Raw genomic sequence first — 121,896 nt, forward strand, 5'->3', positions numbered from 1 at the left:
ATCAAGTCCCGTTCATCCATTACCCCTGTGCTCGCTGACCTACTTTGGTTCCCAATCCAGAATTTAAAATTCTCATCCTTGTTTTCAAATCCCTCCATGGCCTCGCCCCCTCTCTATCCCTGTAACCTCCTCCAGCCCTACAACCCTCCGAGGTCTCTGCACTCCTCCAATTCTGGCCTCTTGGGCATCCCTGATTTCCTTTGCCCCACCATTGGCGGCTGTGCCTTCAACTGCGTAGGCCCTAAGTTCTGGAATTCCCTCCCTAAACTCTCTGCCTCTCTACCTCTCTCTCCTTCTTTAAGACGCTCCTTAAAACGTAACTTCTTGACCCAGCTTTGGTCACCTGTCCTAAAATATCATTATGTGGCTCGGTGTCAAATTTTTGTTTGATAATCGCTCCTGTGAAGCGCCTTGGGACATTTTACTACGTTAAAGGCGCTATATAAATGCAAGTTGTTGTTTTTGTTTACAACTGGTTGTAATCCTGTCTGAAAGTGCAAATTGCACTCAATTCTCCAGTCTAAGCTACAACGTGTATTTGCATTTTTATTTCCATCAATCAGCTAATTTGAATAATTATTCACAATTCCAGATGCAAAAGTAGACGCATCGAGGGAACGCTGGTGATGGGCAAGAAAAACTGTGTGTAAGTGAAATTTAAAGGCATGGGAACAATTAAATCACAATGTGAGGGGGCGTGGGGGGCAGGGGGCAAGTAAATTCAGCAAGTTTTTGGAGAGGTTTAAAGGGCATCTCAAACCGTCTACAGCCTTTGCAAGGCTGAAGGGGCAGGAGCTTCAAAAATGGACAAAATGAAGGGAAAAGGGGACCCTAGATGCACTAGTCAGCAGACAAAGGAGGGAACTGCCCAACCTCTTGGTTCATGGCCGCGCCGGGTACTTGCGAAGAGGCTTGCCCACTGTGCCATAGGTCAGAACAACGGCATGGCTGCAAGGAGACGGGGCCTAGGTTTTAGGCCACAGCTGACCGTTACTGTCTCTGCGTGCGTCAGCCCTGCGCTACAACGTGTCCTTGCAGCAAACGGCACAGCCCAGCATCTGCCTTCCTGTTGACCCAGACCACGAAAAGGCAGCCCCTCTTGCCTGGTAGGTCCACCATGAGGTCCCCTACTGCCAGGTTTGCCCTGAGGCATACTGAGATCGCGGCGTCCTGGCCATTGAAATGGAAAGACAAATCGGGTGGTTTCCTGTAACGGGCGACATGTTGGTTTTACTCTCTGATGGTAAGTTGAAAATTCCTCCCCCCCTCCGCTCCCATGTGTCAAGACTCTGTGACAGGTCATCAGAAAGATGTTAGTTTTTAAACCCGGTTTACCCCATCATCTCACGACTTACACCACTGTGTTGCTTGTTTATAAAAACACTATTAAAAATTTTGCCGTTGACTTTTCAGGGTAGTTGATGTCTCTTTAGGATCCACAGTTGCATTCTCTGATGGCCCCTTCTGTATTTCTGCTGATTTGTGCTTTGTTTCGATGGGTATGTCAAAATTGAGATGGTTGACTAAATTTAACCCTTTCCCGTCAGAAGCAAATAACACCACTGCTCCTTTATGCTAGCTTGTTTTTACATCTTCACACTCCTCCCTTGGAGAACAGTGTGAAAATTAATTTCCTACATTACAACAGTGACTACACTTCAAAAGTACTTCATTGGCTGTAAAATGCTTTGAGATGTCCTGAGGTTTCTGTCCTGGTGGAAGGATTCAGAGCCTGACAGAGTATCCTGCTGGATATCCACCTGGAACTCACAGCTGGAGCTCTGGTCTCCAGTGAAAAGTTAACTCTGTTTCTTTCTCCACAGATGCTGCCTGACTTGCTGAGCTTTTCCAGCATTTGCCTGTTTTTGTCTCCGGTCTCCACTTGCTGGGATTGTCTGGAGTGGGGTTACGAACGCTGCTACCTTCATGACTCAGAGGAGGGAACGCTACCGCTGAGCTAAAGGCTTTCTCCACTTGTTTGTGTTGAATGTCAAAATAGAACTGCTGAGGACTAGTCAGATGGGACTGTAATATATTCCTCTGTGTCCCTTCATTCCCACCCTCCCATTGACAGCTGATTCACACTGTGTCTGTCTCACAATACGTAACCTTTGCAGCTATTTGACTGTGTGAATAGTCAATTCAATGAAATGGTACAGGTCTCCTCTTTGGGTCAGTGAATTTCCAATGAGCAGCTGAGCCACACAGACCAAGATATCACGGTTTATCCGTAGTTTTTTCTGCGTTAGAAGATCTCATTTGGAGCAGGGTTAGGGGCACTACAATTAGACTCAGGTCATTTACTGCCCAGGTGGCAATCTAGCACAGCCTTTGGTAAAATCTGCCTGATTTTCATCCCATTGATTTCGATCGGGCGATTGGCTCTGCTGGGTTACTGTCCAGGCGGAGGCTGAAGATTACCCCCAAAACTTCTAGGTTAAGAATGGGCAAATCAGGAAGGGTTCCCTGAAAGATCAATGAATAAAAAAGAAAAAAGGACAAACTTGTATATATCCCGCACCTTTCACAGCATCAGGTTGTCCCAAAGCGCCTTCCCACCAACAAAGTACTTTTTTGAAGTGTAGTCACCGTTGTAATGTAGGAAACGCGGCAGCCAATTTGCGCACAGAAAGATCCCACAAATAGCAGTGTGATAGTGACCAGATAATCTGTTTTTTAGTGATGTTGGTTGAGGGATAAATATTGGCCAGGACACCGAGGAGAACTCCTCTGCTCTTCTCTGAATAGTACCATGGGATCTTTTACCAGAGAAGGCAGACAGGGACCTTGGTTTAACATCTGATTTGAAGGACAGCACCTCTGACTGTGCAGCACTCCCTCAGTACTGCACTAGTGTATCAGCCTGCATTTTGTGCTCAAGTGTCTGCGGTGGGGCTTGAACCCATGACTCTGGAGCAAGAGTATTACCCACTGAGCCATGGCTGACACCACCTAGTGGCCCCTGCTGGATCGCAGGTGGGACATACACTTGCCAGCAGTCACTGTCCGAACTTGAATAGGAATAATGGAGATGATGTGGAGATGCCGGTGATGGACTGGGGTTGACAATTGTAAACAATTTTACAACACCAAGTTATAGTCCAACAAATTTATTTTAAATTCCACAAGCTTTTGGAGGCTTCCTCCTTCGTCAGGTGAACGGTGTGGAAATCAGGAATAATGGAGACATGGTCAAGGCAGCAGAGGGCGAGCAGGGCTCGTGGAAGCAGACCCCAGAACGGAGTCAGTGCATCCTGGAGAGGGGTACTGGAGAAAATTGGTGAGGGAAAGAAAAGAAATGGTACAAACTGATGATTTTCTTTCACACACAAAATACTGGAACCGGATAATAAGGGACTATCCATAATTAACAACACAAAATAATGGAGCTGGATAGTAAGGGACTATCCATAATTAACAACACAAAATACTGAAACTGGATAGTAAGGGACTATCCATAATTAACAACACAAAATAATGGAGCTGGATAGTAAGGGACTATCCATAATGAACAACACAAAATAATGAAACAGGACAACAAGGGACCATCTATAATCAGCAACAAAAATAGAGAAAGGTAACACACCTGAAATGTTCAGATTGTAAATGGAGTAGAGGGGCCTTGATGTGGAAAGATATATTTAAGGGGCCCTTACATTTGTCCACCCCAGTCCATCACCGGCATCTCCACATCATGGCTACGAGAGATATACTGGCCTTGGAGGGGGTGCAGCTCAGATTCACCAGAATGATACTGGGGCTAAAAGGGTTAAATTATGAGGACAGGTTGCATGGACTAGGCTTGTATTCCCTTAATTAAGGGGTGATCTAATTGAAGTGTTTAAGATGATTAAAAGAGTTGATAGGGTAGATAGAGAAACTATTTCCTGTGGTGGGGGGGAGTCCAAGCCAAGGGGGCATAACCTTAAAATTAGAGCTCGGCCGTTCAGGGGTGATGTCAGGAAGCACTTCTTCACACAAAGGGGAGTGGAAATCTGGAACTCTCTCCCCCAAAAAAGCTGCTGAGGCTGGGGGTCAATTGAAAACTGAGATTGATGGATTTTTGTTAGGTGAGGGTATTAAGGGTTATGGAACCGAGGCGGGTAGATGGAGTTAAGAGATAGATCAGCCATCTAATTGAATGGTGGAACAGCCTCAAGGGGCTGAAAGGCCTCCTCCTGTTCCTGTGTTCCTCTGACTTTTGATCAGCCTTTGATAGACCTCAGTGTGCCTTTTGCTCTCTGTAGCCAGCATATTAAATAAAACTGAGCTCAACTTAAAATAGCTTCAACAGAGCACTCTGATCCCCAGAGAGAGGTGGCATTGAATAGGAATTATCAACATGTTAGTAATCAGGCAAGGGCATCTTTGCATCTGCATTCAGTTTCCTTGAAAAATGGATACAGCTTATTATATTCGCAGAATGTTACACAGGTTTCCACATTGGTGTCCTGAGCCACACATTCCAACGGGAGTCAATGGAGCAAAGAGAGATTGGAATCCTGACTGAAATTTTCCCCGGGTAATACAGTGGGGATTGAAACTGGGGCCTTCTGGGTCTGTAGAGCTTGGCATTGCTGCTGGGTGCTGCTTTTAGCCACTGAGCTATCAAGGGATAGACTTGCCCAAGAAACTAGAAGGGACTCCAACACGCCCCCTCGCCAAACCCAGGTGCATTCTATTGTAACTGTTGGAAAAGGTCGAGTATAATAGGGATCAGATGGCGGTGGACAATGTAATTGAGTTCAGTACCAGCCTATGGGCAATGCCTGATCATCTTGGTAAAGGAAACAATAATGGTCTGTGATTGTCTGAATTTGAACCAGATGATATAATAAGGACTGCTTTCCATTACCAAGAATCGAAATTGTTTCCTGCTGATCAAGGGAGTTTTTCATCTAACAGACCACAAGTGACAGACCACGTATTGAAGCTGATCAGATCAGAGCCGAATTAAGCTTAGCTGTGATGACCTTCATAGTTGAAAAGCTGCTAACACTCACTATCTAGGCCATAAGGAATGGTCACTTGGTCAAGTTGGAGAGTGATGCTGTGGAATCGTTCTCCAGTACGAGACAACACTGTACCCCAACATGAGACAACACTGTACCCCAACATGAGACAATACTGTACCCCAACACAAGACAACACTGTACCTCAACACGAGACAATACTGTACCCCAACATGAGACAACACTGTACCCCAACACGAGACAATACTGTACCCCAACACGAGACAACACTGTACCACAACACAAGACAACACTGTACCCCAGTTCGAGACAACACTGTATCCCAGTACGAGACAACACTGTACCCCAGTACATGACAACACTGTAGCCCAACACGAAACAACACTGTACCCCAGTATGAGACACAACTGTACCCCAGTACAAGACAACACTGTACCCCAGTATGAGACAACACTGTACCCAGTATGAGACAACACTGTACCCCAGTATGAGACAACACTGTACCCCAGCACAAGGCAACACTATACCCAGTACGAGACAACACCTTTGGTGAGGAGAGAAAACAAATGTAATAAAACTAAAAAACTGAAATTAAAACAGAAAATGCCTGAAAAGCAGACGCCAGGATTCAAAATGTAAATGATAAGTTAATGGCCCAGAAATTAATCACCTCGGGACGCCGTCCCTGAATGGCGTGTTCTCCGACCGCCAGCGAATCGATTGCGCAAGTTCACGAATGTGCACGGGCGCAGTAAAACCCCGAAATTGCAAACTTGCTCCCATTGGTTCACTGGCGGTTTGACAGTTCTGAATTAAAGGGACACGGTACGTTAAAATCATAGAAATCGTTAAACATTCGTAAACGCCCAGCTGGAACGAAGATAGTGACACCACCAAAAGGTACGCTGGAAAATACCAGCCCTGCACTACTTTTTAACAGCGCGGTGACTGTTAATGACAGCGAAACAACAAAATATTACATTTTAAAAATATGGAATGTCAAATTACTCTTATTTTAATACTTTTTGATCATTAAAACAAAAATTTTTTAAATTAAAAATTAATTTTTTTTTACTTTTAACTTCTGTAAGTTTCATTAAATTAAATCATTTGCTTGGCTTTGTATAATTAGAAAATTGTAAAATTTTTATTTAAACTAACATACTTTAAACGAATGATTTGTACTTTCCTGCTTGTGGGCCGGACTCCTCTTCTTGACAGATTCTGTGGGCGGGCCTTCCTTTCCCACCGAGTCTCTCGATACAACCTGCGCTGAAATCACAGCGCTGAACTGGAAAAAAAAAATCATTTTTGAAAAGGGAGCAAGTGGTCGTCGGAGACCATGAGGTAAGTGTTTTCTCGTAGTCTTTGTCGGCGGGAGGTGGGGACGGCCTTGCCACACCGGTCGGAGCAAATTCTGGCCCGACGTTTCAGGGGGCGAGAATTTGCCGCTTCTGAATGAGGGGTCTACGCCCGAACGTTAGCCGCTCTGGTGTCTTTTCCGATGCAGGTGGACCTGCTCTTAATTGGAGCTCTTTGCGTTACTCCCAGGACATTCCTTTTTTTTTATCACAGGGCATTGGATTACTGCAGTTCCGTCAAGTTTTTACTCTGCTACTTTGTCTGTGCATTTCAAACCTTTTCCAAAGTGGGGGTGGGGGGGGGGAGGGAGGTGGGGGAGGGAGTTTGGGGGGGTGAGGGGATGATTTTCTAACTGTAAATTTGCTAAGTTCACATCTGATTTTGTTTCTACCTTTCCCCAGGCTCACATTAACTGCGCCAATTCAGATGAATGTCTCCCAAAACAGCTTATAAATCTGTGTTTGCATAAGAGGGACATTAATCTTCATTGAGTTGACAGCTTTTGTGTTACACTGGGCTTGATGTACGTGCAGTCACCTATTTTATTTCTTGCCGCTGGTAGTAATATTTCCGCGAGGCATAATACACACAGTCTTGTGAAGACTTTATGGGAAGAGTCAGAACAACAGTAGACAATTAGATAACACCCTGCGTTTTAATTACTAGCTCTAGAAGCACAGGGTTCAGACTAGCTAAACCATTGCTCATTCAAATCATTCTCCTGCCATTCAGCCCCTCGATTGACTTGAATTATTCCTTCAACCTCCAGTCGGGTTGCCAACTGTGGATGGATGTATTCCTGGAGGTTTCATCACCTGACCTTCTCTCGCCAACTGCCCCGCCCCCCCCCCCCCCCCACGCTACCACACATTGGTTGCCCAACATGTCCTTCCTCGTGACGTCCCGCCTTCCCATGGCCAATTGGAAAGCGAACAGACACTTCATTACCCAATCGGATGATTTGTGACTGGAACCCAAATATCCTTTTCCAACATTTTTCCATCCATCTCCAACATTTTTATAACTAATAAACAAAAGTGTCAAAAGAGAATTTTTTTTTTAATGCCCCCTTATGATTTTTCTCCCTGAGTTTTGTTACCGGTGGTGTCCTGGAGATTAATCTTCAATTCCTGGAGACTCCAAGACAATCCTGGAGGGTTGGCAACCCTAACTTTGGGTGGTAGCACCGAACCCAGGCCCGGATTCTGACTTCAGCCCATCATTATTCATCGCCGTAGAGCTAAGTATATTGTGTTTAGGTATCAGAGGATTTGATAGGGTAACGCGCTGTCCATGGGATATATTTGGAAACAAAATGGAGGATGGTTAACAACACCACAAATCCCTCACAAGACCCACAAATCCCTTACAATAGTCAAATGTCCCTCAACTGAACGGAAGGTTTGTTTGTATTTCGGGTAAGGCGTATCGTCCTTTTTTTCATCATCATCTTGTGTAATATTCCATTTACTTTTTATAAGTTGACAACTGTTCCAAAGTCCCGTGTGTGCCAGTAATTAAGATTTGTGTAATTTTTTGCTTAACTCTATCAGTGATTGGGTAGCATAGTGGGCAAGATTATTGAACCCAGAATCGGGCCAAATTCAGCTACTCAGCTAAGTGATGCAAACTGGTCCAATTCAACAACAACAACTTGCATTTATATAGCGCCTTTAAGGTGGTAAAAAGGCCTCAAGCCGCTTCACAGGAGCGTAAATCAGGCAAAAAATTGACACCGAGCCGCATAAGGAGATATTAGGGCAGGTGACCAAACGCGTGGTCAAAGAAGTAGGTTTTAAGCAGCGTCTTAAATGGAGCAGAGAAAGGCGGAGAGATTTTAGGAGGGAATTCCAGAGCTTAGGGCCTAGACGGCTGAAGGCACGGCCGCCAATGGTGGGGCGAAGGAAATCGGGGATTCGCAAGAGCCCAGAGTTGGAGGAATGCAGGGGTCTTGGAGGGTTGTAGGGCTGGAGGAGGTTACCGTGATGTAACCTCAGAGTTTTAGGTCACTTTGGTTTGGAGTCCGAGTGAGCTCTTACTCTTGTTGTTTACTTCGGACGTTAAATAATTTCATATTTTTGTCTGTAGTGCCCGATCCCCCTGCCACCGAAAGTGAAAGTCTGCCCAAGTTTCTTTGTTTTTCTTCCTCATTTTTATTGTTTAGTTTTGTTTAGTGTCTTGATTTTTTTTAACTCCTTAGTGCCAATGGGATGGCTGTGGGTGAATGTGTCGAGGAGGACGGCCCCAATCAGACAGAACCGTGTTTGATCTCCGGCTGGGGCACCGTAGAATCATAGAATCATAGAACGATACAGCACAGAAGGAGGCCATTCAGCCCATCGTGCCTGTGCCAGCTCCAGGGGCTCCATACTGTTTGGTCACCATTTTTGTTCTTCAGCGAGCAGTGCTGAATGTCGTGTTATATCTCTTCAGCTTTGCTTAAGGACGTGGAGTAGGTTCTCCTGATATACGGATATATTCATTGCAAGAACAGAAGAAAGGCTGAAATACAAATAGGCCATTCAGCCCTTCGATAGAACATGCTCAGTCTTCCCTATGAATTCTACCCCACCCATTTAATCTCCTTCCACAGCCTATGTACAATCTCCCCTGTCATGGACCCCGCCCCATCCCACCCATTTAATCTCCTTCCACAAACTATATACAATCTTCTCTATCATGGACCCTACCCCACCCATTTAATCTCTTTTCGTTAAGAATGTGGAGTTGGTTAACCTGGGTATGTGTATATTCATTACAAGAACTTAAGAAAGGCTGGAATGTAACTAGGCCATTTGGCCCTTCTACAGCCCATGTACAATCTACCCTATCATAGACCCTACCCCACCCATTTAAATTCCTTCCAACGCCCTTATACTAAATACCCAGTCATTGAATCTAGCCTTCATTTAAGCTCCTGCAGGAAAGTTCTGCACAAATACTCCCCGTACCCACAGGTAATCAAGCAAATCTCCAGATTATTCATCCATTCTCACACATTCACTGTTCAGCCTGGTCCTCGACGGAACATCCATGTCCTTTTCCACAGCACAGGAACCAATGGTGTCTTTGTTTATCCTCGTTTACACCTATCCCAAAGTCACCAATTCTATTTCTAACCCTGTATGTATTCAACTAACCATTTCAGTCAGTATTACAGTTTTCGTTACTGTGTCTTCTGTGTTGCTTCACCTGAGTGGGTTTTAAGGTCACTAAAACAGATTATCTGCTCATTATCATGTTGCTATTTGTGGGACCTTGCTGTGCGCAAATTGGCTGCCACATTTTATACATTACAACAGTGTCTAGACTTCAAAAAGAATATAATTGTGAACTCACTTCCTGAGCCCCCTGTTACGTATTTTTCATCAAGGGTGAGTGAGGTTGTTGGTGAGGGATGAGGGACTTCAGTTATGTGGCGAGACTGGAGAAGCTGGGATTGTTCGCCTTAGAGCAGAGAAGGTTAAGGGGAGATTTGATAGAGGTGTTCAAAATTATGAAAGGTTTTGATAGAGTAAACAAGGAGAAACTGTTTCCACTGGCAGGAGGGTCAGTAACCACAGGACACAGATTTAAGGTAATTGGCAAAAGAACCAGAGGAGGAGATGGGGAGAATATTTTTTTATGCAGAACATTTAATGTTTTGGTATTTCATTCCTCTAACTCTGTTTTACGGCGAGTGTTAACCTGTTTATTAGTTAACACCTCCACTAAAATATAATAAACATGTGAAGTATTTTCCGGCTAACATCATCCACAGTAATTTCTAGGCTATCGACTCTTAAACTCTTTATCAGTATCCTCTCCTAGTAACTTATTCTACATCCCAATGATCGTTTAGATGCAAAAGTTCCATCTGGTGTCCCGTTCACTTCTAACGCCCTCAGATCTGGACTCCTCTCCAAGAGTATGTAGTTCACTGAGTGAACATCACCGAGGAATTTAAAAACCATGCAATACCAAAATGTAAGTGAGCTCTTAATTTTCTTGAAGTGTTTGTTGAATGCATACAGGAGTTGATACTGGAGTTGATATGTGAAGCATAATATATCAGACGTGAGTGAATCAGCTTTTCCCAGCAAACTTAGTTGATGCAGAGGGATTGGCACTGGGATCGACTGAAGGGATCCTCACTATTTATTGCCAAGAGATGGCCCGGAATGAAATGCATGGATTGGACTTAAAGGTAATGTGGCGTACACTCAGCTCAGACTAAAACCAACGGCCTTGGGAATCCCAGGTTCCTGCGTCATAAGAACATAGGAACAGGAGGAGGCCATTCAGCCTCTCGAGCCTATTCCATCTTTCAATTAGATCATGGCTGATCTGTAACTTAACTCCTTCTCCTCGCCTTGGTTCCGTAACCCTTAATACCCTCGCCTAACAAGAATCTATCAATCTGTTTTGAAATTTTCAATTGACTCCCAGCCTCAACAGCTTTTTGAGGGAGAGAGTTCCAGATTTTCTTCACCCTTTGTGTGAAGAAGTTATTCCTGACATCACCCCTGAAAGGCCTAGCTCTAATTTTAAGGCTATGTCCTCTTGTTCTGGACTCCCCCCACCAGAGGAAATAGTTTCTCCCTATCAACTTGTTTGATCATCTTAAACACCGCAATTAGATCACCCCTTAATCTTCTATATTCGAGGGAAGACAAGCCTGTGTGCAGTTCTGGTCGCCACACTACAGGAAGGATGTGATCGCTTTGGAGAGGGTGCAGAGGAGATTCACCAGGATGTTACCAGGGCTGGAGCGCTTCAGCTATGAAGAGAGACTGGGAAGATTGGGTTTGTTTTCCTTGGAGCAGAGGAGGCTGAGGGGGGACATGATTGAGGTGTACAAAATTATGAGGGGCACAGATAGGATGGATACTAAGGAGCTTTTTCCCTTCGTTGAGGGTTCTATAACAAGGGGACATAGATTCAAGGTAAAAGGCGGGAGGTTTAGAGGGGATTTGAGAAAGAACTTTTTCACCCAGAGGGTGGTTGGAGTCTGGAACTCACTGCCTGAAAGGGTTGTGGAGGCAGGAACCCTCACAACATTCAAGAAGCATTTGGATGAGCACTTGAAATGCCATAGCATACAAGGCTACGGACCAAATGCTGGAATATGGGATTAGAGTAGACAGGGCTTGATGGCCTGCGCGGACATGATGGGCCGAAGGGCCTCTATCCGTGCTGTATAACTCTATGACTCTATGACTCTATGACTCTAGTCTATGCGACCTGTCCTCATAATTTAACCCTTTTAGCTTAGGGGACTGCTTAAGTTAGTGATCCACAAAACAGTGGAATGAAAGAAACGTCAGAGGAAGACATTGTTCCAGCCGGGCTCACAGGTTATTGGGAGAATTGTAGCTAACTGCGGCTTGGTCATCGTGACAGCTTGAGTGGTGGAAATAGATTCACTGAGATGGAATCTATATTCTTCGTGGATATGTTAGTAACCTAGCCTGGTACCATACATGCAGAGGAACTGCCATGAAGCTTATATAAACCATACAATACCACACGAATGAGTTGGCAACCTTTCCCGATTGGTCCTGTTCCTTCCCCCTCCCTCTGCCTGCCAACTCACTGTGCCGAAAACAAGATTCATCACACCATCTCCTACTGTAACTCATTCTTTCCTAAGACCTCAAAACTATGGAACTTCTCTCATTCTTCTGTTACCCTTATAGTCTATTGACTTTGAAAACCCAAGGTGAGGTAGCCAATTGGATACAAAATTGGATTGATGACAGAAGACAGAGGGTGGTTGTAGAGGGTTGTTTTTCAAACTGGATGCCTGTGACCAGCGGTGTGCCTCAGGGATCGGTGCTGGGTCCGCTGTTATTTGTTATTTATATTAATGATTTGGATGAGAATTTAGGAGGCATGGTTAGTAAGTTTGCAGATGACACCAAGATTGGTGGCATTGTGGACAGTGAAGAAGGTTATCTAGGATTGCAACGGGATCTTGATAAATTGGGCCAGTGGGCCGATGAATGGCAGATGGAGTTTAATTTAGATAAATGTGAGGTGATGCATTTTGGTAGATCGAATCGGGCCAGGACCTACTCCGTTAATGGTAGGGCTTTGGGGAGAGTTATAGAACAAAGAGATCTAGGAGTACAGGTTGATAGCTCCTTGAAAGTGGAGTCACAGGTGGATAGGGTGGTGAAGAAGGCATTCAGCATGCTTGGTTTCATTGGTCAGAACATTGAATACAGGAGTTGGGATGTCTTGTTGAAGTTGTACAAGACATTAGTAAGGCCACACTTGGAATACTGTGTACAGTTCTGGTCACCCTATTATAGAAAGGATATTATTAAACTAGAAAGAGTGCAGAAAAGATTTACTAGGATGCTACCGGGACTTGATGGTTTGACTTATAGGGAGAGGTTGGATAGACTGAGACTTTTTTCCCTGGAGAGTAGGAAGTTTAGGGGTGATCTTATAGAAGTCTATAATATAATGAGGGGCATAGATAAGGTAGATAGTCAAAATCTTTTCCCAAAGGTAGGGGAGTCTATAACAAGGGGGCATAGATTTAAGGTGAGAGGGGAGAGATACAAAAGGGTCCAGAGGGGCAATTTTTTCACTCAAAGGGTGGTGAGTGTCTGGAACGAGCTGCCAGAGGCAGTAGTAGAGGCGGGTACAATTTTGTCTTTTAAAAAGCATTTGGACAGTTACATGGGTAAGATGGGTATAGAGAGATATGGGCCAAGTGCAGGCAATTGGGACTAGCTTAGTGGTATAAACTGGGCGACATGGACATGTTGGGCCGAAGGGCCTGTTTCCATGTTGTAAACTTCTATGATTCTATTCTATTCTATTCTAAACTTGGTGTCACCCAGTCACAGATTTACCATAGTCCCTTCAGCTTGGTTTCACATTAGGAAAAAAAAATTGTTACACGGAAGGCATTCCCCTTTCTCCCCATTAGCGAGGACACAGACAAACTCCCCCTGGAAAACAAGTCAACAGAGTAACACTGCTCTTCCAATCTTCAGGGCCGTTCATCCTTATTTTGGGAACAGCCAACACCGGATGTTATAGATTTCAATTTCATCCTTTCAGATTGTTGTTTATTCTTATGCTGAAGTATAGTTGCGTAAATAAAGTTTCCATCCAAAATAAGGAGGGAATGACACGCAATGTTTGAGTGCATTTGGACACAATTATCCAATAACCCTGTAACATCTGTCCTGTCACAACAACATTGTTGGATGGGATAGCTTAGATCTTACATTGCTAGCCACGCAATAAATGATATCTGCTTAGTTCAAGCTGAATACTTTTGGTTCTCACATTATTGGGTACGTATGCGGCAGCTGGGCCATCGTTTGAGCGAGCGTGATTCCCGCGTTTAGTAGCTGACACGTTTAGTAACTGACGGAATCCTTTTCTCTGGACAGTCTCCACGTGCAGCAGCAGGGTGTAGGCTTGAACGTTCGTGTTTCCCGCATTTAGTGGCTGATGGAATCTTTTCATCCGGGTAGTCTCTGCCCAGTGGCTGAGAGTCTACAGCACAAAACTGCTCATAGTTTGGCACAAGGTAATCTCACTAAAAGAAGCTGCAGGAACGACTGGTGTGAGAGATAGAGATGTTACATTACCAGCACAGAAGGAGGCCATCGTGTCCGTGCTGGCTCTTTGAAAGAGCTATCCAATTAGTCCCACTCTCCCCTGCTCTTTCCCCATAGCCCTGCACACTTTTTGTCTTTTCAAGTATTTATCCAATTCCCTGTTGAAAATTATTATTGAATCTGCTTCCACCGCCCTTTCAGGCAGTGCATTCCAGATCATAACAACTCGCTGCGTAAAAAAACATCTCCTCATCTCCCCTCTGGTTCTTTTGCCAATTATCTTAAATCCGTGTCCTCTGGCTACCGACCCTCCTGCCACTGGAAACAGTTTCTTCATAATTACTCTATCAAAAGTGGATATTTTCTGTTAGTTATATTATAGTGGAGTAGGGATTAAGGGATGTTGGGGAAGAGCATTTGGTTAAGGCTGTTGATGGAGGAATTGTCAGTACCAGTCACGCTACATGTCTCTACACATCAGACGCTGCACTATGATAGACACCTGGAGGGATGCTGAGCCACACATCCAAGGCTCAGCCTTAATATTCACAGCTCATCACCTTAACAAACAGCAAACGAGCCTCTTGATCGTCACAACGCACAATTTATCCTGTAATCCAGATGTGCCAAGCAGGAATTTGCAGGCTATAATAGGCCCGCTTTTAACCTGACCCACCGGGCTGTGGGGTTGCCAACCCTCCAGGATTGGCCTGGAGTCTCCAGAAATTAAAAATTAATCTCCAGGGCACTGCTGCCAGCAACTCCCAGGGAGAGAAATCATAGGGGCATTAAAAAAAATTGTGCTTCTTTTCATTTTCTTCGAACACATTTGTTTGTTAGTTATAAAAGATATTGGCGATGGGGAACAAGGGCTGTTTGACCAGGCGGGAGGCGGGAAGTCATGTGATGAAAGCTCCAGGAATACGTCCGACTAGAGTTGGCAACCCTGCAACGGGATGTGTTCAGGTCGGATGCCCGTTCTACAATCCCCTCCCCGACTTTATTCTCCGTTGACCAGAGGGTGCAGGTCTTCAGCACGGACACAGCCCCTCAATCTATAGGCCAGGGCAGAAAGAACGAGCCAGATAAACGGTATCTCAACAGACAGAGGTGAGGAAACTGTTCCAAAATCTCAAAAACTTACCATCAAACCACAAGGCCCCGAACAGCACCAGTGGAGGAGCAGAGTGACCTAAAGGGTCGGTGGAGCCAGAGAAAGCTGTGGTGGAACTTGTATCTGTCACCATCTTAGGAGGCCTGTGGGCAGTTTGGAGAGATAATACAGCCAACAACGAGGAACGTTTCTTTATGCAGATGTATGAGAAGAAAGGAGCTTGCAGATTTCCAGCAGCTTTCACATCCATGGGACATCCCAAAGCACAATGACTGTTGTTATATGGCCAAACACGGCAGCCAAAGTTGAGCACAGCAAGATCCCACAAACAGCCTCTGAATAAATGACCAGGTAATCGTTTTTTTGGTGGTTTTGGTTGAGGGATGAACATTGATCATGGAGAACTCCCCTGCTCTTCTTCAAATAATGCCACGGGATCTTTTATATCCACCTGAGCAAGTAGGTAGGCCCTTGATCCAAAAAAAAACGGCACCTCCAACAATGCAGCACTCCCTCAGTACTGCACAGCCGAGGTTATGTGAGTAAATCCCATTTCTGTGCCTTCCTGATGCATGGCCCCTTAACTCCACACAGACGGTTTGTGTTTGTCCACTGAGTGTAAGTGGACGTAAAGACCCAACTGGCAGCAATGCAAGAGCCTTCTCTGGAGAAAAGGTCTCAGTAATCTGATGTTTACACGAGGAACTTATTGAGAAAAAAAATAAATCACTTCTTCAAACAACAGCTGTGAAATAGCTGAATCCTTGAGGTACGGAATTGTGGTAGTTTATTTGCATTGCTTTCACTTCATCAAAGCTGTTTTTCTGCTTCTGATATCTCTCTTTCTTTCTATTATTGTGGGTATGTATGTACTTAGAATCATAAAATCATACAGCACAGAAGGAGGCCATTTGGCCCATCGTGCTTGTGCTGGCTCTTTGAAACAGCTATCCAATTAGTCTCACTCCCCTGCTCTTTCTCCATAGCCCTGCAAATTTTTCCTTTTCAGGTATTTATCGAATTCCCTTTTGAAAGTTATTATTGAATCTGCTTCCACCGCCCTTTCAGGCAGCGCATTCCAGATCATAACAACTCGCTGCATAAAAAAATTTCTTATCTCCCCACACGAGGAAGAACAGCTAAGAACTTTGGTGCCTCGTGGAGTGGCAGCCACCGTTACTTCCGTAGATCCTTTCAGGCCAGAGTTAAAACAGCATTTGGGGCCCAATTATGTCATTGGACCCCGATCTGCATATGTAAAGAAGGTCCCTGCTGGTTTATGAGGTCCCTACTATCAATGTCAACCAATTCGGTCCACTCATGTCATGATAACAAACTGCAATGACTCAACTGCTGGACTTTCCCTCCTTTTATCGACTAGGAGCCTGTTCCAAAGACCCAGCTGAATTCAAGAAAGCAGAATCACAGCCACAAGCTCGCACCACACACTCAGCTCATTGGCATCCAACCTCCCACTGTTATAAACATTGGGCTGTCCCTTGATGTCTCCAAGGAACTGTTAGCAAGGTCTGGAACTGTGGTCAGTGGCTGTGTTACTTTCCCAGCTCCATCTTAAGTGCTAACGTCAACCCCAGTGAGTGTTGGTAGGTTATTTAACTGCTAGGGGAAATGAGCAACCAGGGCCAATCGTGCTCACACTCTGTTACATTGAGTCTGCAGCACAGAAACAGGCCACTCGGCCCAACTGGTCTATGCTCCACGCAAGTTCCACCCACCCCTCTTCATCTCACTCTATCATCATACCCTTCTATTCCTCTCTCCCTCATGTGTTTATCCAGCTTCCCCTTAAATGCATCTATGCTATTCGTCTTAACTATTCCTTGTGGTAGCGAGTTCCACATTCTCACCACTCTATGGGTAAATAAATTTCTCCTGAATTCCCTATTGGATTTTTAGTGACTATCTTTATATTTATGGCCTCTAGTTCTGGACTTCCCCACAAGGGGAAACATCTTCTCTACATCTACCCAATCAAACCCTTTCATAATCTTAAAGATCTCTATCAGGTCACCCCCCTCAGCCTTTTCTGTTCTATAGAAAAGAGCCCCAGCCTGTGATGACTGAGTAGTGATCAGGACTTTATACTCCCTAACCCAGGCACACTGAGACCGATTGTCAGGTCCCTACCACTGACCAGACTGAGGTGAGCTACCTCAGCGCAGGCAAGGGGTCGAACCTACGACCTTTTGGTCCATGTGGCTCAGAACCGCAACAGATAAGCATTTTAACCAACACAACTGGGGGGAAACAGGACCGAATACATTATCGCGGGAATGGTGCCTCTTTAAAGATTCTTAAGCAAAAATAATAATGACGGTTGATGCAATTTCTGTCAGACAACGTCTTCCTCAGCAGAGATAGATCAGAGACTGCTTCATGTTCCTGTTTAAATCCACTTGTTTGCTGGAAAGGAAGTGCTCTGACTAAAAGAACATTGTGTTGTGATTTATGGTGGAATAGTGGGCTCAGAACTGTCTCAAACATGAGGCCCAGCCAAGAACTTCAATCAGCTTGAGGCCCCACTCCACTTTTCCAGCACATACCATCCCATAGCATTAATTAGTATTATTAATTACCATTCATGTCAATTATCACAAAGACTATGAATAGAAATCTCCTTAACACAATAAGCCCTGTTGTTGACCCGATGTTGCGAAGGCAGATGGTTCAGGGAGAGCTGTCTTGACCACAAACAAATTCTACGCAGAGATCTCAAGGGAGCAACTGATGAGGAACTCTCCCATTTGTCATCTTCATTCATCTCAAGAGGTCTATTGGGTCAAACATCAGCCAGTACCCAAAGTGTTGGCGCACGCCTATTGTTTTGTAAGCAGCTGAGGTCATGAAAAAGTATCTAAAGAAGACATGATTTAAATAAGAGGAAAATGCCATTATTACAACAACGACAACAACTTGCATTTATATAGTGCCTTTAACATAGAAAAACATAAGAACATAAGAAATAAGAGCAGGAGTAGGTCATACGACCCCTTAAGCCTGCTCTGCCACTCAATCAGATCATGGCTGATCTTTGACTTCAACTCCACTTTCCCGCCCGATCCCCATATCCCTTGGTTCCCCTAGAGTTCAATAATCTATCCATCTCAATCTTGAATATACTCAGCGACTGAGCATCCACAGCCCTCTGGGGTAGAGAATTCCAAAGATTCACAACCCTCTGAGTGAAGAAATTCCTCCTCATCTCAGTCCTAAATGGCCGACCCCTTATCCTGAGACTATGCCTCCTAGTTATAGACTCTCCAGCCAGAGGAAACAGCCTCTCAGTATCAAGCCCTCTCAGAACCTTATATGTTTCAATGAGATCCCCTCTCATTCTTGTAAACTCCAAAGAGTACAGGCCCATAGACTCAATCTCTCCTCATAGGACAACCCTCCCATCTCACGAATCAATCTAATGAACCTTCATTGCACCGCCTCTAAGGCAAGTATATCCTTCCTTAAGTAAGGAGACCTAAACTGTACGCAGTACTCCAGATGAGGTCTCACCAAAGCCCTGTACAATTGCAGCAAGACTTCCTTACTCTTGTTTTCTAACACCCTTGCCATTTGCCTTCCTAATTGCTTGCTGTACCTGCATGCTAACTTTCTGTGTTTCTTGTACAAGGACACTCAAATCCCTCTGAACACTAATATTTAATAGTTTCTCACCGTTTAAAAAATAGTCCATTTTTCTATTCTTCCAACCAAAGTGAATAACCTCATATTTCCCCACATTATACTCCTTCTGCCACTTTCTTGCCCACTCACTAAGCCTGTCTATATCCCTTTGCAGACTCTGTGTCCTCCTCACAGCTTACTTTCCCACCTAGCTTTGCATCATTAGCAAACTTGGATACATTATACTCAGTCCCTTCATCTAAGTCATTAATATAGATTGTAAATAGCTGAGACCCAAGCTCTGATCCTTGCGGCACCCCACTAGTTACAGCCTGCCAACCTGAAAATGACCCGTTTATCCCTACTCTCTGTTTTCTGTCTGTTAACAATCCTCTATCCATGCTAATATATTACCCCCAACCCCATAAGTGTAACAACCTTTTGTGTGGCACCTTATCGAAAGCCTTTTGAAAATCCAAATATACTACATCCACTGGTTCCCCATTATCTACCCTGCTAATTACATCCTCAAAAATTCTAATAAATTTGTCAAATGTGATTTCCCTTTCATAAAACCATGTTGACTCTGTCTAATCATATTATGATTTTCTGAGTGCCCTGTTACCAGTTCCTTAATAAGGGATTCCAGGATTTTCTCGACTACTGATGTCAGGCTAACTGGCCTGTAGTTCCCTGTTTTCTCTCTCCCTCCTTTCTTGAATAGCAGTGTTATATTTGCTACCTTCCAATCCACTGGGACCGTTCTAAAATCTAGGGAATTTTGGAAGATCACACCCAATGCATCCACTATCTCTGCAGCCACCTCTTTTAGAACCCTAGGATGTAGGCCATCAGGTCCAGGGGATTTGTCGGCTTTTAGTCCTATTAATTTCTCCAGTACCTTTTCTTTACTTATGTTAATTACTTTAAGTTCCTCACTCTTGTTAGCCCCTTGGTTCCCCATTATTTCTGGTATGCTTTTTAAGTCTTCTACTATGAAGACAGATACAAAATATTTGTTTAACGTCTCTGCAATTTCCTGATTCCCCATTATAATTTCTCCTGTCTCAGCCTCTAAGGGAGCTATATTCACTTTCACTACTCTCTTCCTTTTTACATTCTTGTAGAAGCTCTTACAATCTGTTTTTATATTTCTTGCTGGTTTACTCTCATATTCTATTTTCTCCCTCTTTACCAATTTTTGGTCTTCCTTTGCAGGTTTCTAAAACTCTCCCAATCCTCAGGCTTACAACTCTTCTTGGCAATATTATAAGCCTCTTCTTTTAATCTAATACTATCCTTAACTTCTTTAGTTAGCCACGGATGGATCACTTTACCCGTGGAGTTTTTATTCCTCAATGGAATGTATATTCGTTAAGAATTATTAAATATTTCTTTAAATGTTCGCCATTGCTTATCTTTTAATCTAATTTCCCAAGACATCCCAAAACGTCCCAAGGCACTTCACAGGAGCGATTATCACACAAAATTTGACTCCGAGCCACATAAAGAGGTATTAGGACAGGTGACCAAAAGCTTGGTCAAAGAGGTAGGTTTTAAGGAGCAACTTAAAGGATGAAAATTTTAAAATTGAGGCGTGGCCAGACTGGGAGCCAATGTAGGTCAGCGAGCACAGGGGTGATGGGAAAGTGGGACTAGTTAGGATATGGGCAACAGAGTTTTGGATGGTAGGTGGTAGGTGGAATAGTCGAGTTAAACTGTGGCTCTAAAATATAGGAAAGCATTCTTACCTGACCTATAGAATAGACCACTGCCTCAGAATATTGACTCAATTGGAAATTAAAAGGGGAATCAATTGATTCCTGGTTCGCTGGGGAACAGAAGGATTAGTGTTTGGGATAGAAGACAGAAATACGTTCAGTACAGGCCTAAAGTGGAGCAAAATGCAAAGCCATCTGGTGGTGGAGGGGGTAGAATGGATTTTGCTTTCCTGCATTCTCACACCTGAAACAGATTGCCACAAATAATTTACAAAGAATAAAAGTGAAAGCTTTGCATCAGTTTGTTGTAAATATGACTCTGTTGTTTGATCCTCTGAACTGTCCTTTCTGCTTGACCCAGGGTCCAATTATGGAATCCTACATGTTCTTTCTCCTCTCCACGTCCTCACTGTGTTCGATTCAATCGCACCGTCTCCTCATCAAACTCATTCTTTCCCACAATACTTCCTCAAAACTTTGGAACTCCTCACCTCCCTCAAGTCTTCCCTTTCTTCTCATAGAATCTTACAGCACAGAAGGAGGCCATTCAGCCCATCGTACCTGTGCCAGCTCTTTGAAAGAGCTATCCAATTAATGCCAACCCCTGCTTTATCTCCATAGCTTTGCAAATTTTTCCTTTTCAAGCGTTTATACAAATCCCTTTTGAAAGTTATTATTGAATCTGCTTCCACCGCCCTTTCAGGCAGCGCATTCCGGATCATAACAACTCGCTGCGTAAAAAATTCGTCTCATCTCCCCTCTGATTTTTTCCCAATTGTCTTAAATCTGTGTCCTCTGGTTACCGACCCTCCTGCCAGTGGAAACGGTTTCTCCCTATCGACTCCATCAAAACCATTCATAATTTTGAACACCTCTATTAAATCTCCCCTTAACCTTCTCTGCTCTAAAATCTGCAATCCAAACCCCAAGCGTTGTGCCACATAATCACCACTTTCTGACTTACCTCAACTTCCCTCTTATGCTTTTTAAACTTGGTGGTGTCCTGCCCCCGTGGACTTGGCTCCTCACCTTGGTTTCTGAAAATAAAATATTGAGACAGTTTTTAAAGCAATTTATTTTGCTTTCCTTTTCCTTTTAGCTCTTCCCATATTTTTTTATAATTGATTCTCGGGGATGTGGGTGTCGCTGGCAAGGCCGGCATTTACTGCCATCCCTAGTTGCGACAACTGAGTGGCTTGCTAGGCGACTTCAGAGGGCAGTTAAGAGTCAACTACTCAGCAGGTCAGGGAGCAGCTGTGAGGGGTCATCGACCTGAAACGTTAACTCGGTTTCTCTCTCTCCACAGATTCTGCTGAGTGTTTTCCAGCATTTTCTCTTTTTATTTCAGATTTGACAGCATCTGCAGTATTTTGTTTTTGTTTAAGAGTCACATATAGGCCAGATGGACGACAAGTTTCCTTCCGTATGGCACATAAAAAAACAGAGGGGAGATGAGGAGAATTTAAAACAATCAATTTTAAAGAAAATAATCTGGAAATGAAGGTGTCAGTAAAAGTGACCATTCAGCTGTCGGATTGTTGTAAAACCCCAACTGGTTCACTAATGTCGTTCTTACCCTGTCTGGGCCTATATGTGACTCCAGTCCCACGCCAACGTGGATGACTCTTAACTGCCCTCTGAAGCGGCCTAGCAAGCCTCTCAGTTGTGCAAGGCAACTAGGGATGGGCAATAAATGCCAGACTTACCAACAACTCTCACATATGGTGAGAAGGGAGGTAAGTGATATTGAAATCAATCAAAAACGCAAAGGCTTGTTGAGCTAAATAGTCTTCTCTTATTCCTAAAAAATCAAAAACAGCTTACATTTATGTAGCACATTTAATGCAGGAAGTTTCCCAAGACACTTCAATCAGCCCCAAGGAGACAGGGGTTTAGGGGAGGTGGCTGGAGATACTAAAAAAAAAGGTACGTTTTAAGGAAGGTTTTATAGGAAGGCAAAGATGTAGCAAGAGGGAGTGGTTGAGGGAGGGAGTGCCAGAGTGTGAGGCAAGATGGTTGAAGACTCTGCCATCGATGGTAGAGCAGAGAGACAAGGAGTTACACAGTCGGTCAGCATTGGAAGAAGAGGGTGCAACCAGGAATATAAGGGCGGGGAAGGCTGCAGAAGTAAGAAGGAGTGAGACCATGGAGATATTTGAAGATAAAGATAAGGATTTTGAAATCGGTGCACTGAGGGACAGAGAGTGACTGGAGGTCGGCAAGGACAGATGGGTGAGTGGGTATTACACGGGATAGGAAGCAGGTGGCAGAACTCTGGAAGGTTCCTCTGTTCTTTATGGGAAATGAAGGAGTAAAAGTCAAGAGAACAGATTCATGCAAGGATTTCCATCGTCCTCCCGCCAAGCAAGGCCGTAAATTGGACAGGAAACTGTCAAAACAAACCGTACAACAATAAGCAGCACAAAAATGGCAGATTCCACCCTCAGACAGCTAACCATCACCCTTTAGACTTTAAACAAATTGTTCCAGGGGGATTCGTGCATCTGAACCAGAGCAGAGAAGCTGAGTCAGTGTTTTTGTTTTTTTGGGGGTGAAGGTTGCAAATAAATTGAAGACCCATTCGTCTTGCTGACAAGTTAAAATTAGACGGGATTGTTTTTCACAGTCAGATCAGACTGTTCTATTCCCTGACCTGCACTGACTCCCTGAGTCATATCTTGTCTGGATACAGCAATTACTCTTCCCCCCCTCCCAGCCCTTAAACCTCTGTAAATATAGGAAGGGGTACAGGCCCATAATCCATAGGCAATTAGTACTAGCAGTGGCAATGTAGTGTCAGCATTGGGCAGTAATGGTGGGGTCAGTAATAATGGATGCAATCATTGGAACACAGCAATGTTTGGGCCTAAATAGGACCACAGTCATATATGATTCACTGATCAGTATTTGGACGAAGGCAAAATTTCTTGCCTGTTTCTGGATGGTAAAATATGAGAGGGCGATTCTCAACAACGGTATCAGAAAACACCAAAAGGAGTATGACGTCATCGGGGAAAATCAGCATGGCTTTAAAGTTCCCTAGGGGTTGCCGACTCTGGTTGGACCTATTCCTAGAGGTTTCATCACCTGATCTCCTGCCCCCAACCGCCCCACACGGTCGAACAGCCTTTTTCCCAGCTTCAATATTTTGATAACTAACAAATGAAAATGTTCAATGAAAAAAAAACTTTTTTTTTAATGCCCCTATGGTATTTCTCCTGCACTGCCCTGGAGATTAACCTGTAATTCCTGGAGACTCCAGGACAATCCTGGAGGTTTGATAACCCCTAATGTTGCCCCCAATCATCTCAACAAACCTGCTAGAATTCTTTGAGGCGGCATCAGAGCTTGTGAATGAAAGGAACTTCCTTTGAGATTGTGTCTATATCAAGACTGCAGGAAGTGCAGACTCTCTATAATTTTTAAGACAGCCCTTTTGCCCTTTTTTTAAAGGTAGATGTTGTGTTCTCTTCTCTCCAGTTCTTTGGTACAGGTGCTGATTCTAAAGAGTCCGTAAAGATTCCCACCAAAACATGACCAATTTCATTGGCCATTTCCTTGTGTGCAAGCCATTCTGTCCCGAGGCCTTTCAGTACCCCCGAAGCTTCATTTATTTCCTGATCTGTAATTATTAATGTCCCTGTAATTTCCTCCTTATTTCCTGGAAAGTCAACCCTCACTTCCAAAAGAGAGAGTCAGCATATTCTTCCATTGGACACCGATATAAAGAAGTTATACAGGACGTCTGAGATTGCCTGATCCCACCTTCCCATCAGGAGCTTTCGAAGGCTCGACCAGTTCCCCTGGTCTCCTGCAGTAACACCAGCAGGAGACCAGCAGTAACCCCACCACCCCCATCGCCCCTTCCCCCCCAAAAAAAAACACGGCCCAGAGTAATCCGATTATTTTGGGGGGGAGTTTTGCTGGTCTCTGGCTGAGATTCCAGCGCGAGACTCGGAGAACCTTGGTGGAATTTCAGGGCCACTATCTCCGCATCCAATTACGCAACCCCGTTTACTACAATTACCTTTGTCTTCTTCTTTCTGACATTCCCCTCCACCACAGCCCTCCAGGAAAATCCGGGAATCTCCAGGAATTGAAGATTAATCTCCAGGACATTGCTGTGAGCAAAAGCCCGGGAGAAAAATCATTGAGGCATTAAAAAATATTGTGTTTTTTTTTGCATTTTCTTTGAGCATTTTCATTCATTAGGTGTAAAAATACTGGAGATGTCAATTTGACTAACAGTCAAGATTAATCCAACTGGGTAACAAAGAGTCTGTTCACTTTCCAATTGGCCGTGGGAAGGCAGTGCGCCCGGAGGATGGACAATGGCGGGAGTGTGGGGGCGGGACGGTTTGAGGTGGGAGGTCATGTGATGACACCTCCTGGAATACACCCAACCAGAGCTGGCAACCCCTAACCCCTTGTGTAGCCCTTTTGTTTCAAGTTCAGGTCTGCTGTTGATACCTTCTTGGGTTCAGTAGCATCAGTCGTTCCTACATAAGCGTTCCAAGCATCTTACTTTTACGGGAGCTGACTCACCTTGCCCTGTATCTACCTGTATGATAGCTTAATCCGAGTGTAAGAGTAGTTCTATCTTGTGACCTGGACCAGATATTCAATTTTTTTTGCACCTGACCCAACTAACTTAACCTGAATTGTCACTAGCACCAAACCTCATGCCTTACTCCTGTAGCTGTAGAACTCGTATAAAACACAGAAAGACCCTCTATAAAACATAAAGAAATTACGTATCAAAAAAACTGGGAGAACACATATAAAACACAGAGGGATCTCATATAAAACATGGAGAAACTTTGTAATCTTAATCCTTCCTATCTTCAAAATTCAACTAACACAGTAATGATCCGGGTGAATGAAAGTATGAAACATCCCAAGAACTCATGGGTTTTAACAGAAATAAAATTCACTCATCCAAAGGAAAGGGAATTTCAACCATCTGTTTGCCCAGTGATTGAAACAGTGTCTGACATCGGGGGTGGGGTTTAACTGATATTGCTCATTTCTTTGATTCCTTGTTCATCACTAAGAATGAGATAAAGAGAGAAATATTGGGACGAAATGCACAAGAAGCAGAGGGGGAGTGTTTGGGAGAGTGCACTTGTCTCTCAGGCTTCAAAATGCAAATCCTCAGTCGGACAAAGCACCTGGGAGCAGTTAGCTAATGATGTCATCACTCCCCTTCAGTGGGGCCATGTGATTTTCCAAGCCCGCACTCCACTGGAGATTTAGGGTCTCCATGTGATGGATGGAATTGTCTGATTAAGGTACTTATCTAATCATTCTTCAGCCCTCTCCTTTCAGATGTCTGCTTTTTGTCTCCACCACAGAGAATGCTGAGCACTCCCACCATACAACATGCCGCAACATCAGAATTACAGGGCTACATCTCACTTAAGTACATCAACAGCACTTTTCCAGTGCAGTGAGACCACCAGTTACTTTGGTTTATTTCCAACCTCTTTCCCTCCTCGTGCTGGGCGATGGCTCCGCAGCCATTGTCCGCCTGTCAATATTTTGTGAAATGCCCATTCTTCATTTGTGCTCCTGGACAGACTGAGGCCCTGAAATATCTCGGACCGGAGAGGGCGTAGGTCCCATTTAGGTGTCAGCCATGACTCAGTGGGTAGCACTCTCGCCTCTGACTCAGAAGGTTGTGGGTTCGAGTCCCACTCCAGAGACCTGAGCACAAAATCTAGGCTGACACTCCCAGTGCAGTAATGAGGGGAGTGCTGCACCGTCAGAAGTGCTATCTTTCAGATGAGACATTAAACCAAGGCCCCATCTGCCCTCTCAGTTTTTTTGATACGTATGACATCATGATCCCATGGCACTATTTGAAGAAGAGCAAGGGAGTTCTCCCCGGTGTCCTGGCCAATATTTATCCCTCAACCAAGACCACTAAAAAAAAACAGATTATCCAGTCATTATCACATTGCTGTTTGTGGGATCTTGCTGTGCGCAAATTGGCTGCTGCGTTTCCTACATTACAACAGTGACTACACTTCAAAAAGTACTTCATTGACTGTAAAATATTTTGGGACTTCCTGAGATCGTGAAAGGCGCTATATAAATGCAAGTCTTTCTTTTGTTTCCTTCCTGGGATTTGAACCGTACACCACAGTGAACAATTTGCCTGGATCAGTTTTCTCAATTCCCTTCATAACCATTAAAACCTCAGCCAGGTCACTCCTTTTCATTCAGTGTGGAATTTCATAAAGGAATGATCAAAATTATTTACTGTGGTTTTATTTGCAGTTTCAGCTAGGAATCCTGGACCCTTCCAGGCAGCCACAGTCATGTCATTAAGTTTGGGTATTAAAAGGTCTACCTGATTTGTGATTATAAATAAAAAATAAATGAATTGTAAAAGTACTTTATGGAGAAGTATAAGTGGAGTTTCAGTGAAACAAACGCAAGGCACTGTGTGGAATTCCGTTGTGTCAAGTCATTCTAGACTGACCTCGAGTAAATCAGTTTCCAATAAAGACTTGGAATGACTGCCAAGGTTTAGCCAAGTTTATTAAGTTGCCCTGACATTTTGTGCAAGAGGGTTTTTGATTGTGGAGGAGGTGACTGCCGCAGCACACATTCCTTAAACTGAGAGGCTCTTGAAGACTTCTAACTTCTGACAGTTCCTCTCCCAGTCCTTGGGAGCTTAGCAGCATTGAATATGCCATAACAGGGGTGTGGGATCTGTGTGGAACTCATAGCAGCTTCTTGGAATGTAGGAATAAAACAACCAGGCCTTGAAATTACACCATGCGGAATTAGCATGCAATCGGTTAATGCGTTTGTGTGAAATTCATTCACCAGCGTTTTTAATAGAGGCGATACCTGTTATCCTGCCCATTTTCTAACTCACCCCAAGTCCCGCTCACCCATCGTCCCCTGTGCTCGCTGACCTACATTGGCTCCCACACCGACAGACACCCACACATAGACACAGCCACACACACACACCCACACAGAGGGACACAGCCACACACACACACCCCCACACAGAGGGACACAGCCACACACACACACACACACACACAGAGGGACACAGACACACACACACACACACACCCACACAGAGGGACACAGACACACACACGCACACCCACACAGAGGGACACAGACACAGACACACCCACACAGACACACACACACCCAACCACACAGAGGGACACAGACACGCCCATGCAGAGAGACACAGACACAGACACACCCACGGAGACACAGACACCCACACAGACATAGACACACCACACCCACACAGAGGGACACAGACACACACACACACACCCACACAGAGGGACACAGCCACACACACACCCCCACACAGAGGGACACAGCCACACACAGACACACCCACACAGACACACACACCCACGCAGAGAGACACAGACACAGACACACTCTCGGAGACACAGACACCCACACAGACATAGACACACCACACCCACACAGAGGTCACAGACACACCCACACAGACACAGGCATGCCCACGCAGACAGACACATCCACACACACAGACATGGACACACACACATGTTGAAATGGAACCTGCTCAATTGCTTTCTGCCCAGACCCGTGTTCATCCATTAACAATCCATGGTACCTCATTCATGAGTTTTAAGATGCTACAGCCCTGTGTCTACATAACAAGAAAAAAACAAAGTTGGGCAAGCAATTGGACCATCCTCTTTTCCACTTTATTGTCGGGTTTTCCGCCAGTTTAATACCCACCCCGCTAAAGGCACTGACTCTTGCTGCAGGATGATTCCACAGGCGTGCTCCAGTGCCTCACTATGCAGCCATCGTTTAGCAGTGAGCCTAAACAGGGAGAGTTAGCAGGATATTTAACTGGCATCACAACTGATCCCCCACCCTATTCTCACCAGATGACGACAACTACGACGACAACAACAACAACAACAACAACAACTTGCATTGATATAACATAGTAAAATGTCACAAGGTGCTTCACAGGAGCGATTACCAAACAAAACTTGACACCGAGCCACATAAGGAAATATTAGGACAGGTGATCAAAAGCTTGGTCAAGGAGGTAGATTTTAAGGAGGGTCTTAGAGGATGAGAGAGAGTTAGAGAGTCAACACGCAAGCATTTCCAGCAGAGCTCACTGGATAGCGATTGAGAGCGGTGGCCTCAGTTGACATTTCCCCTCAATCGCCCAGAGACACCCAACTTCACGAAAGGAGCAAGGGTATTGAAGAGCCACTGAACCAAAGCGGGTAGATGGAGTTAAGATACAGATCAGCCATGATCTAATTGAATGACGGAACAGGAAAGAGGGGCTGAATGGCCACCTCCTGTTCCAAAGGAATGGTAATGAAGTAAAGAAAATTCAGGGTAAAAAAAAACTTTAGGAAATGTCTGATATTGGAGCCAGGTATGCACTCGCTGAGTTTTTTTCCTGGAGTATCTGCTTTTACACTTCAACAAAGCCGTGAAGTCAACTCCTTCACACTGCTAGGGTTAGTTTCCGATGGTGTCAGTTGCACTTGATGCACAGACAAAAAAATGTTCACTTAACTTACAGAAACAAACAGGAAAATACAAGGCTGATAAGTTGATCGGAATTACTTTTGAGCTGTTAATTATTAATCGGTGAAATAAATACTGCCGACAATCCACCGTCACCCCTCGATTACAGGCTTCACACTACGTAGACCTGCGCTGGGGCAGTTCATTCCATTTTGATTTCCAATTGGCCCAAAATTATGAATCAGTTCCCAAAAAGTATTCATGTGCTCTGATTCCCAATGAAATACGGCACTCCCAATGGGATTGCCTCCAAAACAAATCTTAGCTTGACTCGCAAAATTATATTTAAGAAGCTAACTGCTCCACGGCCAAATGATTAACATCGTTTATGTCTGATTAGGGAGCTCAGGCACCACACAAGTGTCAGTTTTGTTCAAATCAATATAATTTTCTGGCACTTGTTTACTTTTCCTCTCGGTGAACGTTAGCATATTGCATTGTACAATGAACATTCCAGACAGAAATAAGAACATAAGAACATAAGAAATAGGAGCAGGAGTAGGCCAATCGGCCCCTCGAGCCTGCTCCGCCATTCAATAAGATCATGGCTGATCTGATCCTAACCTCAAATCTAAATTCATGTCCAATTTCCTGCCCGCTCCCCGTAACCCCTAATTCCCTTTACTTCTAGGAAGCTGTCGATTTCTGTTTTAAATTTATTTAATGATGTAACTTCCACAGCTTCCTGGGGCAGCAAATTCCACAGACCTACTACCCTCTGAGTGAAGAAGTTTCTCCTCATCTCAGTTTTGAAAGAGCAGCCCCTTATTCTAAGATTATGCCCCCCTAGTTCTAGTTTCACCCATCCTTGGAAACATCCTTACCGCATCCACCCGATCAAGCCCCTTCACAATCTTATATGTTTCAATAAGATCGCCTCTCATTCTTCTGAACTCCAATGAGTAGAGTCCCAATCTACTCAACCTCTCCTCATATGTCCGCCCCCTCATCCCCGGGATTAACCGAGTGAACCTTCTAAAGAGATTTACATATGGTGAGGTCGGGCAATAGGTATTGGCCATTCAGCTCTGATCATGAGAAGACAGTGCAGAGTTAGAAAGATCAGAGGCCATTCGAAGTATTGGAAATGTGGCATCGTTCTCTCAGATCTACCTGAATCTGAAAGTAGGAACTTGCATTTATATAGCGCCTTTCATCACCTCAAGACGTCCCAAAGTGCTTTACAGTCAATTAAGTACTTTCTGAAGTGTAGTCACTGTTGTAATGTAGAGAAACGCAGCAGCCAATTTGCGCACAGCAAGATCAAAAAAACAACAACGATATAAGTGACAAGTTCATCTGTTTTCTTAGGTGTTGGTTGAGGGATAAATGTCGGCCAGGACACTGAGGAGAACTCCCCTGCTCTTCTTCACACTAATTGTTCTGGTGGTGAGCAGTGAAAGTCAGATAACAATTACAACAACAACAACTTGCATTTATACAGCACCTTTAGCGTAGTAAAATATCCCAAGGCGCTTCACAGCAGCGATTATCAAACAAAATTTGAAACCAAGCCACATGTGGAGATATTAGGACAGGTGACCAAAAGCTTGGTCAAAGAGGTAGGTTTTAAGGAGCGTCTTAAAGGAGGAGAGAGAGGTAGAGAGGTTTAGGGAGGGAATTCCAGAGCTTAGGGCCTATGCAGCTGAAGGCACGGCCGCCAATGGAGGAGCAATGAAAATTGGGGAGTGCGTAAGAGGCAAGAATTGGGGAGACCAATGGATCTCAGCTTTTAATGAGTGCAACACACATTTTTGATAGGTAGATCTTTGACATAAGGGGGTCTATTTTGACGTTTGGGCAACCAGCTAGTGGAGGGTGCTGGCTGGACCCCACGTTCCAGCAGTGAAGGGGCCCCAGCCTCATTGAAGTTTGCCTGGCGAGCTGATGGGAGCTCAAATAGGCGTGCCCGCGCAGCTCGCCTGATTCAGGCCTCAAGATCGGGCCGGGGTGGCCCACAGCAAGGTAAGTTGTCGGAACGGGGTTGTGGGGGGGGGGGAAATCGCGATGGCAGAGGGTGGCAGGGACGGCAACGGTGACCCAGATTATCTTTGTGGGCCTTGGAGGAGCATTCCAGGAAGAGGAGGGCAACTAACTGCAGCAAGGAAATGATCAAGACAAGCGGCAGGAGCCAGAACCAGAATGGCTAAAAGGGTTAAATTGTGAAGACGGGTTGCATAGACTAGGCTTGTATTCCTGCGAATATAGAAGATTAAGGGGTGATCTAATTGAGGTGTTTAAGATGATTAAAGGAGTTGATAGGGTAGATAGAGAGAAACTATTTCCTCTGGTGGGGGTGTCCAGAACAAGGGGGAATAACCTTAAAATTAGAGCTGGGCCGTTCAGGGGTGATGTCAGGAAGCACTTCTTCACACAAAGGGGAGTGGAAATCTGGAACTCTCTCCCCCGAAAAGCGGTTGAGGCTGGGGGTCAATTGAAAAATTCAAAACTGAGATTGATAGATTTTTGTTAGGCGAGGGTATTAAGGGTTACGGAACCAAGGTGGGTAAATGGAGTTAAGATACAGATCAGCCATGATCTAACTGAATGGCGGAACAGGCTCGAGGGGCTGAATGTTCCTATGTTCCTAGAACATCCTGTTGCTGAAGCACCTTTGCCTGCTGTGAGAGCCATACGACAAGATCTCATAGACGAGACCTCCACCCAAATACTCCGTCCATCCAGTGCATTAATAGTCATCACTACATCGTCACTATCCCATTACTAAATACAGTTCACCTACTTAACTTTTAGTTGCAAATAAACTAGCTGGGGCCCGATTCCTGTCGCATGCTGATACATTATCCATCGCCATTCCAGGAACACTCCCTGGAAACAATTAGTAAATTGGTTCTTGTACTTTAGGGTTGCCAACTCTCCAGGATTGCCCTGGAGTCTCCAGGAACTAAAGGCTAATCTCCAGGACACTGCGAGCAAACCCAGGAGATAAATCATAGGGGCATTAAAAAAAATTGTGTTTTTTTAAACATTTTCTTTAAACACTTTTGTTTACTGGTTGCAAAAATATTGAACATAGGAAAAAGGGCGGTTGGACTAACAGTCAAGAATCATCTAATTGGGCAACGAAGAGTCTATTCACTTTCCGATTGGCGTAGGAAGGCAGGGGCGCCGCGAGATTGGACAAGTCGGGCAACGAATGGCGGGAATGTGGAGGCGGGGCGGTTGGAAGCAAGAGGTCATGTGATGAAACCTCCAGGAATAAGTCCAACCAGAGTTGGCAACCCTATTGTGCTTGGGTGAAGATTTGTTCCTTTTGCTGGAAACAGCAAACTATATCCTCTCATGTATGGAGAGATCCCAGGCTGATTTATACCCATTCACCCAGGGAGCAGCTTCTGTAGTAAAGATTGTTTTGCATTGAGCCATCACTCCAGAATTTACAACACTGATCCCCTCCAGTTCTTCCAGCATTTTACTACTCCGAAAGTTTATCTAAATTGATATATTATCCTCCAGTGCCGCTGTTTAACTTGCTCACTGTTGAGTTCTCTGCTTCAGCTGATGTAACACGTACCATGCATCAAAAAAAAAAGCTAACCTTTAACTCTCAGACTCCCAGTAGGTCGAGTAAAATGGCCATCACCCTGAGCTGACCACCTGCTTGAAAGAGAAGGATGTCTATGAGAGCCATTACTGCCCCAGAGTCTGCACAGAAAATACAACTATAAAAATATATTTTATTGCTTTAGCATTTGTTCCTGGGAGGTGGTGATGCTGGGAAGGCTGCATGTAAGGCCAATCCCTGAGAAGTTGGTGCTGGGTCTTCTTGTTGAACAACAACAACAACAAAAACTTGCATTTATATAGCGCCTTTAATGTAGGAAAATGTCCCAAGGCACTTCACAGGAGCAATTATCAAACAAATCTTGACACCGAGCCACATAAGCAGCTATTAGGACGGATGAGCAAAAGCTTGGTCAAAGAGGTAGGTTTTAAGGAGCGTCTTAAAGGAGGAGAGAGAGAGGTAAAGAGGTGGTGAGGTCTAGGGAGAGAATTGCAGAGCTTAGGGCCCAGGTAGCTGAAGGCACGGCCGCCAACGGGGGAGCGAAGGAAATCTGGAATGCGCAAGAGGCCAGAATTGGAGGAGCGCGACGATCTTGGAAGGTTGTAGGGACATTACAGAGATAGGGAGGGGCGAGGCCATGGAGTGATTTGAACACAAGGATGAGAATTTTAAAACCGAGATATTGCCGGACCAATGTAGAGGGAGCACAGGGGGCGATGGGTGAACGGAACTTGGTGCAAGTTAGGATATGGGCAACAGAGTTTTGGATGAGCTCAAGTTTACAGAGGGTGGAAGATGGGAGGCCAGTCAGGAGAGCTTTGGAATTGAACCACAGCAGTCCTATGGTGTTGCTGACCTCACAATGATGGTGTTAGGGAGGGAATTCCAAGATATTGACCCGGCAACACTGAAGAAACGACACAGTGTGTCCACACGGCAAAGGTTGCCCTGACAGAGAGCTGCCATTTTTAAGTCTCATTCTCTCCAAACCACTCTAACTGATAGGGAGGAGCCACCTGCATCTTGGAACGAATCCGTTCATTCGAACATACAAAATTGACGGGCAAGAATAGACCAGCTGGTCCATCAAGCCTGCTCCACATCATGATGGTTGGAGCTTCAGGACTAGACACGTCTTCCCTCTCCACCGCCCGCCCCCCACCCCCGCCCCACCTTCAGTGATCTGTGCACAAGAATATCTCGATCTTTTTCTCTATCAACCTCTTTCAATATTGTTCCCTGCAAATAATACGTGTATTCTGTGATGGCCCTACCAACATGCATGAAACTATATTTCTCTAAATTAAATGCCATTTGGCATTGTGTGGCCCACTCTCCTCGCACATCTAAATCTTTTTGCATTTGATTGCAAGGCGTCTCCTACTGGCTTTTAGTGTCATCTGCACAAATCTGTTATCAGCAAACTGGGAGCAAATACTAAATCTGTAGAAACACCTGATTAGATCACAGGTAGCATTACACCAGGCTAGTTCACATGGCACCAGGTTAGATCGCATGGCACCAGGTTAGATCGCATTACACCAAGTTAGATCGCATTACACCAGGCTTGATCGCATTACATCAGGCTTGATCGCATTACATCAGGCTTGATCGCATGGCACCAGGTTAGATCGCATGGCACCAGGTTAGATCGCATGGCACCAGGTTAGATCGCATTACACCAAGTTAGATCGCATTACACCAGGCTTGATCGCATTACATCAGGCTTGATCGCATTACATCAGGCTTGATCGCATGGCACCAGGTTAGATCGCATGGCACCAGGTTAGATCGCATGGCACCAGGTTAGATCGCATTACACCAGGCTTGATCGCATTACATCAGGCTTGATCGCATTACATCAGGCTTGATCGCATGGCACCAGGTTAGATCGCATTACACCAAGTTAGATCGCATTACATCAGGCTTGATCGCATTACACCAGTCTAGATCGCAAGGCACCAGGCTAGATCGCATGGCACCAGGCTGGATCGCATTACATCAGGTTAGATCGCATTACACCAAGTTAGATCGCATTACACCAGGCTCGATCGCATTACATCAGGCTTGATCGCATTACACCAGTCTAGATCGCATGGCACCAGTCAGTGCAGCATGGCAATGACAGGGATGGGCAATTTCTGTTAGCCATTAATCAGGTGTCAGTTGTGGTTCAGGGGGCAGCACTCTCGCCTCCGAGTCAGAAAGGCGTGGATTCAAGTCCCACTCCAGAGACTTGAGCACATAATCCAGGCCGATATTACAGTGCAGTACTGAGGGAGTGCTGCACTGCCGGAGGTGCCATCTTTCAGATGAGATGTTCAATTGAGGCCCCGCCTGCCTCTCAGGTGGACGTAAAAGATCCCGCAGCACTATTTGAAGAAGAGCAGGGGAGTTCTCCCTGGTGTCCTGGGGCCAATGTTTACCCCTCAACCAACGTCACTAAAAAACAGATTATCTGGTCATCAACTCATTGCTGTTTGTGGGATCTTGCTGTGCACAAATTGGCAGCTGTGTTTCCTACATTACAACAATGACTACACTTCAAAAAGTACTTCATTGACTGTAAAGTGCTTTGGGATGTCCTGAGGTGGTTGAAAGGTGTGATATAAATGCAATTTCTTTCTTTCAATCTATATCATTTCAGCTTCCTCCTCCAAAAACAGATGAACTGCTCATTCATCAGATTACTGCTTGTGGGGAGCTCTGTGTCACAAAATGGTTGCTGCATTCGCCTGCATAACAACAGTCACTGCACCGTCACGTAATTCATAGTGTGAAGCATTTTGAGTTGTTTGTAAGATGGTGACAAGTTATTTTTCTTTCTAACTCTGTGCTTATCAATTTGTGGAAAGGGTTGATAGAAAGTTAGAGAGTCAAACATAGATATCAGCCTGCAGATTAAAAGTAGGGTTCAGACAGAACTCAGCAAAGATGCCAAACTCCTCACATGGTCACTGAACTCTGTGAGTACGTTTACGTTTGTCAGCATTCCCGGATTGTCCTGGAGTCTCCAGGAATTAAAGATCAATCTCTGGGACACTGCTGTGGGAGAAAAATCATAGCGGCATTAAAACAAAATGTGTGTATTTCTCATTTTCGAATATTAGTTATAAAAATATTGGAGAAGGATAAAAAAAATGGATGTTTAGCTGGGCTGGGCGGTTGGGGGCAGGAGGTCATGTGATGAAAGATCCAACCAGAGTTGACAACCCTAAGCAGGTTTGATGTGTGCTCCTCTCTCCCAGCCGTCCATATTTCTATATATCCTGACTCGCACCAAGCCCCGTTCATCCATCACTCACTGACCTGCATTGGCTCTCGGTCCGGGGCAAAGCCTCGATTTTAACATTCTTATCCTTGTGTTCAAATCACCTCCGTGGACTCGCCCCCTCCCTATCTCAGTAACCTGCTCCAGCCCTACATCCCTCCGAGATCTCTGCGCTCCTCCAATTCCGGCCTCTTGCGGATCCCCAATTTCCTTCGCTCCACCATTGGCGGCCGTGCCTTCAGCTGTCTAGGCCCTAAGCTCTGGAATTTCCTCCCTAAACCTCTCCGCCTCTCTCTCCTCCCTTAAGAGGCTCCTTCAAACCTACCTCTTTGATCAAGCTTTTGGTCACCTGTCCTAATATCTCCTTATGTGGCTCGGTGTCAAATTTTGTCTGGTGACGCTCCTGTGAAGCGCCTCGGGACGTTTTACTACGATAAAGGTGCTTTATAAATGCAAGAAGTTGTTGTTGTTGTTGTTGTTGTTGTTGTTGTTTGGGCAGGACCTGCCTGTGTGAACTCCTCCCCCTACAACCCCCCTCTCCCTTCCCTCCATGCCAAATTCCCAATGTTAACTCCACAGAGGCCGAGAGTTCGTTGAGATGGAGAAGAGAATCATCCCATGCTGCTCTTGTGCACCTCCTAGTGCCGGAATAGCAATACTGTCAGGAGCCAAGGAACAATGGGCAGAGCCTAAACAGGATGACCATATATTTCCGACCCTCTCTCTCTCCCCCTCTCTCTGTCTGTCTGTCTGTCGCTCTCTATCTCTCCCTGTCTCTCTCACCCCGCTCTCTCTATCTCTGTCTCTCTCTGACCCTCTCTATCTCTCCCATTTTCTCTCTCTCTATCTCTCGCTCCTTCTTTCTCTCTCTCTCTCTCCCCTCTCTCTCTCTCTCTCCCTTTCTCTGCCTCTATCTGTGTCTCTCTGTCTCTCTCTCTCTCTCCCCTCTCTGTCTCTCTCTCTCTCCCCTCTCTCTCTCTCTCTCCCCTCTCTTACTCTCTCTTTTTCCCCCCTCTGTCTCTCTCTCCCTCTCACTCTTGTCCATACCACTGCACTCAGTTCCACCGTGAACTTTCCTCTCTTGTTCTTCCGAGGCGTACACTGCCCTGTACTTCCCCTTCTTGCATTCTCACTGTGTTGGAATCAGGACTCACCACCCCTACCCTAACTCATTCTATCCCAGGACATTAAAACTGTGAAACTCATTCCCTCCCTCTCTTATCCCCTCCTCCTACAATCTACAGCCTTTCAAAAACTAAACTTGGTGTCACTTGAGCACCACTTCTTCATTCATCTCATCTTATCTCCTAACCTACACTGGTACCACACTAGACACCGCACTAAAGGACAGTCTGTACCTGTGAGTCAGGACTCACTGAACTAGGGACCAGTCTGTACCTGTGATGAGATTCTAACTGTGAGCTCATTCTTCCTAAAGGTGTCACTATTGTCTCGAAATTGCTATTTTCTCAGGAATGAATAAGATTGTTAAACCCAGTCCGCTAAATCACTTTCGATTTTTTACTATGGTTACGGTAGCAGTTTGGTGAGGTTAAAACTATCCACTTGGAGTTTGTTTGTAAATTCATTCATTTATACTAAATTGTCTCCTTATATCTACCCGTGCCGGAATAGAACGGCTCCTTCACTGCCCAGCAGTCTCTATAAAGCGGTAACTTATGTGGTCCATATAGTCAAGAAACCTTTAAAGCATATGTTCCCTTTAACTGGCTTCCCCTTTAATGTGGTCTCCATTCCACAACCTGACACTTACACACGCAGAGGAGCTGGAATTGTTTCCAGTATTTTCAGCAGCTCTGATCGGCTTACAATGACCAAGCAGCATCCTGATCGAGCTTCGTATTGCACAAAAGGAGGCCGTTCGGCCCATCATGTCTGTGCCTTCTCTTTGAAAGAAAGGTGGTGGGGAAACTTTTAGAAACGATAATCTGGGACAAAATTAACATCACTTGGGCAAGCGTGGATTAATTAAGGAAAGCCAGCACGGATTTGTTAAAGGCAAATCGTGTTTAACCATTCTATGATTCTATGATTCCAACTATCCAATTAGTCCCACTCCCCTGCTTTTTCCCCAGTAGCCCTCATTGGGAATATTTTTCCTTTTCAAGTATTTATCCAATTCCCTTTTGAAAATTACTATTGAATCTGTTTCCACCGCCCTTTCAGGCAGCGCATTCCAGATCATAACAACTCGCTGCGTAAAAAAAAATCCTCATTTCCCCTCTGGTTCTTTTGCCAATTACTTTAAATCTGTGTCCTCTGGTTACCGACCCTCCCGTCACTGGGAAAGTGGGAGGGAGTGTGAGTTAAACCATGGCCCAGAATTTGCTGGAGTGGGGCATCTCGTCCATGCCCCGTTAGACTTTACCCTTCACCCTTCAGCTCGAAAATGTTTTGCCTGCAAGTTGCTGGAAGTGCGAGCTGATAGTGGAACGGTGAGGCCAACGAGGCATCTGGGACCTTGGTGAAAGACGGGACCAACAGTCTGTCTCTTTAACCAATGAGCTTTAAGGACTGAGAAATAAACAGAGGAATGACGGAGAAAGAAATCGGGTGAATTAGAGTCAAATTAGGTACAGAAAGAGAAATAAAGAGAGGGAAAGTAAAAGTAAGAAAAATGTTTTAACATTTTAAATTTTAAAAATCTCTAACAACAGTTTACTACCTGCTGGAATGAGACTCTACAGTTTCAATTATTCCCTTTCTAGGTCGGAGAGATTGATTGGCATTGCAGGAACATATATCTCCTCAATAAAATGGTCCTAACATCGTTAAATACTAGCCCTAACTTTCTGCGGCGAGTTTAATGGGTGATTAATGTGCAAATGCAGCAATTTCTTGAAACTGACGGGGAGGTTGAGGGCGAGGTGCCGTTTTCGCGAGGCTAACGGTGGAGTGGCGCAGATCGCCCAGCAACTTGTGGCGATTGGCAACTCGTGGGGTATCTCTCCCTCGTCACAAGTTGCTGGACGATCTACTCGATAATAACGGCCAGCGCCATTAAGCTCGCCCTCATTTTGGCAGCGACATCCAGCCCCAGTGGCTCCTGTGTGAAGCCGTCAGGCTGCGAGCTTTCGCTGTGTGCGAAACGGTATCACATGCAGGTCCATAAATAAAGCTGCCACCAACATCCCAGGGAGTCAGCAATGCCTACTGTAAGTGTACAGTCACAAGTGTTTTCATAGGGCTCTGTGTTTCGCAGTCAGCCTCTCCACTGACAGACACAATAAATAGCTGGCGGTCTGAGCTGCAGGAGCTTTGTTCTGGGAAAGGTCAGGAGTTGGGTAAGTTTTCAGACTAGCACTTGGTATTTTTATTTTATCCCTTTTTGCTCTGTCTCTCTCTGTAAACTAAGCTGGGGTCGGAGGGAGGTGGAGGGGGGTGGGGGGGGTTGCAGGGGAGGGATAAGAGCAGAAACTAGAAACCATTTTTTTGTGGCCCGATGGGACTGGGGTTATTTTTAGGGTGTTGCATTGTTTCTGGCCTTTCTGTTGAGTTCATGACTAATGCTTGTGGATTTGCGACGATTAATGCGAATCAGTTCAGTCATGCGTCCCGGGTAGATCCGCCCGACAGCAGAGTGACCGCACTTAGACCCTGTGCAGACTCCAGGCTTGTGCTGAAAGCTCGGTGAGTACCTGAATCATCAAAGGCCTAGGCTAAAGTACAGTTGCGATGGCAGGTTAGAGGCAGAGGTCACCGAGTCGCAGACCCACCTCACAGGCCTGGAGCGATGGTCCTAGGCCCGTACTGGCCCCCGTCTTCAGGGGGAAAGAGAGGGATCTGCGACCACCCATCTGACTCTCGGGAATGAAAAGTACAACATTTCCAGTGTCCCAATCACCGCGTCATCTGAGCTATCCATTATTAATAAAATAATAACGCTTTGGAATCTCTCCTAAGCTCCTGAACCATGGTACCAAAGAGTTTTGTACATATCATTTTCGATATAACTAAATCTGTATTTCATACTATTAGCTAGGATTCAGTAGAGGATTTCATAATCTAATCAATACTGAGTAAGAGATCCCAGTCCTTCTGTTAATGTGAATTCATTGCTCAAAATGGAGGTTCAGAGTAACTGCCTGCTGCTTCTAGTCTCTTATTACTCAGTTATTATTGTTCTATCTGCTGCAGGTGCCCTTATTATTACTTAATTATTACTATTCTCTTTGTGGGATATGCTCTTGTTATTACTCAGTTATTACTGTTCTATCTGTGGTGGATGCTCTTGTTATTACTCAATTATTGCTGTTCTGTTTGCTGTTGGTGCTTTTTTATTACTCAGTTATTACTGTTTGTGCTGTGAGCATTCTTGTTATTATTCAGTTTTAATGTCCTATGCGCTGCAGGATCTCATTATTACTCAGTTGTTACTGTCCTATGTGCTGCGGGTGCTCCTGTTATTATGATCATACCTGCTGCCAACGTCCCCACTGCTCAGTCGCTAGATTTGATTAAAACAAAGCACATTGTGTCGCACGGTGTGAGCTTTTAAAGAGCCAACTGATTACAACATTAATTCTGATTTACCAAAAGGAAAACATGTTTTGTGGCTTTTCGAGTTTGATGTAATTGAGGAATTAAATTTCAATTTAACATTAGAACATCCCAGAGTGCTTTACAGCTAATAAAACACTTTTGAAGTGTAATCACTGTCTTCCTTTCGTTCCTTCTATCTTTATTTCTTCCTTTCTTTCCTTCTTTCTTTCCATCTTCCTTTCCTTCTTTCTTTCTACCTTTCTTTCTATCTTTCTTTCTATCTACCTTTCTTTCTATCTTTCTTTCTATCTTCCTTTCTTTCAGTGGGAACCCACGTCCATCGCATGGGGTCAGTGGCTACTTGTCCCAGTATCTCGGGTGCCCACTGGCCTCACATTGCCAGACATTCCAGCGCCTACCTGCCATCTGGAAGAAGCATTGTCAACAGTCCCTTCAGCCCCCTTACCGGGGATGTCGATACTACAAGTTGCCTTGATCGTCACCCACTTCCGTGGCCTGGATCGACCATGGTGGGGCCCACTCACACCCTCCTGAAGGCCAGTACCCCTCACTTCACTGGCCATACTTGCCTCCAAACACATGCTGCTCCCATTCGGGTGGAGGAAGTGGGAGCTCCCAGCGTAGGAAGGCCCCGCCCCTGACCTTACCGCTCAACGGCAGTTGGGGTGGGCCGCAGGAAATTCCCGTGTAAGGCCAGGACTCGGCATATCCAGGCGCCAGCGGAGTTTCCGGACGTTCCACCAGAGTCATGGCAGGAGACCATTGGAATGACGGAGTAAATTCAGGCCCAATGAGTCTAGTATTACAACGCCAGTAACACTTCCAGCCCCTGTGCATCGTTTTCAGAAACTCCCACTGTACAGCTTAAAGTTAAAGACCTCCCACGAGAATATAATAAAGAGGGCAGCCCGTAAGTTCATGGGTAGTCTAGGGTTTTGCAATTTGGAACTTGTGATGAGTCACGGATTCATAGAGTTAAACGGCATCCTTGAGAAAACCAGAAATTGGTCAATGGATCAGAAATTCTTTCATTAAATACATAGAAATGGAACCATAGTTTGCAAAGGCTTAATTGAATATAAACATTTCATTGTGTCAGCCCAATCTTGGATACGACTGGGTGGAGATGGGGCACTGAGTCACTATCAACTTCCAACAGCTCACCCAGTGTAATGTATAAACTATAAAAGCTGTCTTTTAGTCAGGAATGTCCCACTTTCAAGCCAAGAACTTAAGCAAGAAATTCCCGTTGACTAACTTTATCTGTTGACATCTGCTAGCAGGCTGCTGTTTATAACCCGCCAAGACTTAGCAAGGAAGAAGCAATAGTTTGGAATCAAACGAGGCAACCAGATAATTGGGTCTGAGATTTGATCGAAGATTCTGCTTGATCATTCATAATATCTTTTAGAAAGAGTTTCCTAGAACAGAGGAAATCTTCACAAACATACTTATGGTGTCACTTCACATGGCCATTATATTATTGTACATTTATTGTACATTGTACATATTGTGGATGCGGTAAGGATGTTCCCAAGGATGGGTGAAACTAGAACTAGGGGGCATAATCTTAGAATAAGGGGCTGCTCTTTCAAAACTGAGATGAGGAGAAACTTCTTCACTCAGAGGGTAGTAGGTCTGTGGAATTTGCTGCCCCAGGAAGTTGTGGAAGCTACAACATTAAATAAATTTAAAACAGAAATAGACAGTTTCCTAGAAGTAAAGGGAATTAGGGGTTACGGGGAGCGGGCAGGAAATTGGACATGAATTTAGATTTGAGGTTAGGATCAGATCAGCCATGATCTTATTGAATGGCGGAGCAGGCTCGAGGGGCCGATTGGCCTACTCCTGCTCCTATTTCTTATGTTCTTATGTTCTTATGTTCCAATGTAGATTTGGGTTTGGGACAATGCTTTGAATCAGAATGCTGAATTAATCCGATTGTCCATACCCTAAACGTGAGCAGAAGGTGTTAGTGAGGTGGTATCCAAATCCATCATTCAAAGATCCTGCTGCTTTGGAGACACTAAGATAGATTATCTGATCAGTTATGTGGGCATCACCTACTACAACAACAACTTGCATTATTATAGCGACTTTAACGTAGCAAAATGTCCCAAGGTGCTTCACGGGAGTGTTAGCAAACACAAATTTGACACCGAGCCCGGTATTAGGGCAGGTGACCAAAAGCTTGGTCAAAGAGGTAGGTTTTAAGGAGCGTCTTAAAGGAGGAGAGAGAGAGATAGAGAGGCGGAGAGGTTTAGGGAGGGAATTCCATGGCTTAGAATGTAGACAGCTGAAGGCACGGCCACCCATGGTGGTGTGAAGGAAATCTGGGATGCGCAAGAGGCCAGAATTGGAGGAACGCAGAGATCTCGGAGGGTTGTAGCCTCGGAGGAGGTTACATAGATAGGGAGGGGCGAGGCCATGGAGGGATTGAAACTCAAGGATGAGAATTTTAAAATCGAGGTGTTGTTGGACCAGGAACCAATGTAGCTTGCTGTGTGTCTGTCTCTCTCTCTCTTAGCCTATCCCTCTTTGTCTCTAACACAGTCCATTCCTTTATTTGTGTGTGTGTGTGCCTGTCAATCTCTCTTTTTTCTCTCTCCCTCTGCTTCTTAATCTCTCTCTGCTTCTATCTGACTCTTCCACCTTTTACCTCGCTCACTGCTCCCTCTGTATCTGGGGCTCCCTGTGCTTTTCTATCCCTCTTTTTCTCTATCTCTCCCTCTTCTCTTATGTTGTGTTTCCTATTGTGTCAGTAACACCCCATGGTCACTGGGGATTGAGTTCAGTTCATAACTGAATATGATGTAAGGACTATTTATATTTCCCTTTGCTTTGAACCAGGGCAGGCATTAGATGGGATTACATTACATGCAGCAGGAGGTGCAACAGTCCAGTTTGAATTCTGCTACCTGACAGCTGATTGCAGTGCTACACGGGAGAGGGAGACTCACTTCGACCCAACAATGGGGTTTGTGAATCAATGCTCTTTACATGGTCTATGTTGAATGTCAGCAGCGGGGACTCAAGCGAGTCTGAGCAAACTCTCCCTCTGATCTCATTTACAAACTTTCTTCACAAGATGTCATTTCTCTTCACTGAGCTCTCTCTATCCAAATGTTACCCGTGTTTATCTCTTCCTCACCTCAGATCTTTCATTTCAAACTCTCTCCCTATCGATCACTCTGTCCCTCACTGTCTGTCTCGCTCAATTAATCTCTCTGTCTCCACCTCGCTGTTTCTATCTCTATCCTTATCTCCATCTCTTTCTCTCTGTCTTTCCCTCACTATCGTTCTTCCTATATTTTTGCCTCTCCCTCTTTTTTATCTCCATCTCTCTGTCTTTCACTGCCTCTGTCTTTATTTCCGTGAATCCCTCTTTGTATTTCCCTGTGAGTATAAAAGAAAGACTTGCATTTCTATAGCCCTTTTCACTACCTCAGGACGTTCCAAAGCACTTTACAGCCAATGAAGTATTTTTGAAGTGTAGTCACTGTTGTAATGTAGGAAACGTGGCAGCCAATTTGCACACAGCAAGGTCCCACAAACAGCAATGTGATAATGGCCAGATAATCTGTTTTTAGTGATGTTGGATGAGAGATAAATATTTATAGGGTTCAAACATAAAGAAATAATGTTAAATGTACAGAAATCATTAGAATATCAGAAACATCTCACCTGATTGATGCTGACACTGGGAGAGATTGATTGATGATGACACTGGGAGTGATTTGTGCTGACATTGGGATTTATTGATTGATTGATGCTGACACTGGGCGTGATCAATGCTGGCACTGGGAGCAATTGGTGCTGATACTGGGAGTGATTGGTGCTGACACTGGGAGTGATTGGTGCTGACACTGGGAGTGATTGGTGCTGGCACTGGGAGTGATTGGTGCTGGCACTGGGAGTGATTGGTGCTGACACTGGGAGTGATTGGTGCTGACACTGAGATTTATTAATTTATTGAAGCTGATACCGGAAATGATTGATGCCGACACTGGGTGTGTTTGATGCCGACACTGGTTGCGGTGGATGCCGTCACCGGTTGTGGTTGATGCAGACACTGGGTATGTTTGATGCCGACACCGGTTGCGGTGGATGCCGACACCGGTTGTGGTTGATGCCGACGCCGGGTGCGGTTGATGCCGACGCCGGGTGCGGTTGATGCCGACACCGGTTGCGGTTGATGCCGACGCCGGGTGCGGTTGATGCCGACGCTGGGTATGTTTGATGCCGACACCGGTTGCGGTTGATGCCGACACCGGGTGTGGTTGATGCCGACACTGGGTATGTTTGATGCCGACACCGGTTGCGGTTGATGCAGATACCGGGTGCGGTTGATGCCGACGCCGGGTGCGGTTGATGCAGACGCCGGGTGCGGTTGATGCCGACGCCGGGTGCGGTTGATGCCGACGCCGGGTGCGGTTGATGCCGACGTCGGGTGCGGTTGATGCCGACGCCGGGTGCGGTTGATGCCGACGCTGGGTATGTTTGATGCCAACACCGGTTGCGGTTGATGCTGACACCGGGTGCGGTTGATGCCGACGCTGGGTATGTTTGATGCCGACACCGGTTGCGGTTGATGCAGATACCAGGTGCGGTTGATGCCGACGCCGGGTGCGGTTGATGCCGACGCCGGGTGCGGTTGATGCCGACGCCGGTTGCGGTTGATGCCCAGGCCGGGTGCGGTTGATGCCGACGCCGGGTGCGGTTGATGCCGACGCTGGGTATGTTTGATGCCGACGCCGGTTGCGGTTGATGCCGACGCCGGGTGCGGTTGATGCCGACGCCGGGTGCGGTTGATGCCGACGCCGGGTGCGGTTGATGCCGACGCCGGGTGCGGTTGATGCCGACGCCGGGTGCGGTTGATGCCGACGCCGGGTGCGGTTGATGCCGACGCCGGTTGCGGTTGATGCCGACACTGGGTATGTTTGATGCCGACACCGGTTGCGGTTGATGCCGACACCGGGTGCGGTTGATGCCGACACTGGGTATGTTTGATGCCGACACCGGTTGCGGTTGATGCAGATACCGGGTGCGGTTGATGCCGACGCCGGGTGCGGTTGATGCCGACGCCGGGTGCGGTTGATGCCGACGCCGGGTGCGGTTGATGCCGACGCCGGGTGCGGTTGATGCCGACGCCGTGTGCGGTTGATGCCGACGCCTGTTGCGGTTGATGCCGACGCCGGGTGCGGTTGATGCCGACACTGGGTATGTTTGATGCTGACACCGGGTGCGGTTGTTGCCGACACCGGTTGTGGTTGATGCCGACGCCGGGTGCGGTTGATGCCGACGCCGGGTGCGGTTGATGCCGACGCCGGGTGCGGTTGATGCCGACACCGGGTGCGGTTGATGCCGACACTGGGTGTGTTTGATGGTTACGATGGAGCCTGGATTCTCCAAATTTACCACCCAATTTTCGGGCGGTATTCCAGCAGGTGAGAGTGAGAATTGGAGCAGTCTCTGCTATCTCAGATTCAGGCCCATTATTGCACCCAGAGATGAAATAACCTGTCAATGACATCTTCTTCCTCACTTCCATCCCAGCTTTCTTTCCCACTCATACTGTGTGCATTCCCCTCTGCTTCACCGCCCCCCCCACCCCCCCACAATTCCCCTAATTCTGAATGTCTCTGGCCTCAGAGGGTAAAAGTGAGACAGGCTGCATGATCTGAAGCTCTGGCTGGGCTGGATGCAGCGGACCCTGATTCTTGTTCTTCCTCTGCTCATTCTTGTGAGTCAGCTACTTATGGAGGAGGAACAGAGGAAGAGAGATTAGAATGGGCGCAGAGGAGCTGAGTTCCCATGTCGCTTTCAGTGGAAGGCGTGTCAGGAAGGTTTCATGGTCCAGTTTGAAGGTGGCAGGACAAGTTGATAAAGCCGTTGAAAAAGCATCTGCGATCCATGGCTTTATAAACAGAGGCATAGAGTGCAAAAGCAAGGAAGTTACGCTAAACCTTTATGATTCACCGGTTAGGCCTCAGCTGGAGTATTGTGTCCAATTCTGGGCACCGCACTTTAGAAAGGACGTCAAGGCCTTGGAGAGGGTGCGGGGGAGATTTACCAGAATGGTACCAAGGTTGAGGGACTTCAGTTATGTGGGGAGACTGAAGAAGCTGGGAGTCTTCACCTTACAGCAGAGAAGGCTAAGGAAAGATTTTATAGAGGTGTTCAAAATTATGAAGGGTTTTGATGGAGTAGATCAGTAAAAACTGTTTCTACTAGCAGGGGGGTCAGTAGCCAGAGGACACAGAATTAAGATAGTTGGAAAAAGAACCAGGGGGGAAATGAGGAGAATTTTTTTATGCAGCGAGTTGTTATGATCTGGAATGCGCTGCCTGAAAGGGCGGTGGAGGCAGATTCAATAGTAACTTTCTAAAGGGAATTGGATAAATACGTGAAAAGGAAATCTTTGCAAGACTATGGGGAAAGAGCAGGGGAGTGGCACTAAGTGGATAGCTCTTTCAAAGAGCAGGCACAGACATAATGGGCCGAATGGCCTCCTTCTGTGCTGTATCATTCTATGATTAACAGGAATTGTAACTTAAAAGTGCAATAACCTTCTTTAGTGCTATAGAGTTAGTGTGACATGTCTTGGCTTAATGTGTAAATTAAGTTGCACTCATGAATGTTGGTGGGGCCCAAAGATCCCATGAAGATTTTTTTCCCTGTCTAATTTTTCTCCCTTTTCTCTTCTAAGGGTGCTAAATCTTACTGGGGGACAGTTCATGGGTGCTATGTTCCCTCTGGGACCTCACCCAAGTGCCATAGATGAATAAATGCATAAATACATTATTGAGAGATATATTTAATATAGTTAGATGAAGGATAAATAAATAGTTAGATAGATGGGCATATAGATAGATGATAGATAACAGATAACTAGATTATTAAATAGATAGTTATAAATATAGATGGAATATAGATAAATGGAGAAATGGACATTAGTATACATAGATATTTAAATGAAACAATCAATCCTAGTTTTTATAACTAGGATTTTGAATAAAATAGTAATGCTTGAACCATGTAAATAATTGGTTTGATCATAATTAGGAGAGACAACAACAACTGAAGCTCTTTTCATTAGAGGAAGTTAAGAGGTCAGATAGAGGAGTTCAAAATATAAGAGCTATTGATCAGGTAAATAGGGAAAAACTATTTTAATTGGTCAGTGAGGCGGTAACTAGAGGGTATAAATTTAAGTTTATCACTAAAATAGATGAAGGAAGAAGTCAATATAATTTTTTTTTACGCAGAGGGTTGTTAGGACATGGAACAACCGACCAGAAACAAAGGTGGAAGCAGAATCCACAGCAATTTTTCAAGAGGAAGTGGATAAGTCATTGAAAAAAAAAGGATTTTATAGGGTATGGAAAAAGGGCAGTGGAATGGCACCTCCACTGGGCAGGAGGGTGTAATTATAAGGTGAAAAGTTTACATATGTAATTTCCATTTTAAATATTGACGTAGAAATTTCCAGTGGGAAAAGTTGACAGGAAGTGCGCACAGATGCAGACCGGGAGTTTCTTCAGAGTTGCTCCCGCTCCGCCACCATAATTTCACCGGAAATGTGTCGGGAATGCCGTCTACCTGTGTAAATAGGGTTTCCGTCGCACTTCCAGCGAAGTTACAGCCATGGAGTGGGAGCAGCTCCAAAGAAATTCCTGACCGTAGAGTTTTTAACATATTATAGGCAAAAAGAGATAATAGGGGATCAATGAATAGAAAAGAAAAAAGAAAGACTTGCATTTATATAGCGCCTTTCAGGTCAGGACATCCCAAATCTCATCACAGCCAATGAAGTACTTTTGAAGTGTAGTCACTGTTATAATGTAGGAAATGCAGGAGCCAATTTGCGCACAGCAAGATCCCACAAATGGCAATGAAGTAAATGACCAGACCATCTGTTTTTAAGTGTCGGTTGAGGGATAAATATTGGCCAGCACACCAAGGAGAACTCCCCTGCCCTTCTTCAAAAAGTGCCTTGGGGTCTTTTACATGCACACAAAAAGGCAGACGGGGCCTCGGTTAATGTCTCAGCCGATAGATGGAATATACTTCGCAAATGGTCTCCCCTCACACAAGGAAAAACTAAAGTTCTCTTCTTGCGTAGTACTGGTGATATCAAAACCCTTCCTGGCTCAATTCAAACCGTTTTCCCCATTCCTCCCACCTTGAAGGAGCTAAAGTAGGGTCATCGGATCGAACAATTGGGAGATTTATGAGACAATCCAGAAGCCAGAATACTAGTGGAATTTATTGCTATTCAGATACAGAGGGTGCACTGAATCTATGGTTAATGTTTCATTCCAAACATACACAGCCCTGCAGCCAAGTGAAGCCTGTGTAACCTACAAGAGTTAATTAGTTATTTTTATTCCTTCTGAACTCATTCTTAATACCTCCTAAATTACTCGTGAACCTTTCATTAATATTCTTGAACCACTTTTGCCTCGAAAAACAAGAAAAACTCACATTTATATAGCACCTTTTAAGCCCTCAGGACGTCCCAAGGTGCTTTACAGCCAATGAAGTACTTTTGAAGTGTAGCTATTATTCTAATGTAGGAAACGCAGCAGCCAATTTGCGCACAGCAAGATCCCACAAACAGCAATGTGACAATGACCAGATCATCTGTTTTTTAGTGATAAATATTGGCCAGGACACCGGGAAGAATGTCCCTGCTCTTCTTCAAATTAGTGCCATGGGATCTTTTATGTCCACCTGAGAGGGCAAATGGGTCCTCAGTTTAACATCCCATCCAAAAGACAGCCCCTCCAACAGTGCAGCACTCCCTCAGTAACTGCACTGGGAGTGTCAGCCTGGATTTTGTGCGCAAGTCTCTGGAGAGGGACTCGAACCCACCAACCTCCCGACTTAGAGGCGAGAGTGCTACTGAGCCACGGCTGACACCTTGAGAAAGGCTGCTAGTTGCAGCCAAGGCTGAAAAGGTCATGTTTGTACTTATCAACGCAGATTATTTATCTACAGGAAAAGTCCTTGGTTGTTATAAGTTATACAATGGTAGCATGGTCCTTTCTCCCACAGAAAAATTCCTGGAATTCCCCCCCCCCCCAACCTGGTGTTCGGAGGAATACACTGCGGCGATACCGAAAGATCTATTCACAGTTCTCGTTACAGTTCTATTCCCAGTTGACTTGTCCCACCAGGGAATAGCCATGTCTCTTTTTGTATTCTAAGCTCGGGATCTCATACGACTAGGCTGTAACTCAGAAGCAGCTGTCTGCTTTGGCTGGGCCCATTCCTATGCATAATCTATCAGTTGTATGATGATAGTTTGTCACAGTATTCAACACCTAGATCGTCTGTATGTGTCAAGCAGCTAATTATGTCCTGTGGTGTAAACTGGAAGACTGACCATTACGATGCATCGTTCTCAGCTCAGTCTATCTCCAGGTTTGACTGCAACTACCAGCCTTTACTCAAATATCCAGAAAATATGTCCCTCCCCAGTGTGGGATCAACTTTCTAATAAAGTTACAAATAAGGAGAATTAGATTTTTCTTTGCAAAACAGTTTACATTCCTTTGCCTGCAGCAGCTTGACTCATCCTCCAACTCTGGCCTCTTGTGCGTCCCCCGTTCCCTTCACCCCACTAGCAACAGTTGTATCTTCAGCCGGCTAAGCTCGGGAATTCCCTCCCTAAACCTCTCCGCCTCTTCCTCCTCCTTTAAGATGCTCCTTAAAACCTGCCTCTTTGACCAAACTTTTAGTCACCCCTCCTAATATCTCCTTCTTTGGCTCGGTGTCAAATTTTGTCTGCTTACGCTCCTGTGAAGCGCCTTGGGACGTTTTCCTACGTTCAAGGCGCTATATAAATGAAAGTTGTTGTTATTCATCATATTACAATAAACAGGCTATTTCTAGTTAAGACCCATTTAATATTCCCATTTAAAAACCGGGAAACTGACATTCCTACATTACAACAGTGACTACACTTCAAAAAGTACTTCATTGGCTGTAAAGCGCATTGGGACGTCCCGAGGTTGTGAAAGGCGCTATATAAATGCAAGTTCTTTCTATTTTTAAAATTATTTTATCAGAGAAAAATGCAACAAAAACATTTATTTTTCAATGTCTGATATATGCCTTGAGTAATAGTTTCATAGTGTTTTGCTTTTCCAGTCTGGAGCCAACACCTTTGACAGCATATATTTTCTGTTCCATTTAACAACAGTCAGTAAACTCCAATTATACGTTGCACGTAAAGTGCTCTGGGATGCTAAGGAATTGAAAAAAATTCAAGCCTTTCCTCCTTTGAGGTTTGCAGTCATTTCAATATTTAAATTGGAAGCATTGTATTTGCAGAAGATAAAAAATAAAACTTTATATTTATTCATCTAGGTGTCAGCCACGGCTCAGGGGCTAGCACTCTCGCCTTTATGTCAGAAGATTGTGGGTTTAAGCCCCACTCCAGAGACTTGAGCATAAAATCTAGGCTGACACTCCCAATGCTGTACTGAGGGAGTGCTGCACTGTCGTGAGGTGCCATCTTTCGGTTGAGACGTTAAACCGAGGCTCTGTCTGCCCTCTCAGGTGGATCTGGTGGCACTAATTGAAGAAGAGCAGGGGAGTTCTCCCCAGTGTCCCGGCCAATATTTATCCCCTCAACCGACAGCACTAAAAAAAGATTATCTGGTCGATTATCACATTGCTGTTTGTGGGATCTTGCTGTGCGCAAATTGGCTGCCGCATTTCCCACAACAGTGACTACATTTCAAAGGTAATTTATTTGGTTGTAAAGCGCTTCGGGGCACCCTGAGGTCGTCCCCTATAAATGCAAGTCTTTTAAATGTAGCTATTAAAAGGTAGTTGCCACATTTTAAATATCCGTCACTGGAGAGTAACGTGCGAGAGCCGCACATCTGACAGAAATCCTATGGGCTCTAAGACCCAGGTGCAGCAGTTTAGTGCTAGGTATATAATCGCTTTGAGCCTGTGCACATCTCCTGAACTTTGTGTGTGTGTGTGACTGTGCGCCAGCAGGTGGGGATGTGGTGCTTTTGGAAGCTTTCAGCTCCAGTTCCAGCCTTCGTCGCAGCGAGTGGATGGCCAGCCCACAGCCCAGAGTCCCAGGGCTCTTCTCTCTCACAGCACTGTTACTGACTCGATCCAATAGGAGAGGAACGGAGACGGTTACAGATTGCCAGTGCTTCACTGCAGACCCGAAGGAGGTACTCCCAGTCCCAGCTACTGAGGAAGAGAGAGAGAGAGAGAGAAAGAGAAAGAGAAAGCATTCAGATAAAAAGCCACGAGCACCCGTCCCAGCTCCGACTTTACAAAAGGGAATTTACAGATTTAATTTGAGATGTCAGTGTTAAGGATGAAGTTCCGGCCAAATCAGAGGATGGATTTAATATGTTAAAATCTCATTTTTTAAAACAAAAACACAACCGTTGACAGCTTGAAGACGTCGGGAAGAATTGTTTGTGCGTAAACCTTGTTAATCTTCTGCAAGATTGTTTTTTTCTGTTAAAACGCAATGTTTGGGACGATCAGAGCTGAAGAGTCCAGGCTGCATTGGAAACCGTCCCACATCTCAGGGACAGAAGGTGTGAGGCAGATTAATAGGACAGCCAGCAGTGATGGGACTAATACTTGCTCCAGACTTTACCTTGCCTTTATATTAATACTGCTCACTCTGACACCTCGAGTGGAGTCTTCATGGTGGTAAGTCCGATTCATTCAAAATCATGACCAAAATCATTTTGCTTTTTTGCTGACAGGTTTGTGGGGAATCCTTCTATTTCAAGATGGTCTCCAATAATTACAAAAAAAAGGATATAGAGGCACTGGAGAAGGTGAAAAAAAAGATTTACAAGGATGATACCAGAACTGAAAGGTTATAACTATCAGGAAAGACTGAACAGGCTGGGGCTCTTTTCTCTTGAAAAGAGGAGGCTGAGAGATGACCTGATGGAGGTCTTTAAAATTATGAAAGGGTTTGATAGGGTAGACGTAGAGAAGATGTTTCCACTTGTGGGGGTGTCCAGAACTAGGGGTCATAAATACAGATAGTCACTAATAAATCCAATAGGGAATTCAGGAGAAACTTCTTTACCCAAAGAGTGGTTAGAATGTGGAACTCGCTATCACAACGAGCGGTCGATGCAAATAACAGAGTTACATTTAAGGGGAAGCTGGATAAACACATGAGGGAGAAAGGAATAGAAGGATACGCAGATACGGTGAGATGAAGTAGGTTGGGAGGAGGCTCGTGTGGAGCATAAACACCAGCACAGACCAGTTGGGCTGAAAGGCCTGTTTCTGTACTGTAAATACTATGTAATTCTATGTAATGTTTCTAACTCCATGTTTGAACCCCTTTCAATCCTGTTTCCATCCTGCTCACAACATCATGACCTACCTGGGGCAAAGTCATAAATAACATTCTCTGTAACAGTGACCGCAGTGTCTTATCCTTTCTCGACCTCCCCGACCTTTCTGCCATCAGCCGTGGCTCAGTGGGTAGCACTCACATCTCTGAGTCAGAAGGTTGTGTGTTCAAGCCCCACTCCAGGAGACTTGAGCCCATAATCTAGGCTGACACTCCCAGTACCAGTACTGAGGGAGCACTCTACTGTCAGGTAGATGTAAAAGATCCCATGGCACTGTTTTGAAGAAGAGCAGCGGAGTTCTCCCTGGTGTCCTGGCTAAAATTTATCCCTCAACCAACATCACTAAAAACAGATTATCTGGTCATTATCTCACTGCTGTTTGTGGGATCTTGCTGTGCGCAAATTGGCTGCTGGGTTTCCTACATTACAACAGTGATTACACTTCGAAAGTACTTAATTAGCTGTAAACCGCTTTGGGACATCCTGTGGTCCTGAATAGACGCTATATAAATGCAAGACCTTTCCTTCCTTTCCCTTCTTTCTGCAGTGTCCAGCCTGGCCAACCGTTCTATCCTCTTCCAATGCCTCTCCTCTGCTGACCGGCTGTGTGGGACCATCCTTTCATGGTTCCATCACTACCCGCCCAAACACACAGCCCGAGCATCTCCAGTACCGACTCCTCTTCCTGCCTGCCTGCATCGCCACTTCTGGAATCCCCTCCCCACCCCCCCCGGAGGGTCCATCCCTTGCCCCCACCCCCCTCCTTCCTCATCTACATGCTACTCCTTGGTGACATCATCCGCAGGCACAGTCAGCTTGTACATGTACCCTGAGAGACACCCAGCTCTACATTTAGAGCTAGGTCATTCAGGGGTGATGCTTCTTCACACAAAGGGTAGTGGAAATCTGGAACTCTCTCCCCCAAAAAGCTGTTGAGGCCGGGGGTCAACTGAAAATTTCAAAACCAAGATGGATATATTTTTGTTAGGCAAGGGTAAGGGATATGGAACCAAGGCGGTTGGATGGAGTTAAGATACAGATCAACTATGATTGAACTGAATGGCGGAACAGGCTCGAGGGGCTGAATGGCCTCCTCCTGTTCCTATATAACCCCCATGATCACCTCTGTGCTGTCAGACTCTGACAGAAAGCTGGGATGAGTCGGAATTTCCTTCAACTGTACAGCTGGAGGACGGAATCCACAGTTTTAGCCCCCACCGATTCCCTTCCCACTGACTCTATCCCCCTTTCTTGGTCACTCGCTCGGCTGAACCAGATTGTGCGAAACGATGGAGTCCTGCTTTCCCCACAGATGAGCTTCAAATCCCACACTTCGTCCAACAGCAAGATGGCGTATTGCCACCTCTGTAATCTCTCTTGCCTCTGTCTCTATTTCAGCCACTCCCTTATCTATGCTTTTGTCACCTCCGCATTCGATTTCTCCAATGTCCTCCCCCCATCCACTCAACATCATCATCAACCCCCCATATAAACTGAAACTCATCCAAAACTCAGTCACCCCTATCCTGTCCCTCACTAACGGCCTCTCGTCCATTGCTTCTGGCCTCACTGACCTACACTGGCTCTCCTGACTCCCAATATATTGAGGTTAAAATCCCTCCACAGTCTTGCCCCACTATACCCCTGCTGCCCCTTCCTTAAACCCCTCCACTAATGCATTTCTCTCCCCACCTGTAAGAACCTTCTTAAATCCCATATCTTCCTCCAAGCCTTCATTCCCCCCTCCTCCTCAACTCTCTCTCCATGGCTTGTTCTCCATTGCCTTATCCCTTTCACCTTACTTTCTTTTCTCTTTTCCCCTCTTTATAAAGTATCTTGAAATATTTCCTACATTAATAGTATTATAAAATGTAAGTAATTGTATTTTTAATTATTGTTGAGGGGGTGTCCCTTTAATTAAAGATACAGTACAGTCCCTTTAATTAAAGAGCAGCTTCCCAGCCTCAGGATCTAGCTTCACAGACAAATCCAGGATCATCAACAAGAGAAACACAGTCCTTATAAACACCCTTGATGCCCTTCGTTTGTGTGTAATGCAGTATCTGTAGAACCAGCAGCCCATCTAGGAGGTTGAATTCCAGGTCATTCCAGTGATAACGTGGTCTCTGATGTTGCTGTTAGGTTCTCACCAGCAAACCCTGGAGTCCCCTGAAGCAGAATTTATTTGAGTCGTGTTGCAGCTCCTTCACATCTGATTGTCTCCAATTGAAAGTGTTGGTGTTACTCAATCATTTATATTCAAGCCATTTAATTAGAGAGGATGATTTGGAAATTTTAATTTTGTCCTGTGTGTGTGTGTGTATTCAAATATGTGTGTGTGCGTGCGTGTATGTGTTTGTGCGAGTGTGTGTGTGTATATATGTGTGTATGTGTATTTGTGTTAACGTGCATGTGTCCGCGGCTGTGTGTGTCTACGTCCATGTGTGTATGTGTGTACATCCATGTGTGTGTGACTCATGTGTGTGTGTGCGACTCATGTGTGTGTGTGCATGACTCTGTGTGTGTGTGTGTGTGATTCTGTGTGTGTGTGTGCACGTGACCCAGTGTGTGTATATATGTGTGTGCGTGTGTGTGTGTGTGCACACTCGGTATTTGGGAGGGTTTACATTCTCTGTTGGAGAGTCATTCTATATTCTATGTTTTGTGTTTATTATATTGCTTAGGGTTTAATATTTATTCTTTTCTTGGGTTTTTATTATATCATCTGTGTCTGGAGGGGTTTAATGTATTTCCTTAGTGAGAGGGTTATCATATATTTTGTGTTGGGGTTGTATTATGTATTCTGTGTTTAGGGTTTATTATATATCCTGTGTTTAGGGTTTATTATATATTCTGTGTTTAGGGTTTATTATATATCCTGTGTTTAGGGTTTATTATATATCCTGTGTTTAGGGTTTATTTTATATCCTGTGTTTAGGGTTTATTTTATATCCTGTGTTTCGGGTTTATTTTATATCCTGTGTTTGGGGGTTTATTTTATATCCTGTGTTTAGGGTTTATTATATATCCTGTGTTTGGGGGTTTATTTTATATCCTGTGTTTAGGGTTTATTTTATGTCCTGTGTTTAGGGTTTATTATATATCCTGTGTTTGGGGGTTTATTTTATATCCTGTGTTTAGGGTTTATTATATATCCTGTGTTTGGGGGTTTATTTTATATCCTGTGTTTAGGGTTTATTTTATGTCCTGTGTTTAGGGTTTATTATATATCCTGTGTTTGGGGGTTTATTTTATATCCTGTGTTTAGGGTTTATTATATATCCTGTGTTTAGGGTTTATTATATATCCTGTGTTTGGTGTGGTCACGATTTGGATTCTTTCACCATTTTTACACAGAAAGGATTTAGAAAAACAAGAGATACTTTTAAGAGATGGGTTCTTTAACGGAGTAGATTTGCACTGATGTAAAAAGGATGGCCGTAGGCTGCAGACATTTGGAGAGTATTAAAGCCAGACATTGACACCGTTATCCAGGACCATTGGGATTAACAGCGGATTTGTAATTCTTCCCAGGGGCTCCCAACTAACATTCACACCGTAGGGAGACGGAATATCCATTCCTGCTGAGATTTGCATGAATCTAGTTTGAAAGGGAAGAGGCTTGGGGGCAGGTTTGAGTAGCAGCTCTTCTGGCCAATCCCCTCCCAGGTCAGGGAGAGAGGGGTTCAGGTACTAAGCCCCAACTTCCTGTGGGGACAGAAAAGAGGCACAGAACGATGTACAGGTTAGCAGTGAGGTTGGAAAAAGAGGAAGTCAGAGCTGCTGGTGGAACAGTTAGAAGACATCGGGGGAGCGAAATTCCTTGGGGCCCAATCCTATTAATTACACCAGGATCACTCCCACCGCTGACCTCCAGAACTGACCCTGCTAGAGTTTTCTAGGTCAATGGGACAGCATCTAATTTTTATGCCACTTCAGGTGCAACTCTGGTGCCCGCCTGTTCCATGCGCCCACAAGTTTTAGCCTCCACCCGCCATTGGTAGGGTTTCCCTGTTCCCCCGGCCTCCTGGAGCCGATCTGTCCTCGTATATGTATATTTTTAAAATTGCTCTCTTTGGGGATCTAGGCAGCTTGCCTGGACAACAGCAGCGGGGCCCTATCTGTCCCTTGTAGAGGCTGATATGCCTGAAGTAATTCGGCTTTACCAGCGTCCCCTGATTCACTGGGCCCCAGTCCAGCCTAAGAAGCAGGAACGCCCAGCGTAGGGGGTCCTTGCCCCTTGTTCCATCCTCTTGCTTATAAGGGGTGGACATAGGTTCCACACTTTACAAGCCAACCAGGAAACTCCTGAAATTGGTGAAACCGGGTCTCTGCCATTTTCCCAGGGGTTCTAATTAGGAATTTCTGGGCCATCTTGTTTAAGTTAAGTAAGATGACCCACTGATGTGGGGAAGCATGGTGTCCTCTTTATTTTGTATCATTACTTGAAGATAAATTGTACTGCTTGAACTAAGTGACTTAGACCGCAACTGTTGCTCTGTATGGTCACTCATTGTGAAATTGAGTAGCTCGCATCGTATCTTGTCTCACCAAGTGTTTGCTTGATCCATCTCCAGAGAGATTGTAGACGTACAAATGCAAATGACACGAATACCCAGTTCAGGTCAGAAGGGGATCCTATTGTTACACCCATGGGTTTCGTTATCATACCAGTCGATATAGGGCATTATGAGTCAACTCCATTAATAAAGACACTCAGACCACTTATGGGAATAATTGACACCACTAATCCCAAGAAAGTACTTACAGCAGACCTGAGTTAGTAACAGGGATTTATTATATATTCTGTGTTTGGGGTGTTTTTGGGGAGGTTATTATATATTCTTTGTTTTAGGGGTTTATTATATATTCTGTCTTTGAGGGCATTTATATATGTATTCTGTTTTTGGGGCATTGTTATATATTCTGTGTTTCAAGGGGTTTATTATATATTTTATGTGTGGGCTTTATTGCAAATTCTATGTTGAGGGTTTATTATATATTCTGTGTTGAAACTTTATTATATTTTCTGTGTTTGGGGTTTATTATATTCTGTACACTGGGATGTATATTGTACATTCTGTGTTTGGATGTTATTATCTACTATTATATGTTTTGTGTTTGGGCAGTTCGATATATATTGTGTTGGGAATGGGGTGATTATATATTCTGCTTGTTGGAGGTTTGTTATAAATTCTGTGTTTGGGGATTTATTACATTTCAGTTTGAAACATTTATTACCTATTCTGCATTTGGGCTGTTTATTACATTTTCTGTGCTTGGGCGTTTAATATATTTTCTGTGTTTGAGGGTTATGTAGTCAGTATTTCAGGATTTTATTATATATGTTCATAGTTTATTATACATTCTGTGTTTGGGCATTTAATATACATTCTACATTTGGAGCATTTATTATTGATTCTGTGTTTGTGGGCATTTTTTATTTATTCTCTGGTGGTTCATTATAAATTCTGTGCTTGGGATATTATTCCATGATCTGGAGGTTGATTATGCGTTATGTGTTGGGAGGTGTTTATAATGTATTCTGTGTTTGGGAGCATTTATTAAATATTCTTCAATGGGAAATATATTATATCTGCTTTTAGGAGCATTTATTATATATTTTGCATTGGAGTGTTTACATATTGTGTTTGTGGGTTTATTATACTGGGTTTGGGGGTTTATTATATATTCTGTGGTTGGGGGTTTATTATATATTCTGTGTTTGGGGGTTATTATATATTCTGTGTTTGGGGGTTATTATATATTCTGTGTTTGGGGGTTATTATATATTCTGTGTTTGGGGGTTATTATATATTCTGTGTTTGGGGGTTTATTATATATCCTGTGTTTGGGGGTTTATTATATATTCTGTGATGGGGGTTTATTATATATTCTGTGTTTGGGGGTTATTATATATTCTGTGTTTGGGGGTTATTATATATTCTGTGTTTGGGGGTTATTATATGTCCTGTGTTTGGGGGTTTATTATATGTCCTGTGTTTGGGGATTTATTATATATTCTGTGTTTGGGGGTTTATTATATATCCTGTGTTTGGGGATTTATTATATATCATGTGTTTGGGGGTTATTATATATTCTGTGTTTGGGGATTTATTATATATCATGTGTTTGGGGATTTATCATATATCATGTGTTTGGGGATTTATCATATATTCTGTGTTTGGGGATTTATTATATATCATGTGTTTGGGGATTTATCATATATTCTGTGTTTGGGGATTTATTATATATCATGTGTTTGGGGATTTATCATATATTCTGTGTTTGGGGATTTATTATATATCATGTGTTTGGGGATTTATCATATATCATGTGTTTGGGGATTTATCATATATTCTGTGTTTGGGGATTTATTATATATCATGTGTTTGGGGATTTATCATATATCCTGTGTTTGGGGATTTATTATATATCATGTGTTTGGGGATTTATCATATATTCTGTGTTTGGGCATTTATTATATATCCTGTGTTTGGGGATTTATTATATATCCTGTGTTTGGGGATTTATTATATATTCTGTGTTTGGGGGTTTATTATATATCCTGTGTTTGGGGATTTATTATATATCCTGTGTTTGGGGATTTATTATATATTCTGTGTTTGGGGTTTATTATATATTCTGTGATGGGGGTTTATTATATATTCTGTGTTTGGGGATTTATTATATATCCTGTGTTTGGGGGTTATTATATATTCTGTGTTTGGGGGTTATTATATATCCTGTGTTTGGGGATTTATTATAGGGCTGATAATCAGCCCAGATATGGTCCCCACTGATTAAAACACCCACACTGGTTGAGCTGACGGTCGAGCTTGTTGGGTTTCATGGTGTCAGCCCATTCAAATCATTTTTTTACCAGGGAGCATTGTCTCACCAAGGAAGGGGGAAGCAGCTATTATAGGGCTGCTGTGCTCCTAATGGGAGGTAGCAATTTTTGATGAAGTTAATAGGAAAAAATGGCTGGAGGAATATCCGGATCTGTGCCATTCAGCAGCGAGGAAGGTTTTATTGGAGGAGGTGAACCCCGAGGAAAGTTTCTATCTTGGGGGTTGAGAGAGATCCTTCAAATATAGCCAGTGTGCAACAAGAGACCGCCCGATGTGCGAATGCTATCTTCTAGGTTCATCGCTTATTGGAGCAAATGAGAAACAAAAGCTCCCCAGACTGAGGAAGAGAGTCAAGGTAGGGAATAATAAAGAGTACCCAACTAAAAGCAAGGGGATATCTGTCCCACTCATGCACCAGCTCTCAGCACCTGCAATGCAGCCTACAAACCCTTGGTCCCCAACCTCTTACTTCTTAAACTTCCCCAAGATAGACCTCCAATTTGGTTGCTGCCAGAGAACATAGGCTTCCTTTCTCTCACACAGCTCACCAACTCACTATTTGGCTCCTAGAACTACTCACCTGCTCTCTGCTCATCGTTGTGCAATCTAGGCTGCTCGTGGCAGGGCCCCCTCCTGTTACCACCTAATGCTCAAAGGGTCTCTTCTCTTTTCAAAGGAGAAGGCTGCGTACAGTCATCAGCAGCGAACCCGTCCTGGTCACGGACCAGCCAACCTGCAACGCCTCACCCGCTACGAGGAGCAGCCCCTCCAAATAATTGGGGGTGGAGGCCATCGAGGGAGTGGGCCAGGGAGAGCTTGCTAGCCTAGCAAGGTAAGGGTTCACTTTAAATTCCTCTTTTTGCCAGCACCTAACTTTCAATCAATGAGCAACAGGCAGCCTCGCCTGCCCCTCTGTTGCTAGGCACCACTGTGGCCTTTGCTACTGTGCGCACACCCATTGGCTGCATACCCTGTGCCGACACACGTTCCCCTTTTCTCCTTGTGTAGGATTCTCTCAAGATGAGGGAACTCATCTAGCAAAGGCCTGGCGCACATACGATGCAACAAATGGGCTCCTTCTGTGCTGCAAACTTCTATGGTGGATGGACAAGATCTATCATCTCGTGGAGCAACTGGACTGATCCGTGGTCACTTTCTTGTGCCGTGCTCTCCATCCACCAGAGGAGAGCAGATTCAGGAAAGGGCTGATAGATCCCGTCAGCCAGAGCCATTTCTCCTTCCTACACTTCCACCTTCTCCTCTTCATCTTCCTCCACCAGAGGGAAGAGTACAGGCACATCTTCCAGCCTTTGTGGCTGCACGGGCTCCCCCCCACCCCCCTCTTCTAATGGCAGAGTTGTGCAGAACGCAGCAAACACACATGATCTTTGGGACTTTCTCACGGACCTGGCCTGATCTGTCCAGACATCGGAAGTGCTGCTTCACCATCTTAACGGCACGTTCAACAAGAACCCAGGCGTCACCTTGGGGGGTTTGGGACTGCTGTCTATCGCCAGGACAGTAAGTGGTGTCCCTGATCGAAGGAGAAGATGAAGAAGATGTTTATACAGAAACCTTCAATACTTGAACTGGTGGCAGCAGGAATGCTGCTGTGGGAGGGGTTCACCAAAGAAAGGCTGAATTGCCACAGAACAGCAACAAGCTTTTAAAAAGAATTATTCAAGTGCAAGGCTCAGTGACATGGCAACTTCAACCACCAGCTTAAACATTCACTCCCTCCACCACTGGCGCACTGTGGCTGCAGAGTCTACCATCCACAGGATGCACTGCAGCAACTCACCAAGGCTTTTTTGATAGCACCTTCCAAACCCGCGACCTCTACCACCTAGAAGGACGAGAGCAGCAGGTGCATGGGAACACCATCACCTCTAAGTTCCCCTCCAAGTCACACATTATCCTGACTTAGGCATATATCGGCCGTTCCTTCGTCGTCGCTGGGTCAAAATCCTGGAACTCCCTACAGGTGGCAGCTGTCCGAGCTGTCAGCAGATTATCTATCGCAATGGGCACTACTGTGGTGTTCATAGAGCTGACCACTTGTTCCATGTTGGACAGGATGGTCTCCAGGCTCTGCGTGAAGCCCCGACACAAGTTGGAGCTAGACTCCTCCACGCTCTGCGCCATTGTGCACAAGATTGCTGGCAGGCAGCCCAGTGCACCGAGCATTTCCTGGTGTGTGCCCATCAGCCGTCTTCAGTAGCCTGGGCCCTCGAAGTCAGCATCTGAATCTTCTGCAGCAGAGCTAGTGTGTGATCTCGCCGTCCGGCGAGCTGGCACCTGTGGCGTCCTATTCCCCCTGCCCTAGCTCCTGCGCACTAGTGGCCGGTGGTACGCCAAGTGAAGACCCCCATCCTCAAGTCTAGCCTCTAAAGTACGTGTGGTGCCAGTCTGTGAGCTGGTCCTTGCGAGGGTCAGATCGAGTGAGGCTGCATCTTTAGGAAGGCTGCCCTCCTCTTCCTGAAGTGGCAGGAGGGGCCTCAACATTTTCAACACCTGAAATGAAAGAGAGGGACAAGGGTTCGATTTTAGTGTGAAGGGGGAGCAGAGGAAGATGAGTAGCTGGTGAAAACAGCTGCAGCTTGTCGTGCAGAATGTGTAGATGTAAAATAGAAGTAAGGGAAAAAGGTGATAATGTGTGAGGAAACCCCATGAGATGTCTCAGGCACGATCGAATTTCTAGGTTGCTGTGTTTTGGGAGTTCATTGTATATTCTGTATTTAGAGGCTTATCATATATTCTGTGTTTTGGGGATTTTATATATTCTGTGTTTTGGGGATTTTATATATTCTATGTTTTAGGGAATTTGTTATATATTCTATGTTTGGGCATCTAATACAAATTCTGTGTTGGGGGGTTGATATATAATCTGTTCTAATTTATTTTTCCATTTATTATTTGAGAGTTTTCTAGATTTGATACTGTGACTCGGTTTTTGATATAAAAAGAAAACGGATCAAAGTTTTTTACAAACTTCTTGGGAAATCCATTTTCAATTTTAACCCAAAATTTAAACAGATTTTCACCCTCCCCTCCCCCAACCCATGAAACAACTATTTAAAACTGTCGTATAGAACCATGGGGTTTTTTAAAACTAATTTTATTTTTTTTTAAAAGAGACTCAAAAGAATTAATAACCAACTGCTTAAAATTAAATTGAAATTATTTAAATTTATTCCAGTGCAAGGAAGGAGGGTTAAAGTATATTGTTTAATACTCGCATTAGAAATAACTGGTTGATCTCTCATAGCCTTACAAGAGGGATGTCAACACCGATGGGCCGAATGGCCTTTGTCTGTGTTGTACCATACTATAATTGACTTTGGGTGAAGCGGAGTTGAAGGGTGAGGGATAATTGGAACACAGTCATGCAATCTCCATTTTAAAGTCACAGATTCTGCCCTTTTTGTACTTTCATTGTAAATTCTTATGTCTACATTTATAATGGGAGTTGCCTATGTAAACTTGTCACCCTATTGCTGCAGCACCTCCAATGGCAGGAGGATGCCGTTACAGCCTGATACCTTTTACATAAGGAGTTTCCATTATAAATGGAGACATGGAAATTGACAGTGGAAAAAAGTTGACAGGGATTATACACGGCATAAGGCGGTGGCAGAAAGCAGGTGGTAGCAGATCGGCCACCCGTTATACACCACGCCTGATTGGGAAAGAAGCTTGGGTGGGGTGTATAACGCTCAGCCGTTCTGCCACCACCTGCTTTCCGCCACCGCCTAAAGTGAAAATTTACCCCAATGTTTTATTTTATTATAATTTTCTCAGAAAAGTGAATTAAGCAGAAGGTTAAGGGGAGATTTAATAGAGGTGTTCACAATTAAAAGGGGGGTTTTGATAGGGTAGATAAGGAGAAACCGTTTCCACTGGCAGGAGGGTCAGTAATAAGAGGACACGGATTTACGATAATTGGCAAACGAACTGGAGGGGGAGATGAGGAGAAATGTTTTTTACTCAGTGAGTTGTTATGATCTCGAACACACTGCCTGGAAGCAAATTCAATCGGAACTGTCAAAAGGGAATTGGATAAATACCTAAAAAGGAAAGAAAATTGCAAGGCTATGTGGAAAGAGCAGGGGTGGAGTGGGACTAATGGAATAGCTCTTTCAAAGAGCCGGCATAGGCATGATGGGCCGAGTGGCCTCCTTCTGTGCTGTGTGATTCTATGATTCTAAGCAAACTATTTGAAATTGTATTTGGGATGAGAGGTGACGTTTGAACATGGTGATGTGATCTGATCTAACGCTACTGATCTCTCCCACAGGTATATTGGGGCACTGGGGGCCCGTGTGATCTGCGACAATATCCCGGGACTGGTCAATAAGCAGCGGCAGCTATGCCAGAAGCACCCCGATATCATGCAGTCGATAGGGGAAGGAGCCAAGGAGTGGATCCGGGAATGCCAGCACCAATTCCGGCACCACAGGTGGAACTGTAGCACCCTGGCCAGGGACCACACTGTATTTGGCAAAGTAATGTTGCGTAGTAAGTTTTTTTTTCAAAAAAAGAAAACTTTCTAGTTTAAAATGGTAAGGAAGCAAAGCTGGAGAAGGGGCCGACAGCTGGAGCGAGGAGAAGCTTGGTCAAAGGGGTGGGTTTTAAGAAGGGTCTTAAAGGAGGAGAGGGAAGTGGAGTGACGGAGAGCTTTAGGGAGGGTCTTTCAGAGTGTAGATCCTAGACGCCTGAAGGCATGGCCGCCAATGCTGGGGCGAAGAGTAGGCTCTACAAGAGGCTAGAATTGGAGGAACGAAGACTTCTGGGGGGGGGGGGGTTTGTAGGGCTGAAGGAGGTTACAGTGATAACGGTAGTGGTTCAAGAAGAAGGCCCACCCTACCTTCTGAAGGGCAACAAGATGAGCTCGGAGAGGGCATGAGGAGAAATAGAAGAGAAACTAGAGAAAGACATGGGATCAGTGACTGCACTTCAAAAGTAATTTATTAGTTGTGGAGCACAATAGGATGTCCTGAGGACGTGAGAGGCGCCATATAAATGTAAGTTCTTTCTTTTTTCTTTCTATTAAATATTAGATCCTCTTCCAGCTAGTTCTTCCTTTTAAGGTGTGTTTCTACTGGGGCTAAGGGGTTGAGTCTAGTGGCTACACTGTAGGTTGTAACCAGGCAGTACGTTGTTTATACTGCACATTGATCCAGGGTCTCACACACTGCTGCAGATCTCCTGCAATTGAAGGCAAACCACAATCACACAAATCCTTGGCTAGAATTGCTGGCTGTACATTTTAAGTGTGGCTGCACTGAGCCAACAGCCTGCAGAATCTCAACATCCCTGACTAGCTGTTGGGTACTGAGTCTTGGCTATCTCACGATTTCCTGAAAATTACTTCTTAAAAGGCAAAGTCGTCAATTAAAGCAACGCCACACACGTACGGTATTTTAGAAATGAAGTGAAGTTCTGGGTGGAATATCCTGCAGTATTTATTCAGGATCTCTGGTGCATGGGGGGAATATCTAGTGCTTTTAATCTACAAAAACAACCCACCTTTAATGTAGTAAAACGTCCCAAGGCGCTTCATAGGAGCGATTATGGAACGAAACTTGACACCGAGCCACATAAGGAGATATTAGGACAGGTGACCAAAAGCTTGATCAAAGAGGTAGGTTTTAAGGAGCATCTTAAAGGAGGAGAGAGAGGTAGAGAGTCGGAGAGGTTTAGCGTGAGAATTCCAGCGCTTAGGGCCTAGGCAGCTGAAGGCACGGCCGCCAATGGTGGAGCGATAAAAATCGGGGATGCGCAAGAGGTCAGAATTGGAGGAGCACAGAGATCTCGGAGGGTTGTGGGGCTGGAGGAGGTTACAGAGATGGGGGGGGGGGGGAGGGGCGAGGCCATGGAGGGATTTGAAAACAAGGATAAGAATTTTAAAATCGAGGTGTTCCAGGACCGGGAGCCATTTTAGGTCAGTGAGCACAGGGGTGATGGGTGAACGGGACTTGGTGCGAGTTAGGATACGGGCAGCAGAGTTTTGGATGAGCTCAAGTTTATGGAGGGTGCAAGGCGTGAGGCCGGCCAGGAGAGCGTTGGAATAGTCTATCTCAGAGGTAACAAAGGCATGGATGAGGGTTTCAGCAGCAGATGAGCTGAGGCAGGGGCGGAGACAGGCAATGCTACAGAGATGGAAGTAGGCAGTGATGCAGCGGATAAGAACATAAGAACATAAGAAATAGGAGTAGGAGTAGGCCACGTGGCCCCTCGAGCCTGCTCCACCATTCAATCAGATCATGGCTGATCTTCGACCTCAACTCCACTTTCCTGCCCGATCCCCATATCCCTTGATTCCCCTAGAGTCCAGAAATCAGTCTATCTCAGCCTTGAATATATTCAACGACTCAGCATCCACAGCCCTCTGGGGTAGAGAATTCCAAAGATTCACAACCCTCTGAGTGAAGAAATTCCTCCTCATCTCAGTCTTGAATGGTCGACCTCTTATCCTGCGACTATACCCCCTTGTCCTAGACTCTCCAGCCATGGGAAACAATCTCTCAGCATCTACCCTGTCAAGCCCCCTCAGAATCTTATATGTTTCAATGAGATCACCTCTCATTCTTCTAAACTCCAGAGAGTATAGGCCCATTGTACTCAATCTCTCCTCATAAGACAACCCTCTCACCCCAGGAATTAATCTAGTGAACCTTCATTGCACTGCCTCCAAGGCAAGTATATCCTTCCTTGGATAAGGAGACCAAAACTGTACGCAGTACTCCAAGTGAGGTCTCAGCAAAACCCTGTACAATTGTAGTAAAACTTTCTTACTCTTGTACTCCAAACCCCTTGCAATAAAGGCCAACATGCCATTTGCTTTCCTAATTGCTTGCTGTACCTGCATGCTAACTTTTTGTGTTTCTTGTACGAGGACACCCAAGTCTCTCTGAACACCAACATTTAATAGTTTCTCACCATTTAAAAAATATTCTGTTTTTCTATTCTTCCTATCTAAGTGAATAACCTCACATTTCCCCACATTATACTCCATTTGCCACCTTCTTGCCCACTCACTTAATCTGTCTATATCCCTTTGCAGACTCTTTGTGTCCTCCTCACAGCTTACTTTCCCACCTAGCTTTGTATCGTCAGCAAACTTAAGATACATTACACTCGGTCCCTTCATCTAAGTTATTAAAATAGATTGTAAATAGCTGAGGACCAAGCACTGATCCTAGTTACAGCCTGCAAACCTGAAAATGACCCGTTTATTCCTACTCTCTGTTTTCTGTCCATTAACCAATCCTCTATCCATGCTAATATATACCCCCAATCCCATGAGCCCTTATCTTGTGCAACAACCTTTTATGTGGCACCTTATCGAATGCCTTTTGAAAATCCAAATATACTACATCCACTGGTTCCCCTTTTTCTACCCTGCTAGTTATATCCTCAAAAAACTCAAACATGATTTCCCTTTCATAAAACCATGCTGACTCTGCCTAATCATATTATGATTTTCCAAGTGCCCTGTTACCACTTCCTTAATAATGGATTTCAGCATTTTCCCGACGATTGATGTCAGGCTAACTGGCCTATAGTTCCCTGTTTTCTCTCTCCCTCCTTTCTTGAATAGCAGGGTTACATTTGCCATCTTTCAATCCGCTGGGACCATTCTGGAATTTAGAGAATTTTGGAAGATCACAACCAATGCATCCACTATCTCTGCAGCCACCTCTTTGAGAACCCTCGGATGTAGACCATCAGGTCCAGGGGATTTATCAGCTTTTGGTCCCATGAGTTTCTCAAGTACTTTTTCTCTACTGATATTAATTACTTTAAGTTCCTCATTCTCATTAGACCCTTGGTTCCCCACAATTTCTGGTACGTTTTTTGTGTCTTCTATTGTGAAGACAGATACAAAATATTTGTTTAATGCAACTGCCATTTCCTGATTCCCCATTGTAATTTCTCCTGTCTCAGCCTCTAAGGGACCAACGTTTACTTTTGCTACTCTCTTCCTTTTTACATACTTGCGGAAGCTCTTACAATCCGTTTTTATATTTCTTGCTAGTTTACTTTCATATTCTATTTTCTCACTTTTTTGCTGCTTTCTAAAACTCTGCCAATCCTCAGGCTTACTACTCTTCTTGGCAACATTATAAGCCTCTTCTTTTCATCTATTAATATCCTTAACCTCTTTAGTTAGCCACGGGTGGATCACTTTTCCCGTGGAATTTTTGTTTCTCAGTGGAATGTATATTTGTTGAGAATATTGAAATAGTTCTTTAAATGTTTGCCATTGCTTTTCAACCTTCATACCCTTTAATTTGGTTTTCCAATCTACCTTAGCTAACTCGCCCCTCATACCTATGTAATTGGCTTTATTTAAGCTTAAGACTCTAGTTTCTGACTTAAGTACATCATTCTCAAACTCAATATGAAATTCTATCATATTATGATCAATCTTCCCCAGAGGATCCCTTTCGGTGAGATTACTAATTAACCCTATCTCATTACATAATACAAAATCTAAAATAGCCTGTTCCCTGGTTGGTTCCATGACGTATTATTCTAGGAAACCATCTCAAATGCATTCCATGAACTCGTCCTCCAAACTAACTTCTCCGATTTGATTTCCTCAGTCTGTATGAAGATTAAAGTCCCCCACAATTACTGCATTTCCTTTGTTATAAGCTCCTATTACTTCATGGTTAATACTCTGTCCAATGGTATTGCTACTATTAGGGGGCCTATAAACTACTCCCACCAGTGTTTTCTGCCCCTTGTTATTCCTTATTTCCACCCATACTGATACTACTTCCTGATCTTCCGAGCCAAGATCCTTTCTCACTACTGTCCTTATCTCATCCTTTATTATTGGGGTTACACCCCCTCCTTTTCCATTCTGCCTGTTTTTTCCAAATGTCATGTATCCTGGAATATTTAGTTCCCAACCTTGGTCACTTTACAACCATGTCTCTGTATTGGCGATTAGATCAAACCCATTTATCTCTATTTGTGCAATTAATTCCTCTATCTTGTTACGAATGCTCTGTGCATTCAGATAAAGAGCCTTTAATTTTGACTTTTTACCATTTTTTCCTGCTTTGACATTATTTGTTGTTGCACTATTATTAGTAAACTCTCTGTCCCTTCCTGCCACGCTCTGCTTATCTTTACCCAAATCACTACACTGCTCTGTTGCTTTGACTTTCCCCATTAAATTTCTAAATTTCCCCTCATCTGGCCTCTCTCCCGCCCCTCCCCCCCCCAACCTTTTTAGTTTGAAGCCCTATCTACAGCCCTAGATATTCAATTTGCCAGGATGCTGGCCCCGTCCCGGTTTAAGTGGAGCCCAGCTCCCTCTTTCCCCAGTACTGGTGCCAGTGCCCCATGAATCGAAGCCCCTGTCTCTCACACCACTCTTTGAGCCACGCATTTAGCTCTCTGATCGGTTTGATATGGGGTCGGAATCTCATCTCAGGGTCAAATAGGACTCCAAGGCTGCAAATGGTCTGGTTTAGCCTCGGACGGTGACCAGGGAGAGGGATGGAGTCGGTGGCTAGGGAACGGAGTTTGTGGCGGAGATCGAAGACAATGGCTTCAGTCTTCCCAATATTTATTTGGAGGTATTTTCTGCTCATCCAATACGGACAAGCAGCGTAACAAAACACAGGCAGTGGAGGGGTTAAGAGAGGTGGTGGTGAGGTAGAGCTGGGTGACGTCAGCCTACCTGTGGAATCTGACATTGTGTTTTCAGACGATGTTGCCGAGGGGCAGCATGTAGATGAGAAATAGGAGGAGGCCAAGGATAGATCCTTGGGGAACTCCAGAAGTAACAGTGCAGGAGCGGGAAGAAAGGCCATTGCAGGAGATTCTCTGGCTACGACTGGACAGATAAGAATGGAACCAGGAGAGCACAGTCCCACCCAGCTAGAGGATACAGGAGAAGCATTGGAGGAGGACGATGTGGTCAACCATGTCAAAGGCTGCAGACAGGTCAAGAAGGATGAGGAGGGATAGTTTACCACGTTCACAGTCACAGAGGATGCCATTTGTGGCTTTGATAAGGGCCGTTTCAGTACTGTGGCAGGGGCGGAAACCTGATTGGAGGAGTTCAAACATGGAGTTGCAGGAAAGATGGGCACGAAACAGCTACGCACAGTCAGAGATTAAACAAGAGTTTTATTGAGATTAAAAGAAACAAAACCCATGAAAGAAAAAAAACTCATGTTGTAGTAAATAGGGTTCCTTACACAGGAACAAATATCCACATGACACCAGCAATCCTGAGCAGAGTATTTGATCTGCTGTGGCCCTCTCTGTACCACAAACCAGATATGACAGCTCTCCATCAATTCTCCGCAGCTTGCGTAGCAACTACACCTTAGCAGTGTTGTATTGTTCTTAGGTGGAACGCACACTACAAAATAGTTGCCGTTGATTCCCGGGCACGAACACGTCTGGTGAAAACAGCAGAAACCTTCGATCAAAGTTGTTTTGATCAACAGTTGCAGTTTCATCGTTGCGTAAACAGCTTGGAGCAGGGAGACAGCACACGTTTTACGAGGGTTCAGGCAGCGGGCTGTTTTACTAAAGTAACTGGTTGGAGCATGTCTTTGTGCTGAGACGTGTAAACAGTAATAAGAGATGTAAATATTTCCACAGGCAAACTGGTGAAAAGTCAAACAGAAATAATTCAGGGAGTAACTGGTTGCATCGATCTGCACAGCCCCAGTCAGTAGCCGTGATGGTAAAGCCTTTGCTGCTACCCATGGGCCACTATAGACCCCCCGTCTGGTTTATTCTTGTTTATAGGGCTCTCGCGCTCTGTATCGCAAGTGTGAGTTGTTGCTAAATTTGGCAGAATGAAGGTTCAGGGGTGATTTAATCAAGGTGTTTAAAATCGTAAAGGTATTCTATAGGGTAGATGGAGGGAAACCTATTTCCTCTGGTGGGGGAGCTCAGATCAAGGGGGCAAAATCTTAAAATTAGAGCGAGGAGTGAAATCAGGAGGCACTTTTTCACACAAAGACCAGTGCAAATCTGGGAACTATCTGGGGGTTAACTGAAGCTTTCAAGACTGAGATCAATAGATTTTTGTTGGGTGAGGGTATCAAGGGAAATGGAGCAAAGGCGGGTAAATGGAGTTGAGGTACAGATCAGCCGTGATCTCATTGAATTGTGGGACAGGCTCGAGGATCTGAATGGCCTCCTCTTGTTCCTATGACCACACACTGTCTTTCTTATCTTTGGATCACATGTTAAATCTCTGCTGGATGTTGAAGAACCCAGGGCATGAATCAAAGACAAGCACTGAGTTCTCCTGGTGTCCTGGCCAATATTTCTCTCTCAACATGAGCGGAAAAACAAATTAACTGGTCAATATCATATAAGTGCTATTTGTGGAACCTTACTAACTGTAGAATGGCTGCTTTGTCTGCAGTCACTGGATTTCAGTCTAATTCATTGTATATGAAATGTTTGAGATGATCCCGAGAGAAGTGATAAAGCTACACCAATATAATATTTTCTATATTCTTCAGATAACATCAAACAGTTTTGCTTCAATTTGAGAAGCACTTCTTCAGTGTAATGGGATGCTGAGCTATCAAATGGTGTGTGTTACACACTCCTTCAGTGTAATGGGACACTGTGCTATAAAAGGTGTGTGTTACACACTCCTTCAGTGTAATGGGACACTGTGCTATAAAAGGTGTGTGTTACACACTCCTTCAGTGTAATGGGACACTGTGCTATAAAAGGTGTGTGTTACACACTCCTTCAGTGTAATGGGACACTGTGCTATAAAAGGTGTGTGTTACACACTCCTTCAGTGTAATGGGACACTGTACTATAAAAGGTGTGTGTTACACACTCCTTCAGTGTAATGGGACACTGTGCTATAAAAGGTGTGTGTTACACACTCCTTCAGTGTAATGGGACACTGTACTATAAAAGGTGTGTGTTACACACTCCTTCAGTGTAATGGGACACCGTGCTATAAAAGGTGTGTGTTACACACTCCTTCAGTGTAATGGGACACTGTACTATAAAAGGTGTGTGTTACACACTCCTTCAGTGTAATGGGACACCGTGCTATAAAAGGTGTGTGTTACACACTCCTTCAGTGTAATGGGACACTGTACTATAAAAGGTGTGTGTTACACACTCCTTCAGTATAATGGGATACTGTGCTATCAAATGGTGTGTGTTACACACTCCTTCAGTGTAATGGGACACTGTACTATAAAAGGTGTGTGTTACACACCCCTTCATGTAATTGGGAAACTGTGGTATAAAACGGTGCCTGTTACACATCTCTTCAGTGTAATGGGACACTGTGCTATAAAATGGTGTCGGTTACACATCTCTTCAGTGTAATGGGACACTGTGCTATCGTTACCTCACTCTAACAGCAATATTTAAGCCTGCATTTTCTCTGTGTAGCCCTATTGATGCCAATGGTGGAGTATTTTTCAGGGGTATCTGGGAGAGGGGAGATGAGGGCAATGCACATTCAACAGAGCATCAAGAAATTAACCTAACGTCAGTTGTGGGAAAATTACTAGAATTTGTCATTCGGGACAGAGAGACTGAGCACTTGGAGAAATTTGAGTCAGCATGGATTTGTGAAGGGTAGGTTATGTCTGACTGAAGTACTTGAATTTTTTGAGGAGGTCACTAACACCGTGAATAGGGGGAGTGTCTAAGGATGTTGTCTATATGGATACAAAATTGGATTGACGACAGAAGACAGAGGGTGGTTGTAGAGGGTTGTTTTTCAAACTGGAGGCCTGTGACCAGCGGTGTGCCTCAGGGATCGGTGCTGGGTCCGCTGTTATTTGTTATTTATATTAATGATTTGGATGAGAATTTAGGAGGCATGGTTAGTAAGTTTGCAGATGACACCAAGATTGGTGGCATTGTGGACAGTGAAGAAGGTTATCTAGGATTGCAATGGGATCTTGATAAATTGGGCCAGTGGGCCGATGAATGGCAGATGGAGTTTAATTTAGATAAATGTGAGGTGATGCATTTTGGTAGATCGAATCGGGCCAGGACCTACTCCGTTAATGGTAGGGCTTTGGGGAGAGTTATAGAACAAAGAGATCTAGGAGTACAGGTTCATAGCTCCTTGAAAGTGGAGTCACAGGTGGATAGGGTGGTGAAGAAGGCATTCAGCGTGCTTGGTTTCATTGGTCAGAACATTGAATACAGGAGTTGGGATGTCTTGTTGAAGTTGTACAAGACATTAGTAAGGCCACACTTGGAATACTGTGTACAGTTCTGGTCACCCTATTATAGAAAGGATATTATTAAACTAGAAAGAGTGCAGAAAAGATTTACTAGGATGCTACCGGGACTTGATGGTTTGACTTATAGGGAGAGGATGGATAGACTGAGACTTTTTTCCCTGGAGAGTAGGAGGTTTAGGGGTGATCTTATAGAAGTCTATAAAATAATGAGGGGCATAGATAAGGTAGATAGTCAAAATCTTTTCCCAAAGGTAGGGGAGTCTATAACAAGGGGGCATAGATTTAAGGTGAGAGGGGAGAGATACAAAAGGGTCCAGAGGGGCAATTTTTTCACTCAAAGGGTGGTGAGTGTCTGGAACGAGCTGCCAGAGGCAGTAGTAGAGGCGGGTACAATTTTGTCTTTTAAAAAGCATTTGGACAGTTACATGGGTAAGATGGGTATAGAGGGATACGGGCCAAGTGCAGGCAATTGGGACTAGCTTAGTGGTATAAACTGGGCGACATGGACATGTTGGGCCGAAGGGCCTGTTTCCATGTTGTAAACTTCTATGATTCTATGATTCTATGACTTCCAAATGGTATTTGATAAGGTTCCGCACAAGAGATTATTAGTAAAAATAAAAGCACACGGAATTGGAGGTAACCTTGTAACATGGGTCGGCAATTGGTTGAGGGGCAGGAGACAGAGAGTAGGGATAAAGGATCTCTGATTGGCAGGATGTGACCAGTGATGTTCCCCAGGGATCTGTACTGGGGCCTCAGCCGTTCACCATATTTATCAATGACTTGGATGAAGGACTAGAGAGTTGAATATCGAAGTCTGCAGATGGAACTAAGTTGGGAGGCACAGTAAGTGGTGCAGATGGGAGCAGAAAGTTACAAAGGGACACAGACAGATTAAGTAAGTGTGGCAAATGGAGTTCCATGTGGGGAAGTTTGAATCCAAGAAAGTCAAATTTCCTAAGAAACTAGGAACTGTGGAGAAGCAAACAGATTATGGGGTCCATGTACACAAATCACTAAAAGCTTGTGGACAGGTACAAAAAGCAATCAAAAAGGCGAATGGAGTGTTGGCCTTCATTGGAATACAAAAATGAGGAAGTTATGCTTCAGTTGTACAGAGCCTTGATCAGACCCAATCTGGAGATACTGCATTCAGTTCTGGGCACCGCACCTCAGGAAGAATATACTGGCCTTGGAGGGGGTGCAGTGCAGATTCACCAGAATGATACCGGGGCTAAAAGGGTTAAATTAGAAGGACAGGTTGCATAAGCTCGGCTTGTATTCCCTTGAGTACAGAAGATCTAATCGAGGTGTTTAAAATGTTAAAAGGATTTGATAGGGTAGAAACAGAGAAACTGTTTCCTCTGGTGGGGGAGTCCAGAACAAGAGGACATAAAATTAGAGCTAAGCCATTCAGGAGTGAAATCAGGAAGCACTTTTCACATAATAGGCAGTGGAAATTTGAAACTCTCCCCCCAAAAGGCTGTGGATGCTGGGGGTCAATTGAAATTTTCAAGACTGAGATCGATGGATTTTTGTTGGGTAAGGGTATCGAGGGATATGGAGCAAAGGCGGGTGAATGGAGTTGAGGAACAAATCAGCCATGATCTAACTGAATGGCGGAACAGGTTCAAGGGGCTGAATGGCCTCCTCCTATTCCTATAATCTGACACCAAAGCAAATACGTATTTGAGTTTGGGATTCTTTAATAAACTGACTGTTACGTGGCCTGTTGGGTCTGGGTCCTACCATTCTCAGTATGAGCTACCAGGAGCCGTGGATCCTGTGCTGAGTTAGCTGATCTCAGCCTGGCAGGCAGCAGGGGAGCACCAATTGGATAAACGCCCCTGGGCTAGATGAGGAATAATCAGTAGTAGTTGCTCCTCCTGATCACTAGCCAGGAACATAGGAAAAATGACCACGGTCCATCTAGTTCGCCTTCTACCATCCTGGTAGTTGCATGATACAATGATAATGGAGTTGTTGACTAATCATTGCAATCAGTGAGTCTACAACAGACCCAGACATGAGGCGAGGAAAACCCCCAGTGGCGGAGAGCTTTGGGAACCATAGGTCCAAAGTCACCTGTTCCTCCCAAGCACGTTACACTTACATGTTACATGTGACGTCTCAAGTCACTCATATACTGTATCCCAAAATGTTATTTTCTCAAAGAAATCTATCCAATTTGCGTTTGAATCAACACTTCCTGCTTCCACCGACTCCCTAGGGAGCCTGTTCCATAGATTGGCCACTCGCTCACTGAAATATTGTTTCCGCAGATTAGTTTAGAATTTACCTCAGTGACCAGCCAGTGACCCCAGATGGAAAGTACATGTGATGGACGTTTGGGTGAGAACAGGCACAGGCTAGGCAATGATGTCTTCCACAGTCAAATAGCCAGTCACTGTCTTCGCTCACATGTGAAGAACGGCCGATTGGGTGAGGTACCGACTGGTGTCTGGCAACTCGTGGAGCTGTAGAGAGAAAAGGAAAAACTACAAATACTGAAAATCTGAAGTGAAAGAGGAACGACAGGGTTTGTTTTCAGGAATACAGGATAAGTCCTTGATTGGACTGACCGAAAGAGAAAGAGAACGGGCAAGAGAGAAAGGGCAATTTTACAGAATCGCTAACTGACCCGTGGACAACAACAACGACAACAACAACTTGCATTTATATAGCGCCTTTAATGTAGCAAAACATCCCAAGGTGCTTCACAACAGCGTAATCAAACAAAAATTTGACACCGAGCCACATAAGGAGGTTCTAAGGCAGGTGACCAACAGCTTGGTCAAAGAGGCAGGTTTTAAGGAGCGTCTTAAAGGAGGAGAGAGAAGTAGAGAGGTTTAAGGAGAGAGTTCCAGAGCTGAGGGCCTAGGCAGCTGAAGGCACGGCCGCCAACGATGGGGTGATGAAAATCGCTCGATTAAAATGGACCTGTAGCCAAAGTGTGAGTCAGCAAGGAAGAAAGTAAATGGGAGGCAGTTAGAGGGGAGAAACAGGTGAGGACGAGCAAGGAACTGCCTGAGAGTGGAGCTGGGGTGAAATTACAGTGTAAGCAGAGAGCAGGGACGGACAAAATGTGATGCGATATCAGGGTGGGATGTAGCGTGCCTCTGAGTTGAATGAGGGACCCCCACAGATTTACTGCTGTTTATGCTTCTATGTTAGCAGTTAGATGCCTTCAATAAATTATGTACGTGCAACACGGAACCCTTCACGAGCAAATAAATAGTAAAAAGACTGCTTGCGGGAAAAAATGGCATGGAAATGAATTTCTCTGATACGTCAGCGTTTGTGCCGGTTAAAAAAAACATTTCTATTAAATGTTCTTGTTTGAAGATCTGCTTGCAGATCAAATGTTAACACTGAAGGCCATCTTGCTCCTTTCCTTCTGAGCTGCAAGGTTTTGAATCTATATACCTGTGCTTAACAATGCAGACATGAGTTATACTGCTGGCTCCCACGTCATTCTGCCCAGGGATAATGGCGGTCTGTGTGTTCGTGGTTACAGGCTCTGCTCACCAGCTCCTGAACACTGGTTAATTTTTCATGTTTTCAGAGCACAGATGAGACCATTGGCTCTTTAACAAGACATTGCAGGTCAAGTTTAAATGGGTCTAAAGGATGGCACCTCAGTCTCTAGTCTCACTTCTCTTCCTTTATTTCACCTCAAATGAATCCGTTCCCTGCCCAAATTGCACAACATGGCTGTGGCATTATGGAGGTAGAACTGCTTCACGTCGACCAAACCTCTGTAGTGTAACTGAGTTATCAGGGCAAAGCAGCCTGCTTGATCAGCACCCCTTCCCCTAACCTAAACGTTCACTCCCTCCACCACCGGCGCACCGTGGCTGCAGTGTGAACTATCTACTGGATGCACCGCAGCAACTCAGCAAGGCTTCTTCGACAGCACCTCCCAATCCCGCCACCTCCATCACCTAGAAGGACAAGGGCAGTAGGTGCACGGGAACACCACCACCTCCAAGTTCCCCTCCCAAATCACACACCATCCCGACTTGGACATATATTGCCATTCCTTCATCGTCATTGGGTCAAAATCCTGGAACTCCCTACCTTACAACATTGTGGGAGCATCTTAGGACCATTAGGAACAGGTGCAGGCCATTCAGCCCCTCAAGCCTGCTCCACCATTCAATTAGATCATAGCTGATCTGCACCTCAACTCCATTTACCCGCCTTTGCTCCACATCCCTTACGTAACAAAAATCTATCTCTCTCAGTCTTGACAGCTCCAATTGTCCTAACATTCACAGTCTTTTGGGGGGAGAGTTCCAGATTTCCACTACCCTTTGTGTGAAAAAGTGCTTCCTGATTTCACTCCTGAATGGCCTGGCTCTAATTTTATGTCCCCTCATTCTTGCTCCCCCCACCAGAGGAAATAGTTTCTCCGTATCTACCCTATCCAATCCTTTTAGCATTTTAAGCACCTCGATCAGATCACCACACGGGCTGCAGCGGTTCAGGAAGAAGGCCCACCACCACCTTCTCAAGGGCAACTAGACGGGCAATAAAGGCCGGCCTTGCCAGCGACGCCTACATCTGTGAATGAATTAAACCAAAAAAATAACTGGGATTAACTGTCCCTCACTCCTGTTCTCCAGGGGAAAGTGCAGCTCCTTGTTGTAGCTCGATTTCCCCATTTCTAACCATGCCTACCTCTGTTTCCTCCTGCCCCTCAGGTAGCCGAGAGGCTGCGTTCGTGTATGCGATCTCCTCCGCTGGGGTGGTCTACGCCATCACCAGGGCCTGCAGCCAGGGAGACCTCAACACCTGCGGCTGTGACCCGCGCAAGAGGGGCAAAGCCCGGGACCCGAGAGGAGAGTTCGACTGGGGAGGCTGCAGCGACAATATCAACTACGGGATCAAGTTCTCCAAGGCCTTTGTGGATGCCAAGGAAAAGAAGGAAAAGGACGCCAGGGCCCTGATGAACCTCCACAACAACCGATGTGGCAGGACGGTGAGTAGATGATAAACGGACCCTTGCAATGGAGCCTCGCACGACAATCAGGTCCTGATTGAAATAGTTCCCATTAAGACGATGCTGCAATATCCTCCATTTTGCACATAAATCCAAATACAGAATAGGACTGGCGTCCATCCAAACAGTCCAGCTTTTGAGCAAGGCATCCAGCAATTTCCAAGACGTAAACCATACAGCAAAAGTCTGTTTTTAAAAAAATTTATAACTCTAGTTTCCATTTATTTCTGTGTTTTGTAATATAAACATGTCAGTTATTGATAGAAAAGCAATTACTGAAGTAATTACATTAATAATTGATGGAAAACAACAAATTATTAAGGAAACAATATTAATTTTTGATGCAAAGATATTAATTATTGAGTGTAATTCATTAGTTTTTGATAGCAAGACATTAATTATTGATGTGAAGTCATTAGTTATTGAGGGAAAAATATTAACTATTGGTATAAAGGTATTAAATATTGAAAGTCATTAGTTATTGATATAAAGTCATTAGTTACTGATTTAAAAGTGTTAGTTATTGATTTAAAGGTGTTAAGGCCTTCAATTAATTTTCAGCATTAGCCAAAAAAAATCCCACATCGAATCACATTCCCCTCCCTCTTCCACACTCCATCTGCCCCTGTCTGATTTTGGCTCTGACAAAAGGTCCTTACCCTAACTTGAAGAGAAAGGGTTACAAATATCCACTTGTATCAAAAAGACGATCCCTCGTATTTTGCGTTTTGTAAAGTTTATTTTTAATTCTTCCCCGGTGAATTCTCCCCAAGCACATTCATCGTAGCCAAGCTGGCGAGACAGGGAGGCTCACCCTCAAGCTTCCACCACCATTGGCTCGGTAATAACAGCACACTCGCTCCTGACTTTCCTTCCATCCATGTGGTGAAAGCTCCAGGCCTCCAATCGACCCAAAATGACAGAGGGTTAAATTATGAGGACAGGTTGCATAAACTTGGATTGTATTCCCTTGAGTTTGGATGGTTGATCGAGGGGTTTAAAATAATAAAAGGGTTCGATAGGGTAGATACAGAGAAAGTATGGTGGGGAATTCAGAACATAGGGGGGCATAATCTTAAAATTAGAGCCAGGCCGTTCAGAGGTGATGTCAGGAAGCATTTTTCACACAAAGGATAGTGGAAATCTGGAACTCTCTCCCCCAAAACGCTGTGGGTCAATTGGAGCTTTCAAGACTGAGATAGATAGATTTTTGTTCGGTTATGGTATCAAGGGGTATGGAGCAATCGCGGATAAATGGAGTAGAGGCACAGATCAGCCATGATCTAATCGAAGGGCAGAACAGGATCGAGGGGCTGAGTGGCCTATTCCTGTTCCTATGAACCTCTCTCCCAATTATGACAGTGGTTGGGTTCCAGGGAAAACTCACGACGTAGGACCATAGACTGGAACCTGCTTGTCCCATCACTGCAGGCTGCTTTGCTGTGAGACTTTGTCTGCCAACCGTCTTACGTTTTGTCGTTTAACAAGAGACAAAAATAGCCTTTAACAAAATGTTTTTAAAAACATCTGTTGAATTCTGTATTAGGCAATGTGCCAGGGGAATGAGATTGGTATCAGATGTATAGCAGACAACATACATATGTTGGAAACATGCAAAGGAAACGCAAACCTCAAGGGGTTAATGATTTTTAAATCAATTTGCATCAATTATCACGGTGAACGGTATTTTCATCATTTTTATAGTTTAAACCATTTTTTAAAATCTCAAAAAATTCTCAAAGGAAATATAAAGAAATATTTTACTCATTCTGCTGTCCTCTTAGATTGTTTTGTGCATTATATTCAGGTAATTGTTCTTACTGGTGAAATATGACTAACCCATGGAGCGTGGAAGGGCCTCGTTCCTGCTCTCTCTGTTGTTGGTCGCTTGTCAATAACCTGGATCAGAGTGCTGTGGTGGAGAAGGAATTATGGCCCAGTCTGTCCATCAACAGAAACCTAGAAACTCACAGTAAATTTTAAACAAATTTCCTAACGTCACACTGTGACGGGGGGAGGAGTTGGTCTGAGGTTGGGCTTACGGCACATTGTTGGAGCAGTGAGCTTCGGTTTTGTTTTAATTGAAAACCAATGGTCAAGGTCCAAAGTACAGGACACCAATGAGGTTGAAAAGAGTAAGAGAGGAGATGAGGTAAATCATCACAGGTTAGATCATGTCAAGCTTAGGGTTTTAAAAGACTGAAGAATGTAGGAGGAAGGCAAGACTGAGGGGAGAAAGGAGTTCTTCCTTCTATTGGCTCCACTTCCCACCTCCACTTGCCTCTAACCCCTTTTATCTCCTTTCCTCGGAACCACAATGCCTCTGCGGCCAATAACCCCAATCCGATCCTATTCCCCACTCGGTCTTGTCTCCAGCCACTGCACCAGGCTTGAGCCATTTCTTGGCAAGACCACAATCTCCCTCTGTTTCATTGCTAATGGAGTCTTCTGAAGAAATGACCGGTTGGGTGGATAAAGGGAATGCAGTAGCCACAGTGTATATGGATTTTCAGAAGGCATTCGATAAAGTGTCTCACAAGAGGCATGCTACAAAAATTCAGGCATAAGAGGAAATGTAGCAGCATGGATAGAAAGTTTCCTGACAGACAGGAAACAAAGGATCTAATTTTAACCTAACCCGCCCGGAGGGAACACTGGCTCCATGAGATCGGACGCTTGCATCACTCACCGCCTGATCTTACTTTCCACTGAAGTCGATGGAAAGTAAAATCAGCCGCGTCAGTTTCCCACCGGGCAGATTAGGTTAAAATTAGAGTTTCCAAGGTGGGGGAAGTCTCCCGATCTTCTGCCATAACTTCGGCAGAAGGGCCATTTCTCCAGGGTTTCCCGCCAAAGTCACGGCGAAAGGGTGGGAGAAACCCTGAGGAATCTGCACCCCAAAGAGTTAGTTCAGATTGGGAGTGGCTCCACTTTTCACCCTTGGAGTTCACAAACAATTAGAACTGGGGCTTAGGGAGCAAAATATCAACATTTGCTGATGACATTAAAATATGATTAGTCAACAACTCCATTATCGTTGTATCATGTGACTAACAGGATGGTAGAAGGCAAATTCGATGCAGCTTGGTCTTTACTTGTCTAGAAATTCCTACGTTCCTAAAAGTAAGGGGATTTGGCAAAAAGCAAGGAGGATTGTTAAAGACTTTAACAGGACTACCGACAGTTTGCGGAATTGGCACACAGGTGGCAGATCCAATTTAATGTAAGTGTTTTGGGATGAACAGCAAGGAATCGGAGGGGAGTATAGACACAATGGAAAGATACCGAAAGTTGTAGATGAACAGGGAGTTCAACTACATAATTTCTTGAAAGTGTGAGTGCAGGTAGATAAAAAAGGCCAACAGCATTTTGGGTATTGTAGATAGAGACATAAAGTACGAGAGTGAAGATGTAATGATAAATTTGTACAAAGCATTGGTTGGGCCACTGTTCGAGCACTGTTTGCTGTACAGGTGCCCCATTATAGGAACATAGGAAGATAGGAACAGGAGTAGGCCATTTAGCCCCTCAAGCCTGTTCCGCCATTCAATGAGATCATGGCTGATCTATGACCTAACTCCATATACCCGCCTTAGCCCCATATCCCTTAGTATCTTTGGTTGACAAAAATCTATCAATCTCAGATTTAAAATTAACAATTGAGCTAGCATCAACCGCCGTTTGCGGAAGAGAGTTCTAAACTTCTACCACCCTTTGCATGTAGAAGTGTTTCCTAACTTCACTCCTGAAAGTCCTGGCTCTAATTTTTAGGCTATATCCCCTAGTCCTAGACTCTCCAATCAGCGGAAATAGTTTCTCTCTATCTACCCTATCAGTTCCCCTTAATATTTTGAAAACTTTGATCAAATCACCCCTCAATCTTTTAAATCCCAGGGAATACAACCCTAGTTTGTGTAATCGCTCCTCGTAATTTAACCCTTGAAGTCCGGGTATCATTCTAGTAAATTTACGCTGCACTCCCTCCAAGGCCAATATATCCTTCCTAAGATGCGGTGCCCAGAACTGAACACTGTACTCCAGTTGTGGTCTAACGAGGGCTTTGTATAGCTGTTAAATAACTTCTACCCCCTTGTATTCTAGTCCTCTACGTATAAAGGCCAGCATTCCATTACCCTTTTTGATTATTTTCTGTATTATAGAAAGGATATTAAAGCCGTAGGGGACAATGTTCAACTGCCTCTTTCTCGGGACGGTGGGGGGGGCACCTCAGCACATTAGTTGGAACTGATTGACGGCCAAGGTCGGCTTGATGCAATTTTCAGGCGGGTCAGAGGAACACAGGAACAGGAGGAGGCCATTCAACCCCTCGAGCCTGTTCCGCCATTCAATTAGATCATGGCTGATCTGCATCTTAACTCCATCTACCCACCTTGTTTCCGTAATCCTAATACCCTCGCTCTAACAAAAATCTATCAATCTCAGTTTTGAAATCTTCAATTGACCCCCAGTCTCAACAGCTTTTTGGGGGAGAGAGTTCCAGATTCCCACTCCCCTTTGTGTGAAGAAGTGCTTCCTGACATCACCCCTGAACGGCCTAGCTCCAATTCTAAGGCTATGCCCCCTCGTTCTGGACCTCCCCCTTGTTCTGGACTCCCCCACCCAGCGGAGGAAGTATCTGCCACAGTTCTGCCCACTCACTTAATCGGGTCTGTAAATGGGCGAGCTGCCCACCTACCTGTTTCCGGCAGGAGTCTGCTTAAATATGCAAATTGGGCCTCTAAGCCGGTTGTACGATCCTGATTGGAGTTTTCAGAAATAAACGGATGGAATGTGTGTGTCTCCGCCCATTTGTACCAGGCGTTGACTGGCCTAACCAGCGGTCCTTAAAGGCAGACTGCTTAAAAAAAAAAGCCCAGGAAATTTTTAACTTTTAATTTTGTGTGGCCAGAGGGAGCCGGAACGAAAAGAGCCCCAGCTTCTCTAGTCTACCCCGACAACTAAAGCCTCTCATCCCTGGAAATCATCTTAGTGCACTCTCTCCATGGCTTTGACATCCTTCCTATTGTAAAACAATGCAGTGATCTAACTGCCGACTGCCCAGTGATTTGCACAGTCATAGAATTACCTCTTGGCTTTTGCACCCTGTATCCCTATTTATAAAATTTAGGACCTGTTTTCATCCCATCATCAATCAATTCTCAACACCTCAATCAGTTCCAACTAATGTGCTGGACACAACTTTTCATCAATCCATGTTGGCTAGAGACTGCCTCACTCTTATTCAATGAGGTCAGATTTTCTTCGGAAGAATCAAATCCCACTCTAGATATAAAGCGAAAAACTCTGTAATTACTGGGATTCTGGCTCTGACTTTTTTAAATACTCAGTATTAACAATATTCAGTATATTCTGATACTACCCCTATGAGATAACATGCACAGCTCCCTTACCTTAACTTTCATTTCAATGGCTGTGCCTGAATGTTGTCCATTCAGTCATGTTGTTTCATTCAGATTCTTCAGTGACTATTTCCCTGTTCCTGTATCAGGCCCATCTCCTACCATCCAAACACCAGACTGATCTGTGCTGGGACCTCTTCTGTTTTCCATTTGAGATTTGGACATAGGCACAAGTGGAAAATGTTTTTTTAATTCACTCTCGGGATACGGGCATCACTGGCAAGGCCGACATTTACTGTCCATCCCTAGTTGCCCCACACTGAGTGGCTTTTTGGGCCACTTCCGAGGGCAGTTAAGAGCAAATCACTGGTGTGGGACTGAAGTCATATATAGGCCCAGACCAGGTAAGGACGGCAGGTTTCCTTCCCTAAAGGACATTAACAACAACAACTTGCATTTATATAGCGCCTTTAATGTAATAAAACATCCCAAGGCACTTCACAGGAGCTTTATCAAACAAAATTTGTGGAGATATTGGGACAGGTGACCAAAAGCTTGATCAAACAGGTAGGTTTTAAGGAGTGTCTTAAAGGAGGAGAGAGAGGTTTAGGGAGGGAATTCCAGAGCTTACGGCCTAAGCAGCTGAAGGCACAGCCACCAATGGTGGAGCGATGAAAATCGGGGATGCGCAAGAGGTTAGAATTGGAGGAGCGCAGAGATCTCGGAGGATTGTAGGGCTGGACGAGGCTACAGAGATAGGGAAGGACGAGGCCATGGAGGAATTTGAAAGCAAGGATGAGAACGAGGGTTTCTACGACAATCCAACAGCTTCATGTCCATTTCCATCAATCCTTGGGTCTCTTGATTTGGTGAAATACGAGCCCCGACCAAAACCTGCAGCAGTGGGAGTAATTATCAATTCACTGCTCGGACACTAATGTGATGGAGCAAACCATCTACCTGTTTTGGAATTCATCCGCTTTTCATCCCGTTGATGAAGATTGGGCGGGTTTTACAACGGGCCAGCAAATACCCTCCCCAGGTTACCTCCCAGGCCGGGAAGCTAAAAATTCCCCACACTGTTTCTTGTACTTCGCACGACGGCAGGAGCTGTGTTGGTCTGAATGGTCATTTCGACTGGTTGGGCAAATACTCAAGATAGAAGAACGAAGGGGGAAAGTTAGGAGAATTGTTTTCACTCAAGGTTATTAGAGCACTCTGCCACAAGAAAGTATAACATCATTTAAAAGAGGATTGGATATGTATTTGAAACAGAGGATTACAAAAGGCTACAGGGAGAGGGCAGGGTAATGGGATTAGTGTGGACTGTGCCAGTTTTTTTTTTATTCGTTCACGGGATGTGGGCGTCACTGGCAAGGCCGGCATTTATTGCCCATCCCTAAGAGGGCAATTAAGAACCAACCACATTGCTGTGGGTCTGGAGTCACATATAGGCCAGACCGGGTAAGGATGGCAGGTTTCCTTCCCTAAAGGGCATTAGTGAACCAGATGGTTTTTTTTTATGACAATCCGGTAGTTTCATGGCTATCATTACTAATACTAGTATTTTAATTCCAGATTTTTATTTAATTAATTGAATTTAAATTCGCCAGCCGCCGTGGCGGGATTTGAACTCGTGACTCTGGACTTTAGTCCAGGCCTCTGGATTACTAGCCCAGTAACATAACCACTACGCTACAGTTTAAGAGCTGGCATCCAAGTTGCCTCCTTCCACGCTATAATTTCCGATTCTGTAGGGAACGTCACTGTGGAAAATCTTTAAAAAAGGATTTAGAATTTTCCTCTCCTGCTAATTATCATTGCTAAAGGTCTCCAACCACTAACAAGAAGTAAACCTCAAAAAATCTGCTTTCATTCATTCGAGTGTCCCTTGAAATTTATTTTCCAATTCTTTTCATTCTGGATTATCTTTTCAGCAGTTTTTCATTTAGTATTTTTAAAATATTTTCCAATCTCCCTGTATTTTTATGTTAGTTTTTAACTTCCACGTTTAACTATTTAGATCCGGTGTTTAATGCTGACCATTCCTTGGTTGTATTTAATTTGTATTCTCAATGTAGGTCATCGTGTTTAAAGAAATAACTTGCATTTTTGTAGCGCCTTTCATGATCTCAGGATGTCCCATTGAGCTTTACAGCCAATGAAGTACTTTTGAAGTGTAGTAACTGTCGTAATGTAGGAAATTCAGCAGATAATTTGCGCACAGCAAGGTCCCACAAACAGCAATGAGATAAATGACCAGATAATCTGTTTTAGCTGTTGGTTGAGGGATCAATTATAGCCAGTACACCGGGGAGAACTCCCCTGCTCTTTTTCAAACAGTATCTTGAGATCTCTAATGTCCAGCTGAGGGGGCAGGTGGAGCATTAATTTAATGTCTCGTCCTCTGACAGTGCAGCACTCCTTCAGTGTCAACCTAGCTTAGGTGCTCAAGTCTCTGGATTGAGACTTGAACCCACAACCTTCTGACTCAGAGACAAGAGTGCTATCACTGAGCCACAGCTGTCGTGACAATATATTTGATTTCCTCGTCACGTGTCTACTCGATAAGAGTAGTTTAGTGAGGTTCCACTGCCAGTGTGGAACCTCATGAGCGTAGCCTGGGGTCACAGAATCAAGGCTGTAGTGTTCTAGCCCTATCTCCGATGGTACACATCGGGTGAAGACAGCAATGGAGTTGGCAATGCCACTGTCCAGGGTCGTACATAAACAATGACCTGGTGTTGTACTGGAGGCCAATACAATGAGTAAGCTCAGGTTAGATACAGAGTAAAGCTCCCTCTACACTGTCCCATCAAACAATTCCAGGGCAGGTACAGCACGGGTTAGATACAGAGTAAAGCTCACTCCACACTGTCCCATCAAACACTCCCAGGGCAGGTACAGCACAGGTTAGATACAGAGTAAAGCTCCCTCCACACTGTCCCATCAAACACTCCCAGGGTAGGTACAGCACAGGTTAGATACAGAGTAATGTTCCCTCTACACTGTCCCACCAATCACTCCCAGAGCAGGTACAGCACGGGTTAGATACAAAGTAAAGCTCCCTCTATACTGTCCCATTAAACACTCCCAGGGCAGGTACAGCACGGGTTAGATACAGAGTAAAGCTCCCTCTACACTGTCCCATCAAATACTCCCAGGGCAGGTACAGCACGGGTTAGATACAGAGTAAAGCTCCCTCTACACTGTGCCATCAAACACTCCCAGGGCAGGTACAGCACGGGTTAGATACAGAGTAAAGCTCCCTCCACACTGTCCCATCAAACACTCCCAGGGCAGGTACAGCACAGGTTAGATACAGAGTAAAGCTCCCTCCACACTGTCCCATCAAACACTCCCAGGGCAGGTACAGCACAGGTTAAATACAAAGTAAAGCTCCCTCTATACTGTCCCATTAAACACTCCCAGGGCAGGTACAGCACGGGTTAGATACAGAGTAAAGCTCCCTCTATACTGTCCCATCAAACACTCCCAGGGCAGGTACAAGACTTAGCTTTCCTTTTTCGAAACTCCTTTCAGGTCAGCGATGGGAGGTTTGTGTCTGTTGCGTTAACTCTGCCTCTCTTCCACTGGGCAGGCTGTGAAAAGGTTCCTGAAGCTGGAGTGTAAATGCCACGGAGTGAGTGGATCGTGTACGTTACGGACTTGTTGGTTAGCAATGTCGGACTTTAGAAAGACCGGAGATTACCTGCGGAAAAAATACAACCTGGCGATCCAGGTCACCATGAACCAGGATGGAACTGGTTTCACCGTCACCAACAGACACTCAGACAGGTTGATCAAAAACGAGCTGGTGTACTTCGAAAACTCACCCGATTATTGCGTCATGGATAAGGCAGCAGGTAAGATCTGGATTGCGTCACCAGAGGCAGAAGCTGCCACCGAACAAGCCACACTATTTGTGCAAGAGATGACGAGGCATGGATTAGGGTTTTGGTAACAGGGGAAAGAGGAGGCTTAAGTGGAGGTGAATGTTCTGGAGCTTGGCCGTGTGGTTGATAGTGAGGAGGAAAGCTGTAGACTGCAGGAAGATATCAATGGACTGGTCAGGTGCGCAGAAAAGTGGCAAATGGACTTCAATCTGGAGAAGTGTGAGGTAATGCATTTGGGGAGGGCAAACAAGGCAAGGGAATACACAATAAATGGGAGGATACTGAAAGGTGTAGAGGAAGTGATGGCCTTGGAGTGCATGTCCACAGATCCCTGAAGATAGCAGAACAGGTAGATAAGGTGGTTAAGAAGGCATATGGGATACTTTCCGTTATTAGCCAAGGCATAGAATATAAGAGCAGGGATGTTATGTTAGAACTGTATAAAACACTAGTTAGGCCGCAGCTTGAGTACTGCGTACAGTTCTGGTCACCATATCACAGGAGAGATGTAATTGCACTGGAGAGGGTACAGAGGAGATTTATGAGGATGTTGCCAGGACTGGAGAATTTTAGCTATGAGGAAAGATTGGATCGGCTGGGGTTGTTTTCTTTGAATCAGAGGAAGTTGAGGGGTGATTTAATTGAGGTGTACAAAATTATGAAGGACCTATTTCCCTTAGCAGAGAGGTCAATAACCAGGGGGCATAGATTTAAAGTGATTGGTAGAAGGATTAGAGGGAAGCTAGGGAAATTTTTTTTCACCCAGAGGGTGGTGGGGGTCTGGAACTCACTGCCTGAGAGGGTGGTAGAGGCAGAAACCCTCAACTCATCTAAAAAGTACCTGAATGTGCACCTGAAGTGCCGTAACCTACAAGGCTACGGACCAAGTGCTGGAAAGTGAGATTAGGCTGGGTGGCTCATTTTGGGCCGGCGTGCACACGATGGGCCGAATGGCCTCCTTCTGTGCTGTAAATTTTCTATGGTTCTATGATGCTATGGAAGAATACAGGATTGGTGACCGAGCTGATGTGGGTGAGTCCAGGGTCGAGCCGTTCACAGGGAACATTCGGAGGCTAGCCAGGGAGCTTGCGGGAGCTGGAGACAGAGGCACATAGCTTGGTGCCGGAAACTAACAGGGATGGCTTTGGTTTAGTCTGTGGATGATAAATAGGAGGATTCGGGAGAGTGAGGTAACATGGAGATGGACCATGGATTGGGGTGGGGAGCGAAGGAGGTGGAGGAGACTGGAGTGGTCAATAAACTGGGAGGGAGGTCAAGGAGAGCCAGTGAGCCATACAGAATGTCCTTGGTAACTTTGACCAAGGCAGTGTATGTACTGAGTGAGTCTGAAACCAGATTGGAGGGACTCAGAACTGAATTGCCAGAAGAGCTGGATACAGAGTTGGGTAGCAACAATGCATTCAAGGATCTTCAAGAGACATGGCAGGTTTAAGATAGAGTATAGCTTGAGAAAGCAGAAGGTTTACCTCTAGACTCGACTATTCCAATGCTCTCCCAACCAGCCTCCCATCTTCCACCTTCCTCAAACTTGAGCTCATCTAAAACTCTGCTGCCCATTTCCTAACTCGAACCAAGTCCCGTTCACCCATCACCCCCTGAGCTCGCTGACCTACATTGGCTCCCCGTCCAGCAACACCTCGATTTTAAAATTCTCATCCTTGTTTTCAAATCCCTCCATGACCTCACCCCTCCCTATCTCTGTAACCTCCTCCAGCCCTACAACCCTCCAAGATCCCTGTGCTTCTCCAATTCTAGCCTCTTGTGCATCCCTGATTTTAATTGCTCCACCATTGGCGGCCGGGCCTTCCGCTGTCTAGGCCCTAACCTCTAGAATTCCATCCCTGAACCTCTCTGCCTCTCTACCTCTCTCTCCTCCTTTCAGACACTCCTTAAAACCTACCTCTTTGACCAAGCTTTTGGTCACCTGTCCTAATATCTCCTTATGTGGTTCGGTGTCAAATTTTGTTTGATAACTCTCCTGTGAAGCACCTTGGGACGTTTTACTACATTAAGGTGCTATATAAATGCAAGTTGTTGTTGTTGTTGTTGTTGTTGTAGGGTGTGCCTTTTCAGAAGTGGGTGATGATGGTCTTGCTGGACCAAGGTCCTTTTTTACTCTGCCCTTTCTACCCCTCTATCTCATTGTCACATTCACTCGTGAATTTTACAACCAATCCCATTGCAAAGGCGGCCAATAATAAATATTTTTAAAAATATTTCCTTCCTCCCCCCCCCCTCCTTCCCCGAGTGGGATCCACTTGCAATGTCCAGGAGATCCACATACCTCCACAGTTACACCTGGTCCCACTGAGGCTGGGTAAGTGGGAACTTTCAGTGCAGGGAGTCCCCACCCTCTCTGACAAGGGAAGGGAATTTTTTTGGAGTAGACAGAGGTTTGGCCCCAGGCAAGACCCCCCAGCGAAGGCCAGAACCCAGCGTAACCAGGCCCAGGACTACTTCCCAAGCCTTTCACTTCAATACTGCCAGAGTTAGAGAAAGAAAAAGTATTTGCATTTCTATAGCGCCTTTCACAACCGCAGGACAACCCAAAGCACTTCACAGCCAATTAATTACTTTTGAAGTGTTGTCAGTGTTGTAATGTGAGGAAACGGAGCAGATCAAATTGCGCATAGCAAGATCCCACAAACAGCAATGTGATAATGACCATAGAATCTGTTTTTGATGTTGCAGATGAAATTTAACACGGAGAAGTGCGAAGTGAAACATTTTGGTAGGAAGAACGAGGAAAGGCAATATAATCTAAAGGGTACAATTCTAAAGGGGGTACAGGAACAGAGAAACCTGGGGGTATAAGCGCACAAACCGCTGAAGGTGGCAGGACAGGTTGAGAAAGCGGTTAATAAAGCATACGCACAGGATCCTGGGGTTTATAAATTGAGGCAGAGAGTACAAAAGCAAGGAAGTTATGATGAACCTTTATAAAACACTGGTTTGGCCACAACTGGAGTATTGTGTCCAATTCTGGGCACCGCACTTTAGGAAGGATGTGAAGGCCTTACAGAGGCCGCAGAAAAGATTTACTAGAATGGTTCCAGGGATGAGGGACTTTAGTTACGTGGATAGAGACTGGAGAAGCTGGGGTTGTTCTCCTTAGAGCAGAGAGGGTTAAGAGAAGATTTGATAGAAGTGTTCAAAATCATGAAGGGTCTAAATAAAGTAAATAAGGAGAAACCGTTCCCACTGGTGGAAGGGTCGAGAACCAGAGGACACAGATTTAAGGTAATTGGCAAAAGAACCGAAGGCGACACGAGGAAAAACTTTCTTACGCAGCAAGTACTGGTGGGGGAGAGGGTTCCTCTGGGGAGTGCAGCCAGAGCCAAGAACAGTGCACCATGCGTGGCTCAGCTGTACAGGTGGGGAGGAGAAAGGTCGGGAGAGCAATTGTGATAGGGGATTCTATAGCTAGGGGAGCAGACGGGTGTTTCTGCCGCCGCAATCGTGATTCCAGGATGGTATGTTGCCTACCTGGTGCCAGGGTCATGGACGTCACTGAGCGGCTGCAGGACATTCTGAAGGGGGAGGGTGAACAGGCAGAAGTCGTGCTACATATTGGTACCATCGACATAGGTAAAAAGAGGGATGAGGTCCTGCAAGCAGAATATAACGAGTTAGGAAATAAGTTAAAAAGCAGGACCTCAAGGGTAGTAATCTCAGGATTACTCCCAGTGCCACGTGCTAGTGAGTATAGGAATAGGAGAATAGACCAGATGAATGCGTGGCTGGAGGATTGGTGCAGGAGGGAGGGATTTAGATTCCTGAGGAATTGGGACTGATTCTGGGGAAGGTGGGACCTGTACAAGCCGGACGGGTTGCACCTCAACAGATCTGGGACTAATATCCTTGCAGGGGGGTTTGCTACTGCTGTTGGGGAGGTTTAAACTAGAGTGGCAGGGGGATGGGAACCTGAGCGGGGAGTCAGAAGAGAGTAAAGTTGAAAGCAGCAAGTGAGGGGAGGACCCAGGGGAAATTTACAACACAAATAGTTGTTCAAGAACAAGTGAAAGGGAAAAACATAGAGTAGCAGAAAGAAAGTGTACTTTAGGCACTACAGATAAAGTGAAAACTAGGAGGTGTGAAGCGATTAACCCAGCATCAAAGCTGAAGGACAGGCGAGGGTGTGTGGCCCAACTAAGAGTTCTATATACAAACGCATGGAGTATAAGGAATAAATTAAATGAACTACAGGCACAAATTCAAATTGGAGGGTATGACATGAAAGCTATTACTGAGACATGGCTGCAGGATGGTCAGGATTGGGATCTAAATATACCAGGTTATAAGGTCTACAGGAGAGATAGGGAAAATGGAAGAGGGGGAGGAGTAGCTTTAGTGATTAGAGATGAAATCACTTCAATGATAAAGGAGGATATAACGAGGGGTAAGCAGCCAACAGAGACCTTATGGGTTGAATTGAGAAATAGGAAAGGATCTAAGACTATAGTGGGAGTTGTGTATAGGACCCCTGGCAGCAGCTCTGAAGTACTAGATTGTATAAATGCAGAAATTAGACAAGTGTGTAACAAAGGCATAGTGGTCTTAATGGGGGACTTTAACGTTCACATAGATTGGGAAAAGCAGACTAGCAACTGTCAGAAAGGTAGTGAATTTCTTGAGCGTATCCAGGACTTCAATGGGATGAGACAGAGACTGTCCACAGTAAACTGGGCAAATCTGTTAACGGGTAAAATGACTGATGATCAGTGGGAAATGTTTAAAGAAACATTTAACGTGATACAGAACCGGTTTATACCCCTAAGGGGCAAGAACTCTACTTGCCAAAAAAACAGCCATGGACAACTAAAGAGGTAAGGGACAGTATAAGACATAAGGAAAGGGCTTACAAAAAGGTAAAAATTGGCAAAGATCCTGGCGAATGGGAAAGATACAAAAATCAACAAAGGGTCAGACAGTACAGATAGTAACAGCTACAAAAAGAGAATATGAAAAGAAACTTGCAAGGGATATCAAAACCAATACGAAGAACTTTTATAGTTACTTTAGGAAAAAGAGGGTGGTCAGGAGCAGTGTTGGCCTCTCAAAAACTGAAAGTGGGGATATTGTCATTGACAATGGGGAAATGGCGGACATGTTGAATAATTACTTTGCGTCAGTATTTACAGTAGAAAAAGAGGATAGCAAGTCGGAAATCCCAAGAAAACTAATATTGAATCGGGGACAGGGACTCAATAAAATTAACATAAGTAAAACAACAGTAATGAAGAAAATGATAGTACTAAAGAGTGACAAATCCCCAGGACCAGAGGGTTTCCATCCCAGGGTTTTAAAGGAAGTAGGTGAGCACATTGCAGATGCCCTAACTATAATCTTTCAAAGTTCTCTAGATTCAGGAACTGTCCCTCTAGATTGGAAAATTGCTCTGCTTTTTAAGAAAGGAGAAAGAGAGAAACCAGAGAATTATAGACCAGTTAGCCTAACATCTATTGTGGAGAAAATGCTGGAGTCTATAATTAAGGATGGGGTAAAAAATTTCAGTTAATCAGAGAGAGCCAGCATGGATTTGTGAAAGGTAGGTCGTGCCTGACAAACCTGATGAATTTTTTGAAGAGGTGACTAAAGTAGTGGTCAGGGGAATGTCAATGGATGTTATTTATATGGACTTCCAGAAGGCATTTGATAAAGTCCCACATAAGAGACCGTTAGCTAAGATAGAAGCCCATGCAATCGAGGGAAAAGTCCGGACTTGGTTAGGAAGTTGGCTGAGCGAAAGGCGACAGAGAGTAGGGATAATGGGTAGGTACTCACATTGGCAGGATGTGACTAGTGGAATCCCACAGGGATCTGTCTTGGGGCCTCATTTATTCAAAATATTTATTAACGACTTAGATGAAGGCATAGAAAGTCTCATATCTAAGTTTGCCAATGACACAAAGATTGGTGGCATTGTAAGCAATGTAGATGAAAACATAAAATTACAAAGGGATATTGATAGATTAGGTAAATGGGCAAAACTGTGGCAAATGGAATTCAATGTAGACAAATGTGAGGTCATCCACTTTGGACCAAAAAAGGATAGAACAGGGTACTTTCTAAATGTTAAAAGTTAAAAACAGTGGATGTCCAAAGGGACTTAGGGGTTCAGGTACATAGATCATTGAAGTGTCATGAACAGGTGCAGAAAATAATCAAGAAGGCTAATGGAATGCTGGCCTTTATATCTCGAGGACTGGAGTACAAGGGAGCAGAAGTTATGCTGCAGCTATACAAAACCCTGGTTAGACCGCACCTGGAGTACTGTGAGCAGTTCTGGGCACCGCACCTTCGGAAGGACATATTGGCCTTGGAGGGAGTGCAGCATAGGTTTACTAGAATGATACCCGGACTTCAAGGGTTAAGTTATGTGGAGAGATTACACAAATTGGGGTTGTATTCTCTAGAGTTTCGAAGGTTAAGGGGTGATCTGATCGAAGTTTATAAGATATTAAGGGGAACAGATAGGGTGGATAGAGAGAAACTATTTCCGCTGGTTGGGGATTTTAGGAGTAGGGGGCACAGTCTAAAAATTAGAGCCAGACCTTTCAGGAGTGAGATTAGAAAACATTTCTACACACAAAGGGTGGTAGAAGTTTGGAACTCTCTTCCGCAAATGGCAATTGATACGAGCTCAATTGCTAATTTTAAATCTGAGATAGATAGCTTTTTGGCAACCAAATGTATTAAGGGATATGGGCCAAAGGCAGGCATATGGAGTTAGATCACAGATCAGCCCATGATCTTATCAAATGGCGGTGCGGGCTCGAGGGGCTGAATGGCCTACTCCTGTTCCTATGTTTCTATGAGTGGTTATGATCTGGAACGCATTGCCTGAAAGGATGGTGGAAGCAGATTAAATAGAAACTTTCAAAAGAGAATTGGATAAATACTTGAAAAGGAACTATCCTGGAAATTAAAATTTGCAGAAAATATAATTTGGAAAACAGCACAATGCTGCCATAATTAAATACTTCTCCTCTTCTCTCTTCCCAAATAACAACAACAACAACTTGCATTCATATAGCGCCTTTAATATAATAAAAACATCCCCAGGCGCTTCACAGGAGCGGTCATCAAACAAAATTTGATACCGAACCGCACAAGGAGACATTACGACAGGTGACCAAAAGCTTGGTCAAAGAGGTAGGTTTTAAGGAGAATTTAAAGGAGGAGAGAGAGGCGGAGAGGTTTAGGGAGAGGATTCCAGTGCTTAGGGCCTAGGGAGCTGAAGGCACGGCCGCCAATAGTGGAGCGAAGGAAATCGGGGATGCGCAAGAGGCCAGAGTTGGAGGAGCGCAGAGATCTCGGAGTGTTGTCGGGCTGGAGGAGGTTACAGAAAATAACTTAATTTCCCAATCGGTACAGATGCATTCAGCATGATTATGTTTCCATGGCAAGATAGGACTTGTTACATAACGACAATGACCTTGCAGCTGCTCTTACACGTCTCCAGGACCTTAATAAATCCTAGCAACATGCCATAGCAACAGCGTATGTCAGATCCCATCACTGGACTCTGTCAACTTAAGCTCAACTTCCACAGAGGCCAAATAATACTTTCAACAAGACAATCATATGGTAGTCACTTTACATTTTACGCCTGAAACTACAGGATTAAAAGCCTCTTATTAAATCGAGGACGTCTCCAAGTGAAGGACGAAGGCTTTGATTGTAAGACGTCAGCAAGGCCTAAAGAAGTGAAAGATGAGGCAAATCAGGATTGGTGATTGACTGACGCCAAGTCTGGGAGTGTCGGCTGTGACTCAGTGAGCAGCACTCTCACCTCTGACTCAAAAGGTCCTGGGTTCCAGCCCCACTCCAGAGATTTGGGCACATAATCTAGGCTGGCACTCGCTGTGCAGTACTGAGGGAGCGCTGTACTGTCGGAGGTGCCGTCTTTCAGATGAGACATTAAACCAAGGCCCCATCTGCCCTCTCCAGTGGACATAAAAGATCGCATGGCACTATTTAGAAGAAGAGCAGGAGAGTTCTCCCTGCTGTTCTGGCCAATACTTATCCCCCAACCAACACCTAAAAACACATTATCTGGTCATTATCACGTTGCTGTTTGTGGGATCTTGCTGTGCGCAAATTGGCTGCTACGTTTCCTACAATACAACAGTGACTACACTTCAAAAGTTCTTCAATGGCGGTAAAACACTTTGGGACATCCTGAGGTCATGAAAGGCACTATATAAATGCGAGTCCTTTCTTTTTTAAAGTATGTAGATTGGAGGCTAGGAAGACTAGGGGAGGTAAAGAGTTCCACAGATTTGAAGTCCTGAGAGGGAATGAGTTAGAGAAGGAGACAGTGCAGTGAGTCTTGATTTCAATCCAGAGGAGGCACAAGGTTGTGTGGGACGAACTATTTGGAGGTTAGGAGGAAAAAGGAGAGTTCGGAGGAGCTTTGACAATAAAATGGAGAGAAGTCAGAGAGGCTGTGCCCCGTTGCTCCTTCAATTTGAAAATATTTTTCTTGACTCTTATTCCGACTCAGTGCGATCTACATCTCGGATCAGCTAGGCAATTTCCGCCAGAGATGAAGCAATGTGGTTACAGTCGCATTGGCTGTCACTGGTGACTGACCAGGGCTGTCTCGATACGGTGAGTGGGAACTAAGGAAGACTGATGGGATTCAAACAGGGAGCGATCGAAGAGTTGAGAGGGTTCCAGGGTGTATTCTTTAAAGAAAGTGTTTGGAGAGCAGAGGGACAATGCCAGAGGAGAAGGGATTGTTAATGATGGTAATGGGCATTGAGCCATGAGAAATCGTTGAATGATAAGTTGTTGTACGCGCTCTGGATCTGTCCCAGAATTCGCCTTTATTTGAACAGGTCATGTGTACTGAAGCTGGGATTGGATTTCATTGCTACTTAGTCATAGACATTGCAGCACAGAGGAGACTCCCCCATTACGTTTCCTGTATTAATCCTGAGTTGGTGCCCCTTTGTTACTAATTCACCAACCAGTGCAAATAATCTTTCAGTATTATTATTATGGTCATGCATCTCACGCAACAAAAAAAAATTGCATTCTTAAGAGGGGTTTTGATAAGACTAAATAAGGAGAAACTGTTTCCACTGGCAGGAGGGTCGGTAACCGGAGGATACAGATCTAAGATAATCGGCAAAAGTGCCAGAGGGGAGGTGAGGAGAATTTTATTTTCGTAGCAAGTTATGATCTGGAATGCGCTGCCTGAAAGGGCGGTGGAAGCAGGTTCAATAGTAACTTTCAAAAGGGAACTGGATAAATACTTGAAAAGGAAATATTTGCAGGGCTACGGGGAAAGAGCAGGGGAGTGTCCCACTCCCCTGGATAGCTCTTTCAAAGAGCCGGTACAGGCACGATGGGTCGAATGGCCTCCTTCCGTGCTGTATGATTCTATTTACCTTCGCAAACCCCTTTCATAATTTTGAACATTCCTCTTGAGATTCACCCTTAGTTTTTCCTGCTCCAATGAACTCAGCTTTAGTTTTTCAAATCACTCATCCTAAACATATGATCACATCCCTGGTATCATCCCAGTGAATTCCCAATGCTTCTTTTCCCTGGGTCCAACATTGTTTCTATAATGGAGTATCCAAAACTGCACACAGTACTCCGACTGTGGCCTAACCAATGTCTTGTACAGATTCATATTCACCTTCTTGCTTTTGTATTCAATTCCCCTGTCACATATAAGGACATTATGACCATTTTTTCCACTGAAGTGATTTGGAAAATAAAGGATACTTTTAAATGTTGGGCTTTTAAGAGAAAATGTATGCACACCTGTTAAAAAATGACACCAAGATGTTAGATCAAGTTATTATCTTAATGGCGTGAAACTGGAAAGTACTGCAGTACAAAGGGATCTGGGGGTCCGAGTGCAAGAAAATCAAAAAGTTAGTATGCAGGTGCAGCAGGTGATCAAGAAGGCCAACGGGATGTTGGCTTTTATTGCTAGGGGGATAGAATATAAAAACAGGGAGGTCTTGCTGCAGTTATATAAGGTATTGGTGAGACCGCACCTGGAATACTGCATACAGTTTTGGTCTCCATACTTAAGAAAAGACATACTTGCTCTCGAGGCAGTACAAAGAAGGTTCACTCGGTTAATCCCGGGGATGAGGGGGCGGACATATGAGGAGAGGTTGAGTAGACTGGGACTCTACTCATTGGAGTTCAGAAGAATGAGAGGCGATCTTATTGAAACATATAAGATTGTGAAGGGGCTTGATCGGGTGGATGCGGTAAGGATGTTCCCAAGGATGGGTGAAACTAGAACTAGGGGGCATAATCTTAGAATAAGGGGCTGCTCTTTCAAAACTGAGATGAGGAGAAACTTCTTCACTCAGAGGGTAGTAGGTCTGTGGAATTTGCTGCCCCAGGAAGCTGTGGAAGCTACATCATTAAATAAATTTAAAACAGAAATCGACAGTTTCCTAGAAGTAAAGGGAATTAGGGGTTACGGGGAGCGGGCACGAAATTGGACATGAATTTAGATTTGAGGTTAGGATCAGATCAGCCATGATCTTATTGAATGGCGGAGCAGGCTCGAGAGGCCGACTGGCCTACTCCTGCTCCTATTTCTTATGTTCTTAGATGTTAATGAGCTAAGTTTCGATGTTGTTTCATCATAGACTAAATAATAAGCAGTTTGTTAGCATATCTCAGCAATTGCTAAACATCTCACACCCATTATGCTGGGAGGTCACTGGTCTTTTTTGGCTACGAACAGAGGGAGATGAAAAAAACTAGAGACAGACATTAGCAAAGTCAACCAAATCAGTGAGGTTTTAAAACGAAAAGCTGCAAAGGCAAGCTTTGGCCAGGCTCGGAGGAAAATTTAGGAAGTTAGTCAGGGGTCATTTTGCTTAAGTCAAGTAAGGCTGATGTGAGGAAGTGTGGCATGTTCATTATTTTCTATTATTACACAAAAGACAAGTTGTACTTGATTGAATGAAGTGAATTTGATGATAACTGTTGCTGGCCATTTTAACTTGCTGTGAAAGAAAACCGCGTAACGATTCGTCTCTGACCTTGTCTACCGAGTGCTTTCTCGGGCCACCTTTCAAAAGATTGAAGGATTGCACATGCAAAAGGCACGAATATCCAGTTTTGATCATAAGGGGGTAGTGACCCAGGGGTTACTTTATCATGTAGTTAGATATTAGCTGTACGGGCTCACCCCTAAATGAGACCGCTTGCAGAAGTCACTGGGGTAAATTTTAACCCCACGAATGGGTGGGCTGGGGGCAGGTGGGAAGGTAAAAATTGTAAAAAATTAAAACCCGACCCTAACCCGCCCACTTTCGGTTTTTACGGGGGCGGGTCAAGGGGTGGGTGACCAACCCGCACTTAGGAGGCGGGTCGGTCAATGAAAGCTTTTAAGAAAGCAGCAGATCTCCATTTTGACAGCTGTTTATATTTTTAACACCTGGGGGCCAGGATTCCCGGGCCTCCTGCTTCACACCATGTAAGAGGAGGTGAGAAGGCCTGGCTCAGCAGGTAAGTGCCTTTATTGCACTGTTTGTGGGCCAGGAGGAGCAGGAGTGTTTCCTCCAGATCCAACAAGCCTACCTGCCGCGACCCCACCAATGCGATCGACTGAACCCCCCACAATCTCCGACCCCCCCACGATCTCCGACCCCCCCACGATCTCCGATCCCCCACAATCTCCGACCCCCCCATGATCTCCGACCGGCCCCCACAATCACTGATTCCCCCCCTACGATCTCCGACCTCCCCCAATGACCCCCAACCCCGATGACTACTGCAATGATCCCCTACCCCACAATGATCCACGACCCCGACCCCCCCAATGACCCCAGCCCCAATGATTCCCCTGATGACCCACCCCCATGACCCCCGAAGACTCCCCCAGTGACCCCGACCGACCCCCCAATGACCCCAGCCGACCCCGATGACCTCCGACCCCCCCCCCCCCCCCCGATGACCGACCCCCCCTCCCCTATCTACGACTTACCTGCTGGCATCCACTCCCTGGCTGTTTTCCCATCCGACGGACGACCATCCTATCATTCTGGCTGGCCTGTCAAACGGGAAACCTATATAAAAAAAAATGAAAGACATCCTTACATCAGTGTCGTAAGGAAGTCCAGGAAACCCGTACTTCTGGATTTCCCGTCCGGAAATCCACCCCCCCCCCACCCCGCCCTCTTCCCGGCTTCCGGTTAAAATTTACCCCACTGTCTCAAGTCAGGTACCTAAACCTTTATCAGCCCCTATGTATAAAACCTAGAATCACGTTTGCCATTTTATGGCATTTTCAAAGCAGCAGTCCTGCTTTCAAAGATCTGTGTATCTGCACCCTTAAATCTGTGTCTCTGCATCCCTAGATCTGTGTATCTGCACTCAGATCTGTAACTGCACCCCTAGACCTGTCTATCTGCACCCGATCTGTGTATCTGTACCCTTAGATCTGTGTATCTGTACCTTTAGATCTGTGTCTCTGCACCCTTAGATCTGTGTATCTGCACCCTTAGATCTGTGTATCTGTACCTTTAGATCTCTGTCTCTGCACCCTTAGATCTGTGTCTCTGCACCCTTAGATCTGTGTCTCTGCACCCTTAGATCTGTGTATCTGTACCCTTAGATCTGTGTATCTGCACTCAGATCTGTAACTGCACCCCTAGATCTGTGTATCTGCACCTGGATCTGTATCTGCACCCTTAGATCTGTGTATATGCACCCTTAGATCTGTGTATCTGCACCCTTAGATCTGTGTATCTGTACCTTTAGATCTGTGTCTCTGCACCCTTAGATCTGTGTCTCTGCACCCTTAGATCTGTGTATCTGCACCCTTAGATCTGTGTATCTGTACCTTTAGATCTGTATCTTCACCCTTAGATCTGTGTATCTGCACCCTTAGATCTGTGTATCTGTACCCTTAGATCTGTGTATCTGCACCCTTAGATCTGTGTATCTGTACCCTTAGATCTGTGTATCTGCACCCCTAGATCTGTGTATCTGCACCCTTAGATCTATGTCTCTGTACCCTTAGATCTGTGTATCTGCACCCTTAGATCTGTGTATCTGCACCCTTAGATCTGTGTATCTGTACCTTTAGATCTGTGTCTCTGCACCCTTAGATCTGTGTATCTGTACCCTTAGATCTGTGTATCTGCACTCAGATCTGTAACTGCACCCCTAGATCTGTGTATCTGCACCTGGATCTGTATCTTCACCCTTAGATCTGTTTTTCTGCACCCTTAGATCTGTATATCTGCACCCCTAGATCTGTGTACCTGCACCCTTAGATCTGTGTATCTGCACCCCTAGATCTGTGTATCTGCACCCTTAGATCTGTGTATCTGCACCCTTAGATCTGTGTATCTGCACCCTTAGATCTGTGTATCTGCACCCCTAGATCTGTGTATCTGCACCCTTAGATCTGTGTATCTGCACCCTTAGATCTGTGTATCTGCACCCTTAGATCTGTGTATCTGCACCCTTAGATCTGTGTATCTGCACCCCTAGATCTGTGTATCTGCACCCTTAGATCTGTGTATCTGCACCCCTTGATCTGTGTATCTGCACCTTTAGATCTGTGTATCTGCACCCCTAGATCTGTGTATCTGCACCCTTAGATCTGTGTATCTGCACCCCTAGATCTGTGTACCTGCACCACTAGAAATTACAGCACATTTAAAGGGCTTCCGCTGGAATTATTGGGACCTGCACATTCCTATCAACTTGATCAGTACAATGCACTGCATCTGGTGTGTACTCTTTCATAATTTACTGGTTATTATGATAAATTGGCACAGAAGCAAGAATTGGACTCATTATGTTAACAGGACCACACTGGGCAGGGTTTGGCATATCAACCAGTCCCATCAGGGTTTGTGGCTTTGAATGTAACACACCATCTAAAGAGTAGCCCACACAGTGGCACCGTGCAATCCAAGTGTTAGATCAAAGATTTGACATCAGAAAAAAAAAAGCACTCTGCTCCAGATGTTGATTTTTTTTTTATGTTTAAATTTAAACACATGTTGCTTCAATTTTGAATGAGCCTTTAGAAAATGCGAAACGGGAGCTGTATGAATATTAAGAAATACCCAACGAGCACGTTAAAAAGAAATTAGGCCTGGAATGAGAAAAGGACATTCATCCCATCAAACCCACTTCTCCTACAGACTCTGTACAATCTGCCCTATCATGGACTCTACTCACACTTTTTAGGGGGTGAAACTGGTCTTCAGCGTGGTGTAAAACGAGCTGCCGATTCGTTTTCGCCGACTGCAGGATATTTATCCAACCTCACAATCTCCATTATCCAGCCCGGGCCGCTTTCTTTCCATGGACGACATTCTCATGATTTCAGCAATAGGAGGAACCATTGTGCCCCATGGGTGTTGATCACCTTAGTCTGTCACTATCGCTATAGCCTTGATCCCATTTCCAATCAGGTATTTATCCAGTTCTTTTAAAAGACTTGATCAACACGGTGTTAACAGCCGTCACCTCTGTGGAAGGAAGAAAAATCCAATTTGTAGTCGCGCCTCATGCTTTTTAGTTTTGATCTTGTGTCCTCCAGTTCCACATTCACCTCCTGTCCTCCAGTTCCACATTCACCTCTTGACCTCCAGTTCCACATTCAGCTCCTGTCCTCCAGTTCCACATTCACCTCCTGTCCTCCAGTTCCACATTCAGCTCCTGACCTCCAGTTCCACATTCACCCCCTGACCTCCAGTTCCACATTCACCTCCTGACCTCCAGTTCCACATTCACCTCCTGTCCTCCAGTTCCACATTCACCTCCTGTCCTCCAGTTCCACATTCACCTCGTGACCTCCAGTTCCACATTCACCCCCTGACCTCCAGTTCCACATTCACCTCATGTCCTCCAGTTCCACATTCACCCCCTGACCTCCAGTTCCACATTCACCTCCTGTCCTCCAGTTCCACATTCACCTCCTGTCCTCCAGTTCCACATTCACCTCCTGTCCTTCAGTTCCACATTCACCTCCTGACCTCCAGTTCCACATTCACCTCGTGTCCTCCAGTTCCACATTCACCCCCTGACCTCCAGTTCCACATTCACCTCGTGACCTCCAGTTCCACATTCACCCCCTGACCTCCAGTTTCACATTCACCTCATGTCCTCCAGTTCCACATTCACCCCCTGACCTCCAGTTCCACATTCACCTCCTGTCCTCCAGTTCCACATTCACCCCCTGACCTCCAGTTCCACATTCACCTCGTGACCTCCAGTTCCACATTCACCCCCTGACCTCCAGTTCCACATTCACCTCATGTCCTCCAGTTCCACATTCACCCCCTGACCTCCAGTTCCACATTCACCTCCTGTCCTCCAGTTCCACATTCACCTCGTGTCCTTCAGTTCCACATTCACCTCGTGTCCTCCAGTTCCACATTCACCCCCTGACCTCCAGTTCCACATTCACCTCGTGACCTCCAGTTCCACATTCACCCCCTGACCTCCAGTTCCACATTCACCTCATGTCCTCCAGTTCCACATTCACCCCCTGACCTCCAGTTCCACATTCACCTCCTGTCCTCCAGTTCCACATTCACCCCCTCACCTCCAGTTCCACATTCACCTCGTGTCCTCCAGTTCCACATTCACCTCCTGTCCTCCAGTTCCACATTCACCTCCTGTCCTTCAGTTCCACATTCACCTCCTGACCTCCAGTTCCACATTCACCTCGTGTCCTCCAGTTCCACATTCACCCCCTGACCTCCAGTTCCACATTCACCTCCTGTCCTCCAGTTCCACATTCACCTCCTGACCTCCAGTTCCACATTCACCTCCTGACCTCCAGTTCCACATTCACCCCGTGACCTCCAGTTCCACATTCACCCCGTGACCTCCAGTTCCACATTCACCTCCTGACCTCCAGTTCCACATTCACCCCCTGACCTCCAGTTCCACATTCACCTCCTGACCTCCAGTTCCACATTCACCTCGTGACCTCCAGTTCCACATTCACCTCGTGACCTCCAGTTCCACATTCACCTCGTGACCTCCAGTTCCACATTCACCTCGTGACCTCCAGTTCCACATTCACCTCCTGACCTCCAGTTCCACATTCAACCTCCTGTCCTCCAGTTTCACATTCACCCCGTGACCTCCAGTTCCACATTCACCTCGTGACCTCCAGTTCCACATTCACCTCCTGACCTCCAGTTCCACATTCACCTCGTGACCTCCAGTTCCACATTCACCTCCTGACCTCCAGTTCCACATTCAACCTCCTGTCCTCCAGTTCCACATTCACCTCCTGTCCTCCAGTTCCACATTCACCCCCTGACCTCCAGTTCCACATTCACCTCCTGACCTCCAGTTCCACATTCACTCCCTGTCCTCCAGTTCCACATTCACCTCCTGACCTCCAGTTCCACATTCACCCCCTGTCCTCCAGTTCCACATTCACCTCCTGACCTCCAGTTCCACATTCACCTCGTGACCTCCAGTTCCACATTCACCTCCTGTCCTCCAGTTCCACATTCAAAAGACAATTAGATAAAGGTAATGGTGAGTAGGTGGGGTTGATCGATTAAAAGGGATGGACTGTTTTGGGTTCTTTTCCTGATTCTAGAAATGAGTGCTGGTAGAGGATTGCTTAACGTTTTCATATAACAATCCTCTGTCCGCCTACTGTAATGGAGACACCGACACCTCTGTTCAAATAGACAGAGGTATGTCATATGGAACAGGAGGAGGCCATTCAGCCCCTTGAGCCTGTTCCACCATTCAGTCAGATCACGGTTGATTTACCCACCTTTGAACCATATCCCTTGATATTCTTACCTAACAAAAATCTATTGCTCTCAGTCTTGAAAAGTTCAATTGACCCCCAGCATTCACAGCCTTTTGGGGGAGAGAATTCCACATTTCCACTACTCCTTGTGTGAAAAGTGGTTCCTGATTTCACTCCTGAACGACCTAGCTCTAATTTTAAGATTCTGACACCTTGTCCTAGATTCTCCACTAGAGGAAGTAGCTTCTCCCTAGTATCCACCATATCTCATCCCTTTGTCTTTTTAAACACCTTCGTTAGTTCACCCCTCAACCGTCTAACCTCAAGTGAGTTTATGCAACCTGTCCTCATAATTTAAGCCCCGGTATCATTCTGGTAAATCTGCGCTGCACCCTCTCCAAGGCCAGTATATCCTTCCTGAGATGCAGTGCCCAGAACTGAACGCAGTATCTCCAGATGGGGTCTGACCAAGTTAAGTGTTCTAACGCTAATATCTTCAATAGTAATTTCTAATTTCTTGTATCTAATCACCATTGAACTGTATTAGTTGAAATGAAGACTAGAGGACATAAATATAAATTGGTAAGAATTAAATTTAAAACAGATAATTAGAAAGAACTCTTCACTCAAAGAAGTATTTACAATAATTTGATGGGCAGGTTTGGAGGAACAAAATCATGAAGGATGTTTCGAACGGAGCTGGATGCTGTAATCAGACAATTGGAGAACTAAAGCGATGAACTTTGATGGGCAAACAAGCCTTTTCTGATCCTTGCCATTTCTTAGGGTTTCATGTTCCGATTATATTTCAGCACCAGGGAAGTGTTTTACAATCTATTATTCAGCCTTGACTAATTGACACACGGATTAAATGAAAATCGAGCCTTGGTGTTGCACAGAAACTTTGACCCTCCACGTAGAGATGTCAAATCAATGTCCCAGTTGTTAAGCTTTGTGTTCTCCAGTTAGCTGTTAGCCGAGGCTCAGTGGGCAGCACTCTCGCCTCTGAGTCAGAAGGTTGTGGTTTGAAGTCCCACTCCAGAGACTTGAGCACAAAATCCAGGCTGACACTCCAGTGCAGCACCGAGGGAGTGCTGCACTGTTGGAGGTGCCGTCTTTTGGATGAGACTTTAAACCAAGGCCCCTTCTGCCCCTCTCAGGTGGATGTAAAAGATCCCGTGGCCACTATTTCGAAGAAGAGCAGGGGAGTCTTCTCTGGTGTCCTGGCCAATATTTATGCCTCAACCAACATCAGTAAAAAACAGATTATCTGGTCATCACATTGCTGTTTGTGGGATCTTGCTGTGCTCAAATTGGCTGCCGCGTTTCCTACATTACAACAGTGACTACACTTCAAAAGTACTTCATTGGCTGTAAAGCATTTTGGGACCGTCATGAAATGCGCTATATAAATCAAAGTCCATTTTTTTCCAAACCTACCTGGACTTAGTCATAGAATCATAGAATGATACAGCACAGAAGGAGGCCATTCAGTCCATCGTACCTGTGCTGGCTCTTTGAAAGTGCTATCCAATTAGTACCATTCACCTGCCCTTATCCCCACAGCAAATTTTTCGCCTTCAAAAATTTCTCCAATTACCTTTTGGAAGTTACTATTGAATCTGCTTCCACCGCCCTTTCAGGCAGCGCATTCCAGATCATAACAACTCGCTGCGTAAAAAAAATTCTCCTCATCTCCCCTCTGGTTCTTTTGCCAATTACCTTAAATCTGGGTCCTCCGGTCACCGACCCTTCAGCCGCTGGAAACAGTTTCTCCTTATTTACTCTATCAAAACCCTTCATGATTTGGAACAGCCCTTATGAAATCTCCCCTTAATCTTCTCTGCTCTAAGGTAGAATTTGTGCGAAGGGAAATGAGTGAGGCTAGTCTCACCTGTGCAATGTTCTTTGCTTGTCTCAATGCATCTACCATCCTTTTAGCAGCAAAACCCCCCCCCTCCTCCTCCCCTTCCTCCTTCCTCCTCCCTCCCTCCCCTTTTGTTTTTTCTTTTCTTTTTCTCTTTTTTTTTTCAGGGTCTCTGGGCACCGCGGGGAGGGTGTGTGCCAAGTCCTCCCGGGGTACGGACGGATGCGAGGTGATGTGCTGCGGGCGGGGTCACGACACGACTCGGGTGGCCCGGGTCAGCAAGTGCGAGTGCAAGTTCCAGTGGTGCTGCGCGGTCAAGTGCAAAGAATGCCGAGAGACGGTGGACATCCACACCTGCAAAGCACCGAAACGGGCAGACTGGCTCGACCAGACATGATCCGCAAAAAAAATAAATAAACATCGGGACGATGCGTGGCATTTTTTTTTTTGGGAGTTGTAGATTTAGCTGCATGGCTTTTTCCTTTTAATCAATACCCTGCGAAGCAGTAAAGAGTGGACAACTCCTCCCAGGGGGACCATGGTGAACCGCTGGACATGTTCAGTAAAACCTTCGCATATTCCTTATCAATAGGGGGAATTGCAATATAAAGCGTAAATCTTACCGTTTGCAATGTTATTTTTTGCAACTGCCCTGTTGAACAAGAGACTCTTTTTTTTTTGTAACGTGAAGCGCGCAGCTTCTAATAGTTGTCAAAGTGTTCAGGACCTCCCTGTAGCACCATGCTGCACCCGACTAATTTCTCCAGTTTCCCCCACCCCACCCCGGTACGTCAAGAAGTGGGAAAAGCTGCTGCCTTCCTCCTAACGATCGTTCAGAAGGATCTTGCGACGCTGAATTCTGTACAAGAAACGAGGGCCTGCACTTTCTGAAGGCAATTGTGTAACTCTGTATTAACAAGACGACCCTGCACTATGGACATTAGCTACGAGAGGACAGCAGAGAGAGTGAGAGAGAGAGAGACGTATCTGGCTATGATTAATCTATCTGTTGATTTGAACTCATGTCAAGAGCTACAGCCTTCAAAACTGTAACAGGATGTCTGTGAAGAGATTAAGCAATAAGGTTGACCTCTGGCTTGCTGCTGCTTATTTCAATAGTGCAACTCACCTGTATTTTTTTTTATGGTTTAAGAATGTTTTTTTTTAAAATATTGTAATAGTTCTTACAATGCTACCAGTATGTTAACATTTGGCAGTCTCCGAGTGCTGTTTCTGCAGTCATAAGCTGATGCAAAGAGATGCATTGTACACCGTACTGTAGTTTTAAGGCACCCCACCTGAGTATTTTGTTTGTAATTTCACAGACAAACTTTTTTTCTAATTAAAAAGAAACAAAAAAAGTTAGGCCAGAGCCCATGTCGTGTGTATTTAAAGCTCAGACTCCTGTGGTAGCCCAGTCAGAAGGGCAGGGGGCAAAATCTTAAAATTAGAGCCAGGTCATTTAGGAGTGAAATGAGGAGACATTTTTTCACACCAAGGGTGATGGAAATCTGGAACCAAAAGGCTGTGGATCCATTGGAATTTTCAAGATTGAGATCAATAGATTTTTGTTGGGTGAGGGTATCGGGGGATAAGGAGCAAAGGTGGGGAAATGGAGTTGAGGTACAGATCATCCATGATCTAACAGAATGGTGGAAGAGACTCGAGGGGGATGATGGGCCTACTCCTGTTGCTATGTTCCCATACCTGGTACGGTACTGATTCCTATCACCTACAGCCCCAGGTTCAGTCGCTGGTCTGTGCCGAGTTAGCCGACCTCAGCCTAGATGACAGTAAAAGTGCTATTGTTGGGCTCAACGCTCCTGGGGTCGGGGAGAGGAAACTCTCCCATGATTAGTGCTCCCGCTCACTATCCCGTGACCGCTGCCGGAAACTGCGCACGTAGGGAGAGGAGAGAATTGGGCATGGTGGTGACGACCTCTCTGCCGAACGACCTACTGACGCTCAACACCAAGGTTCACACATTAAGAAGTTGCAGACCGCTGCCAGCATCCATGGCACTTTACCCAGCAACAGCAAGGAACATCCAGAAAGGAGGGGAGTAAAATGGACTTGCTCTTCACTGGATTTTCTTCCATGTCTGTACAGCCAGATGGCGTTCTAAAGAAAGGAAGGAATGAAGTACTTTTGAAGTGTAGTCACTGTTGTAATGTAGGAAACTTGGCAGCCAATTTGCGCACAGCAAGATCCCACAAACAGCAATGTGATAATGACCAGATAATCTGTTTTAGTGATGTTGGTTGAGGGATAAATATTGGCCAGGACACCGGGGAGAACTCCCCTGCTCTTGGGATCTTTTACATCCACCTGAGACGGCAGACGGGGCCTCAGCTTAACATCTCATCCGAAAGACGGACATGGTCCATACTGTGGTGTTGGGAGAAGCTATTATTTGCCGTGGGGAGAGGCGTAGGGAGGGAGACACTGATTTCATGCCACTCTGAGCGGAGGCACCCGTATACTGCGAGACGCCCAAACTACCAGGGACCAGGCAGAAGCTGATCAAAGGATGATTTGCCGTTAACCAATCAATTCTCTCTTCAATCTGAAGATAGGTTAACAATTCCGAGTTCTGAAAAAGGGCTCAGGTCGAAACATTAACTTGTCTGATCGTCCTGTCACTGCCTGGTCTGTTGTCCGTTTCCAGCATTTTCTGTAAAAGCTTCAGAATTCTGGCTTTACAGCTTTTTCCCTTTCATTTGTATTGTTATATAACGGGTTCTGTGTGGGGATGCAGCTGTTTATATAAAGAGTTCGCTATTTAAATGTTGCTGTTTATATAACATGGTTCTGTATTAGATTGGAGTTGTTAATATCAGGGGTTCTGTATTGGGGTGAAGCTGTGTAAAATGGGTTTCTGTTTTAGGGTGGAGCTGTTTATATAAGGGGTTCTGTATTGGGGTGACGCTGTTTATATAAATGGTGCCTAAGGTTAGTTGAGATTAATTTCCTTTCCCCATACCGGGTTTACAAGATGGGTTCATAATTTACAAGTCATTTATTATGAGCTTTTTCTTGGCCAAATGTGGGATTAACTCTTTAACTCCCCCCCCCTCCCGAAAAAATACAAAATTCAATTTATTTGATGTATCCATTGGTTGTTACAATATTCCCCTCACAGCCCAGTTTCCAAAACTGAAGGAATAGATTGCATTTACAAAGCCCCTTTCACATCCTCATGAAGACACAGCCAATTCATTAGTTTTGAAGTTCAAATGCAGGCACACAATTTGCGCACAGCAAGATCCCACAAACAGCAATGAGATAAATGACCAGTTAGTCTGTTTTGCTGCGGTGGGTTGAGGGAAGAAGAACAGTTTTTAAGCAAGTGCAGAGCCAGGGAAAAAGGAGGTGGGGTGGGGCTGGAAACGGGGGAAAAGAACAAAGGGGAAAGTCTGTGATAGGGTGGAGGGCAGGAGTGACAAAAAGGATGATGTTTTTTTCTGTAATTCTATGTCTCACAAGTTATAAGTGCAGCTCAGGTTGAGTCTGAATGCGCGACAAAAGCTAGACGATGTCACTGGAACGCAGTGACCGAGCTAGAGATAGAGCCTGTGGGCATCCTCATTCATTGCAGTGGGACTGCCTGTTGGTGGTGGGGTCAGGGTGAGGAGGTATTTGCATTATTTCAGACCACCCAGTACATATCAGACCTTCTATTCTCTGCTGCCTAGGGGGAAATTCCTCGCTCCATCAGCCTCTGAGCAGAGTAGAGGATTGTGGTGGGTGAGAGATCATCTTCCTCGTCTACCTCCGATCAGGTTTATCTTCTTCTCCCTTTATATCTCCCCACCACTCTCCTCCATGCCCCCCACTCCTAACCTCAGCCTCAGGATGTTGAGTCTGGTTCTCTTGTCATTCCGTTAAATATTTTTTCACAGATGTCTTGCAAGGGTATCGCCTGAGTTCTGGGTGCTGTTGCTCCGCTGATGGTAACACTGTCTCTATCAGATATTGTGCTATCAGCAGGTCAGTGCTTTAGTCCTGAAATACTTCAAACGACTGAACTCCCGATATTCACTAACCAGTCAGTGAGGCAAACAGGGGAAGATAATCTTATGACAGTAATAGCCCAGATATTTAGTTCCTTAACATACAGAAACTTTAGACTCATAATTACTCTCTATCTTTTCCTCTTTTTAAATTTCCTTATCTGTTCCTCATAGATTCTCGTATTTCGAATTACCTTTTCCACTGGCCTCAGTACCCAAGGTCTCCTTGAGGTTTTTGTTAGGCAAGGGTATTAAGGGTTACGGAACCAAGGCGGGTTATCAGGACATAGCAGAGATGTTTATTTTTTATTCATTCTTGGGATGTGGGCATCATTGGCATGGCCGACATTTATTGCCCATCCCCAGTTGCCCTTGAGAAGATGGGTTTGCTAGGCCACTTCAGAGGGCAGTTAAGAGTCAACCACATTGGTGTGGGACTAGTGTCACATATAGGCCAGGCCAGTTAAGGACCGCAGGTTTCCTTGCCTAAAGGGCATTAATGAACCAGTTGGGTTTTTATAACAATCCGACAGCTTCCTGGTACTGATGTCAACTTTAAAAAAAATTATTATTTCCATTTTTTTTAAGCTGAATTCAACATGGCAGGATTTGAACTCACATTCTCTGGATTATTAGTCCATACCTTTAGAATACTGGTCCAGTAACATCACCACTACACTACTATACCCCTGTAGAATTTTCCCATTTATTTAATTGTTTCCTCAAAAAACACATATTTTTTAAAAAGTTTCCTATAAAAGGATGTCCCAATTAACTGAAATTAGCTTTATCACAAAGGTGAGTAGAGATAAAGGAAGCTTTTTGGGCCATCTATTAACCATTTCCAATCTGCAATTGCAGCTCCTGTTCAAGTTACGTTCCTGTAGAAGGCCGTTTGTTATTAAAATTAGACCTTTCAAGGCTTAATTGATATTTCAGGCAAAGCTAATGATGATTGAGAGCTCCCCTCAACTCAAAGCAGGGCCGGCATGGGAAATGGCAAGATGGGAAATGGCGAGATGGGAAATTGAGGAGATGGGAAATTGAGGAGATGAGAAATTAGATGGGAAATGAGGAGATGGGAAATGACCACCGAACTACTGGTCACTTTGGGCAAGGCTGCAGCACCTTAAAGAGCCCGGCCTGACTCCAGAATTAACATCGTACCAGGTGTCCGCTGCACCACAAGCAGCAGCATTAGCCCTGATCACATCAACCTCTCTGCTGTGTAACATCCTCACATCCAACTGCTTTTCTAATTCCAAACACCTACCAATCACTTTAATAAGACAGGAAATAACACTTCTATTGAAGCTAACGTCTTGTGTTCTCAAATACAAGACCCAACGTTGCCTATGGTCCATCTTTGGGCTTCTTCCAGTTTCGTCCTGGGGCTGGAGAGGAGCCGGGCTTCCAGGGAAGAAGATCCACTGTTCTCCCACCAAAGCTTTTGCTTTGGCAGGTCAAGAAAAGAGTTACACCTAGGTTAATGTCATCACAAAGCATAGTGGAAATCTGGAACTCTCTTTCCCAAAAAGCTGTTGAGGCTGGGGGTCAATTGAAAATTTCAAAACTGAGATCAATAGGTTTTTGTTAGGCAAGGGTATTAAGAGTTACAGAACCGAGGCGGGTAAATGGAATTTAGATTCAGATCATCCATGATCTAATTGAATGGCGGAACAGGTTCGAGGAGCTGAATGGCCTATTCTTGTTCCTAATTTCCTTCCTAAATGGGGATAGGAAGAGTTATTCTGTTGTATAAAACGGATTTAACACAACTGAAAGCTTCCATCACACCTACAAAGCAGATATTAAACATCTCTAAGTGCAACGAGAGGTCAGATTGTCAGGGTATCTGGTCATGTTTTTTTTTAAAACACAGACCAGGAAAATGTTTCCCCTACAATTAAAGGAACGGACTCCCACCAAAACGAAATGAATACTGGAGTACATGGTTTAAGTGGGAGTTGGATAAATGTCAGGTGATTAAAGGGTTTTGAAGGATGTAATTACAGACGCAGATTACGAAGTACCTGGTGTAACATCCCAGGTCGGGTACTCCTGGGTAAATGTTAAACGTTGATTGATGCAGATTGGGACAGATTCCAGATCTTCACCAGAATACTCACGAAGGCTAAGGAAAAATCTCACTGAACTTCCCTTTCTCAGCAATTTTGCCCGCGGGTACTCACTGCCCTCAAGGGACTCGATAGGTTAGGAAAATTTTCTGAACATGTAGAATCGACGTGGTCTATGGAAGGGGATGGCTTGATGAGCTGAATTTGTCTTTTACTGAATTTGTCTGTGGAAAAACAGCCATCAAGCCCAAGCTCTCCCATCAACAACAACCAGTTGCATTTATATAGCGCCTTTAATGTAGTAAAAACACCCCAAGGCACTCCACAGGAGCGATTATCAGACAAATATTGACACCAAGCCAAAGAAGGAGACATTGGGGCAGGTGACCAAAAAAGCTTGAACAAAGAGGTAGGTTTTAAGGAGCGTCTTAAAGGAGGAGAGAGAGGCGGAGAGGCTTAGGGAGGGAATTCCAGAGCTTAGGGCCTAGGCAGCTGAAGGCATGGCCGCCAATGGTGGGGCAAAGGAAATTGGGGATGCGCAAGAGGCCAGAATTGGACAAACGCAGAAATCTTGGAGGGTTTTAGGGCTGGAGGAGGTTACAGAGATAGGGAGGGGGTGAGGCCCTGGAGGGATTGGAACACGAGAGTGAGAATTTTAAAATCGAGGCTTTGGTGGACCAGGAGCCAATTTAGGTCAGCGAGCAAGTTTCACACATGAAAAATGGCCAATTTGGGTTGGGCACCGAGGGGAGCCAACAACATTAAACCGTAACCAGCAGGAGTCAACACCTCCGGGATAGGAGTAGAGAAAACTGGAATTAAATTGGAAGGATTAAAAAAAAATGGAACCTGACACCTTTATAATGTTCCCTCAGCTCATCGTTTACTGAAAGAGATGGCTTGAGGCAATCATCCCTCAGATAAGATTGATGACTGCATTTGAGAAGGAGGGGTTATTCATTCATCAACTTTTGCCTAAATCTGTTAAGTATTTCTGCCAGAGGACGTCTGGGGAGGGGGGGAGATGGGAAGCAGGGAGGGGGCCTTGGCTGAGATGTCAGCAGCAAAAACTCGCCACATGCCTTTCCTAGAGAACAAAAGAATTTTTTTTTAAAAAAGTGTGCACATAATCACCCAGAGGCACTGGGCAACCTGTTCTGTTTTAAAACATTTCTCAAGTTTAGCTCCCTTCCCCGTCCCTTGTAAACGGGCAGTAAATCGCTGGCAGGCACTGAGCTAATGAAGATAAGTGAGGAGAACCTTCCTGTCGGTGGGTCAGATCTCTGATGATGAGCATGCCCACTGGGAGGGTGTGAAACTCGATCTCTTGCTGGGGTCAGCCGCACTAGACAGGCCTCCCCGTCCCTCCCCCACTTACCTGAAAGAAATCCATTAATTGCATCTTCCCAGGATCAGCTCTCACCCAGGGCAAAGTAAACATAAACACAGGCTGTCTGACCCCCTCGAGGTGCAACACTTTAATATCGCAAAGCTTATTCGAATGATCAGTTGTAACAACCTGGAATGCGCTGCCTGAAAGGGCGGTGGAAGCAGATTCAATAGTAACTTTCAAAAGGGAATTGGATAAATACTTGATGGGGGAAAAATTTGCAGGGCTATGGGGAAAGGGCAGGGGAGTGGGACTAATTGGATAGCTCTTTCAAATAGCCGGCACTGGCACGATGGGCCGAATGGCCTCCTGTGCTGTATCCTTCTATGATTCTACGACTAGCTATGTTTTTTGATCACCCACCACAGGCCTCTTCCCTGTGGAATGAGCTGCTTTTACTTACAAGATGTCCCTCTTCCCTACCTCTCCGCCATGTTGAAATCACGGCTCATCACACCGTCTCCAACTTTAGTTAGGGGTTGCCAACTCTGGTTGGAAGTATTCCTGGAGGTTTCATCACCTGACTGTCCCGCCTCCACACTCCCTCCATTGGTCACCCGACACGTCCATCCATCTCCTGCCCAGGCGAGACCCTTCGACACTGATTGGATGATACTTGACTGTTAGTCATGCAGCATTTCTCCCATATCCAAAATTTTTTAATAATTAATAAATGAAAGTGTTCAAAGAAAATGAACAAAACATTTTTTTTTAATGCAAAAGTGCGACTCCATTCCCATTCCCTATCACAGCCATCCTCATACCCCAAGGTGGGACTGTCAATTTAGTACTTTATTGCGGGCAGCTTACCTGGATTGAGACCAGGGGTTGCCGACTCTAGTTGGACATATTCCTGGAGGTTTCTTCACTGACCTCCTACCTCCAAACATTGGTCTGTATGAGTCACAATTCCTCTCATGCAAACTGTTGTGTTGTCTCTCTCTGCTGTGCCATCTTTTACTTTCAATAAACCTGCTTGTAGTTTAGAGCTTAAGCCATGGTCCGATATGAGTGTTTCTTCTGCCGCCGTCTGAAGTCCAGGAGATCATAAGTGGACTTGCATCATATCCAACGAGATAAGGTAAGGACGGTAAAAAGTGTCTCCGATTGAGCTCTAGGCTCCGCCACAGTACCAGGTATTGTACGCGTGGCGTCACATTTTGTTTGGAGACAGCAAGGGGCTGGTTTACAGGAGTGGGCCTTGTCAATGAGCACAAGAAAACTATCCGAGTAAAGCTTAAAAGAGCAACATGGAGCACAGTTATAATGTTTTTCTGCTAACCTGGTTCTTTCCATATACACTGCTCAAGTATTCCCTGTGGGGAAGTGGTCCAAATGGGCAAATTTGGCTATTGTAAATTTCTGGCTCCAGGTCAGAAGAACCCAGCATGAAATGACTGTATTGTGTAAATTGCCAAATGTTACAAATTTAAATGTTACAGAAAGTGTAGCAATTTTAAGAGTGACATCTGGAATGTGACAGATGCAAGGCTTATTTCTTCCTTATTCCCCCATCCTCCCCAAAGCCTGTCCCACACTTCACACCACTAACCTGGTCCCCAGATACATGGGGTGTGATTTCTGGTGGTGTTCTTCAATTATATCTATGGGCTTGCGTCCATAAGTCTAACTTAAGTGTCAAGACTGAAGCATTAAGAGTGACATCTGGAATGTGTCCATCACTCCAGGCCAGAGTATTACATGGAGCACGTCATCCCTGTGTTACCATGACAACCCAAAATCTTGTACCCCAAACTGTTCCAGCATCTGAGCAGTGTAAGCATGTCCTCTGCGTTCTCCCACAAATTGCCCCATTCCCCCAGCGCAATACAACCACAGCCTGCTAACAAGGTACAGGAGTCTGGAATCTACATTCATTGGAGCCCTGGTGGATGTGATTGAGCAAGCGGCCTCTGTAATCAAAACGATGATGACTGGAGCCAACCAGACGAGACGCACTCCCCAGACGGCTTCCTGGCTTCAGACGTTGCCCAGCAGATGCTTCTCCTGTCTGTGCACGTTGCCGCACAGCATCACTGGGAGGCTGACCAATCCGAGCTCTTGTCTGCGTCTTGACCTCGGAGTTGCCTGGGGAGTTGGGGAAGAGGGGCAGCGTCCCAGACACATGCAAAGTGGAAAACTTTCCATTCCCCCCCCCCCCCCCCCCCACCGACCCGACTCTTCACTTCCCATCCCATTCCATCCCTGCCACCGCTCACATCCCTCACTTCGATGAGCGCAGACAAGTCAAGGGAAAGAATAAAAAAAATTCCACAGGGAGATTATTGCAGGAATGGAACTGAAAAAACAAATCCCAAAGTAGTAATCGTGGACAAGCCTGAAAGTTTTAAGCGAATATCTATATCGTGTGAAGACAAAATGAAAACCTCATAACCCATTAAATTCAATCCTAAACACTTTGATGCAACTGTTGGCTGTAAGAGGATGTCCTTCTGTGCGGCACACTTTGTGACTCGTGGAATCAAATACAATCTACTGAACAACAGTGAGCCCCCGCCCCTGTAATTCCCCCCCCACAAAAAAAAGCCAGTAACAGAACGAAGCAATTTACATTTCCAAAACCAGAAAATCTTCCATTGCAATCAAACGACTACAACAAACTGAAGCACATAAAATTCTCCAGTGCATGTTTCAGATCAATAAAAAAAAACAGTACGCACAGCAAATTATTCAGTAAACATCTTGCTGCCAGCTTCTGGGTGTAGTTACTGTTCTGTTTGGGCTAACTGCATTATCTGGAGGTGGGACTGGGAGTGGGGGGGTGGGAGGGGAGGGGGGGGAGTGGGGGGAAGGGGGGAGTGGGGGGGGGTAGGGTGGGGGGATGCATTTTATGATTATAAGGGAGTGTAGCCTGGCAGGTTTTGACAGTGTAGCACTGCCTGGTGAGTTTACGTTGGGAGTGCAAACAATAGATCCAACTCACAAATGTGTAGACCAAACAACAACAACTTGCATTTATATAGCGCCTTTAACATAGTACAAACATCCCCAGGTGCTTCACAGGAGCGATTATCAAACAAAATTTGACACCGAGCCACATAAGGAGATATTAGGACAGGTGACCCAAAAGCTTGGTCAAAGAGGTAGGTTTTAAGGAGCGTCTTAAATGATGAGAGCGAGGTGGAGAGGTTTAGGGAGGGAATTCCAGAGCTTAGGGCCTAGGCTGACAAATCAAACGCCAGGGAACGCTGCAGCTGCCGAGAGACCAGATTTATGGGGACGTTTAAACTTCAGAGATCTCTGCGTGAGGTTTAACGGGGGGGGGGAGAAACGTCTGCTGATTCACATCAATCAATAGAAAAGGGATGGGCTTGTTGGGCCAAATGGTCTATTTCCAGTTCCTAATAATTCTTATGCGATAGATACTGAAAAGGAACTTCAATATGAATTGTCCCCCAGTGGGGAGGCTTCAGCTTGTTAATTGATGTAGAAGCTTTCCCCCCTGCTCCTAGCAAACCAACGCCCACGGCAGGACAGCAGTAAATCCAATCTCAATGAGCCTCATGGAACAGCCTAATGGATAGCGAGCATCTCTTGGCAATTTTACATTTCGAAAAATTACATTTTTGACAAACAGCCACAGTTAGGCACAAAGAGAGCATAAGAATTTTTTTTTTTAAGATACAAAACTTTTAGAAACTTCGAAATCTTTACAACAGGAGGAGGCCATTCGGCCCGTCTTACCTGTGATAAATTAGCGCCCCTCTCGGGGTGGTGGGGGGCTGATTCTACACGGTTCCATTTTCATGCTTTCTCCTCTGACCCTTTTATATTCTTCTTTAAAGAATTATCCAGGACTTGTCTTTCAATCCTGAAATCAATTAAGCCTCGATTGCATCTGGTTTCAAAGCTTTCCACATTTCAGTTACTCTTTGCATTGAAAAGCTTTCTTCTAATCTCCCCCTTTACGATTCCACTGATTTTCGTGAAATCATGGCCTTTTGCCTTTGCTCCTCGATCTATGTTTAACTTGTCTCCTGCTGTTATTATTTTGAACACCTCTATATCAAATTCCACCCCCCATCCTTCCCAACCCCCCACCCCCACCCCCACCCTTCTCATTTTGAGGTAATAGTTGCTCTAGTCTTTTCTCGTAACTCTGACCCCTCACACCCGCTAACATCCTGGTAAATCTCTGGTGCGCTCTCTCCCTTCTATAGTGAGGGGCCCAGAACTGCACACAGTACTCCAGATGTGGCCTAACTGTGCTTTTGTATAGGGTCATTGTGACCTCTTTGCTTTTCTATTCAATTTCTTTTTATATGAACCCCAAAATCCTACTTCCCTTCTTAATGGCTTTTATTTATTCTTCACTCACTTTTAAGGAACTCGGTATCTGTGCATCTGCCTCCTTTTCTCATCCTCTGCATTGAGAAATGTACCATTTCAGATGTATATTTCCATTCTTTATTCTCACTCCCCTCCCTAACATGTTCCTGTATTAAACTGCATCTGTCGCTTACTTAGGAACATAGGAGCAGGAGGAGGCCATTCAGCCCCTCGAGCCTGTTCCGCAATTAAGTTCAATCATGGCTGATCTGTATCTTAACTCCATTTACCCGCCTTGGTTCCGTAACCCTTAATACCCTCGCCTAACAAAAATCCATCAATCTCAGATTTTGAAATTTTCAATTGACCCCCGGCCTCAACAACTTTTTGGGGGAGAAAGTTCCAGATTTCCACTACCCTTTGTGTGAGGAAGTGCTTCCTGACATCAGCCCTGAATGGCCTAACTCTAATTTTAAGGTTATGCCTCCTTGTTCTGGATTTCCCCCACCAGAGGAAATAGTTTCTCTCTATCTACCCTATCCACTCCTTTAATCATCTTAAACACCTCAATTAGATCACCCCTTAATCTTCTACACTCAAGGGAATAAAAGCCTAGTCTATGCAACCTGTCTTTGTAATTTAACCCTTTTAGCCCCGGTCTCTAGTAATTCTCCTGTTACTGGCAAAAAGCTAAGCGGCTATGAATTGCCTATCTTGTTCCTTTCCCCATTTTTGATCATGTGTAACATTTCCTCTAGTTCTCTGGCACAGCTCCTGAATTATGACAAAACCATGATTAATCCCTTTGTTATCCTCAGGTGCATACCATCTGGCCCTGGGCACTTATAAATTTTGAGCGTTCTCCATCCCTTAGGAGCCATTTCCTTCCCGCTACGTGTACCCGTTGGTTGCACTTCTATTCCTCATCCTCAAGCCTTTGAAGGCTTCTTTCATTCCCCGCTGTAAATACTGAAGCAAAGTATTCAATAAGCAATTCTGTCATTTCCTTACTTACCATACTAATCGCACCATGCTCATTTCTGAGCGACCCTGTTGCTTCCTTAATGGTTCTTTTCCCAAATGTGTTTACAAAAACCTTTGCTACTTTGGGGCACAATCTTAAAATTAGAGCTAGTCCATTCAGGAGTGAAGTCAGGAAGCACTTTTACACAAAAGGATGGTGGCAATCTGGAACTCCCTCCCCAAAAGGCTGTGGATGCCGGCGGTCAATTGAAACTTTGCGATCCGCAGATTCTTGTTGGGTGAGGGTATCAAGGGATCTGGAGCAAAGGCGGCAAAATGGAGTTGAGGTACAGATCAGCCGTGATCTAATTGAATGGCGGAACAGGATCGAGGGGCTGAATGGCCAACTCCTGATCCCAATGTTCCTATGCATTGGTGTGTAAATTTCCAAGCTCTTGTTCCATCCCTCCCTCCTTTCTTTCACTCTTTGCTTTCTTCCAATTGATCTCTCCTTTTTTTTCCCACTTTTTTGGCTCTCTCTCTCTCATTTCATTCAAATTATATGAATCCCATTCACTTTTAAAACATGTCTGAATGTAATGAAGTTTTGTCAGCAGGTTTCACGGTACACAACAACCAATCTCTCTCTGAGCGATAGGGTAGACGTGGAGAAGATGTTTCCACTTGCAGGGGAGTCCAGAACTAGGGGCCATAAATATAAGATAGTCACTAATAAATCCAATAGGGAATTCAGGAGAAACTTCTTTATCCAGAGAATGGTTAGAATGTGGAACTCGTTACCACGAGTAGTTGAGGCAATTAGCATAGATGCATTTAAGGAGAAGCTGGATAAACACATGAGGGAGAAAGGAATAAAAGGATATGCAATGGGGTTAGATGAAGTAGGGAGGGAGGTGGCTCATGTGAAGGATAAAGACCGGCATGGGCCTTTTGGGTCAAATGGCCTGTTTCTGTGCGGTACATTCTATGTAATTCTATGTATACTATTCCTGCATCAAGTCCCACTTGCCCCATGGCTGCTGTCCTCACCGACCCACGTTGATCACAGTTCGCCCAGCACGTCAAATTCAAAATTCTTGGCCAGAAATTTCCTCGGAGCAGCTCCCACTCCACCACCATAACTTCGCCGTAAGTATGGCTTAACATCCCCATTTATATGCATACATGGGTCGCTGCCGCACCTCCGGTGAAATTACCATGGAAATTCTGGGCCCTTATCCTTGTTTTTAAACCCCTCCACGGCCTCGCCCCTCCCTATCTCTGTAACCTCCGCAACCCCTCCCCCACCCCCCTCTCCGCACTTTCTGTTCCTCTGACTCTGGCCTCCTGTGCACCCCCCTTCTTTCACCCCACTATTAGTGGCTTTGCTTTCAGCCAGCTAAAACCCAGTCTCTGGAATGGCCTTCCTTAAGGGAATATTGTCCTGGATAATATTTATCCCTCAACCAACATGACTAAAAAATAGGTCATTATCTCATTGCTGTTTGTGGGAGCTTGCTATGCGCAAATTGGCCGCCACGTTTCCCACATTACAACAGTGACTACACCTCAGAAGGACTTTATTGCCTGTGAAGCGATTTGGGATGCCCTGAGGTGAAAGACGCTGTGTAAATACAAGCTCGCTCTTTCTTTAAACACATCTGCCTCTCCAACTCCCTCTCCCTTCAAACCCACCTCTTTGACCACGCCCCCTAATCTCGACCACTTCAAAAATACTTTATTGGCTCTAAAGCACTTTGGGACATCTTGAGGTTGTGGAAGGCGCAATAAATGCATGTCACATTTATTTATTCTTTGGCTCAGCCTCTATTTTCCTCACGCCTCTGATTAAACGTGTTGGGATGTTTCTCTCCCCGTTAAAGGCACAATATCAATGAGATATTAAGTTATTGCCAACCTTTCCCTTTAATGATCTAATTAAAATAAATGTGTGGTACGTGGGAGACAAGCTTTGAGTTTGGCAAACAGATGTCAGGATAAATGGGGGGTGGGAGTGGGGGCTGTGATATTAAAAATAATTCAGGAGCTTATCTCTCTGCACTGGACCTGACCTATTACTGACACCATCAGTACATAGACTGCTGGCATTAACTGAAATAGCTCCTCCTGTTACTATTCTTATGCATTTTCAGCTCATCAAATGACTGACAACAGAGCTAAGAAGGTCAAGTACAATCGTCTTCCCACAGTGCCACCCATCCCCCAAACCCCCGCCCCTGTCCGACTCTACACACCCTCCATGATATGTGAATTTCCATCATCTATACTTACGGTCTTTCTCACCCAATCACCATGTGCTGAATGAAACCAGTAATCACTGATTTCACTGGTTGGTTTAGTACATTTTTTTTATTCGTTCATGGGATATGGGCGTCGCTGGCGAGGCCGGCATTTATTGCCCATCCCTAATTGCCCTTGAGAAGGTGGTGATGAGCCGCCTTCTTGAACCGCTGCAGTCCGTGTGGTGAAGGTTCTCCCACAGTGCTGTTAGGAAGGGAGTTCCAGGATTTTGACCCAGCGACGATGAAGGAACGGCGATACATTTCCAAGTCGGGATGGTGTGTGACTTGGAGGGGAACGTGCAGGTGGTGTTGTTCCCATGTGCCTGCTGCTCTTGTCCTTCTAGGTGGTAGAGGTCGCGGGTTTGGAAGGTGCTGTCGAAGAAGCCTTGGCGAGTTGCTGCAGTGCATCCTGTGCATGGTACACACTGCAGCCACTGTGCGCCGGTGGTGAAGGGAGTGAATGTTTAGGGTGGTGGATGGGGTGCCAATCAAGCGGGCTGCTTTATCCTGGATGGTGTCGAGCTTCTTGAGTATTGTTGGAGCTGCACTCATCCAAGCAAGTGGAGAGTATTCCATCACACTCCTGACTTGTGTCTTGTAGATGGTGGAAAGGCTGTGGGGAGTCAGGAGGTGAGTCACTCGCCGCAGAATACCCAGCCTCTGACCTGCTCTCATAGCCACAGTATTTATATGGCTGGTCCAGTTAAGTTTCTGGTCAATGGTGACCCCCAGGATGTTGATGGTGGGGGATTCGGCGATGGTAATGCCGTTGAATGTCAAGGGGAGGTAGTTAGACTCTCTCTTGTTGGAGATGGTCATTGCCTGGCACTTGTCTGGCGCGAATGTTACTTGCCACTATAGAAATCACTGGTTCAAGTCCCATTCCAGGCTGACACTCCCAGTGCAGTACTGAGGGAGTGCTGCACTGTCGGAGGTGCCATCTTTCCGATGATGCGTTAAACCGAGGCCCTGTCCGCCCTCTCAGGTGACCGTAAAAGATCCCATGGCACGATTTCGCAGAGCAGCAGGAGAGTTCTCCCCGGTGTCCTGGCCAATATTTATAAATCAACCAACATTGCTAAAAAAAAACATTATCTGGTCACTATCACATTGCTCTTTGTGGGATCTTGCTGTGCGCAAATTGACTGCCGTGTTGTCTATATTGCAACAGTGACCACACTTCAAAAAGTACTTCATTGGCTTTAAAGTGGTTTGAGACATCCTGAGGTCG

At 45.0% G+C, this 121,896-nt stretch overlaps 1 protein-coding gene and 1 long non-coding RNA gene across 3 annotated transcripts; one reads left to right on the forward strand and one right to left on the reverse strand.

The window, feature by feature from the left end:
• The first annotated feature begins 51,346 nt into the window (after nucleotides 1-51,346).
• On the forward strand, nucleotides 51,347-106,993 carry wnt2bb (wingless-type MMTV integration site family, member 2Bb). Of its 2 annotated transcripts, XM_068007684.1 has the most exons (6): nucleotides 51,914-51,981; nucleotides 60,180-60,335; nucleotides 63,801-64,021; nucleotides 77,442-77,719; nucleotides 86,702-86,966; nucleotides 105,796-106,993. In XM_068007684.1, exons 3-6 carry the CDS (start codon nucleotides 63,895-63,897, stop codon nucleotides 106,023-106,025), a joined length of 900 nt encoding a protein of 299 aa, XP_067863785.1. In that variant the 5' UTR covers nucleotides 51,914-51,981; nucleotides 60,180-60,335; nucleotides 63,801-63,894; the 3' UTR covers nucleotides 106,026-106,993. The 2 variants fall into 2 exon arrangements, with proteins under 2 accessions (XP_067863784.1, XP_067863785.1); XM_068007683.1 differs by lacking the exon at nucleotides 60,180-60,335 and having other exon boundaries at nucleotides 51,347-51,981.
• Nucleotides 69,652-116,935, reverse strand: LOC137344604 (uncharacterized). Its single transcript, XR_010968405.1, has 6 exons — nucleotides 116,815-116,935; nucleotides 113,533-113,710; nucleotides 101,213-101,503; nucleotides 98,998-99,079; nucleotides 75,035-75,212; nucleotides 69,652-70,097 (listed from the first exon to the last, which is right to left on the reverse strand). It is a non-coding gene; the product is annotated as an uncharacterized lncRNA (long non-coding RNA).
• Between the last annotated feature and the right edge of the window lie 4,961 nt (nucleotides 116,936-121,896).

This window comes from Heptranchias perlo, chromosome 27, assembly GCF_035084215.1.
Source record: "Heptranchias perlo isolate sHepPer1 chromosome 27, sHepPer1.hap1, whole genome shotgun sequence".
In the NCBI taxonomy this organism is placed as follows: domain Eukaryota; kingdom Metazoa; phylum Chordata; class Chondrichthyes; order Hexanchiformes; family Hexanchidae; genus Heptranchias; species Heptranchias perlo.

Excerpts from the sequence above, each read along its gene's own strand:
- wnt2bb (XM_068007683.1), top strand. The coding sequence starts at position 51,794 with ATGTTTGGGACGATCAGAGCTGAAGAGTCCAGGCTGCATTGGAAACCG. Across the intron at positions 77,720-86,701 it reads ACAACCGATGTGGCAGGACG|GCTGTGAAAAGGTTCCTGAA; the intron begins GTGAGTAGATGA and ends TCCACTGGGCAG. Across the intron at positions 86,967-105,795 it reads CGTCATGGATAAGGCAGCAG|GGTCTCTGGGCACCGCGGGG; the intron begins GTAAGATCTGGA and ends TTTTTTTTTCAG.